This window comes from Acomys russatus, chromosome 10 (assembly GCF_903995435.1).
Source record: "Acomys russatus chromosome 10, mAcoRus1.1, whole genome shotgun sequence".
NCBI classification, from domain to species: domain Eukaryota; kingdom Metazoa; phylum Chordata; class Mammalia; order Rodentia; family Muridae; genus Acomys; species Acomys russatus.
Genome location: NC_067146.1, coordinates 52,461,315 through 52,605,493, shown reverse-complemented (window position 1 = coordinate 52,605,493; position 144,179 = coordinate 52,461,315). Strand labels below are relative to the sequence as shown.

At 44.4% G+C, this 144,179-nt stretch overlaps 3 protein-coding genes across 4 annotated transcripts; all 3 read right to left on the bottom strand.

Moving 5' to 3' along the window:
• Positions 1 to 47,582: 47,582 nt before the first annotated feature.
• Aoc1 (amine oxidase copper containing 1) lies at positions 47,583 to 51,018 on the bottom strand. The gene is given in 4 exon segments (XM_051152147.1): positions 47,583 to 47,812; positions 48,060 to 48,189; positions 48,451 to 48,730; positions 49,512 to 51,018. Coding segments are annotated over 4 exon segments (2,103 nt in total). The 3' UTR covers positions 47,583 to 47,626.
• Positions 51,019 to 57,926: 6,908 nt separating this feature from the next.
• Nup42 (nucleoporin 42) lies at positions 57,927 to 70,118 on the bottom strand. 2 transcript variants are annotated; one of them, XM_051152143.1, is made up of 7 exons: positions 69,895 to 70,118; positions 67,866 to 68,088; positions 65,824 to 65,913; positions 63,239 to 63,320; positions 62,460 to 62,546; positions 59,309 to 59,384; positions 57,927 to 58,576 (listed from the first exon to the last, which is right to left on the bottom strand). In XM_051152143.1, the coding sequence occupies exons 1-7, from the start codon at positions 70,019 to 70,021 to the stop codon at positions 58,023 to 58,025; spliced, it is 1,239 nt and encodes a 412-aa protein (XP_051008100.1). In that variant the 5' UTR covers positions 70,022 to 70,118; the 3' UTR covers positions 57,927 to 58,022. The 2 variants fall into 2 exon arrangements, with proteins under 2 accessions (XP_051008100.1, XP_051008101.1); XM_051152144.1 differs by having other exon boundaries at positions 69,943 to 70,118.
• Positions 70,119 to 81,935: 11,817 nt separating this feature from the next.
• Klhl7 (kelch like family member 7) lies at positions 81,936 to 125,912 on the bottom strand. Its single transcript, XM_051152148.1, has 11 exons — positions 125,566 to 125,912; positions 115,941 to 116,043; positions 115,149 to 115,242; positions 114,634 to 114,758; positions 108,273 to 108,448; positions 104,090 to 104,264; positions 101,178 to 101,320; positions 90,868 to 91,108; positions 86,903 to 87,104; positions 84,577 to 84,674; positions 81,936 to 83,443 (listed from the first exon to the last, which is right to left on the bottom strand). The coding sequence occupies exons 1-11, from the start codon at positions 125,683 to 125,685 to the stop codon at positions 83,160 to 83,162; spliced, it is 1,761 nt and encodes a 586-aa protein (XP_051008105.1). The 5' UTR covers positions 125,686 to 125,912; the 3' UTR covers positions 81,936 to 83,159.
• Positions 125,913 to 144,179: the final 18,267 nt, after the last annotated feature.

Below are 144,179 nucleotides of genomic sequence, written 5' to 3'. Positions count from 1 at the left end.
CGCGGTGCGAAAATAGAACTTGCCTCTCTTCTAGAAAGCTCTGTGTGAGATGGATGCTTCTTCATCACACTCGGCATGTGAAAGGCAAAACAGAGAAGCTTGGAGAAAGCAATGGAGGGAGCCATGAGCTGGAACCCCGGAGGAAAAGACTAACACAGTCGACTGCACTACAGCGACACACATCTGCTTATCAAGGGCTCCTCTAGCAAGTAATGAAAAAAATGAAAACGCCAACAGTCGCGGGGGAATGTCAAAAGGTTGCAGGATCCCGTGGAAAGAGCTCTCGGTGGCTTAAGCAGGGACAAGTAAACAAGAACAGTGCTGGGTTATGAGCTAAGGCATACAATAAATAGACACGGGCACACGCCGATAAACCATTAAACACACAAATGTCGTAGAGAGGAGAGTTTCCGACAGTCAGACACCAGCTCTTTCAGGCGCATCTTTCAAGTCTGGGTTAGACTTAAGGACTTAGTCCAAAGGAAAGAACAGGGAAACGGAAGCACTGGCACCTTCCCTGAGTGGTCAGAGTTAGTGTTGTCTGGGAACGGGTATGCTGAAAGCATCGGCCGCAGGTTCCGGGTGAGGGCCAGGGCACGTTACAGCAGGGTACCTGCCAAGGCACACAGATGAGGGTCATTCTACCAAGTACCCAACTGGCATGCTTCAGAAGTGTCAAGATCTTGAGAAATAGCAACTGTGCTTAATTTAGATGCAAAAACAAACCCCGTTGAGGCTGGAGAGGTAGATCAGGGGTTAAGGGCATGAGGCTCTTGTGGAGGAAGGGTGTTTGGTTCCTGGAATCCACACAGGTAGTTCACAACTGTCTGTGACTACAGCTCTGGGGACCCAACACCCTCTTCTACTGTCTGTGGGCACCTTCACTCATGTACGCACACACACACAGACACAGACACACACAGACACACACACACACACACACACACACACTATCCTCTTCTTTGACTCAAAACTCTCTTGTTTGGTCTGAGTTTTTATGTGTATAGGAAAGAACATGAGGGGGAAAAAAATCACGAGGAAGAAGAGGTTTTTAAAAATGTCACAAGCTAGAGGAGGTGAATAAATGAGGTGTGATGACCTGGATGTCCTATGGTGACTCAGAAGAAGAACATTAGTGGAAACTTGGCAGAATTCAAATCGTCTGTGCTTAATAGTGTTGTGCCAGTGTTGATTTCTTTCTCTGGTTGGATGCACCGTGGTAATTTATGATGTGGACCCTGGGGAAGCTGGGTAAAGCACATAGAGAGCTCTGTAGCATCTTTAATATTTCTATTCAAATCTAAAATTGTTCAAAACAAAAATTTATTGAAAAAAAATACATATTTAAGAGACCGAAAAGCTAAGCCACAGAGTCGAAGGTGTCTGGAATGCAACCTCAAATACACTATTCAGAGCTTTTAAGAATCTTTACAACTCGATAGGTCAGCCAGAGCTACACAGTGAGACCCTGTTCAAAAAAGAGCAAAAGGCAGATTTAAAAAAAAAAAAAAAAAAAAAAAAAGCACCGGTAGGGGAAGGAGGAGACCAGGTGTGGTGGATCACATCTGTAATCCTAGCACTTGGGAGGCTGGGGGAGGGGCTGGGACTAGCTTGGAGGCCCTGTCTCAAAACAGAGACAAACAAAAGAAATGGGCAAAGGAGTGTCGAGGGCTGGCAGGAGACCTCATCCACATCCGCCTGGCCGCCCAGGCTTCCTGATACTCCACCTCCTCCCTCATCTTCCTCTAGTTTGCTCCTCCCACTGCTTGCTCTCCTAGCCAGCCGTGCTCCCCACTGCTCACCCCAGTGCTGTCCTCATTTCTATGATAATTTTAGTTAGTTTTTTTTTTTTTTTAATCTGACTCCTTCCTGCAACCTGTCAGCTCACTTTTCATATCCTCCTGTTTTCTCACTGTCTCTTGCTTGAGCTGTTGCTTCATTAACTCGGGGAAAAAATTGCGGTGAAATGTTTGGATATGATTTTCATGTTCTCGTCACCAACACCCCTCTAGACGGGGTCTCACCAGATAGTCCAGGTTGACCTTGAACTCAAGGTCTTCCGGCTTTCACCTCCCAAGTGCTGAGATGATATATGAGGGCTACCATCCCAGCCACACGGCCACTTTATGCGCTGGCTTGTTTAGTTTATAATCTGGTGCGATTAAAAGTTGCTTGAATTGCTCTCAGATCTCTTTCTGCTTAGATGCTGTGTCGCCCTTAAACATACTGGGCAAGCACTCCACCACTGAGCGACACTAGCCTACATCACCATTTTGATGAGCGTTTTCATGACATTTGTTCATCTCATTTTACGACACAGCATTATGCATACGTTTTACATAAATCTGAGTGTTATCCTTCCTTGGAGTAGATGAATTTTCTTTCTCTAACTTCACGGGCCTGTGAGAATTGGGGGGGTCAGGGCCATCCCAGGGCCGGCAGGTGAACTTCTCTGCTTCACTCATCTCCTCTGTTGCTGTCACATGTGACTGCTCAGAATTGTTCAGCTACCTCCTGATGTATGGAATCTGGAAGGAAATGTCTGCTGAGTTTTTGAGACTCTGTACCTGCAGTGATTTTGGTAAAGGTCCCCTAGAGGCCTGTGTGTTAAAAGCTTGGTCTCCAAAGCTATGCCACTGAAAGGTGGAAAATCTGAGAGGAGGGACCGGTGGGATCTTTAGGTCACTGGGGGTGTGTCCTCAAAGGGGATAATGAAATCCCAGCACCTTCCATCCCCCTCAGCTTAATATTAAAAAGACGTTATTTTATTTATTTGTGTGTGTGTGTGCGCGCGCATGCGCGCGCATGTACATGCATGCTTACACTCTGTGGCACACATATGGATATCAAGAATGACTTGCGCGAGCTGGGCGTGGTGGCGCATGCCTTTAATCCCAGCACTCGGGAGGCAGAGGCAGGCGGATTGCTGTGAGTTCGAGGCCAGCCTGGTCTACAAAGCGAGTCCAGGACAGCCAAGGCTACACAGAGAAACCCTGTCTCGGAAAAAAAAAAATTACTTGTGAGAGTTGCTTCCTTCCCTCCACCCAGTGAAAGGCCCTCAGACTTGGCAACAAGCACCTTCACTTGCTGAGCCAACTTCCTTTCTCTTCTGCTTCCTATCCATGAGGTGACTAGTTTTGTTTTGTCCCATGTGCCACCACAGGCCTAAAGCAACAAGGCCAATGTACTCCGGACGGAAACCTTCAAAACCATGACCCCAAAACAAACCTCTTGGCTTTATAACTTGATTGTCTCATGGCGAGACAGTCCACATATGTAACAGAAGTTTTGGGTTCTTTGTAAGCTCTGTTATGTTATATAAATATGTTTTTGTCTTAATCCCAAGATTTGGCTTTAGTTTGTCCACAGCTGATAACTGCTTCCTGTGTGGCTTGGTCTTTGCCAGCTGGTAACAGCCTGGCCTGCCTCATGTGGCACGGAGAGGGGCGTGGTCTAAGGACTCTGGAAGATAAATAGGAGAGCCCAGAGAGAGAAAGTATGGCATGCCTTGGTGGTATATGGCGTGTAGCAGTTTGAAGAGACCAGAGACAGCAGTGTGGTAGCTTGGAGATAGACTGAGAGAAACATTTCAATGCAGCAGCTCAGAGGAGACAGCTTGCTGCTTTTGCTATTGATGGAGATTGGTATTGCCCCAAAGGACCCATTAACCCTAAACAGCCCAGAGAAGTAAAGGGTTCTGCGCCCCCTCTTCCCACTAACCTTATTTCTCTTACGCAGGGTTAAGGGGTTGGTAGAAGGGAACTAGAGATTTCAATACCCCAAATAAAATAGAGCTTGAAAAAACAAGTGTCAACACACATATTAGCTCAACTTATCATTGTGGGACACAGTCTCAACTTCTAATCTGTGGGGAAGCAAGAGTCACAGAGGCATGCAGGGCCTAGGGCTGGGTACATGATGATCTCATCACAGACTTTCTCGTCTGTACGAGGCCATGGAGCTGAGCGAAGTGATGGGTCTCTTGGCTAGAAAACCGAAGGCTGCACAAGACGGCTTTAAACATATAAGCAAATTCTGAATCGTGTTCCCCAGGTTGGGCAAAGGGGAAATCAGTGAGTAGAGCCGGTTAGTCCATCCCATGGAGAAAGAGACCTTGTCCACCATGCATCTGTAAAGTGAGAGTGGTATGACCTGGGATTATGCTCCTTGCCAGGCTACAGTCAAAGCTTGGTGCATGCTTGGTTGAGCAGTGTGAGCTGCATGGCAGCCAAGTTCCACAACTTAGGATCTCAGCCCAGCACCCCGGCAGGGGGCAGGGAGAGGGTGTGTCCCTCAGCTCTGCCCTCTCCATGAGTGGTGGCTGCTACAGGCAGAGAGAAGCAGTTAACAGGTGGTCCAGGAGATAAACAAACGAGCTTTTTACCCATAAGCATAATACTATATTAAAACATTGCATTTTTAAACTAGCTTATAAAGTATCCTCTCTCTTGAAGCCCTCCTGCCACCAGTCTTCCCTCTCACTGCCCCTCCCCCAGCTTCTTTAACTCCTCTCCCCCAGCACCGGTAACTTTTGCCTTTCTATTATCCTTTGAATGAATAACTAACTCATAACAACCTCTTTGGCAGTTTCCAACATTGTCTCTGCAGTAATATTAGGAAAGGGCTGGGGGAGGACCAAGGTCACCCAGAGGGTAAGAACATGACGGTAAGCCTGCCAATGGGGGAAAGATATTTCCAAAAGAGGATTTCTACGGGAAATGAGTGAAAGATGAGAAAGAGGCGTTAAAAGCATCAGCTAGGTGCTACCAAGATACTCCAACAGTTCTGACAGCTCTGTGCAGGGTCCCGGGAGGGTGGTCCTGGGAGGGTGGTGCTCCTGGGAGGATGGTTCTGGGAGGGCGGTCCTGGGAGGGTGGTTCTGGGAGGGTGGTTCTGGGAGGGTGGTTCTGGGAGGGTGGTGGTCCTGGGAGGGTGGTTCTGGGAGGGTGGTGGTTCTGGGAGGGTGGTGGTTCTGGGAGGGTGGTGGTCCTGGGAGGGTGGTTCTGGGAGGGTGGTGGTTCTGGGAGGGTGGTGGTTCTGGGAGGGTGGTCCTGGGAGGGTGGTCCTGGGAGGGTGGTCTGGGAGGGCGGTCCTGGGAGGGTTCTGGGAGGAGGGCAGTCCTGGGAGGCGGAAGCGGGCTCTGCTAGACAGTCTGTCTTCTTGCAGCTTTTGCTTGCTCATCCTCCTATTCCTTCTGTCATCAGCCCTGGCAGGGACGCACATATGTCTGGTTAGGCACATTCTTCAGGAAGAGCACCCCAGCCCCTCAGGTGCGCACCCCCCCAAGGAGATACTTCTGAGATGCTGACAGGCAACAGCCTAGCAGCCCTGTCAGTGCCCTGAAGTTGCAGGTCTCAATGAGTCTTCAGAGCTCGAGCCTTGAGCTCTGTGGGGAGGAAATAAGGGCCCCACAAGATTTGAGGTGCTTCAGTAGGAGAATTGGCACAATGGTAAGAGACGGGTGCCTTCTGGGCCAGACATGAGTCAAGGAGATAAGCTTAAGAAAGAGAAATGTGACAAGACTTGGGGACAGAGGTCATGCAAAATGGACACGAGAGAGATGAAAGCTGACAGTATCCCCCCAGTACAGGCTAGCGAGGCACTGAATTCTAGTGATGTGAACAGTCAGGTCACCAAATGTGCCGACCAGTCATCATGGGGGCCACAGGGTCTGGCAATAGCTGGGGGAAATGTCCCTCAACATTAGCCTCATCCTTGGATCACATCCTGTGCTTACTATACAGCAGTAGATAAACGCTTTTACTGGGGGGTGGTGGTGTGGAGAATGTGTTGGTGGCAATGTGGAAACTGAGGAGACTAGGATGGAAACCAACACACTGGGGGGCTGGCTCACACACCAGTCTAAATAAGTTGAGAAATGTCATCTATTCCTCACTAGGTCTCTGCAGCATGGACAGTTACCATTCCTGTCTATTTTCTCTCACCTGTTAGTACAATCCCATGTGCTAGATTCCCTTGTAGCTAAGGTCATCTCAGGCCACAGTTCGGGCCAATGCAATGTAGGTCAAAGTCCTTGGGAACAGTTGTCCTCCTTCCCCCCCAGGACAACAAAGACTAACTCTTGTTAGATAAAGTGATATTGGTCATGTGTGGTGGCACATGCCTTTAGTCCCTGCACTGGGAGGCAGAGGCCGGAGACTCTCTGTGAGTTCAAGGCCAGCCTAGTCAATATAGCTTGTTCCAGAACTACACAGAATAGAACACTGATGAGAAGATTGAAGTGAGCAGCTGTGACAGTAGTAAAAGCCATACAGAGGATACTAGCAGAAGAGGATAAGGGGTCTGCTTCTCTGACTACCAGGAACAGCTGCCCCATCCCCAAGCTGCCTTTTTGTGAACGCTGTAGGAAACTAAGCTGTTATCCTTGCAATCCAGAGCAGGCAGGGGGCTTTCTATTTTTGCATCAGAACATATTCTCCATGCACACGGGTACCACGTGGAGCTTTTGAGCCATTGAAGCCGAGAACAAGAACCTAGAAGGTGGCTAATTCATAGGAAGGCATCCATGGGGTTCTTCGATGGCCATCTATGGGGACACATTTCCATTTTCTTCTGGTCTTGAATAGAGCTTGTATGCTTTGTGAAAATTGAGATACAACAATGAAAATTAAAGAACAAAGGGGAAAATCGATAAATCCATTTATCTGGGGCTAACCATTACTGCAACATGATGAATGGCTTTAGAGGTACGTGAGTCAGGTAGGGGATGCCTCTCTCACATAAGTGGGATTTCGTTTTGGACCTTGCTCAACAACTTACTGTGGACCCTTTCCAGTGATGGGTTGTCAAGGGAACTCATTCTGTTGTCAGATTTCATTAGGTCTGCTTTAACAGCCAATGGCGCCTCAGCTGGTGGGAGGTTGTGGGGAACTTCTTGGTGAGCTTTGTGACTCTCAGGTACTGGCAAACTCTGGGCATGGGATTGTTGACTCAGGGAGGGCTGTGTGGAGTCTCACACATGTGCCAGCCTGTGCTGCCCCTGGTGTGTGTGCCTGTCTCGTGAACTGTACGTGTTTCTGGAGATGACTTGCTGACTTGGCCTTCCACAAGTCTGCCTTTCTGATTTTAAGTAGCTCAGCAGAGACCAGTCATCACTCCCTCTAATGTGCTCGCCAGAAAGACACCCTACTTCTGTCACCCTCCCTCCCTCCCTCCTTTTCTTTCCTCAGGGCCTTGCTATGTTTCCCAAGGTGGTCTGAAACTTGTAATCTTCCTGCCTCAGCCTCCCAAGTGCCAGGACTATAGGTGTACACCACTAGTACTCACTTGCACTTTTTTTTTTTTTTTTTAAGATAGGCTTTCTAGTAGTTGAGGCTGATCTTGAACTTGCTATGTAGCGGAGGATGACTTTGAACTCCTGATTCTCTTGATTTACCTCCTGAGTTCCAGGATGACAGGCACGTACCACCACACCCACACATAACATACCTCCCCCCCATTTATGCATGCCAGGCAAGCACTCCAAGCCCCGCCCTCTCCAGCATCAAGGAGGAGTTGCTTGTGGAAAGCTGATATCACACAGATGCTTTGCTCTTTTGGGGTATGGAAGCTGCACCCCTTCTTTCTGCCCAACTTGACTGACAGCCAGGACAATGGCTTTCAATGTCCCTGCCCTCATTAGCGGAATTGTAGCTGCTCTCTTTGTTCTCCAGCGGAGGTGCTGTGAAGGAGGCGGCTGTAAAGTTCTTTACTGCAAGGGCAGGAACCAGGAGAACAAAGAGCATCCTGTACCTTGCTCCCTTCCCTGGGACTAAACCGCACTAGGTATCTGATGGGACCAGGACATCCTAAACTGAGTGGGACCAGGCTCGCCATATCCTGGCAGGTGGAGTCAACATTTAATTAGCACACGGCTGAGAACACTGCCAGCCCCCCACTTTGCAGTTTCCCTATGTACCTGCATACTACCCCCCCCCCCCCCCCCCCCCCCCGCGCAGCCCTATCCTCCCCCCCCCCCTGCCCAAGAAGAAAGAGAAGGCTGACTAAATCTTCCTGCAGCCTCTGGTACACGATGTGCTGTCCCTTTGAGAGGCAAATTCTCCTTTCCCTCTGCAGTGAAGACATGCCTGCTCCCTGCTCTCCAGTCGGGCTCCCCTTCCAAGGAAGCCTGCTTGGCCTCTAGGCCAGATCTCCTCCATTGTTCCTGAGAACTCTGCTTCCCTCCCCTCCCCAAACATCATGGCTACCTGTTTCCATTCGCCTTTGATGCTTCCAGTCACTCCCATGAAATTAGAGCCTCCCTGGGCCTCTAGGGTGACATCGCTTAGTCTTGGATTCCTCTCTGACCGCTGCTGTCAGCCTCCTTTGTTGGCTCTGGTTTCTGTTCCTGCGGATTCTCAGCTTTCCCCTTCTGGGTGCACCTGCGTCCAGGGTGAGCCCGTTTCTAGAGTAAGAGCCCAGTTACTTGCATGACTTCGGGGTGTCTTTGTGAGGACAGTTCCCAACCCGATGGCACGAGGCAGAGTGTGTGTGCACATGCGTGCATACTTGCATGTGCTGGGTTCTCCTGTGGGTGTGGGAGCCAGGTGGCTCCTAACTTACTGAGTTTCTTCTCTAACTGTATGGGCTTCCTCACTAGTTGAGAAATAACAGTTCTCCATTCTCCTCAGGACATTAGCCCTTTGAGTCCCACAGATGACTAAAGGTCCTCTTGTCAAAGACCTCCAGACCCACTTACCTCGAGGAGCAGCCCATGTGTTTACCTTTGACGCTTTCCCATTGGCGTCTACCACCACTTAACCTATGGGCGTGTCTAAACCTTTATGTCTATAGCTGCCTCCCGCTCTCTATTGGGGGATTTAGCTGCTGACTAAGCAGATCCTTCTTAGCATACCGAAGGAACAAACATGTCCACCAACGCTGTTACTTGCAGAATATCTTCACCCAAGATAAGGGGGAAAGTGATTTGTCCAGGGAGTTGGGCAGATTGCAGGGTCAGGAAGCTGGGAAGGAGAGAGACTCAAGCTGCAGCTTGCAGGCATGCTGCCAGCATAGCAGGCTGTAGCCTCTGCTGTAACAGCCTCAGGCCTGGAGGGCTCTCATATAGCCTCAGGCCTCAAGGGCTCACACAGGCCTCACACAGCCTCAGGCCTCACACAGCCTCAGGCCTGGAGAGCTCTCTACACAGCCTCAGGCCAAGAGGCTCACACAGCCACTGGCCTCAAAGGTGCACAGAGTCTGTTACCACCCACTATGACGGCTTTTCCCTTTTCTTCTTCCCCAAGGAGCTCGGGCTTAAACCTAGGTGTGGTGAGGGGGTGTGTGTGCAGCAGACCCCAAAAAATCCAGGGTCTGTTCTGTAGTGACAACAAGGCTTGGAAATGTTGCGGCCACCGCCATTCGGTATTAGAAAGGCAGTATTCATACTGTCGTGAGTCTAGTCTCTGTGGCTTCAGCACACCACCGGAGCGGGTGATTTCCAACGAGCTGAAGTGTTTAGGCTCATAGCTTGGGAGGCCAGGGAGCTAAAGAGCAGGGCACAGGCAGATCTGACTGGTTTCTGTTGAAGCCTCAAACTGCTGCAACTGTGGCTGAGTGCTGAGGGAAAGTGGGTGATGCCAAAGGGACAAGAACAAAGTGCTGCGTCATTTCCCGTTTGCTGCTCCCGGTTGCTGCTCTCCTGGAGATTAGCCCAGTGCTTTGAGAGCAACAACTCACAAATTACAGTGAGAGAGAGCGAGGCGCTAAGCCCGATTAAGGACCTAACGGCCTCCTGAAGCCCCTCCCCCAGCCCTCCCCTGAAGCCCCGGCCCCCAACCCCTAGCCCCTCCATAGTGATGACCACTTCTCAGCTTGAGTTTTAGAGGCGGAAACTGTATCCAAGATGGAGAAACTATGAATATGTGTGAAGAACTTTGCGGGGAGGGGGGACCTTGAATGACAGCTGTCTATCACACATGCTCACATAGGGTTTCAGCTCTGATGGGACTCAAGAATTTTAACACAGTTTTGCTTTCCTGGGGCGTGTGCTCTGAATGGCTCTGTGGGTGCTTGCCCTATTGTCCTCTTTTCTTGTGACTGTTCTGTTCTCTTCACTCCCTTTGCCTCTTTTCCTTTTCCCTGTGTTCTGTTGATACCTGGACAGTGGTAGAGAGAGCAGAAATAGTTTTCCCTATTGGCATCAGTTGCTTGTTTTTCTCTACGGCGCCCTCTGTTGAACAGAAAAATATTTGTTTCTTGGGACATTGTTCATCCGGGCAGTCCAGGGTGGTCTTAAACTCAACTCTCTTGTTTAGCCTCACGAGTGATGGGACCACAGATGTGTGCACCACAGCCAGATCTGAACTGAAAATTCTTAATTGCGATAAAGCAAAAACATCAATTTTTGTCTTGTAGTTTGAGCCTTGTAAGTGTTGTTTATGGAATCTCACCCAAATTCATTTCCAGGTGTCAAATATATATCACTGCGTGTTTCTATCAGCTGAATGGCTGTTTGCGGCACTTTGGTCCTTATCGGACCTGGAGCCAAGCAGTACTCATGGTATGTCTAACCCCCTCCCCCATAAGGAGGAGCATGTTTTCCCAGCAACCTAAGCTAACCAAGAGCAACCCCAAGCTAATCACTGGCCCCCTAAACAGATGCCTGAGACTTTTCCTGTTGGAATCCAAATTCCTGGACTTACACAGGCCTTTTATGTCCAAGCTCTCTGTTTTGACTCCTGGCACCTGCAATGTACCTTCTTACTACTAGGACTTTGGGATGCACTGATGGCCTAGTGAGGAAAATTATTCTTTGCTTTTTTTGTTTGTTTGTTTTTTTAAATGATCAAGGTAGTCATGTAGAAACTTTCATTCATCTTTTAAAAGTTTGAAATAAATAAATTGACTGAGTTCCAGAGTCTTCTGCTTCTGTGCCTCGGTGCCAGGGTTATAGACATGTGTGACCAGGCCTAGTTGGCAAGGATAGTTTTATAATTGCTCCATATAACAAAATGGAATTTTCCATTCATTTAGAGTCTTTTGTCACCTTTAATAGGGCGTAATGGTATCTTTCATAGAAATAGTAGCTATACCTTAGTTTTTGCTACCATTAGGAATGATATCTTTATTTATTTGTTTGCTTGTTTGTTTTTATTTTTTCAAGTCAGGGCTTCTCTGTGTAGCCCTGGCTGCCCTGAGACTCACCTTGTAGACCAGGCTGGCCTCAAACTCAGAGATCCACCTGCCTCTGCCTCCTGAGTCCTGGGATTCAAGGTGTGCGCCACTGACACCCAGCAGGAATGATGTATCTTTGTTGTTGTTATTGTTGATTGGTTTTTTTTTTTTGAGACAGGGTCTCACTCTGTGTTAGCCTTGGCCATCCTGGACTCGCTTTGTAGACCAGGCTGGCCTCGAACTCACATCGATCCTCCTGCCTCTGCCTCCCGAGTGCTGGGCTTAAAGGCATGCGCCACCGTGCCTGGCTGGAATGATATCTTTTTAAAACATTTAATTTTTTTTTAATCTTTTTTTTTAGATTTTGGATTTTATGTTGTGTATGAATATGTCTGTGTACCACATGTGTGACTGGTACCCACAGATGTCAGAAGAGGGCATAGGTTCCCCTGGAACTGGGGTTATGGACAATTGTGACCCACCATGTGGATACTAGGAACTGAACCTGGGTCTTCTGCAAAAAACAGCACCTGCTATTAATGGCTGAGACATTTCCTCAGCCCCTGTCTTTATGCAATACATATGAGTGTTTTGCCTGCATGTATGTATGTGTGCCATGTGCATGCCCAGGGCCTGCAGAGGCCACAAGAGGGTGTGGAATCTCCTGGAACTAGAATTAGCATGGCTGGCACCTGCCATATGAGTGGTGGGACTTGAACCCAAGTCCTCTGCAAAAGCAGCAAGTGCTCGTAATGACTGGACCATCTCTTCATAAACATTTCTCTCTCTTTATTGTTATAAGTGGCTATTGTGGTATGGGGAAAGTGCTGTTGATTGTATAAGTCAATATTTACCTATATTCAGCAATCTTCTTAGAATTCTAATAGTTCAAATTCCTGTGCAGATTTCCACTTTGTTCACAAATGACATTTTAAATCCCCTTCCCTCAACTCCTAGACCTCTAATTTCTTTCCTTTCTTTTTCTTTTTTATTTTTATTTTTATTTATTTACTTATTTATTTTTTTGCATGTAACTTTGGCTACCACCTCTGGTTCTTTGTTACATAATGGCAGAGCTAGTAGGCATCTTTATCTGCTGCCAATCTTTTAGATTTTTGGTGCTAAGGACGGAGAGGCCAGGGCCACACAAATACTGAGCATGTACTCTGCCCCTCAGCTACACTTGCAGCCAATGTTGCCAATCAGCGGTTTTGAGGGTTTCAGTATTGTGAAACTTCCAGCGTAGCAGAGACTAGGGCTACATGTCAGTATGCCCAGGCCCAATGCTGATAGTCCTAATGAGGCGGATTTTGAGGTTCCTTTGTTAGGTGTGGTTTTTACTGGAGGAGTTCGAGGTACAGGCTTGTGAGTGAAGTAGTTCTTGTCAAATTCTAGACCAGCAAAGAGGTTGCTGTAGGAAGTCCCTTCCACTATTGAAGAAGGTCATAGCTCAGACCTGGCAGAGAGGGTTGTCACCTCCATAGTGGTGTGCAGGCAGAAGAGTGGCGTGAAGCAAACCTTTGCTATGAGGCAGGATGTTCTGGAATTTGAAATGGAGACCTGCTCCCTACCAGCTGTATGACCATGAATAAATTACCTGATTTCACTGAGCGTGGTAGGCACAAGCCTTTAATCCCAGCACTCGGGAGGCAGAGGCAGGTGGATCTCTGTGAGTCTGAGGACAGGCTGATCTACAAAGTGAGTCCAGGACATGCAAGGCTACACAGAGGAAACCCTATCTCGAAAAACCAGAAATAAAGTTATCTGGTTTCCTTAACTCTTACTGACCTCATCTGCAAAATATGGAAAGGGATGGTCCCCAGGGAAACCACACACGGCCTAAGTGACACAACCCACAGAACAGGCACATGGCAGAGTGAGTGGTGGCTGTCAGTCAGAAGGAACAGTGTGGCAAAAACATACATTCCACACAGTCTTTAAGGCCATGAAAAACGCCCAGAAGTGAGCGTTATATATAGATGAGGCCAATGTTACCTTGAAATGTTTTGAAGCTTGCAAAATGAAAGACTGACAGGAGATAGAGGAATATGAGGGTTCTTGGTGATTTTATTTTATTTTTTTAAATGCATCTCTTTTATAGTTTTTTTCTGTGTTTCCAAATTTTCCTGCAAGGAATGCATTGCTTTCATAAATCTTTAAAACATGTTTTATAGAAACAAAAATCGCAGTGTGACTCATCAAGGACAAGGCTGCCAAGTGTCTGGCTGCCGTGGCAGAAATGTGTGCCCCTAACGGGCCTGTGTGTCTGGCACAGACCTGGCCCCTTGGGATCAGTGTTTTGTTTATCTCAGGGCCTGGGTAGCTATGGGGATCTTAAGTGCCAAAGTGGAACAGAATATAGCCACAGAATTGAGAGCTGAGAAAGTAGGAGGGTGACACGGAAGAGCAGGGGGGCCGACAGAATTGAAGGGTGACATGGAAGAGCAGGGGGCCCCCAGCACAGAGGAAGAGTTGGAGAAGAAAGACAAGGATGGAGAGCTGGAGAGAGAAACCAAGTCTGAGGCAAAAACAGGGTTGGATAGAGACAGAGAGCAAGAAAAAGATAGATGCTGAGGCAGCATGGAGGGGAGAAAACAGAGAGACAGACACAGGGTCAACACGGAGAAAGGCAGAGACACAGGGAGACAGAAATGGATGAGAGGCACATGGATGTCCACAGAGAGGTGAAGAGTGGAATGGATGGGAGGGAGGGAGGGAGGGAGGGAGGGAAGGAGGGAAGTGTGCAGCTGTGGGTCGGGGCTCTGTGCTGAGGTATAGTGTCCCAGCACAGCCTTCCTGCTCAGTCACGGAGTTCAAATGTGAGTATTGTGTCCTTATAATTCCCACCCACTGGCCCCCTCCATCCCTACCCCATCCAGGATCCTAGGACCTAGGAAAGCCACATGGCCTTCTGGGACAGAGTCTGTCCCTTTGTCCTGTGACCTGTAGGGTCTCAGAGGCTTTAAGCAAGAACACAGATCCTGGCCAAATTCTAATGCAACCAGTCTGCTCAGGCTGAGGGTGGATGGAGGCACTGACACAGCCGCTCCGCATCTTAGCCTCTTGGCAGGGTCTGATCTTTCATCACTTGGGCATGCCCCCAAGTCTTCCTCACAGCTCTTGTTTTACAGCCTTGTCAGGCTATGGCTTTTAGTCATTCCTGCCCACTGAAAAGCTACCTAGTAACAGCAGGAGATAAACTTGAGGCTCTACCTAAAGGGTCCAGAGACACCTTCCAAGATGCCTCCCTGCAGGGCGTGGCCCATCATGGCCTGGGTCACCACACAGGTCCTTGGTCTGCTCTTCCTCTGGCCTTGGAACTGTCACAGAAAAGCAGTTCAGGGAAGTGTCTCTAAGCCTGAGATCCCTCAGCTTTCAGAGCTATCTGTCCAAAGAGAAGGCTGGAAATAGGAGCAGAACGGGAAGCCAGCAGTCTCTCAGGGGTCTCTGTGTCAGGGGATGGAGGATGAGACACCGGAACATCAAAATGAGTCCTAGCCCGGAGTTTGCAGTCTTGGAGGGAGGGGAAGACCTGAGAAGAGATGAGAGCAGCAGGCCACCCAGGAGGATCATAGGATCCCAGAGCCTCCTTTATCACAGGGCTGTGTTCAGTCTGTGGGAGGCACAGAGGGACTGAGAAAAATGTTTGTGACTGAGAGAAAACAGATGAGGAATACAGAGATGTGAATAGTCCTGACTGTGGGATGGGGGTCTCTGTGGAGAAACATTGAGTGACGGCTGCGCGGTTGTGGCTTAAATGTCCGTCACAGGCTCCCTGACTTTTGAAGCTAATTTGGGAGGACATAGAACTTTGACAAGGCCGGCGCCTTAGCTGGGAAAAGGGGGGCAGTGGTGGGGTGGAATGAATCTTTGAGGGCTGCACCCAAACCTTGGGTCAGCTCTCCTCCACACTGCCATCACATTCCCTGTCGCCTGCTCCTGCTGCCACTGTGCAGATCCGAGGGTGCAGACTGAGAACTCCAGGTTCCTGTGCCCCTTAACAATGTGTTGGACAGAGGCAGAGGCAGGTGGGTGGTGACAGGAAAGGAGACAGTTTAGGAAAATGAGCTTAGAAGCGGGTCAGAACTGGACCCGGGTCCAGTCTCCAAGAAGTCAAAGTAGGACCCTGTGGTCTTTGATGGGCCATTTACTTATTATATTCTCTCTCTCTCTCTCTCTCTCTCTCTCTCTCTCTCTCTCTCTCTCTCTCTCTCTCTCTCCCCCCTCCCCCTCCCCCTCTCTGTGAGTGTGTGTGTGTGTGTGTGTGTATGTGTGTATGTGCGTTTTCAGCCTTTCTCTGCTACTGCTTCTATGACTGCCATAAAACAGTGTCACCGATACCAGGGACCAAGTGTTCAAACATATGAGCCCGTGGAGGACCTTCCACATTCAAACCAGAGGAGCACTGGGACTTTTAAGATTTGGGGGATTCAGCCGGGCGTGGTGGAGCACACCTTTAATCCCAGCACTCAGGTGGCAGAGGCAGGCAGATTGCTGTGAGTTCAAGGCCAGCCTGGTCTACAAAGCGAGTCTAGGACAGCCAAGGCTACACAGAGGAGGGGAAAATAGATTTGGGGCCCTGTGCTTTGTCCTCTCAGCTGTGGTGTTTGGAGGGAGGAGGCCTACACCAGCCCGACCTGCGTTTTACATACAAGTAAAAGTCCCCTGTGGATGCAGCTGTTAATGTGGTTTTCTGTGACCTTCAGGTGAACTTGGACTAAATGAATCCATGATAATTCTGCAACATTCGGCCAGTTTTTATTTCACACCTGGGGAGCATTTTCGCAGGGGCTTTGGGGCATTAATCCGTGCGAGATTAACGCTAGCCTGGCCTGGTGGTGTTGGCAGTTCGAAGTGTTGGGCGCCACCTGGTGGCCCCATGGCGCATAGCCATACCCGAAGGTGCCCCGGGGAAAGTCGGTTTCCAGCCATTTGCATCTCAGCCCCAGCTCATCCTTTCAGTCAGCACCCCCAAGTTTTGAACGTCAGCGGCCAGGAATTTAAGACACCATCGAGCTTCCTAGCTCATGTGGGCTCCGGAAAGTGAGGGGGGGCTGTTTCTAGGAAGTGTCTGGCTGTCTTTTCCCTCCTGCCAGTTGAGAATTGGCTACTAAATAAAGATGCCATGTGACCTCCGTTCGGCAGACCGGGTCTCAGAGCAACAGCTAAAGTGGAGAGTGGGGGGGGGGGGGGGTAGATGACTCACTGATATTCCGGAGCAGGAAATTAACACCCAGGGAGCCTGACCTGGCAGCGGCTCACACAGAATTGATTGGCGGTGGTTTGAGCCGTGGGTGGAGTAGCTTTAATGTAGCTGACCTTATTAATGCTTCCTTCTGCCGACCTTGGGTACAAACCTGAAACCCAGCCCTCAGGAAGCTGAGGCAGGAGGGTTGCCATGAGTTCCAGGGCAGCCGGAGCTCTAGAGCAAAACAAACAAACAAAAACACCCCCCCCCCCAAACTCTGAAGTGACCAGTGACTTCCACCGGCGTTGTTTAAGGCTTAGAGGTTGGTGGAAAGACTCTGGGCAGGGACACACAGACTCCACTGACACTGGCATTGCGGGTGACAGGGCTGTCTTCTCCCTAGGAGACTGTTTGCTAACGGAACCACATAATGCTGCCTGGGTTTGACTCTCGTTCAGCCCTGAGTCCACCCGGCTTTTGGACTAAGTGTGGCTCCAAGTCTCAGAGATAAGATGGCGGAGGTCCTTGGAGAAAGCACAGCTGAAAGCCACAAGGAGGCAGGTGACTTCTTATCTTTCAGTTCAGAGCAGAAACTGGAAACCCGTGACGGCCGTGGTGTGCAGGGCGCATGGGAGAAAGGCAGGGATCTGTGGGAAGGGCTGTTCTGAGAACTCACATGCTGTGGTTTGCCGTGCTGGGATCAAGGAAGCAGGTGAGGTGGGGAGGCCTGGCCGTGTGTTTGAAAGCACAGGGGAGCCACAGGATCATGGTCTCAGCTGACACCGAGAAGCCAAGCCAGGGAACCAAAGAACTCTTAGGCCGTCGTATGCACTTCAGGCTTGGAACGAGGGGCCTTGAAAGTCAACTAGACATTTTTCTGCTACACAAATTGGGTGGTGGGTGTGGGTGTGTGTGTGTGGGGGGCCTAGGAGGGCTCAGTAGAGGTCATGTGACTCCCATGTGACTCTGCAGCACTAGGTGACACCAGACTCCGATCCCAGTAAAGACTCCTTTCACAAGGCTGTGGGGGCCAGGCTTCCCAGGAGTTAGGTCCCAGACAACCCACAGCCCCTGCTCCAAAGTGCTTTATCTTGTCTGGTAGTTAAAATAACCAAGGCTTTGTTTGTTTGTTTTGGGCTTGCAGGTAGGGTCTCCATGTTCATTTACGCTGGGTTTGAGCTCTGCTTCCCCACCCTTTCTGGGGAAAGCCTCAGAGAGAGCCCAGATTCCTGCTGACACTGGGCCAGGGTTTCTGTCTGGAAGAACAGAGCACAGGTGGTCACAGCCTCCTCCTCCATCTCCCAAAGGCCTCTAAAGCAACAGGTCCGTGTGCCCACATGGCTTCCTCTTCCTTATGTAAAACAGCTTCGTTCTGCAACAGCTTTTGTTATTTGCATCTCCACCTGGCAGTGGAGGAGCCACAAACAAAGTCCCGGGGCTGCTTTGCGTGGGCCTGAGGTGAATCGAGGCACAGGGAGACAGGTGGGCAGGACACACCCTTGTTTGAGTCCCTCGTTCTCTCTCTGCCTACTGGGGTGTCAGTGGTTCTTTGCAAAGATGGTTCCTGAGCAGGGCAGGGGTGTTTCTCCTCAGAGCCCGGCTCCTTGCTTCCCTCAGCATATGTTCCCTTGCTTGTGGTGCTCCTGCCAGCTTTCATGTCCTCGTGGAGAATGCCTGTGTTCCTGGTAAGGCGCAGGTGGGTGGCTGTGTCAACCAAGGCTCTCCCTGCTGGGAATACGTCTGGTCTATAACCACACACAGAGGCGCGTCCCAGGTAACCTCAGTCCCTGTCCCACCCCACAGTCTGGGGCCTATAAGCTGCCAAAATGCCAGGGCCATCGGGGGCAATGGAAGGAAGGTCATCAAACACAAACAACCTTTGCCACCTGCTACCCCAAAGGATGTGGCCAGGGGTCTTTCCAAAGCCTTCACCTATGGGTGCGACTTCGCTTCCAGACTAATGGTGTGTCTGTCTGAGTTCAATGGGTCCTGAAACTGTAAGGAGCAGCTGGGGTGAGACGGGAACACAGGTGTCACCTTTCTCCACCTTTCCACCTGGGTTACTGAGTCTCGGTCTGTTTACCAAAGCAACACTCGACAGGGCCTCGGGGGTCTTCTGTGACACAGAGTCCAGGTCCTTTGTGTCTGGAACAAGGACTTGGGCAAAACCCCAGAGCAGCAGCCATGAAAGTGTTGATTTATCAAGAATGAAAGTGAGTACAGTGCGTCCTTTATGGATCAGAAGGGGCTTGGACAAGCTTGTGACTCAAGCTAGGCCCTCTGGCCTGGGGCTTTTCTTTACAAAAGGGGAGGGGAGGGCATGTATCCCTGACAGGAGGGGACCCATTCTTTAACTGTAAAAACTTACAATTTGTCTGTTTGCACAATCCTTGGAGGTGTGGGGCACCCCTAGGAAAGGCCCTTCAGTCTTTCTTGGTTGCTGGGCACTAGGTTAACCTTTCTATGACTCACAGTCAGTGTGTTTGACTCTACCTTCAGGCCTCTAGACTCTGGAGCCCTCCGCTCCCCTCCCCTCCCCTCCCCTCCCCTCCCCTCCCCTCCTCTTCTATTTCAGGGTCAGCCTCCTGCAAGCTGTGTCTCTGTATTTCCAGCTTCTATCCTTGGGAGACCCTGGTGGGCGGCAACAGCAGGACAGAAGCTGATTTGTTCCTCCTGTCCCCTCCCAGCTGTGACAGACAAGACCACAAGGCAAGGTCCCTGTCACTGGCCTTGGGGTCACCTCCCCCTCCTTCCATCCCTTCTGCTCCTCAGCTATGATGTCAGTTCTGGGACACCTGGCCCATTTGTCCTTGGTTCCTTTAGAGTTGCCGCTTTCCTAAAGTCACGTGTCTGCATTGAGCACTTGGCAACTTGTTTTCTCCAGATCCATGCAGGCACACACTGCAGAGGAGGAGGTCCTTGAGTCTCACTCTGTCGCTCTCTCCGTCACTCCCTTGGGATAAGGTCTCTCACCGAATCTCGAGCTAGACTGGCAGCCATCACACACCAGCCATCGGTCTTCACCTCTACGCCCACACACTTAAGGGGCCACCTAGATTTCTATGTGGACACCTGGGGGCTGGAATTCAGGATCTCAGGTTTGTGCGGCAATTGCCCTTACACACCAGCCCATCTCCCTAGCTCCTTTCCCCACTTTTTTTTTTTTTTTTTTTTTTTTTTTTTTGAGACAGGGCTTCTCTGTGTTATTTTGACTGTCTTGGACTCACTTTGTAGATCAGGCTAGCCTTGAACTCATATCAATCCGCCTACCTCTACCTCCCAAGTACTGAGGCATGTGCCACCATGCCCACCCCAGGCTCCAGGGTCAATCCTTTTCTTTCCTACACTTGCCAAAGCCCCTGGGACCAAGAGGCCTGAGGGTGATTTGGAGGACACCTGGCTTTGGAGGTGTCCTTGCTCACATAGCCCTCAGGCTCTGCTTGGAAGATACAAGGCTCTGTTGCTTTACTTAAGTTCCTCCAGGCATCTGGGAACCTGGAAGTGCATGGTGCCCTAAGGACCTGGAGACCTGCCACTGCCACCCACTCTGCAGCCCCTAACCACACAGCCTCTGTCCCTGCCAAGCCACTAATGCGATCTCACATATTAGGAATATCATTGACTCCTGCGGCCTTGTAATGACAGGAGCTTGTTCTGTCCGAGTCCTGGAGGCTGAGATCTGAGATCTAAGTGTTGGCAGGGCTGTGCTCTTGCCAGAGCGTTAAGGGAGAGATGCGTCGTTGTGCCTGGTGGTTTCAGATGGCCACCGTTCCGTGTCACACACCAGCATCGTTGTGATCTCTGTCTCCATCTTTACTTTCACTTTTCTTTTTAGATAGGACCTCAGTAGGCAGCCCATGTTAGGCTTAAACTTGTGATCTCTTGGTTCACAAGCCGATCCACTAGCCCTCTCCTAGGTTGCCTGGTAACCTGAGTCACTACCTGCCTCTGCCAGATACAAAGGACCAAACCACCACTGCACTCTTTCTCTCTCTGCCTCGGTTTCTCTCCCCCTCCCCATGTCTGGGGCAACCCCTCTTCCCCCATACCTTTATACAACAAATATCTTCCTACCAGATCTGTTGCATGGCCTCTATATTGATATATATATCATAACATGATCCTCCTGCCTCAGCCTTCTGAGTGTTGGGATCATAGGACATGTGCCACCACACTTGGCAGTCTCTATCTTTAAACAGATTTTTTAAATAAGTATTTGTGTATATGTTACCTGCCTTATACGTGTGCATCATGTGTGTGCCTGGTGCAGTGGGAGGTCAAAAGTGGCCTTCTTTTATCTCTCTGTGTCCTTTCCAATTGGAAGAAAGGAAGGAAGGAAAGGAGGGAGGGAGGGAGGGTAAAAAGGAAGAAGAGATGAGGAATGAGAAGGGAGGGCAGGGAGTCGTGGGTGGCCCACAGGAGGCCTCATTTGGCCAGCCGGGCCACGGGTAGGAGCAATTTATAGCCAAGAAGTAATTGAACAGATTCATACTTGACCACAAGCCCAAACGGAGTCCTGGATTCTCGCTCTTGGGGAAGCTCATTAAAAAGAGGAATGAGAAAAAGGCAACAGACCAGGGAATGGATCTCTGTCTGGGGATTTTCCTAAAGCCCAAAGTCTCTTCACACTATGAACAGCCTTGGTGAGTTTCTGGGCTTTTTCCAGCCGGCAGCCCACCCTGTAGAGACTCCACCCACCTCGTTCCCGGCCATCCAAAGAGTCTGCAGCCCACTGGTCTTCAGGTTGGACTCCCTTACCTTGTCTGTGAAATCAGTCCGAGGAGCCAATCACAGCCTCCTGTGGGGACCACAGACCCGTCCTCTTCCAGCCTATTGTCCCAGTGTTGCTGGCTCTCTCGGTTTCCCCGCGCAGCCCCACCCCCAAGGTCCTACCCGTGATTGATGGCTGTTGCTGTGCGTTTGCTTTTCCTGTACTAGTTAGTGCTAGGCATTCTGTCCATCTTCATGGGGGTGAGAAGGAAGCTATCCGAACACCCCACGTCTTAACAGCACACGAGGGAGCAATCTCAGCCTTCAGGTTATGTATGAGGTAGCCTGGGCTCATCACCCATCTCCAGTGTCTTGGAGCAGGAAGAGAGTTTACTGATGTGAGGGAAGAGGTCATTGTATGCTTGGGCTCCTCTGCCCATGACTGGCGGAAGTGGCGGGGGTGGGTGGGGGTGTAGGTCTGCTAGGCAGTGACCCTGAGAGCTTGCCTGTGCCTGCCTGGAGTAGGGAACTTGGAAGGTCGAGAAGCCTACCTGACACCTACTGTCACTGTTAGCCCGCGCTTCCTACCTGCCTACCTTCTGTGCCCCCACAGCCATACCTTAAGCTAGCTGATGTTTCTAAGAAAGGAAAAGACAAGAAGAAACAAACCTACAGTATTAAAACAACTCAGGAATTCAAACCAGTGCCTTTTCTTGCTATCAGGACACATATTTGCATTTCCCCTGCTCCTTTGACTCGGAATTGAATAGGGGTGGGTTAGGGTAGGGTGGCGCTCACAGCACTCAGGAGATGGGAAATTGCATTTACAAAGGACTGGAGAAAATGATTCCTAGGCTGGGGGAGAAGAAGGACCAGACAAAATAAAGCACGTCCCCTTGGGGCCTTCAGAGAAGACACAGAGAAGGCTGGTGGGAGGTTGTTGACTTAAAAAAAAAATAAGTTTATTAAATTTATTCATTTATTTACTTTACATCCAGATCTCAGTCCAGTTGCTTCTCTCCACCCAGTCTCCACCCTCCCACCTCTTACCCCTTTCCTTTTCTCCTCTGAGAAGTGGAGCCCCACCCCCACCCCGTACATTCAAACCCCCGCCAGTGCATCGAGTCACATCAGGACTGAGTGATCCTTTTCCACTGAGGCCAAACAAGGTAGCCCCACTAGGGGAAGTAACCCAAAAGCAGGCAAAAGAGTCCATGTCAGATGTGACCTCACTCCACTTGCTAGGGGACCCACATGAAGACCAAGCTGCCCATCAGGTACATATGTGTTGTGAGCCTAGGTCCATCCCATGCATGGTCTTAGGTTAGTGCGTCAGTCTCTGTGGGCCCCTATGGCTCAGGTTAGCTGACAATGTTTGTCTTCTTGAAGCGTTCTTGTCCCTTCCGGGACCTTCTATCCTTCTCCCATCTCCTCTGCAAGACTCCTCAAGCTCTGCCTAATGTTTGGCTTTGAGTCTCAGCATCTGTTTTGATCCACTGCTGGGTGGAGCCTATCAGAGCACATTTACGCTAGGCAAGCATAGCAGAACATCATTAATAGTGTCAGGGGTTGGCCTTCTCCTATGGGGTGGGTCTCAGGTTGGACAGTCCCTCAATCTCTGACCCATCTTTATCCTTGCACACCCTGTGTAGGCAGGGTAAGCTTGGGTCAAAGGTTTTGTGGGTGGGTAGGTGTCCCCCGCCCTCCACTGGAAGTCCCAGTATGGTTAAGAGGTGCAACTTCGGTCTTCATATCCCTCACAACTAGGAGTCTCAGCTAGAATCACCTCCATGTCCTCCTAAGAGCCTACTCGGTCGCAGGTCTCCAGCTTGTATCAGAGATGTCCTCCCCCCTCGGTTTCCCTTCTTTCTCCCAACCCTCTCGCCGCCCACACTCGCTCCCCCCACATCTGATCCCCATCCTTGTCTCCCTCCTCACACCCTCTCACACCCAGTTCCTTCTCTTCATCCACTTTCGACATCCATTCTATTTCCCCTTCGGAGTGAGATTTAGCACTGGAATCTCCCCAGTGCCCTGTCTGGGCGCTAAATTTGAGGCTTTGTTTCCGGTAGAAGCTGCAGAAGTTGGGCACACGGGCTCCACCTACTGTCCAGTTGTTGTTAGTGCGGGGAAGGCGTGCTGAGACGTGAAGGTGGGGAGCCTCGTTCATGCAAATTTCACCCCTTTATCCCCTTTCCCTTTCTACTCACTTTCTCTCTCTCAGTCAGTCTCCTCTTCCAGTTTTAGGCGCTCTTGCCTCACCTCTGGATTTGTTTAACCCACATCTCAATTAAGATATCAAACCGCTCCATTACTGAGAAAGAACTGTCCATTCCTTCACTCCCATCCCTGGAAAGCAGTAGGCTCCACCCACTTCTGCAGTTCTTCCACCATGAGGGTGCTGCCTGAATGGCATCCCATGGGTGTTCTCTGGCTGCTAAGTAGATGCTCGGCGATCGCTTCCTATCAGCAGCTCATTCATTATTGTCCAGTAGTAACAATGTTGTTTGTTCAACCTGCTGTTTCTTCATTTCTGCTATATGAGTAAAGCTGCTATGAATTCTAGTCATAGGGCTTGTGTGTGAGCATAAGTTTTCATTTCTCTGGAGTGAATACCCAAAACGTGATTATAGGGCCATATAGTAAGCGAATGTTTAGTCTATAAGAAACTGTCAGGTTCTTTCTGTTTATATTTAACAGGCTACAGCAGACGCAGTTAGACCCAGTTTCTCAGAATCCTGTTCATCAGTTGATGCTATCATTATTTTTCATGTGTGTGTAGTGTGTGTGTGTGTGTGTGTGTAGTATGTATGTGGTGTCTGTGTGTGGTGTCTGTGTGTAGTGTCGGTGTTAGTGTATGTGTGTGGTGTCTGTGTGTGGTGTATGTGTGTGGTGTATGTGTGTGGTGTTGTATATGGTTATAACTGTAGTGTATGTATGTGGTGTGTGCATGTGCTTAAGTGTATGTTCATGCACAGAGCTAAGAGAGGATGGATATCATGTGTCCTAATCCATCATTTTCTCCTTGTTCCTTTGAGATGGGGTCTCTCCCTGAGAACCAGTGGGCCACAGTGATTCTCCTGTCTTTGTCCCCTACAGCTCGGGGACCTCAGGCACTCCTGTGGCCATGCCCTACTTTTTATGTGGGCACTGGGGATTTGAACTCGGGTCCTCATGTTCATACACTACGTTCTCTTGCCTGCTGAGGTATTTCCTTAGCCCACTATTACAATTTTAAGTTAACCATTCTAAATTGATGTGCTTTGGAGTCTCATTATGACTTTAATTTGCATTTTACCATGGTGTGTGTGTGTGTGTGTGTGTGTGTGTGTGTGTGTGAGATCAGTGACTGCTTCTCACTGTTTTAGTCTCTGCAGCATCTTGGCTTCTGAATGAGGCCCTTTGTTTTCTACATGGCCCGAGTCATGGCCACGGAACAGGGGCCAGGCCCTTCCCACCCTCTGCTTCCTCCGCGTCAGGTCATCTGTGTCCCTCAGCATCTCTAAGCACTGGCAGAGAGAGACTTGGGAGGTATAGTCAAGTCTTCTGGCTTCCCAGGCCAAACTTGATTTCTTTCTCTTTGACTCTGCAGGCGTTAGCTCTCCAGAAAAGCTAACTCCATCTCAGCATCTCAGGCCCTGCTTTCCGGGGCACTTCCTGGCACTCCATGGTGCGCAGCACATTTGGCTCATCTCTTCTCTGAGGATGGATGCAAATTTGCCTCCAACGCCCACACCCACGGCACACACTGTGGTGAACAGCTTTCTCATCTCCTGATAGTCCTGGGTGGAAATTTTCCTTCAATCATCTATTCCCTGGAATGTGATGTCTGAGTTTTATGGGATGGAGACATGTTCAGCTTCATAGTGCACATTCAGATGTGTTCCCGGAGGGAGGCCTGCGTTGTCTGTATTGGCAGCCATGTGAGCCCCGCAGCTGTTTGCCTCCATGTTCCTTGCTTACATCTGACAGCATCTGTCCAGCTTTGAGTCTTTCCGATATATTTGCTATCGCTGAGGGTTTCCCTATAGGTGGCTTAAGTACTTTACCATTTATAGAGTGAATTGCTGGCTTTTCATGGATTTTCAGACGTTCTTTACCTGGTTTAATTTCTAATCCTTTGTTGACTTGAAGAACCAGAAGTGCCTGTTTTCAGGCCATCAACGTTGTAATTTTGTTTTGTTGAAGGGAAGTTTGTAGTCTTTAAAAATGCTTTGAGTTTATTTTTTCATATATGTGGATGTTTTGCTTGCATGTATGTGTGTGTGTGTCGTGGGTGTTTGCTTGCATGTATATGTGTGTGTAGTGGGTGTTTGCTTGTATGTATGTATGTATGTATGTGTGTATGTATGTGTGTGTGTATGTAGAGCTCATGGAGTCAGAAGGGGGAGTTGGATCTCCTGGAACTGGAGTTAAGGATTGTCATGAGCCACTTAGTCAAGGTTTCATTGCTGTGAAGAGACACCATGACTAAGGCAACTCTTATAAAGGAAAGCATTTAACTGGGGCTGGCTCACAGGTCAGAGGTTCAGTCCATTATTGTCATGGTGGGAAGCATGGTGGCACGCAGGCAGACATGGTGCTGGAGAAGGAGCTGAGAGTTCTACATCTGGATCTGTAAGTATAGCTTGAGCACAGGAGACCTCAAAGCCGGCTTCCACAGTGACAGGCTTTCTCTAACAAGGCCACACCCACCCCACAAGGCCATACCCACCCCACAAGGCCACACCCACCCACAAGGCCGCACCTCCTGATAGTGCCACTCCCTATGGCCAAGCATTCGAACCCATGAGTCCATGGGGGCCAAACCTATTCAAATCACATATTCAGCCACCATGTGGGCACTAGGATCTGAATCCCAGTTCTATGCAGGAGCAACAAATGCTCTTAACCACTGAGCCATCTCTCCCGAACCACAGTTCTGTGCCCCACTTTATTTACCTTGGGACTTATACTTTTTAGGTCCTATTTAAGAAAACTTCCACTGCTAGATAGGGAAGTGTTTTCCTCCATCTTTGGACTGAGTTTTTATTCTTTTCCAGACTGCAGGAGCTTTTCTCAGTATACCCTACCATCGTGCCTAGTTTTCCATTTGCTGTGCTTTTATATTCATGGTTTAGAGCCTGATGCCTGTCTTCGCTTCCATTGTTCTGGTGTTTTTTTGTTTGAGCCAACACAATGTTTTTTAAAAAATTCAGTGGCTTTATTATATACTTTAGTATCTTACAGGACAAGTTCCATTTTACCATTTGCACACTGAATCTTTTCATACATCTTAGAATGAACTCATGAGAGCCATTAACTACCACAGCTGAGGACTAGGGTGGGGCCAGATGCCTTTGCCGAGAGGTGGGTGAGTCCGTGGAAGAGTAGGCTTCCCTTCTCACTGCATCTTTTCAGTATTAGTGATTCTTTCAGCACATGAAATTTTGAGACTCCTTTACAGTCATTATTTGGTCAGAGTCGGAGGTTGGTCTGATGTATTTTCATGCTAATTACTGCTTGCTGTCTCTGTGTCCCAAATTGTACCTTGCCTAAGAGCCTAACCTGTTTGACCAATAAAAGGCCATCACACCTGGGCAGGGCAAGTGGGATGGGTGTGGCTAAGGTTCCTGGGCTTTGGGAGACTGAGAGAATCATGGGAGGAAGGGGAAACCAGAGGAGAGGAGAGGAGAGGAAGAGGCTGCCCAGTGGGTTAGGTGGAGGAGAAGCACATGGCCGGCGTGGATGGAGACTTGGCCCAGATGAGGATAATTAGCAAGCATTTGGGATGATGAATGGGAGGTAGCTTGATAGAAATTTTTAGACACAGATGGCATGGGATTCAGGTAGGTATCTTATACCTGCCCCAATATGGGATGTAGTTTAGAGGATTAATATCTGCCCTGCCCCCAGGTTAACTAAGGCTATTTTAAAAATATAACAGGTGTCTGTGTCTTTATTGATTGCGAGCAGGTTAGAAAATACCGCCATAATAATTATAAGCCCGATAATAAACATTATTAGGCCATACTGATACAATAATCGCCACAGGTCAGCTTATTGGAATATGTACACTCTATGTGTGTGCATTCTTCATCTGCTAAGGATGGAGGCTCATACGTCAATTTGCACTCTTTAAGTGCCATCCTGCCCCAGCCTGCGGGGTTCAACTAAAACTCGGGAGGAAGGTCACCTGTTGAAAATGCAAGACACAAAGAAGGAGAGCAAGTCTGACTGATCAAACTCTCAAACTTTATTAGTCAGGCAGCAGCTTTTATAAGTTAGAAGTCAGGGAAGCATATTGCTATAGGAACCAAACTGCAGGCCTTTCTCAAAACACAGGGAATTTCAGGCAGGGTCATAATGTCCTGCCACACAGGGCATCTTGCTCTGTCTTCATCTAGCTTTAGTCTAACTGCTGACTCACAACAGGGTCGCTCCATCTCTATCTGTCTTTAGTTTAACTGCTGACTCACAACAGGGTCAGCTAGTTTCTGGTGAAAGGCAAGCTCTGGGAAAGACAGAGACTTAAAGGTGCAGACTTGGACAAGATGGCTGAACATTGGCCATATGACCTATTGTCCCCAACACTATCCAGAGAACCTGTATCTTACAGTGCCTGTCAGTGACTGAGAATTATGAACTGAACCCAATCACACTGTTGGTTTCTGTTTTGCTCTTTCACTTGAGACTATGTTGTTAATTCACATAGGCTATATCTTGATCCCTCACTTCTTCTATAAAGATGCATGTTGCCTATCTCAAGTAATATGTAAGGAGACTGCTAAGCCTGCCACCAGCTCGGCAAGTCACAGCTGCGCTGTTTTGTGTTCTATAAACTCTTCCACGTCTTTAGTTGAACTAAATGACAAATGTTTTTAGCAGTACTGGTATCTATAAAAAACAAAAAATTCTTTTAAAAACACAACTGAAAACACTGTCCTGTCTCAAAAATGAAGTTCCGGAGTATCAGCAGGTGCCTGTTAGTAATGTATGGCTGTCTCATAAATATGATTCTCTTCATTTAAATTAGCTCTAATAAGGTTTGTGCATTGTAATTGGCTGATAAGCCTCTTCAGTCCACTTGTTCTTTTGGTGGTTCCTCACAACTAATTCCATTTTTCCATATTAGGATTTCCATCTTGTGTTAATTAAGCCATTTCAAGATTATGAAGACAGTCTCTGAATAAATGAACATAAAATATTAAAACTCACATGAATGTAAATGAAATCATGTGGTGTTTGTTGTTCTGTAACTTGTCTTTGTTGCTCAACAGTGGATAACTTAGGATATTGCTACTTTCAAAGAATAATAGCTTCAGTAGGGCATAGTTCACATTGCTGTAACATGTATTTTATTAAGTGTATATCTGATGACCTTTAGCATATTCAGAGTTATGACGGCGATCAATTTTGAGCATTTTCGTTGTCCCGTCTCAGTCAAACGTTTTGTTGTTGTGTGTTGGAGTCAGGTCTCGTACACTGTGCTTTCAGATGATGATTTCAGTGCCCTGAGATCTGGTTACTGCCCTGTCATGGGCATTGCTACGAATGTTGAACCATCTCCCCTACCCAAGTGATGTAAGGAATGTTCCCCAGTTATCCCTGATTGGTTAATAAAGATGCAGAAGAGAGGTAGATGGGGCTGAGGTTCCCAGGCTTGGGGCCAGAGAGAGCACGAGGTGGAGGAGGGAGAAAGAGCAGAAGATGTAGCCGGAGGAGAGGAAGTTGTAGAGACGGAAGTTGCTATGAGGCAGGATGGACCGCGAGCGGGCGGCTATGAGGACAGAGTGATGGAGCAGATCCGGCCCAGACAGGACGACTTATTGGCACGTAACTTGGGATGTGTAGATAGTAGATAGAGAAATAGTTTAGAGGGCTGATATCTGCCCAGCTCCAGAGTTATAAGGCTTACAATAAGTCTAACAGGCCTCTGAGTCTTTTATTTTAATTGAATCCAAAGACCACACAACTCAATGACCTTCTGTACAGTTAGAAGAGCCATTTGGAGCAGAAGCTGCAGAGCTTCACAGCTTCACACTGGATTTTACACTTTCACTGTTGAATATATTTTGATGCACTTATACACCAACCCAAAATGAAAAAATCCATGACATTGTTAGTACCAGAAAGACAATAGCTTTATATCTTTTATAACTTGTGTTCATTGCCTGCCTTCAGTCCTTTTCCATCCCCCAATATTTAGCATTTTTGGCTCTGTGGATGTTGTTTCTATGAACATGCATGTAAAAATTCATGTGCGGACACATGCTCTTATGTTTTATGTACATAGTTGGATGTGGAGTCCCTGTATTATGGGGTAACTGTGTTCAACCTCTGAAGAACTGCTGAAATGTTCACCAAAGTTGCTTTAACATTTTTTATTTTCTTTAATTTTTTATATTTGTTTATTATTATTTTATGTGTATGGGTGTTTTGCTTACATATATGTGCACCATGTGTATGCAGTGCCTGAGGAGAACAGAAGGGGCTTCCAGATCTCCAGGAGTGAGTTACAGACAGTTGTGAGCTGCCATGTGGGTTCTGGGAACTGAACCCAGGTCCTCTGGAAGAACACTTAATGCTGTTAACCATTTAACCATTGCCCCAGCCCATCTTAACTTTTTTTTTTTTTTTTTTTTTTTTTTTTTTGAGACTAAAAAAGGCCAACCCGCCCAAAACAAAAAAAAAAAACACCTCAAAAAAACACCACCAAAACCCACCAGGGTTTCTATGTGTATCCCTGGCTGTCCCACAACGTTCTTTGTAGACCAGGCTGGCCTTGAACTCACAGCAATCCGCCTGCCTCTGCCTCCCGAGTGCTGGGGTTACAGGCGTGCGCCACCACCGCCCGGCTCTCACCTTAGCATTCTATAGCCCCATCAGCCATTTCCTACCACTTTCACAATATTTTATCTGCTTTTTAAGATTATGGTCATCAGGCCAGGTATGGTGGTGCAACATTCAAGAGGCAGAGGCAGGAGGATCGCTGTGAGTTTGAGGCCAGCCTGGTCTACAAAGTGAGTCCAGGGCAGCCAGGGATACACAGAGAAACCCTGTCTTAAAAAAACCAAAATAAACAACAAACAAACAAACAAACAAAGACTACAGCCATCGTGGTGGGTGTGAGGTAACATTTTGCTGTGATTTGTACTTTTTTTGTGATTAACGACACTGACATCTCATGTGCTCTTGGCCACTTGTATACCTTTCTTGGAGAAATGTTTACTAGGCCTTCATTGTGCTATTGCCTTTGTGTCACTGGGTTGTGAGAGTCTTTTTATATATTCTAGGTACAAGCCTTTATCAGATGTGTGATTGCAGGTATTTTTTTCCTATCCTGTGGACTCTGTCTCTAGCTGGGGCTTGAACCTAGAGCCCCATGCATGCTCAGCAAGGTCTCAACCACTAAGCTACACTCCTCATCCTCTTTCCATCTTTTATTTTTGGCCCAGGCTCTCACTAAATCACACAGGCTGCTCTTGAGCTTCCTGTGGCTCAGGCTGGCCTTGAACTTGTGATCAGCCTGCCTCTCCACTCTCGTAGCTGGGATTATAGGCCTTCAGCAAAATCTCTTTAAAAATGTCCTGTGAACTACAAAGGGTTTTAACAGTTTGATGAAATTCAATGTATCCATGTTTTCCCCTGTCTGTTGGATGCCCTGTCTCAGAAACTCTTATCAAGTCCCAGCTATGAAAACTTACTCTTTCATTTTATTCATAGTTTAGCTGACACGTTTAGGTTCTTGGTCCATTTTGAGGCTATTTTTATACATGATGTGAAGCAGGCCTCCAGTGCTGCTCTTTGACATGTGACTGTCTGGTCGTCACATCACGGTTTGTTGAAGATGCTGTCTGTCCTCAAAATTGAGTTATTTTGGTACCACTGTAAGTATCAATTGGCTGCAAATGTGGGGCTTTATTTCTGGCTCGCTTTGCTTCATTGATCGTCTGTCTGCTCTTTGCCATGTTGTCTTGCTTCTGCAGCAAATTTTGGAATCAGGAGGGACTGGTCTTCGTCAAAATCAATTTGGCTGTTCTGGAGCCCTTGAGTTTCCATATGAATTTAACTTGTGAATTTCTACCAACGGTCTGACAGAGGTTTTCATTTTTATTTTATTCTATTACCAGAAATTGCTGTATATCCCAGGCTGGCCTTGAACCCATGATCAGTCTGCCTTAGCCTCCTGAGTACTGGGATTTCAGGCATGCACCACCATGGCTGGCTTATACTTGATGTTTTGGTAGAAGTTATATTGATTTTAATTATTTGTTCTTGAGGCAGGGTCTCTCTATGTAGTCTTGGATGTTTTGGGGCTCACCATGTAGACTAGGCTGGCCTTGAACTCACAGAGATATGCCTGCCTCTGCCTCCTAAGTGCTAGGCTTAACGGTGTGCACCACTGTGCCTGGAAGAAGCTGTATTGGATCTGCTCATCAGTATTGCATGCCTTGTCATCTCAACAATGTTATGTCTTTGACTCATGAACATGGTGCCTTTCCTCTGCTTTAGGAATCGGTTGATTGCCCTCACCAATGTTGTGGAATTATCAGAAAATACATTGTGTTCTTTTCTTGTTAAATGATTTCTAAAGGTTTCATTCATCTTGATAGATTTACAAATTACTTTTGGCTATAAAGGAATATTGGAAGTTAGACTTTAGCTTTCTGTCCTCTGTTATCCAGAAAGACGCATTAGAAGGAAGGACAACAGAATAAGGAATGTCTGATACTGGCCAGGCATGTGAGCTGGGGTGGGGCCCTTCTCAGTCCTAGAGATGTTCTGGAATTCTATTTTTCCCTGTCACCATGAAAGTTAGAGGTATTGGGGGGATTTGTGTTGTGGGTTGAGTTGTGGCTCTCCAAAATGTATTCAGTCCTAGTCTACTAGTTCGGTGGTCCTCCACTTGTGGGTGACACCTTTTTGGGGTTGAATGACCCTTTCATGGGGGTCACACATCTGATATCCTGTATTTCAGATATTTACAATTCATAACAACAGCGAAACTACAGCTTTAAAGCAGCAGCAAGAATGTATTAAAGGGTCACCGTGTTAGGAAGGCTGAGAAACACTGCCCTGGTTCCCGTGACTGTGCCCTTATTTGGAAAGTAGGGTCTGGATTGAGTTAAGATCAGGACACACAGGGTCGGTGTAGGCTGATTTCAACATAAGAGGGGGTACTCAGAGTGACCTAGGCAAGATGTCTGTTTGAAGAAGATGGTGGAGAGCTGCCTGAGATCCCCAAGGCCTCATGGGAAACTATGGCTATGTGAACTTCTCACTGGCTCAGCCTCAGGGAAGCCAGCTGTCTCACTGCTCCCCACTCCCTTCTCCACTTAACTCCTGTAGCTAGCATTTAGCTACTTTGTGGTTCTTTTTTCTTCCACCCTTCTCCACCCCTTTTCTTTTTCCCTTGCAACCCCCTAACACTAGATAAAATAGAAACAAGGATAGAGAGGAAAGGAAAGCAATCCCTGAGTAAAGACAGGTGTTGGAAAGGGGACGACTTCCTGCTGGTTAGGGGCGCTGTGCTGCCTGGGGCCAGTTTGATCTTCATCATCATCAGGGTATCAAATTTCTTCTTCTTTGCGAATCACTACTTAACAAACTGAGACCAAGAGCAAACAATCAGCAACCAACCAACAACCACCGACCTTGCCTCTTGGGCACCCTAGCATTTATATACCCTCTGAAAAGTTCCCAGAATTCCAAATGTCACACAATTGCAGAGACTATCTGCAGCTGGCAAAAAAAAATCTCACCTCTCCTAGAGCATGAGGGAAATCATAGTCAACTGCTGCGGACAGTCTGAAGCAACCCCATATCCCCACAGAAAACATATTCTTATAATATTTCTTTCTTTTTTTTTTTTAAAGAAACCAAAATTATCACTACATACTCCACATGTTCTTCCTGGGGTTAAGTTTCCATTTCAGAGGTAGCCCAGGGAGCATCAGGGTGCTGGGGTCAAGACCTGGGTCTACTGGAACAACTAGTGAGAACCCGGCACAGCTAGTGAGACCCTTGTGCTCTTGGAACCAGCTGGGGAAGACCACTCAAGTAGAAACTGGCTGGAAGCAGAGGGACTGTCTAATGATGCTTCTCCTCCTAGGAGTCCTCCCCTCCTTGTCCTCCCTGCATTTTCTCACCCCATCCCTCCTGCCAGGAGACCAGAGCTTTGCAGATTTTAGGCAGGCCCTCTGCCACTGAGCTACACCCCCAGCCCCGACGTTCATAATGAATAAAACCCCACAGTGCTGGGGGCATCTGGAGAATTGAGAAAGTCTCCTTTTGTCAGAACTGGGAGAGCTGAGGTGATGAAGGGTCTGTGAGAGTGAGAAGTCCAGCTGCATGGGTGATGGGAGGAGTCTTAAGCTTCCTGGTTTCTGGGGTGTGCCCCTCTTGGGAACAGCACATTTGAGGAGGGCTGACAGCAGGGATGTGCTGCCTTCCAGGTGCTCATGGTCCTCAGGAGAACGTGGTTTGCTATGGATTTGAGAAGGATGTGGGTCCCACCCTAAACAACCAAATGAGTCTCAAAGGCCAAGGTTTAGCTGACTAAGTGGGGTCAGGTGCAGCTCTACCGGTAGGGCCATGTTTATACCTTTTTAGTCAAGCAAACAAAAACCCCAGGAGATAGCAGGGTGAAGATGCTCTCTTCAGCACCATGGCTTCCCTCAGGCTTTACCCCACTGTCCTTCAGACAGTCCTCTCTCCCTGGGAGCGTCGTGCTGCAATCCCACATGAAGGTTGCAGGGAGGGAGCATACACACATACTTTTCCTGTGTTAGTGAAGAGATCCTGGGTGGCAAACCATAGACAACGGGCATGAAGAATGGAGATGTTGGTAATTTTGGTGGGTTTCTCCACAGCAGCTTCCTTAGGCATGCCCTTCACTTAGGTGACAATTCCCCTACAGCCTCACAGACAGACAGACAGATGAAAGCCTCAGATGGTGAAATACCCACGTGGTAGGGAAATCCAGCATCTCAGTGGCCCTCTTCACATGGGTGCTGTGTGAGTGTTTCCTGGGGAGATGTGAGCAAACACCTGCTGCTTTCCAGATGGGGCAATGATGGTAGAGTGCAGTTCTGGGGAACCAATGGGTTTAGTAGACTTTCAGGGCGTGGGGGAGGGGTTACTTACAACAAAGCCGCCTCCCCCCACCATGGGAAGCGACTTCCCCAAAGCTCCAGAGAAGGAGCCCCTACCTCCCGTTAACCCTTCCCTGAGGCAATTCAGTACTGTTTGGACTGGACACCACCTCACACAGGATTGTAGGTTGCATTGTGGCTGAAAGGAGGAGGCATCAGGTAGGCCCTGTCCTCAGGGATCTGGTGCTGGACACAGGTGTGACCTTGGTTTCTGGAGGCCATGGTGGGTACTCTGGAAAAAAAGTTGAAGGGTTGGATCTGTGGCCACACTGGCAACATCCTCAGGGATGTGCAGCCCCACCGAAACTGAAGCTTTCACTAAAATTACAGTTAAAGGACCACTGGGGGACACCTTTGTGGGCATCTCAAAGAGGGAGGGTGCTCAGGGAGGAGGGTGCTCACATACTGATGTGATAAGTGATGCACTCATGTTTGGAATCCATGCTAAAGACGTGTGGTCCAGAAGAGGCTCACCGCTGGAAGGGGAAGCACCAGCCTCCACAGACACAGTGTTGTCATCAAAGCTGTAGTAGAGAAAGCAGACCCAGACCTTGTGGGAGCCCGGGGCAGTGATGGCTAAGGAAGTCCCTGCAGGCTGTGGATGAAGAGATTAGAGTTTGGCACTGCGTTCTTAGGCAATGGGTCTAGGAGGACTACCGTGTCCTCTTCTCCATCAGCACATTTCTGAGGCAGTTCCTCTGGGCTGCTTGCCATTATAGCAGACGTGCCCCACTCTCCAGTCCCGGACATCCATGTTCCCGTGATCCACTAGTATCTATCTCCAGCCCAGTGGGTTCTAAGAAGTGGCCTTCTACATAGTACCCCAAAACAAACCAGCTATGGTGCTGGCTAGGCAGAGAGAGGCACAGATTGGGGCTACCATGTCTTTATTGCTGGCTGTCCCTCACTATTGGGGGGGGTGATCTTGGTGAATTTCACTTAAAATGAGAGGCCCACATTTTCTGGAAGATACTTCCTTCCAGGAAGCTTTCTCACTTAACTCTATGCCAAGTTTATACCGTGTGTCTCAAGGCAAAGTTGGCTAGAACCTTCCTCTGCACGGGGACTTCTTGCCTTGGTCCTGGACCTGACTCTGTTCATGTCCCACTCACGGCCCCTCAGCACCCTGGTATTTAGCCTGCAGAGAACGAGCTCTCTCTCCTGCCTGTGGAAGTGAAGGATGTGTGCGGCACCTGCCCTGTCACCTGTGAGCTGCTGGGCTGCTGCGAACATTGGCTCTTCTGCCCTGCATCTGCTGGCCCTGGTGATCACTGTCCAGGCTGGCCTGAGAAGTCTTCTCACTCTCCTGGCCTCCTGCTTGTGAGTCTCATGCTTGTTTGACTCTAGAGAAATATCCCAGCCTGGTCACTTCCCTCATTGGACACCCTTGCCTTTTAGAGTAGGTGGGCAGGGCCTGGGATTCACAATCGTTATGATATAAGGGTTCAGTCTGACAGGAATTGTTGAGACAAAAACTTTTTATATAGTACAAACTGAGGAGGGCATGAGCTCAGCTCTGATTCTAGTATTTAATTTTAAATTAAGATAGATTTACTTTATTTACATGTATATGCACCTACACCTGAGTTTGTGTATGTTCACTGCATACATGAAGATTACCATGGAATTCTACAGAGGGCTTTTGAGAACCCAGAACTGGAGTTATAGATAGTTGCAAGCCTTCATGTCGGTGATGCAAACAAAACCTGGGTCCTCTGCAAGGAGCAAGAAATGCTATTAAAATCTTAGTCGTCTCTCCGTCTTTGAAGTCTGATTTTTTAAAAAGAAATAAGCAGAGTGGACTTCCATTTTATGTGTGTATGTGTTAGTATGTATTTGAAAAGGCACCTTACTCTGTGCACTTGGACGTGGGTTTCAGGAGAAAACTAAGTGTGCTGTTTTTCAGGGGCCATCCACTCTTCTGGTTCTCCTCCTCTTCCTCCTCCCCTTCCTGTTCCTCCTCTTGACCTTTCATTTGAAACAAGCTCTAATTTAACCCAAGCTGGAGTCAAATTGATTATGTAACTGATAATGGCTTTGAACTTCCAATACTCCCCCCTCTACTTCCCAGTTCTGGAATTACAGATGTGGACCACACCTGGAATTTTGACTTTTTTTTTTCTTTGAAATGGGGGGACAAGTCATGGTTATTGCAAGGCTGGCACTTACACAAATACACCACCTAGACTGCCTTTAGATTTTTAAAAAGAGTATTTTTATTGGTATATATTGATTATACATCATAGTATATATTTTCACATTTATGTCGTATATCTCGATCATATTCAGCCACTGTAGTTGTTCTTCCACTTCTGCTAGTCCCCTCCCTTTTCCCAACTAGCCCACCAACTACTTTCATGTCCTTCTTTCTTTCTGACCCAATGAATGTTGTTTACTTGAGCATGGCTGAGGGTAGGTATACGTGTATAGGGATAAAGTTATTGTGTAATTCAAATGCTGATTTCTGTATCCCCCATATCTGGTCGCAATCCTTGTTCTGAGAATCTCCCATCTCAATTTTGTGTAAACACTGTTCCCCAATTGTTCCTTGATGTGCCAATAAAGCAGCTTCCAGTCAATTACTGATCAGGGGAGAGAACAGGGATGGACTTCCTGCCAGCCAGGGGAGGAGGATTTAGAGGAGGAAGTAAGGGATTCAGCTATGGAGAGGTCCAGGAAAGAGAGGAAGATTCAGCTGGAGCAGAAAAAGTACTAAAAAGCAAGTAACTCAGGTATTTTGTCAAAGAGGGAGTCAGATTAGCATAGAGGGCTAAGAATAGAGCAATAACTGCTCAGTTCTTGTGCTGTGAATCTTATTAAAATAATATAATAGAGTCTCAATTATTTGTGTGGTAGCAGGTTTAAGAGAGAAACAAACACAGTTTTATAAAAATAACTCTAACATATGTGAACATGAGCAACTTGCCCAAAGCAAAACCACTGTAGAAAATGTCTCTTTCCTTCATCAAGCATTTTATATCTCTATAAATCCTCCAGGACAGGAGAAGCTACATGAGCCCTCACTCTTCAATAACAGTATGCAATTGTCCCAATATCATGCAGACATAGACTTCACTTGTAGACTGGTTTTGAGAGGAGTTCTAAGTTAGTACCAGAATTGAACAGGAAGTACAGAGCGCTGCCTGTTTTCTTTCTGGTTTTACATCTCCACAGCTTCCAGCATCTATCCACAAAGGCTGAGCCACAGGGATACCCAGTTACTACCCAGAGCCTGTATTGGACACCAGGGTCCTTGTTTGCTGTGCATGCAGAGGATCATGACAAGTCTCATCACTGGTGTGAAGGCTCATCACTGGTGTGAAGTGTCATCACTGGTGTGCAGTCATCTCATTACTGGTATGAAGTCTTATCACTGGTGTGAAGCCTCATCATTGGTGTGAAGCCTCATCACTGGTGTGAAGTCTCATCACAATGATTGTTTTCTGAGCATGTGAAGTCTTGGTTGTGGTACATACTGATTTATGCTCCATTGTAATACATGGGAGAGAGCTAGTGTGTGGAAATGTGTGGAGCAGAATGGAGGCCTCTATACATCCACAGAGAAGCAAAAGTCTCCATTACAGAGAAGTAAGTAAAAAATGAAAATACTGGCTTTCTGTAATGTAAATAATCTATAGAATTCTGTTTGCTTTTTACAACATATATAATTTTTCAATTAAAAACAAACACCAAGCATGGTGGTGAAGTCTTTTAACCCTGGTACTAGGGAGGGAGAGGTGCCTGGATTTCTTTGAGTTCAAGGCCAGCATGGTCTATATAGCAAGTTCTAAGCAAGCTAAGGCTACATAATGAGTCCCTGACTCAAAAAGAAAACAAAAGACAGAAAAACCAAGCTTTTGTGCTAATGAGATGGTTCAGTGAGTAAACGTATTCTCTGTCAGATTTGAAAGCCTAAGTTCATCCCTGCACACTAGGCAAGCATTGTACCAACTCAATCCCAGTCCCAAGAAAAATAATGTGAAAGAATAGAATATTAATAACATATTACACTGTAACGTACCTCAAAAACAATATGCTAAGCAAGAGAAATCATACACAGAAGGCTGTATAATTCCCTTTGTATCCATACCCTGGATAGACAAATCCACAGAAACAGAAAGCAGGTTGTTGGTTGCCAGGGACTGTGGGCAAGAGGTGCTAAGGACAGAGGGCCTGCGCTTCCCCATCTTGAGTATGGCCCACTCACAAGAGAAGCCAGCTTGCTTCTTGTGGAACGTGTAACCAACAGATGTTGTCAGAATAGGAATGGCCCCTCTAGACTCACGGGTTTGGGTGCTTGGCCATAGGGAGTGGCACTATAGGGAGGAGTGGCCTTGTTGGAGGAAGTGTGTCACTGTGAGGGCAGGCTTTGAGGTCTCCTATGCTCAAGCTATGCCCAGTGTGGCACACAGTCTCCTCCCTGAGAATCAAGATGTAGGACTCTCAGATCCTCCTCCAGCCCCATGTCTGCCTGCACGCTGCCATGCTTCCCGCCATGATGATAATGGACTAAACCTCTGAAACTGTAAGCCAGCTCCAATTAAATGTTTTCTTTTATAAGAGTTGCCATGGTCATGGTGTCTCTCCACAGCAATGAAACCCTAAGACAGATGTTCTCATGCACATCTGGTCCTTTTTTCTCCCTCTGGTTTTTCAGGAGTAGATATTTAAAATGAGGTGACAGAGGCCAAGTTCCCATCACACATAATTGATTTAATGACCACTCCCACACTCGGCTGCCTGTCTCCAGCACGCTTCAAAGTGGAAATGAGTCTTGCAAAACTCAGTCATAAGGCTTTGATCTTAACTTGTTTTGCTCAAGATAACCCTTCAATGTCAGCTGGAAAGTAGCAATCTCTCAGGCAAGGAGCCTTAGGGGTGCAGAGCCCCTGCCTACAACCTCAGTGGTGCTATAGTCTGAAGTAACTTCAGACACACAGAGAAGTTACAAAGTTAGTACAAGAACTCATCTGCTCTTTACTCAGACTTACCAATATTAATATGTCATCATATTTGCATACTTAGTTTGCACACACACACACACACACACACACACACACACACACACACACACTACCTTTTTAATGAACTGTAAGTTGCAGACAGTATGTTCCTTTGCCCTCATCCTCAGCTGCTGGTTCTGAGATGGAGGATGCCCTCCATGGTAGCAGAGGTAGCAATTGGCAAAACTGAGAAATGTAACATCAATACAGTGATCTGATATTTGCCAGTCCCCTCAAGAACATACTGAGCAATTTTGCCCTAACCCTGTCATAGGCAAGGCATAGAATCTGTTGACTGATTAAATTCAGGAGACTATGTCAATAAAGAGGGCCATTCAAATTTGTTTTTATGCAATATATTCACTTTTTGTGACCATAAAAATAAGCAAACATGATCTCTTTTATATAGGGGAATCTGAAAAATGTTTAAAGTGTGATTTCATGGGCGAGGTGCTTACAAAGTGTAATGAAATGTACTTTCCTTCACATATGGAATGACGTGCTCTTGTAGCAGAATGTTAGAAGAGACATTGCACTTGGTGTTTACTCTGGAGTGATGACCACTTAACCTTGAATGCTTTCTTGTAAATAATCAGTAAGTGTTATCTGAGGTTTGTGGGGTTGCTCTTCCTTGGGAATTTCAGAACCTTAGCATAGTCTCAGCCATAAGACATTTCTGGCAAACCTAGGTTGGTTTGTTTATTTCTTTGTTCACTTTACATCCCAATCATAGTCCCCTCCTTCTTCTCTTCCTGGTCCTCCCTCCCTCCCTTTTTCCCCTCCCACCTCCTTTAGCTCAGAAAAGGGGAGCCTCCCTCCAGCTCATCAAGTCACATTAGGACTGTGACCTGTGACCTGGCGAGGCCACCCCACTAGGGAGAGTGATCAAAAAGCAGGCAACCGAGTAGTCTATGTCACAGACAGCCCCTGCTCCCCTTACTAGGTGACCCACATGACGCCTGAGCTGCCCATCTGCTACATCTGTGTAGGGGACCTTTGTCCAGTCTGTACATGGTCCTTGATTGGTGCCTCAGTGTTGGCAAGCCCCTCTGGACCCTCTCTAGCTGGTCTGTTGGTCTTCTGCGGCGCTCCTGTAGAACTCACTTATAAGCAGATTTTAGCCATATAGTATAGGATGAACATGCTGTAATTCACAGACCCAAAGAAGCTAAGTAACAAGGAGGACCCAAGGGAGGATGCTTAAATCTCACTCAGAAGGGGAAATAGAATAGACAGTAGAAGTGGCTGTAGAGAGGGATCAAGGTAGGAGAGTAACCACAGAAAGAAATGAGGGTGAAGACCAGATCAGACCTGGCGGGGCCTGGGGAGGGAGGGGAGGGAGGGAGGACAGAGGACCTGTAGAGAGAAGTGAAACTGTGGACAGAGACAGCTCTGAGACAAGCTTGAGGCCTAGGACAGAGTAGGCTTCTGGGAGGATATGGGGGGTGACTCTAGCTGAGTAGCAGGAGTCTTGGAGACTGAAGAGGACACTCTCTAACTAGACAGAACTCCTAGTGGAGGAAGGGGAACATCAACCCACCCACAAAGTTTCTCCCCCAAATTAACCCTCCTACAAGATGTGCAGGAATAAAGATAGAGGGAATGCCCAACCAATGCCTGGCCCAACCTGAGACCCACCCCACAGGAGGGAGCCAACCCCTGACACTATTAACAATACTCTGCTATGCTTGCTCACAGACAGAAGCCTAACACAGCTGTCCTCTGAGAGGCTACTCCCGGCAGTGGATTGAACAGATGAGGAGACTAAGAGACAAATACTGGTATGCAGGAATTGGCTTGCTAAATGGCCTTTTGAGAAACTATCAATAAAAAGCGCTTCTGTGAAGCTGCCAGCATTCAGTTCTTGAGAGGCTGATCCCCTGCTGCTGAGAAGCCTAAATTCATCCTGCAGTGTCTCTTTTTTGGATCAATTACCCCACATAATCCAGAAGGCCAACATGCCCTTTCTGGTTATAGCAGCTCAGTTTCTACAAAAGGCTACATTGTGGAAAAGTTCCATCCTGTCCTCAACTTTCCTTGGTTCACTAGGTTGGGATAGTAACTGCCTTGTGTATGTATTTACCTTTAAAAACAAAAATGTCTGTGACCACATAAATCTGACAGATCTTTAGAGCTACCTAGGATTTTCCAGTAATGCTTTACAGGATGGAAATAGGGCGGGAGTCTGTCAAGGCTTTTAGGTTTTGGCTAAATATGGACATGGAGGGCAAAGAAATCCACTTGGCTGGAGTGTGCCCAGCTGTGTGGACTGAATCCAGGTGGTGATGCAGAGGGCAGACTACTGAGCAGAGTGGAAACTGGGGCCTAGCATCACCTATGCACCTCAGATCCTGCCGGGTTTGGCCTGGAACTCATCCATGCTGCCTCTCTTCCCTTCCTGCTCACCCCTTCTCCACAGATGGAGCGTCTAGTCAGATCCATGGTGTGTGTGTGTGTGTGTGTGTGTGTGTGTGTGTGTGTCCCTGTGTGCATGTCCTTGTGAGTGTGTCTGTGTATACGTGCATGCATGCATGTATATGTGCATGGCTGTGTGTGTGAGTGTATGTGCATAGTTGTGAGTGTATGTGCCTGTGTGCATGTGCATGTGTGTGTGTAGCTTCTTTTCCCCTGACAGGCTCAACATCACTCCACCAAATGGCCTTCTGCTGTGAATTCTGAGAACCACCACAAACTTCCTGACTGGAGGAGAGAGAGGGTTGTCAGTGGCAGCATCTCTGGCCTCCAAAGAACCTCTGCTGCTTCTTCAGCAGTGATCACAACTCACTCACAGCTAAGTTCTTAAAGGTAGACCCACTGGTTCATGGAGAAAAAAACAAACAGAAAACCCCTTCTCAACATCCCACAGCTTTAGGTGAGCTCTCTACGACAGCACTTATACTTAATGTCTAGTATTAATGCATTTTTTTTATGTTTTAAAGATTTGATCAGGGTCTAGTATGGTACAAATATGGTTTATAAAAAGAAGATGGATTTATAAATTCAAAGATAAATTATTCAAGACTAAGGGGAAGATTTTGAAAGCCACAGCAAAGGGCTTTTTGGCCAAAATTAGCACAGCAGCCTGCACAATATTGGCTCAACTTTTAGACTGAGCCTTTTGGGAGGAGACCCCATAGTCGGCAGGTCAATACAGAGATAGACCATGACCCAAGCTGGAAAGCTAGCACACATACCTGCCTACCTGGCCATTAACCCCCTGGTTTTAAATCCTTGACATTCCTTCCTAAAATACTATGATGCTTTTCAAGCCTGTGTTTATGCTCATAGCCAGACCATGTCTTAGGATGCTCATAACTCTGCACTTCTGCAAGTCAGTGTGGAGTTTGCTCTCTCAGCGGACACCAGCCCCTTCCACGGCAGCCAGGTGCAGTTCAGAACAAGGATTCCTAGCTTTCTGAAGCTTATCTTCCTCCTTGCTGTTCATGTAAAAACACAGGTAGCCACTGAACAAGCATTTCCACTCTATCCCGCTGCGGTGGTGAGCGCTCTCCTGAGACTGAAGGATTTAGACACTGGCCTAGTGCCTAGACCATAAGGTGCAAGCCTTGGGGTCCCATCCTCCTGCCCAGCCTGGCTGAGCTAGGTGAGGGCATGAGACACGGTGCACAGTGATAATGGCACACTCTGTGAGAGGACAGCTTGAGCTCCATCCTGCTTCTATCTCTCACTGACTGTGATCTTGGGCAAGGTAGAAACTTCTGTGCCTCACTTTTCTCACCTGTGAGATGGAGTGAACAAGCACACACACATATATGCTGTGTTCTAGTTTTATCCTGATTATTAGGATATATAAATTATATGCTGCACAGCAGGTGAGGTGGGAGGAAGTTTATTATTGTGAGAATGACGAAGGAGAGAGGGAGAGAAGATATAGTCTGAGTGAGCCATGAGAGAGACGAATGTACCAAGTGGGAGGGAGACAGACAGACAATTAGAGGGACAGAGGGACAGGCAGAGAGAGAGAGAGAGACAGAGAGAGAGAGGCAGAGAGAGAGAGAGACAGAGGCAGAGAGAGAGAGACAGAGGCAGAGAGAGACAGAGAGGCAGAGAGAGAGAGACAGGCAGAGAGAGAGACAGAGACAGGCAGAGACAGAGAGACAGAGAGACACAGAGAGAGAGAGAGAGATGGAGACAGAGACAGAGACACAGAGAGAGACAGACAGACAGACAGACAGACAGAGACAGAGAGAAATGGAGGGTGAAGGGGAAGGTGGCCTTTAGTCCTTTTATAGTCTGGCACACACCTGGTGGTCCTGTGTGTTGCTAGGCAACCTGGACCAGACTAGTGGATACCTTGTGAACTAACATGGATAACTGAGTTCATCTGTGAAAAGACATCCAGCTAGTCAGTCTTTAATCAGAAAGACCTCATTCTCAAAGCAGCAGCTACAAGCATTTTGAAAGCATTTCTATTGGCCCCAAGGTTTTATGTAGTGGATTTGGGAAAGCAGCTCTTGAAGAAGTGAAAGGTGTTCAGACATGTGAACTGTGTTGTTGTAGATCACTGGGAGATAATACATCCCTTACGATTTGCCAAACATGAGAGTTAGCACACTGCTAGCAGGCATGCTTTCAGTACACTGTTTTGTTTGTTGAAGAGAGGCCTGTGTGAATGGCCTGTGGATGACACTAGATAGAGACAGGGCTGGGACGGCACTGTGCTAGCCATACCATGTGACCCTTTCTGTGTGGCTTATTCATGCTTTTCTATAATAAACGCTGCTGTATCACTGGCGAAGAGTTCACCGTCTGACTGACGCAGAGTGCCCCTTCCAATATTTGAACTTCTGGGGGAAGTTTGTATAATCTAAGAGTTAGTGGCAGACACTAAAGCTTAAAATTCAACAATTTGGACACATTTTGGTCACCATCTATGATCAGAGGGCATGTACAAAGTCAAGGCTTTTTTTTTTTTTTCTTTAAGAAAATTGCTTTTTTGAAAACCAATGTTTTATTTGTTCTCTGAATGTGTCACAGCTCAGGATGGTCCCCATTGCATCCAGGTGCCTGTGTGGAGTCTTCACATCTGGGTCTTAAAGGCGGCGGCATTAGTATGTGTGTGTGTGTGTTGGGGACATAGTCTACCAAAGCCACAGGCAGGAATGGACATAGCTACAGCCCTGGCAACATACATTTCAATGCGCGTATAAAACACATCAATTAAAAACTCTATCCATATGAACCTGGGGTCCCAAGATCTCTAATTTTAGCAATCACACTGCTTTTCTGGCTACTGGCTGGAAACTAGAGCAAGCATTAGAATCTTGAACAGGCCTCACCCATTCAATGGATTCATGTTGTTTACTGATGTTTAAAAACAAAGACCCCATTGATCCAGGTTCTCAGGCCCCTTGCATCATCTCCTTCTGGTCCCTCCCTCCCTCTCATCCTTTTTTAAGGCAACCATGACATGCATAGTTTTCAACCTCACAGACCATTCTCAGCTTTTTTTTGTTTGTTTGTTTGACTTGGCAGGTTGAACAACAGAAGTGTGTTGCCTATCATCCTGTCACTGTCCTGGGCTCTGGCAGAGCCCTGCGCCCAAGGGCTGCGGAAATAGGCTTTCTTTGCCTCTTCCTGCTCCCAGTGGCTCCTGGCAGTCCTCAGTGCTTCTTCATCTGGAGTCCTCCAGTTGCTGCCTTTGTCCTCACGGGGCCACCCTTCCTGGGTGTCTGTCTGACCAAATTTCCACATTCTAGTGAATGATCCCTGTTCTGCAAATGCTTTATGGTCTATGGTAGCTGTACTTTTGGTTTCAGATGAGCGAGTTACTGTGAAGCTAACAAGCAAAAGGACAAGCAGAAAGAGCAAGTGATGAGAGAGAAGATCACTAACAACAGCGAGGAGGGACAACTGGAGGAGCCTGTGTGAGGAATACGCAAAGGAGCACGTAGCGAGGAGCACCTGGGTGCAGCATCAGGCTGTGGGTTTCCCCAGCTGTCAGCAAGTACCAGGGAGGTCCTGCTGGAGTTCTTGGTTGAAAGAATTCATGGCAGACCACACTCTGTGGAAGAGCTTCAGCCTTTTCATCCCCACAGCAGGCTTTTATACCATGGGAGGAACCCAGTAAGCTCTGTTGGGAATGGTTTGCCTTCCAGTTGTTCTCCAGGGTGTACTGTTTTCCTTCTGTCGTACAGACAGGGGGCCAGCCTACCTGAGGACCAGGGGTCTGGGAGGACACTTGGACTAAACGTCTGAATGAGGCACACAGAGTTCTTGACTGAAGTTGTTGCCTCAGGTGGCTGCAGCTCTAGCTCCTTCCTGTTAACACAGAGGTAGGTGTGCACCAACCTCTGCTCACCAATGCTCAGGTCCTAGATATCTGTGGTGTGACATCCAGGCTCCACCTGGGACACTCAGCCATGGCTGTGTATAGTACCAAGACTGCACTCACCCAGCCTAGTCCCAAGAGCCTTCATGGCAACCCCATGACTCCAGAACACAGGGGACGAGAAGCCACAGTGACTTCCTTCTCCAAGCCAGTACCTCAGAGAGCCATATTCCTAGGCCTGATCATCCCCTCCATCTCAGCTTCTTCCTCCATCTCAGCTTCTTCCTCCATCTCAGCTTCTTCCTCTAAGGCTAGCTACAGCTTGAGCTAGAGTCTCTGGGTCTCCACTCACAGTCCGCTTCCCTGGGCAAGAACAAGGCCTGGTGTGCATTTTATCAGCTTCCTCCTGTGCCTGCACATCTCTTGTGTAGATAAGCTCCCACTTTCCCCCTTGTTTGGTGCTATCTTAGTAAGGGAGCATATTTTGTCCAGGGGCACAGCATGAGACCAAGGCTTGGCCTCCAAGGGCTACAAAGGGCTCTTCTTGGTAGGGCAGAAGGCTGGACTGTGAACAGAACCGCCTTCTACTGACACAGTTTACCTTTTCGGGGGGTGCATATTGAAATTTGTATAGACATTGAACTTGAGCCTCTAGGATCAAGTGGCCCTGGCTGGCAGTCCTGGCTAACACAACAGGAAGGACTACCTCTGTGTAGGCTCTCAGACAGGCCATGAGCTACAGCTCTGCAAAGCTTTGCAGTCATAGTGTTGGCCAAAAATATGAGGTTCCTGTCTGTTTGCTCTTGTTTTCCTCTGTCCACATCCACAGGTTACTAAAGTCCACATTTGTCTCTTCTGGCTGCTCTAGACAATGCCCCATCCCTTCTCAAGAAACATCTTGGCCTAAGATCTATTTATCCCACCCTTACCTATCCCCCCTCTCTCTGTCTGTTTCTCTCCCTGTTTGAGAGCTGGCCTGGAACTTGCTATGTAGACCAGGCTGGCCTCAAACTTACAGAGATCTCCCTTTATCTCTGCTGAAATGGAAGGTATGTGCCACCACACTGGGCTTCTTTCTCTCACACTCTCTCTTTTGTATATCTCTACAGACCTGTGTGGTTGCCCATGCTCTTCTGGGTGCCTTCCTGGTGACCAAAGTCTGCTGTCTGACTTTTGACTTTTCATTTTGAGACAGGGTCTCCCACTGAACCTGGAGTTCACTGATTCTGCTAGCCTGGGTGGTCAGGGAACTCCAGGGATCTGCCTGTCTCCATCGCTGTCACAGAGGATGTGGGCCCCTGTGCTTTCCTCCTCGTGTGAGGATGTTGGACATCTGGCTGTAGCTTCTCATACCTGCATGGCAAGGACTAAGCTATCAATCTAACTCCAGCCCTGGAGCTGTTAAAAGCTGCTTTTCTCATAGAGGTTTTCTGGCAAATCCTGTTTCCTTGTCTCCTCCTGCTTTTTAAAGACAAGGTTGCCTTCCACTTCAATTCCTTTACCTTCCATCTTCAGCCCGTTAAGGGTTTTTAGTTTTACCCTCTTCATACACACACGTTACACAGGGTGCACACGATTGCCTGCCATCCTGTAGGTGTTTGCCTACAATCCCGGCTCACACACTTTTCTGGGAGCCATCTGGTGTCACAGTGGGGCTGTGCCTTAGTTGATGCAGCCAAGCAGGAGCACAGGCCGCTGTCTCCAGACGTTGCTTGTTGCAGACTCTTCCGCTGTGAACCAGCACACACATGCTGGCTTTGCATTTCTTGGTAAACGGATCTTAGGGGAGAACTTTAGAAACTAAAACAACAACAAAAGGGTGAGATGTTGGTAACCTTGGTAGACTTCCCTGTACCAGCTTTCTTCTCCATGCCCAGAATTGAGGGGGGACAGTTCCCATAAAGTTGCCCTAAGAGGCATGGGAAGGTGTCAGGCATTGAAAAATCCATCTGATGGAGAAGCCCAGTATCTTTGCCCAGGTCATGGAGGTCTTTTTTTGGCATTCAGTAGATAACCATAGATGGTATGTGGTCCACTCCCTCCAAAGTTCTAGAAGCAACACAGACAGGTAGAATGTCAAGGGTTTATTGAGTGTCCTTGTGGGACTATGGGGCTCTTGAACAGGAGATGGGGACTCTTGACACAGGGCTGTAGGTCCTATTGAAGTTGAAAGGCGGGGGCATCAGGCAGATCCTTTCTCCAGGGATTCAGTGTTTGATAAGTCTGTGTCCCTTGGGCCTCGATGTTTGACAGTGAAGAAGTTGGTAGGCATGAGAAAAAAGCCTACAGAGTGCCTAAGTGAGGTCATATAAGGAGCAGTGGGGGGCCCATGTGAGAAGCCCACCGTCACCCAGGCCACCAAATCCTGTGGGAGAGACAAAGGCTTTAGTGGGCAAGAGGGTACTGACTGTGGACCCTGGAAAGACTGGGTCATTTTAAGATGTGCTTACAAACGTCTCCAAATGGCCTCAGCTCCACTGGAAAGAGGTTGGCCCACCTCTCATGACCTCTGGACTTGCCCTCTACCCACAAGCCACACACCAGGCACCAAGAACAGGTTAAGTTAGAAGGTTAGTGACAAGGCCAGAGGAGGGATGGGAGGGACTCATACCTGGGTCTTCAATATTATCATTGTCTTTAAGGAAGTCCTGGAAAATCAAGACGGGCTGCCAGAGGTGGTTCTGGTTGTAGAGGCTGGTGCTGCACCGTTCAGACTCCCGGTATTTGGTCACTGCCAGAGAGTACCTGTGAGTGAGCAGAAGCAGGTGGCTCTGAGCACTGGGGCTACCTCTGAGGCCCAGCCAGGGTTCATAACATCCTCAGGGACACAGATAGGGTTTCCTCACAATGAGCGGTTATCCCCTGGGACTTTGCAAGAGTCCTCAAAGCCAGCTGAGGGGCCCCATGAGCACATCTCTTTTTTCCCTGAGCACATGAGGATGCACACTCAGACTCACAGGCAGAGAGGAGCTCCTGCCTGCTCCTCAGAGTCCCTGCCCACCTCACCTGGCCCAGGAGTAAGCCAGGTCCTCCGCGGTGTTAGGGGTCAGCCCTTGCTTAGATGTGGAGTCGATCTTTAAGTGGTAGCTGCGCCTGCGTCCCCATTTGTCCTTTTTGGGGCTGCTGAAGAACAGGGATGGAGGCAGAGTCTGCTCCAAGGGGAAGGTGGCTTGGCTTTCATGGGAGTACCGAGTCTCCTCCATTGCGTCCGGGTAGTATCTTGGTCGGGTGGGGTTGGTGGTAGTGTTCTGTTTGGTCTGCAGGGTGTGGAAGCTGTTGTTGGTGCCTGGAGCCATGAAGGGAGAAGGAAGTTGAGAACCAAGCTTAGATTGGAAGTTTCCATCTCCTGGCCTGGATCTCCAACATTGTTCACATCTAAGGCCAGCTACCAGCAAGGAGCAGTGCTGGGGGCAGAAGCTGGGCTAGTAGTGCGGACACGGAAACTAAGTGAACCCCCAAAGCAGGGAAGCTAGAGGGCAGCTCGGGGTTCAGTCTCGGCAACTGTGGTGATTTCATGGTGTCCTAGGCTGTTTCAAGGGAGTGTAGTACAGCCTGTTGGCCATAGTGTTAACCGCGGAGAAGGCATGGCCTGTGTTGCTGAAGGCCTGAGAATCTGCAATACGTTCTGGGTTATAAAGACACATGGCAGGCATCCATCCGATCCTGCGGGCCTTGTTATCGGCTCTGAGGTCAAATGCCACAGCCATGACACTACTCTGTGGTGACATTATGTATCTAGAAAACACACTAACCACCTCCTGATGGCAGTACATACCATCCAAAAGCATACACAATGACATTTCCCTCCCTCCCATTGCATTTCTTCCTCTCCCATCTCTGCAGCGCTGAATTCAGATCCAGGGCTGATGCGTGCCTACCATTCTGGGTAATGCCAAGGTATCATTTGCTGCCACTGTCTCTCAGATATGCATAATATTTCTTGGGATTGGGGGCTGGAGAAGGAGACTCAGTGAATATTTCTGATTTAACATCAGGGAGTCTCAGTTCCATCTCCTGGGACATAATGCTATTGGTGGGAAGTGTCTGAAAGACAGGGAGGGTCCGACCTGCCACATCCAGGTCAACACGGTAATGCGCAAGGTGGGTATGATTCTTGTCAACTAGGTTAGTCACCAGGTGAATTTCCTTCAGTCCTTCAGGGGTATAGATGAAGGTATGGACGTAACCTGTGACATGCATCTGGGCTGAGAGCATGCCACTATCATAGAAGATGAAGTCCCAGATGTAACCATAACTGTATTGTGTTGTCTTTGCCCGTAGCACCATCTTGTGTCCTACTCCACCAGAAGAGAGATTGGTTTTGTGTGAAATGTTAAACGTGGGGCTAACAGGCATCCCTGTGGGGATCTCAAAAATGCAGAGGGCTCGTGGACGACGGACAGGCTCATCGGTGTCATAGTAGTAGATGATGTCCACGAAGGTGGCCGATTCTGGACAGTCGATGCCAGGGGCTAACTCATGAGGCACACTGCCCAGGTCCCAGCCTACTTCCATGGGCTTGAACATGTCCCCTTTATATACAGTGTGTTGTTCTTGCACAGTGAGAACACTCTGGATGCTGATCTCATAGGCTATAGACTCATTCCTGAAGTGCACATTCAGTATCTGCAGCCCGGAAGAGGGTCGAAGCTGGAAGGAGAAACTCCACCTTTTGTAGATCACAGCGTTACCTTCAAGGCTCTATCTGGGACCATTGCCTTGTCCTGTTCTGCTGAGGGGCTTTGGAATTTTCCTAACAGGCAATCGGTCCTTGAGAACCCCTATGTCCAGTAATCCATCTGCATAACGCTGAGCCAGATTGTATGCGAGCATGTAGTGGACACTGTTATATTTGACGTCCAATAGGTACCATTTCCGGACATCTGGGCTTCCATGATCCACAGCGATCTCCAGACCCGTGGGCTCCAGCCGGTTGTTCACAATGCGCTTTAAGGCAAACCAGGTCGCCCGAAAGGTAGATTCTGGACTGCGTGGGCTCATATGCGTGAAGGTCAGACACCGGCCATAGCAGTCCTCTAGTGAGTAGCCAGTGATGTCAAGAATAAACTTCTTTAAGGGTTTGATGAACTCCTTGATTTTGTGATAGACAAGTCTTAGCTCTGCTTTGAACATGGGTCTGGATGACCAAGAGAGGTCCTTCTTTGGCCCGGGGGACAGTTCTCTCATGTAGTCGGGCTGTGGCAGCGGCCCTACAGCAAATTCGGTGACATTGGGATACTCCTGGGCACTGAAGATGATGATGACCCGGGCTTCCCGCACAGGAGGTTTTGCTCCTTTCTCCAGAAACTCTAGGACATCTTTCTTCTTGGGCAGCAGCATCTCAATGAGGAACACACAGTTCTTGCCTAAAGCCTGTGTGCCGTATGGGTGCAGGTCCAGGTCTGTCCTGCTCATCAGGAAGCTGTGCACGGCCTCCATCTCCTGGGCGCTCAGGTCTGCGAATACCTGGGCTTTGCCGTTTAACATCCAGTTGGGGTACTTTGCCATGGCCATCTGAAGGACCAAGATGATGGCCATGCAGCCCAGTGTCAAGCTCCTTTGTGTTAGCCCCATAGCTCTGGAACACAGCAGGGGAGAGGAGAAGACTTAGATGGTTTCCCCTCCAAACCAGCACTCCAGAGCACCTGGTCCCTAACTCTGTCTCCCCCTGACTCTGCTTCCTCCCTTACCCAGATGCAGCCAGAGGTGGGGTCTCACGGTCCTCTCTCCCTGTTCACAGTGCGGTTCGGGCTCCTGTGTGCATCCACCTAGTTCCTCTCTGGTATGGAAACCTCTTAGAGCTTTTCTTATCTAGATCACTCACATGTTTGCCTCGTCTCTCGGTGTGATCTCGCTGGGGGGAATTTCTTAGCGTGGCGCATTGTGACTCACAGCAGCCCAAGGCTGAGCATTAATGGCAACTAAGGGCTTATGTCCCAGCAGGGCAAATGGCTGACTGGCAACAGCACCACTAGCTTTAGACTGCAAATTACCTTTTAGGGACATGCGTTTTAAAATCTAATGTGTACTTTCAAGGTTGAGTTTTTAGGGTTCAGCTGCCCAAGTTCACGACACTGCTGTCTAATGTCTCTAGGCCTCTGTCATCCCAACTGTGGAATAGAACCGAGAGGAGCAGCATCCAATTTCCTAAGGCTACAGAGGGAAACGGGGTGATAGTAGCATGTGGGATGAGTCTGGCCTTCCAGGACTGCCTGTAGCTAGTTGTCTCTTTAAAGTGAACCTGATGGTGTAATTTGGACTCTAGCCTTTTTGGGATTTTGAGTTGTACAGACTTTCTGGGTTGAGTCTAGGCTGTGAAGCCAGGTTGGGCAGACTCCAGCCCCACTTAGCCTTCTCTGAACTCAGCTGGGTACCAAAGTTGGTGTTTCAAGACCATGGATGATGGGACTGGACCACACTGAAGGAAGCCCTGGTGTTGAGGAATTCCCCTAAGGCTTGCTGGAAGATATGAGTGGTTCTCATTCTTTGCTCTTGGGTAGTGGGTCCTTGAGGGCCACGGTATCCACCTTTCCATCCTTACATTTCTAAGCTGGCTTCTCTGGGCTATTGTAGACATGCCATTTACAGGAGGGCTGCCCCACTCTCCAGTGCTGAGCATCTGTGTTTCTATGATTCCTCCGTTCTTCAGTCGGCTAGGGGGCAGTAAGTGGCCTTCCATACAGTTCCGTAAGATAAACCAGCTATAGGGGCCACATGCTTGAAAGGCAGGCTTTGGATATCACAGCCCTAGAGTGAGAATCTGGTGGTGTCAAGCAAATACTCACTCAGGGCTTGGTGGCCTCCTCCAGCAGGTCATAGAGGAGACCAAACTCTGCTTTGGGAAGCCCAGGGCTGGCTGGTATTATCAAGGCAAGGGGACAGTGCTCTCATGTACACGGGCTGTGGCAGAGGCCTGACAGAAATGTGACCTTCAAGCGGTCCTGGCCACCACAGATGAGGATATTGAGTTCCTTGCGTAGACTTTGCTTTTCTTTTATCCGGAAAATCCAGAAGCAGATCCTTCCTCCTGGGCAGCAGCCTTTCTATGAGGTCAGTGGAGTTCTTGGCCAAAGCTGGTGTCCCAATGGATGCAGCTGCATCTCCCTTCATGCTTTCCAGTAAGCTGTGTACAACCATTAGCCCACACACACCCAGGACCTAGAACACTCAGGTATTGTCATTTAGAGTCCACCTGGGGCATTGTCACAGCCATCTGTAACATCTAAATGTCAGTCACTTAACCCTGTGCCTGGTTCCTTAAGAGACTTAAGTATTTCCCCCTCCAGGCCAGCACATCAGGGTAGCTTGTCCCTAAGTGTCATCTACTTTTTCTACTGACTTAGCTTTCATGCCTAGCCCCAGTTGAGAGCAGAGCTGGAGTTATTCCCAGTGTCATCGAGGCATCTGTGTACGAGCCTACTTCCTTCCTCCCTATCTGCAAATCTCGCTTTGTTTAGATAAACTCCCCCATTTCATTGCTTCTTTTAGTGTCATCTCAGTGAGGGACACTCTTCAGGCATCTGCAGTCACAGAGGTCCTGTCCTGGTGGGGCAGATGGCTGGACTAACAGAAAAGCTGCCTTTATGATACAACAGTTTGTGTGTGTGTGGGGGGGGGGGCGTATTTTGAAAGTTAATGGATATGCTCAAATTTAGGCTCAGGGGTTAATTGGCCTGGGTTCAAGTCCTGGGAAATCACACCACCAAGGACATTCTGTGTCACTGTGGTTGTGGTAAACTCTCTGTGCCTCTATTGTCTCAACTGTAAGCTAGAAGTGACACCAGCAGCATGCATAACCCCCAAGAGTGTGGGGGAGAAACCAGATGACACGCTTGGCACAAGGCTGGTCTTCCAGAAGCCGACTATTGGCTACACTTCGTTTTAAAGTGAACCCCAAGGATCTGAGCTGGACCACAACACATCAGAGATTTTTGACTACTGTGGACTGTCTGCACTATGTCTAGCTTGAAGCAAGGGTGTGGAGCGCCTGCCCCTGACAGCCTTCTCTGGGCACGCAGTGGTCTCTTTCCTACCAAGACTATATGGGCTCACATGCCAGGTCTGACCTTCCTCTCCTTCCGGGTTGAGGGAAAGTGTGGTTGGGGATTCCACCCTCTAGCCCCATCCTCAAGCTTCCAGCTATAGTGTGTGTGTGTGTGTGTGTGTGTGTGTGTGTGTGTGTGTGTGTGTGTGTGTGTGTGTGCATCCATGGCAGAGTTGAGTGTGATGCTCAGAGTCCTTGGTAGCTGCTTCCTTACTCACCTTTGTACATGTGATTGGGATGCAGTGTGATGAACCTTGCAGGGTGCAGAGACCTCAGCCCATGCACGCACTCGGACAGCTGTCACTGTCAGTGCTGTTTTCTCCAGATCCCAATTGAACTGTGTCTGTCTATGGTTCTGGACCCCATAGGGGAGGCTCAAAGTACATCATTTCCCAACAAAGGAGCTGTCTTCCCCCTCAGGCCCTTTACCCCACTCGACTCATGCTAAAAGGTTCTTTGGAATTTCACTCAATAGCATGTCTCTATCTCAACTCCTCATGGCTGAATGGGGTGGTGTCCAGAGGCCTCCCTTAAGTCCTGGGCCTGTGAGTGGGTGGGAAGAGTCTGAGGGGTCCTTGCTGTCCTTTGCCTCCTGAGGAGGAATCTGGAGAACACTCTGGTTGAGACCGACACAGAGAGGGCTCAGAGGCCTGTCTACTGTGTGCCATTCACCTGCCAGCATCGGGGACAAGACCAGATGCTGGGTGGTGCATCACCTAATAATGGCTTTCAGAGTAAGACTTAAGCAAAGAAGGCATAGGTGCTCATCAGGGATGCCAGGGAGGAGGCAGAGCACAGAACCTGAGCCTCAAGGGTGCTCATAAATAAGGCCCATTGTGCATACCTAATATCCATATATAACCCTTACACAATATATACATAGATATCCTTTCTGCCCCAATAGCGTTTTAGTCGTGGTGTTTTGTCCCATTGGTAGAAACCCTGAGGTACCGCTCCCCGTGGGCTGGGATTTCGTCTGCTGTGAGCTGGCATGGGGCTTGTACCCACTATCACAACCACTGTGAGTGCACATGTGCAGCTGCTCTGCTGTGTCCAGAAGACACTGGTTCTTTGTATCCACTCATTGCACCTGGTTCTTATGCTCTTTCTGCCCTGAGCCTTGGAGGCAGGGGTGTGGATAGAACTCTGCTCATTGCCCCTGCCCTCAGCACTTTGTTAATGAGTCTGTAAAGGAATGATCATCATCTGGCAATGGTGAAAGACACGTGTTATGCCTGCCCCATCACCTGGTGAGCTGGGAGGCTCAGCCCTTCTTCTTGCACATCTCCCTCCTGGCCCTGGTGGTCAGTCAAGGACGGGCATGGAGGCATCCCAGGGACTGTCTTCATTGTAGGGTGCTGCTGCTGCACCAATTGAATTCTTACTACTTGTCCAATGCAAGTGGGTATCTGCTGGGAAGAGAAGATGTTGGCTCTGTTTCTTAACACTTAGACTTTATTACACAACCCAGCTATGCTATACAAGAGGGACAAAAGGTTAATGGGAAACAAGAGTAAACCTTCCGGTATCTGTTCCACAGGATGGATCCCTAGGTATCTTTGGCCTGCATGCTGGTCCGGGCTGTATGCTGCTCATCTCCTCATCCACATGAGTTCATGCTCCAGACCTGTAGCTTTCTCTCATCCTCTCCACTGGCTCTCTCTCTAGCCCATAAAGCCCGTCTCCTCCTAGGATCTCTCCACCCATGCATGTCCAATTAGAAACGCAATCACCTGACTAGAATCTCTGGTCTGTTTCCTAAATTCCGGACCCAGGATGGTTCTGCCCAGTCTTCAACAATGTCCATCTCATTAGGATATCAATGTAGCCAGGAGCAGATGTCTCTCCCTGTCAGGAAAGCCCTCTCTCATTAAATGTCATATTTGGTGGATCTCTGAAGAGTTTGAAGACCATTTTTTTAGATCTATTTTTACAGTTATCTATTTCTTTGAAGACATATACAAGAAATTAAACAAACCTGTTCTATGACCAAGTAAGTGAGTATCTAGTAAGATGTATAGGTAACTAAATACCAACCTTCATCTTCTATGGAGCCTGCCTAGCCTGCCTTCACCTGGGATAATGTCTACAATCCTTCCACACAATGAGACCAAGCAGCTTTGGACATGGAATTGCTTGTTAGCTTCTCTCAGGAAACATATTGTGGGCCAAGGATGTGAAAGTTGCCTCCTGCCTGCCCAGAAGCAGTGATGAGTTGCCAGGAGTCTGGAAGACTTCTTATCACAGTCTGCAATCCAGGGGCCAGAGTCTTCATGCCTGCTTTCCTCCCACCCTGAGTGCATGAGACACATATCCAGGTATACATGCAGACAGAGCCCGGAGGATGAAAGCTCATACAGACACGTACAATAACTGGAGAGCCTTTAGGCCTCCTATCCTTCCTTCACTGGTCCAGGTCACAGTTCCCGCCTTCCCGCCTTAGGGCGGCATCTGCGTGACTATGGAACTGATCTTCAGGCAGCAGTTGCTTCTGTGGCTCCAGGGCTCTCTTTGCAGCTGCTAAAGAGCAGGTCCTTGGGCAGAGTCTGTCAAAAGTGGAAAACCACCCAGCGTTCCCAGGAATACTGTGTCAGTTCCTGTGTGTGTTGTATGAGGTGGCATCTCAGGCTCCTGGGGTTGGGGGTAGTCTGCCTTATCCTCAATGTCTGGAAGCTGTGGAAACGTGAGGGAAGGAGGAGGGTGGGAGTCCAGTGTTAGAGCAGAAGCCTTTTCTCCATTCCAAGGATCCCCAATGCAGACCACACTGTGCTCACCTGCCAGGAAGAAGCTCTACCGGGAGCAGGAACTGCATTAGCAGGTTGAGGGCGAAGCTCAACCGACCCCAAACCAGACAACTGGGGGACAGTGTATGTGTCAGTCCTGGCCGTGTGGATGTTTTAAGGTGAACTTTGGCTGTTTGCTAAAGAGTTGTACTCTAGTCTTTCAAAGTCTTAGCTCTCCCTTACCTACAAACATACCTTCGTTTTGCCCTTTAATTGAGTTATCTCACTTGGGAAACATTCTTTTAGCATGAGGCATGGCAGCCCAGAGCTAGTCCTCCAGAGCTAAACCATGCTTATGTGGCAGAGGGCTGTGCTCAGACCAGACCCACCTTCTGATGCAAGAAATTACGTTTTTCAGGGGACACATTTTAAAATTTAGTGTAGATTTTAAAAATTTATCTTATGGGCTAAGGTGTCCCTGGGTTCACATCCTACTAAATTACAAAACTCAATAGCCCTGTAGGACTGGCTCCAAGTCTTGTCACAGGTGACAGCTCTGTATAATTTGGAAGTCACAATGTTAGAAGTAAGTATAGGGTTTCCATTTCTGTTTTCTTCTGCCCAAAGACCCAGGGTAGAAAAGGTCTTCAGGTTGCTTGGAAGAGTTTCTATTCATCTTGGGTAGCGTCCCATCAGTTCAGGAGTTATTTATTGTTTTACTTTATTTCCCTCTTTTGTGTGTGTAGAGGATGTGTGGGCGTGTCTGTGTAAGGATGCATGCATGCATGCGCGCGAGCGTGTGTGTGTGTGTGTGTGTGTGTGTGTGTGTATGAATGTGCATGCATGTATACATGTGCGTGTGTATTTCTGTGGTGGTCAAAGATGGATATTGGGTACATTTCTTACTTTCTCTCCACCTTATCTTTGAGACAAGCTCTCCCACAGTATCCAGGTCTCACTGACAAACTGGCTGACCACTGAGCTCCAGGAATCCACCTGCTTGCTCCCTTTCCCAGTACAGCAGTTATAAACATTTGCCACAACACACAACTGTGCATGAGCAGTGGATGGGTGTGTGCACTCAGGCCCTCATGCCTTCACGGCAAGCACATTACTCACGGAGCCATTATCTTGGTCCCAGCACCTGAGTGTTCAGGGTTCTGACCAAGAACAAAGAATGTATCTCCTTGTTCTGTCAGCTTCTGGAGGACTGGAGGCCTTCTATCTTCTGCTCTGTGACAAAGAACTAGCCTATCATGCACAAGACACTGTGCCTGGGTTTGACTTCCAGCAGCCACTGTCCACATGCCTACTTAAAGGGACAGTTGGCAAATTGGAACACAATGAGAAAATTACTTTATTCAGTACATTGTACTTTTAAACTCATGAATACGACACAAAGATTCCCCTTATTTATTGACTTCTTAGCTGTATTTTATTCAGCTAGGTTTTTTAAGAAGTTAAACTTTAAGGTCCTGCAAATTACTCAAAGTTTACATTCCTTATATACATATAAAATATATAATCATTCAGGACAACCTCAACGGCTTGGAGCATCAGGGATGGAGTATGTCTCAGGGAGAACTTGCCTGGCACGTGAGGCCCCAGGGTGAGCCCCAGCACTACAGAAACATTTCTTTAAACACCATTCAGCTCTCTTCTCTGGAGGGTCTCCTAGGCTTGGCTGGTCTGGTGCTGTGCCTTCCACGCTGGCCCTGACTTTGTGGCACTCCTTCTGCTCAGCCTCCCAGACTGCCGGCATGCTCACAGGGCCGGCTGCAGCCGTTCTCTTCAGGGCTTGAGCCTGACCTTTACACCACCAGAAGCTCCAGAGGCGGCGGCTTCAGTGGGATTTTCCCCAGGGTGAATCTCTGGGACTGGAACTGTTCTAGTTCTTCTTTGGTCAGCTGGTCCCGGGGTGTGAACAGCACATTATCTGCGGTGCTGGAGCCTGGGAGGGAGGCTGCTGCGGTGCTGCCTCCAAACAGGTCATTGGAAGGTTTGGCAAACACAGCCTGAGAATGTGGGCTGGGATTACTAAAGCCAGGCACAGAGCTGCCACTTCCAAAGGCAGGGCCCACTGCAGGACCAAAAGGGCTCGCTGCTGAGGAAGCCGGAAACCCTGAAAACCCAGGGGACCCAAAACTAGAAGCTTCGGGGCTCTTGAATGAAAAGGGGACAGCAGATGTGGCTCCAAAGGCTGGAGTGGAGGAAGAGGTGGTGGAACCAGCCAAGGGCCCAGCCCCAAAGGCTGGGTGACCTGCAAAGGCAGATGTGCTTCCAGGAGGGGCAGGGGCAAATGCAGGGCTTGTTTTGAAACTGAAGTTCTGGACATTACTGCTGCTGCTGTTATTCACTGGAAACCCTACAAAAATAGATTACAGTCACAAAACATAGCCGTGTCACCCTTATTTCAGGCATGGGTAGCATTGAAGAGTTTAGGGCACAAGTGAAAACAAAGTTAGAGCAAGCCGCTAAGGCCCACCGCCCTGCCAGTTTGGCTGCTATGATTGACCTGTGCTCATGAGGAATTTGAGAGAGCGGGCTGCACATTTTTGGCTTGTCTTGCTTTTCAGAGCTGCCACGTGACAACTGTATGATGACAAAGTTCTGAAAGGCACTGCTGCCACAGTGCTATCCTCCTATCAAATTCCTGAGAGTCTTGCTACAAAGGCCAGGCTGACCTTGAACTTTTGATGCTTCACTCCAGCCTCTGAATGCTGGGACTCAAAGTATATCATATCCAGTTTCCTGTGTGGTGAGAAACAGCCCTAAAAAGTTCTTCTAGAGCTGGGCATGGCGGTTCTCATCTGCAATGCCAGTACCGGGGGCAGAGGCAGCAGGATCAAGTCAGCCTGGTTTACGTAGCGAGTTCCAGGCCAGGGCTGCACAGTGAGACCCTGGCTCAGAAACAAAAGTGCTCTTCCCTGTGTCCTAGCCCCATCCTACCACAGCCCTCTTCCTCCCTGCCTGCCTTTCCCAAGCATTTGTTGAGCTAAGTTCTTCAAGGCTCCATAATGGAGGAATTTTCTAAAGTTGAAACCTACGGAAACACGCTTTGCTGTGCTGGCAAAACCTGCCACACTATGTCTCTTACCTGATGACCCAAAGGCCCCTGCTTGCTGATTCCCAAATCCAAAGGCAGGTGCTGCCTGCCTGACTCCATCAGAGAGCTTAAAAAAAAAAAACCAAACAAAGATACAATACTCAGTGAATAATTCTCATGTACTGTTGGGGGTAAATTTAAAAAATTTATTATTTAAATACGCATTTAAATGTTTAACATACAAAACGTCCATAATGCGATCATGAAAAGGAAAGGACATAATACTCTCTAAAATATTAATCAACTCAGCAGAGCAGTGGTGGCGCATGCCTTTAATCCTAGTACTTGCAAGGCAGAGGCAGGTAGATTGTTGTGAGTTTGAGGTCAGCCTGGTCTACAAAATTAAGTCCAACACAGCCAAGGCTATACAGAGAGACCCAGTCTTAAAAACCAAAACAAAGAAACAAACAAACAAAAACCAAACCAAACAAACAAAAAAAGAGTAAAAAGTAAATCAACTCATACAAATTTCTATGGAAAAAGGTTCTAGAAATGAGCAATGAGTACCTGCAGTTTGAGAATAATTTTAATTTTATACTTTGTAAAAACAACCCATACTACGATCAGAAAAAGACTTTTATCAAGATACACTGTATCCATGTGTAAAAGTTTCAAGGATAAATAAAATTGTATTTTTAAAAAAGGACATTTCAGAGTTTATAGGGTTAAACCTACCCTTGTCAATCACTCCAGATACAAGTGAAAAGGCTGGGAGAGCATGCCTAGGCTGCTCAAAGGCTTTAGCTCGAGTGCAGTCAGTGTTAGAAAAGCTCACTACTGAGGCACTGGACAGTCCTGCTCTGCTGCTTGATGCCCTTCAGGGAACCTTGCACTCCCTCCCTCCCTCCCTCCGAGACTTTTCCTCTTTGTTTTTGAAACAGGGTCTCACTGTGCATCCTTGGCTGCCTCAGAACTCGCTCTGTAGACTAGGCCTTGTCACAGCTGTGCAGCTGCCTCCACCTCCTAAGTGCTGGCACTGAAGCTGTGCAGCACCACAGCCAACTGGTAGACCTTCTTCATCGACCCAAGCCCGCTGAGCTTCACTCCCTCAGAAGCATCTTAGACACCTTTATCTAGTTCACAGAGAGCAGTGCTTCTCAGCCTTCCTAATGCTGGGATCCTATAATACCGTTTTAATAATATGTTGTGGTGACCCCAAAGATAAACTTATTTTAGTTTCTACTTCAAAAGTGTAATTTTGCTACTGTTATGAAGCATACCAGTAAATATCTGATATACAGAGGATCAAAAATGTGATGCCTGTGAAAGGGTCTTTCAAATCCCAAAGGGGTTGCGACCCAGAGGTTGAGAACCACTGACATTACTATCATCATTAAGAGCTCCTGCTGCCCTTCCTGGGCAGTAACAACCGTTTCTGCACACTGCTCAGCTCCTCATCACTAGATGAGCTGTGTCCCTTCTGGAGTTTCAGAATGACAGAATTTTACAGGTTTTTGGTTTTCCCTTGCTTCTCTTTATTGGAGTAATAATCACTAATAGGTAAATAAGTAAGTGGGTAAACAAATGTAAGTATATCTATACTCATGATAAGATACTAGCGATGATGACATGTGTTAAGGCAGCAAAGGGTGGGTTGTTCCAAACCAGCAGTGGAGGGACCCTGTCAATGTCAACAAAAGCTGGCAACAATCACCCCGGAAGGAAGTTGCTCTATCAGCTCTCATCAATGGTGATGGAGCCACTTCTCAGCTGGTCAGAATATGCCAAAACAACCCCACTAAATTCAAATGCCTTTATACAACTGCAAGGTGAAACAAACACATCTGTAAGTACTTGAATTTGTAATATTTCCCAATTTTCAAAACTATCGCAACTAAAAACCTGACACTAAAAATAATTTTTATTTTTACTTATTTGTTTATTGAGAGAGAAGGCCTAAGTAGCCCTGGCTGTCCTGGACTTCAGTGCATGCATCATGCTGTTCTCACACTCAGAGAGACCAGCCTACCCGGCTCCCAGAGCTAGAACTGAAGGAGTGTGCCACTGTACCCTGCCTTTGCTACCTTCTGGCTCTGCTGTTTCCCACCTTTATTGCACCCCCCAACAGCCCTAGTTTCACTCCTCATCACTAGAGCAACTACTAACAAACCACAGCCAAACCCCCTGAACATCCAACAACCACGAACCTTGCCTCTTGGGGCCCTAGCATTTGTATACCCTCTGAAAAGCCCCCAGAATTCTAAATGCCACACAATCACAAAAACTATCTGCAGCTGGCAAAACTGTGACTCTACAGTCAGCTGCGGAAAGTCTGAAGCAGCCCATACCACACACCTGGGGGTAAACAAAAGCAAATTCTTATAACATCTCTGTGTTTTTTCAAAGAACCCAAAATTCCACAATTGTCACTACATGCTACTATGTCTGACTGAAATTGCTCTTAAAAGCATAGCTCTCCCTTCTTTTCTGAGAAACGGAATAAGTTCTAGGGCATCAGCTATAAGTAGCTATGTGGTGAGGATGTGTGCTCTAATCCTCCACAGAGACTTTTGCTTTTCCCTTCAAATTCAAAATGAGACATCCTTGGCCAATAAGCACCAGAGGGGCTGGAAAGACGCCTCACAGGTTAAGAGCACTAACTGGTCTTCAAGAGCGTCTAAGTTCAATTCCCTGCACCCATATGGCAGTTAGTTCTCAACTGTCTGAACTCCATTTCCAGGGCATCTGACTTTCTCTTCTGACCTTCACTGGACCAGGCACATACTTGGTGCATGGACATACATGTTAGCAAAACACAAAATAATAAGAATTTAGAATTTTAATAGAGTCTTTAATCCCAGCACTGAAGCATGGGGTCTGGTCTACACACACTGAGAGCCAGGCCAGCCAGGGCTATTTGAGATGAGACCCTGTGTCAAGAAGCAAACAACAAAGAATAAAAGGCTAGGGGCGGTGGAGCATGTCTCTAAGCCCAGCATGGAGGAGGCTGAGACAAGTGGATGTGGGTTCAAGAGCAGCCCAGGCTCCACAAGAAGCTGCAGGACATCCTCTCTACTTAGTGAGGTCTTGTCTAAAAAACAAAACACAACACAACAACAACAAGAAGAAAAAGCCCAACAACACAAAACAAAAATACGATGGATGAGATATTTCTTTGAAGAAACCTCTCCTCAATACTCACCAGAGTGCCTTTGGTTGACATATTCAGATTTTTCAATTCATTTATCCTATTCCTCCACTGACTTACTAGCTGTTGAACAGAATTTAGCTGTAGAGAAAAAACCAATAACAGAAACAAAAAATAACTCAGAATTGAATGTTTAAACCCTGCTCCTGTTTTCCAGAGATATCCCAGCTCTAGCTGCCTCCCTCTGTCCTCTAACTCCCTGCTGTAGCTAGTGGCTGGGCACCTGAAGTGCAGAAATAGTGCTATCCAGCCAGAGGGGAGGGAGGGGATGGGGGAGCTGGGCGTACGAGCTGAATGCACAGTCCTGATTGCAGGCAACAGACACTAGCCCCTTCAGGCATCCTCCTTATTCTCCTCACACACTCTTTCAGAGTTTTGGGTTTTTTCTTTTTTTGTTTTTTGTCTTTTGGCTAGCTGCATGTGAAGGTACTAATATGTTCAGTAGAACTGCTGTTTTACGTCACTTTGTTTTTCTAATATTCATTGTGGGATCTGCACCTGACAGAAGCAATAATATTGTTCAGCTGACAGGAGGTCTGAGTTCTAGGACTAGTTGATGGGTAATAATAAAAATAATATCCCTAGTCTAGTACATCATTATCAATTTAGACAACTAAACAATTTTTAAAAAGTAGTCTAGGAAAATAAAAAAGGCACTGACACACACATAACAGTTCTCACCAACTGTGCCCACACAGGCAAGCCACCAGCAACACAGTAGACAGTAATTGACAGCCAGCTGTGACTGAGGTGCAGCATGGAAGCAAACTTACATAGCTCTGCAAGTTATTGCTGGTTAAGAAGTTCTGGTATTCAAGCCTCAGCTCCTCCGGTGAGATGTCTGGGAAACCTGAGGTGAGGAATCAGGTGGGGTTTAAACAGTGAGTACTGCTGATTCTGGTAGTGAGCTGGAGTGCAAGAGACAAAATGTGACAATGCTGGTTATCACAAAAATGTCTAGGCCACAGGAAAAAACTCAAAGCCTATACACGCATGCATGTTTACATTAGTAAACTGGCAAAAAAGACAGCTCTCTCATCTTTGAATAAAGAATTCTGTAAAGATCAAGAGTGAAAAGAAAACAAAAGAGCTGACTACATACACAGTCAAACTCTAGTCTAAAAATGCTGACAGGTTTATAACACATTTAAAATCAGGAAAACTACAACTGCATTCAAAGGTTAAAATTCTTTTTTTGTTGTTTGTTTTTCATGACAGGGTTTCTCTATGTATCCTTCCTTGGCTGTCCTGGACTTGTTTAGTAGACTAGGCTGGCCTTGAACTCACAGAGATCGGCCTGCCTCTGCCTCCTGAGTGCTGGGATTAAAGGCTTGTGACCCGGCAAAGGCAGAAGGTAGAAGCAGTTCACTAAGTTCAAAACGAGACTTAGTGATAGAATGCTGTCGTCACAGACTGGCAAATGTTAAGAACAGATGATTACTGTCACTCCGGTTGTGGTAATGGATGCTGTGCTGAACACACTAAGGAATTTTCTGGGGCAAACTGTCCATAAGCAAGCACAAGTGCTGAAGCTCACAGACTCTGACATACATTTCTGATGGATGATGGATGGATGCTGGGCAGTGGTGGGAGGCAGAGGCGGGCAGATCTCTGTGAGTTCAAGGCCCTGATGCTCTGTAACTGATAGAACTTTTTGTTGTTTCCAGCTAACAATGTTATATACTGTATTTAGTTATTTCTGATAATTCTTAGTATATTGATTAGTCTTTCTGTGACTTAGAAACCCAACACTATTTATTATTCTAGACTACTTGTAACTACAAAACACAACGTTTTGTTGTTTTGGAAACTCACTTGTTGACCAGGCTTCAAACTCACAGAGATCATTGCCTCTCTCTGCAGTGCTGGGATTAAAGGCGTGCTCCAAGAGCACACAGAAAAGTTAGCTCTTTATAATGAACCAAGCATGTACCCATATACATGTTCCAAAATAATTAAGTAACATTAGTGAGATGGAAAAAAAAAAAAGATAAGTGAGATGAATAGCACATCTCGGTCTATTAATCTCATGAACATCTGGCTTAATAGACATCTACATTATTTTGTAAAAGTATTATTGTGTGTGTGTGTGTGTGTGTGTGTGTGTGTGTGTGTGTGTGTGTGTGTGTGTGTATGTGTAAGTGCAGCTGTCTGCAGGGATCAGAATGCAAGACTGGATTCATTGGAACTAGTTACAGGAAGTTGTGAGCCACCAAACATAAGTGCTAGAAACTGAAGTCAGATGCCCTGCAGGAGCAGCACACGCTCTCAGCTGCTGGGTAGCACCGCGCCAGTGCCAACTCCTGCATTCCTGTGTGTGCTTCTGTATGCGCTCCTGCAGTCATCCTGCTGCTCCACAGCGGATGTGTAAGAACGACATCCACAGACATGTCACCGGAAAAGGAAGTCTCAATGGCCTTTTCAGATAAATGTGTCAATTTTTCTTTGACAATGCATCAATATTATAGAACATGGAGTGGAAGGTTTTTGTTTTGTTTGTTTTTCGAGACTATGTAGCTCTGGCTACCCTGGAGCTCACTGTAGGCCAGGACAGAAGCACACAGAATCCTGGGACAGGGACTTCAAGGACTCCTGGCTGTGCCATACTTGTCTCCTCACTCTGCAGGAAAAAGACTTAGCATCTCCCTGAGCCGGCCAGGGAGACTTGGTAGCCCAAATTCCAGAGAAGCCATAGGGTCATGGAAAAAAGAAAATGGAAAGAAAGCTCCTCATCTTCAAACTATCCAGGAGTTTCAACAGGCTTTATGGAAAATAAGTAGCCTCAGAAGGGGAAGAAGAATCAATGTAAGCAGGCAGTGACGGATGCAGTGACGGCTGCACCGGCGGGCAGTGATGGCTGCACCGGCGGGCAGTGACGGCTGCAACGGCGGGCAGTGACGGCTGCAACAGTGAAGCACGGGTGCCTCCTGGTGCTGAGGTTTCACAGAGGGAACCAATGACGCAGAGCTTCTTCCTAGGCCGACTGGACTGGAACTTCGTAGGTCCTGTTTTACTGTTCTTTCTTGATCACAGTACGACATAAGAGAACTACACTGTCCACTCCCAGTCTCGGGACTCTGAGGTTCAGTGGGAATACTTGGATACTTCAAACAAAGGCCACATTCTAGTTATTCTGAAGTTTGAAGTTTGGAATAAATGGATTTAGCATGGTCTTAGTTTTAGGAAGTAGAAACCTTTGAATATATTTTTAAAAACACAAGTACTGAGTTAGGTCTGCAGCCTAGTGGTAGGGCTTTTGCCTAGCATTGATGAAGGCTCGGATTCGATCCTCACCTCAGGACGCAACATAAACTAATGAGCCAACAAGCCACCCAAACATGTTTCCCGGTTACCTGAGATGTTAGGTTTCTTTTTCACTGGTGAGTAAACAGAAAACATCCACTGCCCTGATGATTCCCAAATCTCTATATCTTTAACAATTCCTTCCCTGGTGGGAAAAAAGCAAGTGAAAAGAAATAAAAATAAGAGTAACGGATATTTTCACTTTCATGTTAAAATTTGTTATTTATGAAGGTAAATACCTGAAATTTTAAATTCTAACAAATACACAAATTTACATATTTTCCATTTTCCCCTCTCCCCTCCACCCCCCACCTCTCTGATTGTTTTTTAGACAGGGTTTCTTTGTGTAGCCTTGGCCATCCTAAAACTCACAGAGCTCGGCCTGCTTCTGCCTCTGAGTCCCGGGTGCTGGGGTTACAGGTGTGCCCAGCTTGCCATCTGATTTTCTGAGGACTCTTCTCCACATCAGAAGTTCACAGAAATATGAATTATAACCTGGGTGTGATGGAGCACAGCTGTAATTCCAGCTCTTGGGTGGTTGAGGAAAATTTGGAGGCCAGGCAGGGTAATACAGTAAGGTCAATCTGGGCTGCACATCGAGAGCTTGTTACCAAAACAAAAGCTCTTGTATTTTGTAGTTACAAGTAATCTAGAATAATTAATAGTGTTACTTTTCTAATTCACAGAAAGACTAGTCAATATATTTAGAAATTATCAGAAATAGTAAATACAGTACACAACAGTGTCAGGTGGAGACAACAAAAGGCGCTGCTCTCAGTTACAGAGCATCATTAAATGGTGATAGGACTTACAGATATCTTACTCACATTTTCTACTTTCTAATACAGGAAACAGATCCATAAATTATATGTGCATTGGTGTTTTGCCTGCATGTATGTCTGTGTGAGGGTCTTGGGTTCCCTGGAACTGGAGTTACAGAGAGCTGTGAGCTGCCATGTGGGTGCTGGGTCTTCTGAACCCAGGTTCAGAACTGGCTGTTCTTGCCAGTGCCCCTAACCACTGAGCCATCTCTCCAGGCCTCAGGTCTCTGCATGTAACAGATAATCTGAACAAAGTTGTAGATCTATTTATCCCTAAAGTAATGTTTCTTTTCATGTAGAATGTGACCATTAATTAGTAAAGTGCTAGATATCACAAAGAAAATGTTCTTACACTTAGAATCACAATAAATAGAACTTCGCTTTCTACAAACACAAACACACACACATACATACTATCTCTCTCTCTCCCTCTCTCTCTTTCTCTCTCCTTCCCTCTCTCCCTCCCTCCCTCCCTCCAATTAATGCTTGCCCAATGCACTTGAAGATTTAGCTTCAATCCTCAGCATTTCAAGGCAAACAGCTGGGCATGATAGCACATACCTTTAACCCCAACACTCAGGAGACAAGCAGTGAGACCTGAGTTCCAAGCCATCTTAGGCTACACAGGGAGACCCTGTCTTAAAACAAAACAACGCCCTCCCCCCCACAATCCACTGCTTATGGAACTTCAAATAGGGTAACCGAAAAATAAAGGTTTAACAACAACAACAACAAAAGTGACATCAGTAATCCTCAGGACCTGTAAAGGATGCAGAGCGCAAGGACCTTGAGGCAGCCTAACCTCTGAAATGTGCTACTACAGCAGCAAGTGGGCCAGTGTGCTGTACCTAAGAACACACACTGCTGAGTGAGACGTGGTCCGAGACGCTCACAGTGAACAGGTTGGTTGTGTGATGGAGCCACGGCTGGGTTCTTTGTCAGGTTTTGCTTGCTCTGATTTTCTTTTTGCTTCTTTTTTTCTTTTCTTTTCTTTTCTTTTTTTTTTTTTTTTTTTTTTTTTTTTTTGTTTTTGAAGACAGGGTTTCTCTGTGTAGTCCTGGCTGTCCTGGACTCACTTTGTAGACCAGGCTGGCCTTGGAACTCACAGCGATCTGCCTGCTTCTGCCTCCCCGAGTGCTAGGATTAAAGGCACATGCCACCATGCCTGGCTGCTTACTCTGATTTTCAAAATTACTCTTTTTCAAAGAAAATACTCTAAGTGCTTCTGGAAAAACCAAGAAAGTGGGCAGTGATTTTCTATACAGCCTTAACTTACAGAAGTTTCTTTTCATCTTTCTGCTCGTCAGAGATAGGTGACGCAAAAGGGTTTTGGGATGATCCAAAGCCTCCGCTGGAGGAAGCGCCGGAATCAAAAGAGCCGAAGAGAGGTTTGTCTTGATCTGTGCTGCTACCCCACGCTGTGGTCTTGGGGAAGCTAGAAGGCTGGATGACATTGGAGTACCTCTGGCTGCTGGCATTCCACCCACGCCTGTTACTTCCTAAAATAGCCAAGAAAAGTAAAGAATCAGAACATTTGTAACTTTTTAACAGCTTGGAGATCTTTATTACATCTTATCTTGAAATTATACAAAGGTTAATAGAGTGCTATTTTCTACTAATTTTAAATGATTTATAGATTACATGTTATAACAAATCACACAATGTTCTAATTGCATTTAAAAAATGAGATAAAGGTGGTCAGGTGTGTTGGTGTACGAATTTAATCACAGCACTGTGGAGGCAGAGACAGGCAGAACCCTGAGACTTTTCAGGCCAGCCAGGGCTACAGAGTGAGTTCCAGGCCAGCCAGGGCTGCATAGTGAGGGCCCTATCTCAAACAAATAAATTAAAAACCCCAAATGGAAACCAACAAACAACAACAAAATGAGAACAAGAGGATTAGAAACCCAAAGAAATGTAACGATACATTGCTGAGTCCGTATTAAACTACTTGACCATGGGAGAAAGAAGACACTACTAAGTCCTAAGCTGGAGTGGGTGAGCCTCTGCCCAGCAGGCTCAAGGCCTCTGGTTTGGCCCAGCGTTAGCTGGACGTGAGTGTCCAGGAAAAGCTGTATTTTTGTTTACTTGCTTCTCCACTGGACCATATAGAGACATTGAATGAAAAAGAACAATGAATAAACTGGACAATAAAAAGGACTAATTCTAAAAAAAAAAAAAAAAGGACTAATTCTTACTTTCTGTCCTTAAGTATGTAAAAACCATCTGTCTCAGTCTTTCCTCTGTGGACACTATGTCTATCCTACCTATGGAGATTATACTATGTGGAAAAAGTACAGAGCAGATTTCTAACACTTCATAAATATAAAAAAATGAGCCACTAGAACTTCCTTCCTGTTTTGATCTTGTCTTTAATCTTACCACTTCTAGGTTGAGCCTAGGATGGCTTGGGAAATGTGTCAGTTAGTGTATACTAAAAACGGAACGACAGGTTTGCCCATATTCTAAACTACTCCAGGAATCCAAAGAGAAAGAAACAATGGAAGAGACAGCGGAACCACATCTCTGAAGTGGAAATCAATGGCATTTTGTTTTGAAGTTCCACATCCTTTGTGGAGGGATCACAGCGCAGACATGGACTTCCTTACGCTGCACTCGGGTGGCCCTAACTGTGGCCTTATAATTGCATTCTTTTTCTTATCATCCTAAATTTTTATTTATATTTTATCTTTCATCTAATTATCTATCTACTTTCGACTTACTACATTTAAAGTAGGTTTCCAGAGACAAACACTCACAGAAGTTCCTGGGAACACACCGGTATTTATCGGAACCCGAATCTTAATTTTTGGAGCATTTCACTAAATCGAGTATAAATGATACAATTTGTCTCCTCCATCAAGAAACGACGGCGTCACACAAGGGATCAGATGAGTCTTAAAGACTTCAAGGGGGGAAGAGAAACACCCAGTGACATCTTCAAGAACTAGGTTCCAAAGTGAACACTTTGTGTTGTACGGAATACCCTTTCCTCAAAACCTGTACGGTTCTCAGCCCAGTGTGCCACCCTACCAACTAATGCCCAAGTGATCAAGAACGAGAAGAGTCGGGTCGGGATCTGGATAGACCCACGCGAAGTCTCCCAACCATTGCCATTGATAAACAAAGAAATTTCGGTAAATATACTTCTAACTTAAAAAATGCAGTGTTTGGCACTAGCATCCAGGTCCACCCGCCTGTCCACGTCTGATCGGCCAAACTCACTAGCACAAACAACTACTGGGAGAAACCTCTGAGGCCAGGGCAGGGGCGGGGGTGTGTGCGCTCCCGTCCGGGAGCATCACCTGAGGGTGGCTGCTGTTGCGGTGGCGACTGCCGGGCCCCGCCCGTACCCCGGGCGCCGGGATGCTCGTTCCAGCAGCGATCTCCGAAGCGGCACCGGCCTTGAAGGAAAAACTGGCAAATGGTCATGGCAGCGCCGTCCCAGCTCGTCCCAACTTGAGGTCTTCAGGTCAGCAGCGAGGGCCCAGTCTCCAGTAACCGAAGTCTCGCCGCTAATGTGACGTCATCGCCCCGCGCCCAGAGGTTCTGTGATCTGTCTCCATAGCGATGAGCGACGTGAACTGCAGCCAATGGGATTTGAGAAGAGTAGATCTGTCAGCGAACGTACGTATAAGGGGGAAGAGAGAGGGCGTTGCAAAGGAACACAGTCGTTGGTCCCAGGAACCGGACCAAAGTCGAGAGGATAACTGATAAAGCAGACAACCAGGAAGCCTCTAGCTTGCTATAGTTTGTGAGACTCAGTCGTTCTTTACACTTTGTTAGACAAGAAAAGTAAGAACAGGCTCAAAAAGAGACTCTTAATTAAGCCTATCCGTTTATCAGAAAGTACGACTCAGGAAACCAGCTATAACCAGGAAGCAAGAATCAATGCAGGCGAAAAAGCATCTGGAGTAGCGCTAAACAGGGTTCTAAAACCTTCTATTAAGCTCCAGTTTAACTCTCTCCTTGAGGACTTTCCAGGTGACGTACCACATCTGATGGCACCGCTGTGCTCAGTTGGAGTGATGGAGTCTTGCCAGCTGTTGGAGCGCCAGGCAAAATGGTGTTTTAAAAATGAAAATCCCAAACGTTCAGTTTTATCAATACTCAGGAACCTGATGCCACGGTGAAAACCTACTAGCTCAGAGAGGCAGAGAAAGCACCCAGCTGACCTTCCTACTCAGCTCACAGCCCGATGGAAAAGGCCCCAATAGGAAACAAAACAAGCCCAAAAGCTAAGGAACCCAACAGCCAAAGAGAGCGCTCTTTCTACTTTTACACGCTGTCTTAGATACCCTTCAATTTAAAGTCCCTCCTACCCTTTAATCCTTTTCAGCTGGTTTCTCACTCAGCCTCTTGATCTTGGATTAACTTTATTAAATCCCGTGTACAGAAAGCTCTTGGAGCTAGGTGTATGCTAGGGCTGAATCACACCTTAATCACCTGTTTACAATAAACAAAGTTCTTATAGCTCACAGTCTCTGGGATTAATATCCTGTAACGTAGATGTAACCCAGGCTGGTCTCAAAGTTAAAGTTATCCTCCTGTCTCAGCCTACCAACGTGTGAACTACCACTACTTTTTATCTTCAACCCGCCTCACACTAAATACGTTTGAGTTTTTTATAATAGAAGAATTGCCACACAAACCACTAAGCACCAATCTCAGTGAGGTATTGATGGTTTATTAGAATGCCACACCCCAAGACTGGTCATGACCAGACACTCATGACAGAACTCAGGAGCCGAACTGTGACATCAGTCTGCTTCTAAGGCAGGCTTTTTGTAAGAAAAGCTGTAACCAGGCAACCAGGTGGGAAGCAAGGGGAGGGCAGCCTTACATCATTTTGACCAGCTAAACACAAGAAGAATCCATTTTGTTCTGAGCACAATGTATCCAGGTAGGTAGACAAATCATTTTAAGCTGTTTGGCTGGGATTTAGGGTAGGAGAGCTCTTGGGGGGGGGGGGTGTTCCGATTCTCTGGGAGTAAGGAACGTAGCAGGATGTTACGGTCTTAACTCTAATAGAACATACATTTATCTTTAACTCAAGCAGAATATGCATTTATCATCTGTTGTTTTATTCTAAGCAGCAAGCATTGAACCTTCCTGGTTTCAGGCACATAGGGCCTGAGAACTTGAACTGAATTTCACCTCATAATCAAAGTGGAGACTTGGAGTCAAAATGGCTTCTGATATACTAAGAGATGTGTTAACAGGAACTACAGTCATGCTGGGAGCTAAAGCAGGTCTCAACAGAGGGGCTGTAGAGGTCAAGTAGGTTAAGCAGGTTACAACATTATGTTAAAAAGGAGGAAAACTAGGAATATCAAAGTGAAACCTTAAATAACTTTAGTGGAAACCTAAGGTATTCCAAAGGATCAAATGTTGAATGCTGCAACCCATGAAATACCCTTTCATATTACCAGTTTACGGAGGTTTGGTGGGAACTAGTTGGGTGCCATATTGGATGAAATAAGTTGGATTTTCTTAAGCCTTTTTGGTATAGGTTAAAAGTATTTGTCTTGCTGGGCATGGTGGCGCACGCTTGTGATCCCAGGACTTGGGAGGAAGAGGCAGGTGGATCACTGTGAGTTTGAGGCCAGCTTGGTCTACAAAGTGAGTCCAGGACAGGCAAGGCTAACACAGAGAAACTGTGTCTCAAAAAACAAAAACAAAAAATTAATTTTTAAAAAGCATTTGTCTTAAAAATTTTTTTTCTATCTGGGCTTGGTGGTGCATGCCGATAATCCCAGCACTTGAAAAGGCAGAGGCAGATGGATAGCTGTGAGTTTGAGTCGATCTTGGTCAATAAAATGAGTCCAGGACAGACAAGGCTACACAGAGAAACCCTGTCTCGAAAAACAAAACCAAAACCAAAATCTGGCTCCCCCGAATAGCTCCTTTCCCTTACATGCAGAAAGTTTGTTTTCCCTAATGCAAAATATGCAAAAACGAATATAGACTTAGTTGAATAACTGATAATTAAATGGAACATTTTATTTTGATAGTGGTGTATTAAAATAGTTCACGACTCCAAGTTTTCATGAGACTATGTCAAGTTTTAAAAACCTGACCATAAAGCCGCAATTACTGTTTTTTATATCAAATAATTTTTGGCTAGTAAACATCATACTCAAATTGTGATTTTCAAAAGTAAAAATCATGTATTATCAAAATAGACTACTTCAAAGGATAGAACAGTGACAAACTCAGTATCTATTGAAATGAAAGAGTACACTAAAGGAAAGGAACTTCTAGGGGAAAGTAAGGAAATATACTTTGTACACGAAGTAATTTGTACACTAATATACTTTGAATGCAGTTTACTTTTACCCGTTATCTTGGCTTTGAGAATTGTGTATAATGGTTCTCAGCTGCGGGTGGGTGTTACAGGACATCTGATCACATTGTGATCCCTGAGATAGTGAGTTGTAAAAACTTGTCTTTTGTTTGGCATGGTGGAGCCATAACACACACCTTTAATCCAAGAGATTTCTGTATACAGGATTTAATAAAGAAACCAGCTGACAGGGATTAAAGAATAGGAGGGACTTAGAGTTGAAGGGTATTGAAGACATCAACAGAAGTAGAAGGGGGCATTTAGCTTGTTAGCTTTTGAGCTCCTCAGCTTCTGGGCCTTTAGCCTTTTAGGCTTTGAGCTAACAAGCCTTTGGCCTTGGTGTTGGTTTTTTTTTTTTTTTTTTTTTTTTTTTTTTTTTTTTTTTTTTTGGCCTTTTCCTCCTGGGCTGTCAGCTGAGCTAGTGAGCATTTTTTTTCTTCTAGGTCATCAGCTAAGTAGGATGATCAGCTGGGTGATTTCTCTGCTTCTCTGAGCTAGAAGGTTTTTCACCCCAGTATCTGGCTCCTGGGTCTGTCTTTATTGGTAAAATTGAATGGTTGGGATTTTCCTTTCAAAACATTTTGTCTGGCACTCCAATGAGTGGCACAACCGCACTGATGGAGATCACTCCAGCTGAGGACAAACTGAGAAGCCATCAGATTTGGTAAGTTATCTGGGTAGTAGGCCTCTAAGAGACAGTTAAAAATGGGACGTACTTAGAACCCTGTTTACTGCTACTCCACATGGCCTAAAAATAGAAGCATTAAACAAAAAGCTAAATAACTTAAATGAAATTGGTCAATACCAATTATGATTATTATTCTATTTTATATTTTATTCTTAACAAGCAGGATGGCGTTCTGTACCTGCTCTAAGAAAACACCTTTAAAGATACAGGAAAAAGAAAAATATGAAAAGTGCATATAAGCCTTAGAAGGAAAATTAGAATTATGAGATTAAGAAAAATCCTCAGACATAGAGGAATTTAGACAAGAGCCTACCACACCACAGCATGAAACTGGGAGGGGGTGGCCTAAGGTTGTTAGAAAACTTGCTTTAGTGTATCCAGTTGTCACAAACATGAGGATAAGTCATAGAGTCTTTCTTGGCAAAGGTCCAGAGACCTCTGACTGTCCAGCATGATCTTTAGACATCTAGAACAGCTGTTGAAGCTTTTCTTGACAAAGTTCCAAAGATCTCTGGCTGATCACTGCCCTTAAATATTATGTATGGTCCAGGTGTAATTTTGTCTACAACTCTGCCTTTTTCTCCTAAAACTGTCTTTTTATTTCTGAGTGCTAATGAAATTCATACAGGGAAAACTTTTTCCCACAGAGAATGCTGAAAGATGGCATCTGGCCAAGGGCTTGAGACAATGAGAGTTTTTTGCTCTGACTGTGAGCACCCAAGCAGAAACTACTTGAAAGTTAGGACCTTGACATAACAGTACCTGGCTGGATACTGTTAGGTAGAGAAAGTTTCTGTAAAATCTGCTTTGGGAACAATAGAAGGTGGGCTTGGAATGTCATACTTTACAGATATTTTACAATGAAAGACCCCTTGCCAGTTAGCCTAGGCTTGGATAGCACACCTGTTGGTTTGGGACTGGGAGTAAGTCACGAGTTTTGTTTTCGTTTGTTTGTCTGTTTGTTTTAAGAAAACATTTAGCTCAAGCTATGTTGCTATGACAGTCTTGTAAACACAATGGCTTTATCCCAGGGAAGTTTGTGATTAAACTTTCCTGAGTATTGGTTAAGAAATGATAGTCAGGCTATGCTGACCATTGCTTGGAAATTGATTTTTTTGCTCTATGGTTTATTGTAGGTTATATAGAACTTTTTGTTTTTCTTGTTAGACTGTTCCCTTCTTTGTTGATTTTTAAAAATGCCCCATTGATTGTAAAAGATGAGAAAAATCATGATGTAATCTGTAATGAAAAATATTGAACTTCATTTTGATAAAATACTGGGGTTGGGTAAAGAAGGACAGCAAGCAAGTAACAGACATGAGAGAGTAAGCTAGAGTGAGATAGAACAGCAAGCAAGAAGAGAGAAAAATGGGTAACAACAAGCAAGAAGAGACACATAAAAGTAAGGGTAACAGCAAAGAGACAGGCAGCATTCAAGACAGATAGACAGAAAATAAAGTTCTTCTGGGAGTTAGACAGCAAGCAAGACAGAGAGAGAGAGAGATAAACAGAAAATAAAGTTCTCCTGGGTTTTAAGACCTTCATCTTGTACTGCATGTGCCTGAGTTTCCAAGTATTTCTTTTTTATTTATTTATTTTTATTTATCATTATGTATACAGTTCTCTGCCCGCATTGCATGTACACCTGTAGGCCAGAAGAAGGCATCAGATCTCATTATAGATGGTTGTAAGCCATACTGTGGTTGCTGTGAATTGAACTCAGGACCTCTGGAGGAGCAGTCAGTGCCCTTAACCTCTGAGCAGTCTCTCCAGCCCTCCAAGTATTTCTTTTTCCTCCGTTCTTCAAGCTCTCCTTGATAACTAGTTACATTAGCTAGTTGTTTAACCAACAGTTGGTTTCCTCATAACCAGCCATTCACCACCTGCTCAGTTCTCCCTACTGTTGATCAACCTCTCTTCTCTCTTCGCTGTTCCTGGAGTTGGTCCAAGAAGATTATCAGCTGAGGCTGAGAGAGAATTGGTAGAAAAGCAATTACAGGACGCACATGTGGATTGCTTGGATCCAAAGCTGCATTGTATTTTGATTATTTTTGCCTTCTCCCATGGGAATTCTTATGCAGAGAGATGATAGTATCTTAGAATGGATATTTTAAGCACATAAACAGAGTGAAAAATTAAAGACTTTTGTAGAAAAGATTTCTGACTAGATCATAAAAGGAAAGATGAGACTTTGCCAACTAACAGGAATAGACCCAGGAGAAATTGTGCTACCTTTTACTAATGCTGAGATTGCCTCATTATGGGCAGACAATGAATACTGGTAGAGGGCTTGCAGTGATTTTGGGGGGGGGGAGGAATTAACAACAGATACCCAAAAGGCAAGTGACTTCAATTTATAAAAAGAACTAGTTGGATTCTGCCTCATATAATACAAAGGATTCCAATTTCTGGCGATCCTACATTTTACACTGATGCCAATAAATTAAAAAGGGCAGGCTATAAGTCAGAAAATGTAAGTAAGGTGGTTGAGAGTCCTTATGATTCAGTTCAAAAATCAGAATTATATGGAATTCTGATGGTGTTATCAGATTTTCAAGAATCTCTTAATATAGCAACTGACTCAATGTGCTGAGTTGTTTTGCAGCTGTGCCTGGTGGTGCATGCCTTTAATTCCAGCACTTGAAAGGCAGAGCCTCTTTGAGGCCCAGCCTGGTCTACAAAGTGAGTCCAGGCCAACCAGGGCTACACAGAGAAACCCTGTCTTGAAAACTAAACCAAACCAAAAAGTTGTTTCGAGCTAGGCATGGTGGTGCACGCCTTTAATCTCAGCACTTGGGAGGCAGAGGCAGATGGATCACTATGAATTCAAGGCCAACCTGGTCTACAAAGTGAGTCCAGGACAGCCAAGGCTAACACAAAGAGACTCTGTCTCAGAAAACAAACAAACAAACAAAAAAGAGTTGTTTTGCATTTAGAAACTGCAGATCTGATTCAGGAAGATTCTTACTTAACCTCACTATTTATTCAGTTATAAGTGATCATAAATAGAAATAGAAATCTTTCATTATATATAACACATATAAGACCTCATACTGGTCTACCAGGCCCCCTAGCACATGGTAATGATGAAGTTGATCAACTATTGGTAGGAAGTGTGCTAGAAGCTTCAGAGTTTCATAAAAACACCATGTTAATAGCAAAGGTTTAAACAAGGAATTTTCCATCACGTGCAACAAGCTAAGGAAATTATAAGGCAATGCCCTACTTGTTCTTTACGTAACCAAACTCCATTATCTGCAGGAAGTAACCCAAAAGGTACCCAAAGATATGAAATTCGGCTAACAGATGTGCTCTATTTTCAGAGTTTGGAAAATTAAAGTATGTGCATCATACCATAGATACACATTCAGGATTTCAATGGGCAACTGCTTTAAGTTCTGAAAGGGCTGATTCTGTAATTACAGATTTACTAGAAGTTATGGCTATTATGGGGATACCTGTACAAATTAAGACTGACAATGCTCCAGCATATGTCTCTAGAAAAATGAAAGTTTTAAGCATATTACAGGGATACCACAGTCCTACAAAGCAAGCAGTTATAGAAAGACCTAATTGCACTTTTAAAAATATGCTTAATAAACAGGAAGGGGTAAGAAATACTTCCCAGAGATAGATTACACAGTGCTTTATTAATTTTAAATGCCAGTGAAAAAGGAACAACAGCTGTAGTGAGACATTGAATAATAGGAAAAAAAAAAAAAAAAAAAACCCCCGCTGCTGAATTAAATCAGCGTGTATATTTTAAAGATGTACTGGCCTCAGTATGTTACATTGGGGAAGAGGCTTTGCCTTTGTTTCCACAGGAGAAGAAAAGCTGCGGATACCATCAAAATTGATAAAGATTAGAGTCGAACAGGGGCAATCTCCTGAGTACAGAGAGGCGACAGCTCATCACCTTAGTCACTCAGTTCAAACTAACATATAAGACCTTAGTTTTCTTCTTAAATAAAAAGGATATTTTTTGTTGTTTGGCATTAAAAACACAGTTCAGAGATCTGAAATGTTTTAACTTTAATGCAGATCAAGCTTGCTTTCTAAGTCTCTAAGAGAGCTAAGATAAAAAATGTGAGCAAGGCAGTGGTAGCACATGCCTTTAATCCTAGCAGAGATAGGCAGATTCCTACAAATTAATTGCTTTCTAAATTCTACAGTTACAACAAACAGGGTGGTGGTGGTTCACACCTTTAATCCCAGCACTTGGGAGGCATATAGCTTTAACCCCAACACTTGGGAGACAGAAGCATGCAGATCTCTGAGTTCAAGGCCAGTCTGATACAGATCAAATTCCAAGTAGAAAAAAACCTTAGATCTAGGTGTGGTGGTTCACACCTTTAATCCCAGCACTTGGAAGGCACATGCCTTTGATCCCAACAGAGGCAGACACATAGGAATTAATGATTTAACTTTAAAAGCCATTTGAAAAAGGCAGGCTGAATTTAAAGTGAATGTCCTTTATAATCTAAAAATAAATATAAAAGGTATATTTCAAAATTTCAAAAGAACTTTTTAAAAATTTCAATTGAGAGATAATACCTTTTCTATTAAAGGCATTTTGCCCTAGGAAAGATATAACAACCCCCCCCCCACACACATACACACAAAAGAACCCCTCCTCAGAGTTAGGGTTTGGGGTGGACACATCTTATTAGGACCATGATATAGACTATTAAGGGTAAAGCAGCTTTAATAAAAGCAGTATCAAACTTGCTGTAATATGTTCTCAGAAGTTAATGACCTTAAAAAAAGGCTCGTATATGTATTTTAAGCAATGCTACATATTCTACAAGGGTACTTGCTACATCACTATAATCATATTATAGTTTGATAAATATTGTCACTGGAAAATTTAGCTGCATTAAAAGTTTTTATTTCATGTTTGCCTGCGCTTCACCATGTATAGCTGGTTCTTAAGGAGGCCAGAAAGATTGTGAGCCTCCGAGTAGATGCAAAAGACCACATCCGGGTCCTTCTGCAGGAGCAGCAAGTGCCATCTCTCCAGCTTCAGCCAGCCATATTTTAAAATAGGGCACAAAACTCAAAATCCTACATAAAAACGTTTGCAACAGGCAAATCTAGGGGTGGAGGTTGTCTAAGGCTGGAGTTTGTAACGTTGGCTTAAATAGTGCTGCTCACAAAATTCATGCCTACCTAGAATTCCAGAATGTGTTTTCACTTGCAAACAGGATCTTTGTAGATGTAAGTGGTTCAAGATAAAGTACCAGAATCCATCTGATGTGGTGCTGCATACTTTTAGTCCCAGCATTCAGAAAGTGAAGGCCGGTAGATATCTTTTCAGGTAAGGAGTGAAACAGCTGGGGATGACTCCAAGGTTAAGAGCACTAGCTGCTCTTCTAGAGGACATGGGCTTGATTCCCAGTACCCACATGATGGCTCACAAACCGTCTGTTAACTCCAGTTTTAGGGGATCTGACTTCTGTGGGCACCAGGCACATACATGGTACACACACATAAAACTAACATTCATACACCTGAGTTAAAAAAAAAAAAAAAAGGAACAGAGCCATATTGATTTTATGTTTATAAAAGAACTATGTGAAGATAGCTACTTGTAAAAGGCCAGGTAACTTGGTTAAAATAAAGACAGTGAAAAGTCAGAGCTAGACTTCAATTTGCTATACTCAGGTCGTCAGAATCTATTCCTAAAAGCCCAATTGAAAGACAGAGTCCAGAGTCGATGCAAAAGCAAAGGAATTTTATTAAGCCAATGCGCCAGGGTCCACCAACTCTGAGGTGATGGAAGATCCCGTCCTACAAGAACTCAGGATTTAAATATCTTTTACAGAAGCAGAACTTAGTGACAATGGCTAGTTGAAGAGTGCTAGGCTAACAATAGGGGGTCTAAGGTAGTAAATTCTAAGTAGGGTGAGATAAGGGCAGTAAATTCTGGGGGCAGAGTCGAGATGGAGGCTAGTGGATACTCTTTAACTTGTTCCTCTCAGTTTGCTGTTACTTTGTTTGCTCTTGTTATCGGCCTGTAATTCTTAACTTGTTTGTTTAGCTGACAACACTATTGTCATGATGGCTAAGTCCAAGCCATCTGGAATCTTATATTTCCTTAGCTAATAATAAAACACCATTTCCCTAGCTAATAGTGTCACTGCTGAGTTCAGGTCATCTAGAATCTTACAAATTCACTAAGCTTAATGATAAAAGACAAAGACAGGGAGCTACGAAGGGAGAAAAGGGGAGTGCGTGCTCCCCACCCCAGACCTCTAGGTTTTTGTTTTAAACCAAGGGTATCTGAATTGCAGGAGCCATACCCTGGACACTTCCTGAGCCTTGTCTTCAGGGCACCTTTGATGTGCTTTTCTTCAAAGAGCCAGTTTTTAACACTTTTTGGTTTAGAGTTTGCTTTGGAAGTGTCCCTAAGAGGAACTAGCCTTTTAGCACATTTTTTGGGGTGGGGTCTGGTGGGTTGTTGCTAGCAGGAGGTACCTCAACTGATTTCTGAGCTCAAAGCTTACCAGGGAGGGAGCATCTCCTCCACCTACAGACATAGGCCCACAGGTTTAAGAAGTAAGTGCCCCATTTCCCTTAAGGGGGGTTGGGCTATAGATGTTTATTTTCATTGGTAGTTGGTTATAGATACTATTGGTCTTATTCAGAGAGAAAATGAGGTTGGACTCAGGGCTATCTCTATTTTCCTTTTTCTTTCTTAGGTTTGGAGATGGGGGTTGAAAAGAAAGAAGGGAGAATATAGAAATACATAGGGATGATAGGACAAAAAGTAGTGAATCTACTCCTCAATTTAAGGCCTTAATTGTTACTCACAAGGTTATTTTTAATTCATTGGTATAGAATTTTGTATATTGATGCAAAATAAGTTTAAATTTTATACATTGGTATAGAATTAAAATTTAAGATTCTTCTGTCTCTGTCTCTGTCTCATATGAGGTATTGTACCCATACAACTTAAGTAGAATACAAGGCTTACCTCTAATACTTTAAAAGTGCTATTGTAGGTTGCTTAGGATAATTAAGTAATACACGTTAATTGCTAGTTGATCAAATCATGGTCATGTCAATTACTAGTCTATTTTTATCACAAGAATACACATCCTAGCTTTAACAGATAGATATGATTCTATAGATATAGAAGGTAAAATAGTTAGATGAGGTCTTCAAAAATTCAGAGAGCTGCAGAATATGGCATTTAAAGATGTTTTTATTATTTTAAAGATTCCTTGACAATAAGACAGGTTAACTCCTGGCAACACCCAGCCTACCTCAAAGATGATGATGAGCATTAAAGAATCTCCTTAAGGAGATGGCTTCAAATGTGGCAAACAAACCACTGGGGGGAAATGTCCTTATTTCTACCACAAACAGAATTCTGCCTAAAAAAGGGCAAGCTTGGATGCAGGCAGAGTCGATGGCCAAACTCTGCCAAGACAGGGTCAGCAAGTTCTCAATAGTACTTGCCTCACAAATATGCCTGTCAGATATATTGGGCCAGAAGGCTGAAAATGATGTTCCAATGTTATAGAGTTTTGGGTGACTACTCAGGTAGCAAACTGTCTTTGTCATCTTCTCATTTGGGAAGCTGCTAACCTGCACTCCCTGTATGCTCAGGTGATTAATTTTATTCCTTCTCAAGTCTCTGATGGGGTTGAAGACTAGATAGTTTAGTTTTACAATTAAGCTTAGCTGTTTGGGGTTTTTAGGTCTAGATAGGCATTTTAAGTTGACAGAGATATGATAGATATTGATTTACATTCAGAACTTTAGACTCACCCAGATAGGAAAGATGTTTTCTTCAGGGTTGCCAAATACAAATAGCCAAAACACTATGAATTAACACTTATATAGTTCTTGATTGTTCTGTGGGTTTTCTTGCTGTATATAGTTTATTTTATATATGTTGTATAATATATAAATGTATATATTTTTTAAAAATAATTTTAAAAAGGAAGGAAGTGCCAAAGACTACTGACAACTAGCAGCACTGTGAGGGTCGGGTGTATGGTGTTTTTTCCCAATCCTCTGAAAGCCAGATTTGGGACATCTGGCCCCCTAAACCATGAAAATATACTTGTTTTAATCCATTAAGTGTGTGGTAGTTTGCAGCAGTCTAGAAAGCAAACACATGGGGAAACATAGGGAGTGGTTACTAATACAGGGTTTCTTTTGGAGGGGTGATGAAAACATTTGAAAAATATAATGTGACTGTAGACAGAGAATATAGTAAAAGGCACTAAAACAGTGCAGTTTAAATGGGTGAATAGTATGCCCATGGATTACATCTCAATAAAGGGGTCTACACATAAAAATTCGACAGATAAACCTGCCATTTTTCAAATTCATTTTTAATTTAAACACTTTAATCATCTCCATATAGAGAACATTTTTAAATGGAAACACTTTCACAAGGTTTAAAACACATTGTTGAACACACTTAGAATGAACAGAGCAAATCTATTTTAAGTTAAAAATATTTAATATCAGATAAAAACATTGATGGGTGACAGTTTTACATGACACATTTCATACATAGTCAAAGAGTAAAACATTATTGGAGAAAATTAATTGGTGGTTTGGTAATTTGTTGTCCACATATAAATCAACGAATAGTGACATATTTAATACAAATTATTACAAAACTTTTAGAGAAAACCCAGTTATCTCTAACACATTCTGCTAGGAGAAAAAGAAAACAGTAGCTTTTTAAAATCCATATGATACTGGGCTATACAATTATCAGTGCTTTTCTATAATCTAGAAGTTTCTTCAAACAGTGTTTCTTCTGTTGGTTACCCACTCTCAGTGTGACTGGCTCTCACAGAGGAGACTGAGGATGCAAAGCACTTTTTACACTGCTGAGTAAAACCCTGTAAGTTAATGATGGGTGCTATAAGCTTAGTATTTTACAAGACAATGTGGAATATTTCACTTAATTGGGCTGAATATATTTCATAAGTAATTGGATACAGTGTTAAGTCCCAAAGTCTGTGAATTTTTGTAAGAAAATATGTATGCCTTGAGCCACTCTTGTTTACTTTACAATGGAATAATTTGGCACTAAATGAAATAAATGAAGACAAGCAAAATACACAACACTATGGAAAATTACTCTATCAGAGCTCACCATCTTGAACTGAACTGTAATTCATACTACTACTACTTAGCTCTTGGCCAACAGGAACAGACCTAACTACGCAGCACTTACACAATAGGAAAATAGAATCTAGAGCTCAGCCAAGGCCACGTCTCTGATGAGCATGCCTCACTCTGCCAGAAGCAATTATATATTTGAAATTCATACTTTCAGGAAATGCTTATAACCTTTTAGTTTTTCTGGCTGATAGGCTCTTGGTTATATGGCCAGCTAAATATGGTCTTTGAATTAAGTAAGGAAACCCAGATAAAATAGATTTATCTTATTGGGATCTTACTTAATCAAAATACCAGACCACAACTTCATAACCAAACTCTTGGGGACAAACCACTGGTGGCCATGTTTCTGGTCTCAGGTGAGTTAGGGGTCCACTTTTCACTCATGTTTCAAGGGTCTCTTCATTTGCCCCACAAGTATCAACAACACAAATCAGACAACTTGTGACTGGGAAAGCACGGACTTTGGAGTTGGCAATCCACTTGTCTGTTTCAGTATTATACTCAAGGATGTGCCCCAACCTGCCTACGCCCTGAAAACCTGCCAGGACATAGATGACAGAGCCAACTGCTGCACACTTCACCGTTACACCCCTCCACGGCATTGGTGACACCATTTTCCACTCATTTAGCTTAATATCGTAATATTCCACATTGTCCAGACCACCTGCAAAAGAACAAAATATGAGAACTGTATCAATCTCTTCATAGTTTTTTTTTAAAATTATGCTTCGTTTTCAAATATAGAAAGGCTATACGAGCTTTATAATAATCACCCACATATCTACTACCTAAATATTTATTCTTAAATATAAAAGAAATTGCTAATTTTTCAGAATATTTTTCCTACAAAGTTAAAACAAAACAACAAAACTAAACACACTTCCTACAAATGTTTTATCCTGGAAAAGAAAATAAAAAACTACTAGTGATTTACTTTGATTATCATTTATTCCAAATGTTTTTCTTTGTATCTTTTAGCAATTCATGGACAACACCAGTGGCTAAAAATAACAAAAGATGTTAGAACTAAAATATGGGATACTATTTCTAGATTCAGTTCAAATTTCTCATTTACATGAATCACTTAAGATCATTATTAGCATTACATTAAGAAAATGAAAAGGTCAAACTTAAAGAGCAAAGACTTTCAGGCAGTGTTAAAAATGTTGAAAAGCTACTAAAATTTTCTTTAACATTCAAATACCTCAACTGTTCAGTTGGGAGGATTCTGGAATTTTGGTTTCTTTAAAAAACACAGAAATAATATAAGAACGTGTTTTTGTTTTAGTCCCAAGTGTGGGGCTGCAGGGCTGCTTCAGACTGTTCTCAGCAGCTGATTTGCCTGGTGCTTTAGCAGAGGTGTGGGTTTGCCAGCGCAGATGGGTTCTGTGATTGTGTGACATTTGGAATTCTGGGAACTTTAAATGCTGGGGCCCTCGTTATTCGCAGGGGTGGGGTTAGAGGTTTGTTAATTCAAGGATCTCTACCTCTCTCATCCCTCTATCCTCTTTCTCTCCTATCTAGTGATGGGGGTGAAAATGGGTGGGTGGGGGGAATAAAGGGTGGGAAAATGAAAACCTGATAATACAGCAAAGGCCAGCTCCACTCAGTGTTTCTCAGGCAGCTATGATAACATATGGTAACATATGGGCACATGGAAAGGCACAAGCTTGTCTAACGTAGTCACAATGAGTGCTTGGCATTTCACAAAGTATCCAGTGCTTAGACATATGCTCTGTGTGGATTCAGTTTTAAGAAGTGCTCCAAAAATTTAGGAACGTAGCCAACGTCACACACCTAAGCCGTTCTGACCGCCCACAGCAAATATCTTGTCCTTTACAAACACCAGCCCGTGATTCTTCCTGGCCTCAATCATTGAACACAGCTCAGTCCATCTGGGAAAAAAAAAAAAAAAAAAGCTTTTAGTGTACTCATTTACAAGAAGTAAAAGGCGTCATCCAATAGGACAGTGGTCTATTATGCCAAGCAAATGCTCATTTACTACCAAGTTTCAAATGTACACACATAAGACCTCTGCAAGGCTAGGAAACAAACCCACAAGTGGTTTGGGATACTTCTTTTATAGGTGAGGTATACTGGGGACTTTAAGTCTTTAATAGGATAAAAGATATAGAAGGAAACAATTTATGTGCCCTTTGAAGAAATCCATTTCCCATAGTTCCCAGTAACTTTTGAAATGGCAACAAGAGCGAGAGGAAGAATATAAAGCTTCAATAATATCCCTTCTGCCCTTTCGTTTGAGACAGACTTCTCTATGTAACCAGAGAACTCCAATGTGCATGATACTGGCCTTGAACTTGTGATGATCCTTCTGCCTCTGCCTTTCAGTTACAGGGTTTACAGGCCCTAGCCACCATGCCCAGCCACATGTGGCTCTACATTAATACTTATGTTTAAGTAAAACAAAAACTCACCATAGACCTCAGACAACGAATAAGTTAGTGTTTTAGGGGGTTTGAGATAAGGGTTTTGCTATCTAGCTCTGGGTGATCTGAAACTTGTTGCTCACAGTCCAGGTCGGACTTAAACTCTGAGTAAGCTCCTGCCCAAACATTCAGATTGGTGGTGTGTTTCTTATTTACATGTCTTTGTTGTTGTTGTTTTAGTATTTTATTTCAAAGATAAAGCCTCACCGTGCAGCTCAGGTTTGCCTCAAATTGAGATCTTCTTAATTCATGCTCCCAAACTGCTGGGAATACACAGGTGTGTGTCAGCACCCCGCCTTCACATATAAGTGCACAGAAAGAACTTTAGGCAGTCTGCTACGCACACAGCCACTCATCAGTTTGAAGAGCTTACTCAATGAAACTGTGTCAAGTATACTAACATGGGTAGCCTTGTCATATAGGTGGCTGCTTCTTTCTGACAGCACGGACTTGTTGCATAGCTAACATCTGTGACTCTAAGGGTGCCACTAGCACATAACCTCTGGTCTTTTAACAGCTAACACCATGAGACTTCAAAGAACAACAAGACTTGACATAGGTACCTTAAAAGATGGTTATTTAACTTTAAAAGATTATATTAAATTTATGACATATTCAGAGCCTCTTCCTCTCTTTATCTTTGCTTTATCTGTCTGGGGAGAAGGTCTCATCAGTCAGTCATCACTCAGCCCTCAGGTTGCACCTACCTCTGTAAGCTCTACACTCCTAGTTACTGGTACACACAGCCATGCCTGGCTTTTTACCTGGATGCTGGGCTATCACCCAAGTACCACAGAATTCTTGGTACAATACATAATTGTTTCTCCCCTGCTGTAAATGAGAACATGGTAGTTTAACATTGATCTTGTCTAAATAAAGACTTTTAGATTTAGATCTAGAGAAAATATAGTTATGGGTTGCATTTTGTGGTGGTTTGAATGTAAATGGTAGGCCCATAGGGAGTGGCACAATTAGGAGGTGTGGCCTTGTTGGAGGAGATACTGTCACTGGGGTGGGCTTTGAGGTCTCAGACGCTCAGATTCTCTGCCAATCCGGATGCAGAACTCTCAGCTGCCTCTCCAGCACCATGTCTGCCTGCAGCCAGCACACTCCCTGCCATGGTGATGGACTGAACCTCTGTCTGTAAGCCTAATTAAACGTTTCCTTCTAAGAGTTGTCATGCTCAGATGGCATCTCTTGATAGCAATAGGAACCCTAAGAGACATTTCATAAATGCTTTTTTAGAATTGAAAGCAACAGCACAAAGAAAGAGACCACAGTTTCCCAATTAAACTGCTAGAACATATTTTGAGCATAGGGTTTATTGGGAGATACGAGCCCCAGGATGCACCTAGGGGAATGTAATGCCAAGAACCAATTCCTAATATTGCTACTTAAGGATAAAATTATTTAATACATTTCTTGGCCTCTCAAACAACAATATTTTATTAGTCTGATGGCCCAATCAGGTGTATCTCATTGCTGTTTACTGCTCAAGCAGGACCAGAAAGAGAAGGACCAGGGGTGACAAGGCCAAGTTATTTCCTAAGGTCTCAGGCTACTTAAATGCATGTATATTCTTCAAAGGAGAATTGCGTTTCTGTTGGGTTGTATCTTCACGCAGTTGAGGTTATGGAATAGAACAACACTGACAGCCACTGTAAATAGGTACGTACGTCTCTGTGGCAGGGTCATATACTTCACAGGAACTGAGCACTCTCCCAGAAACATTGTTCCCTAGGCTTCCACCACAAACATAGATGAGGCCATTGGCCTCCACCATCCCGTGGCTGCAGCGCTGCGTCAGCATGCTGGGCTTCGTGTGCCAACTCTCAGTTCTTGTGTCATAGCACTCAAATAAGTACAGAGCCGAGTTTCCTGTGGACGAAAAGCACTCAGAGTAAGAGGCTGGGCATCGTCACTGAGAGTGTGCGGCCAGTCTGGGGTACATAGTGGGGCCCTGTCTCAGTACCCTCCCTGGAAAAGAAAGGGCTCCCACCAACTTATCATGCTTGACTTGGTGTAGGTGTGCAGTGAGGTGACTGTAGAACTAAGTGAACAGAGGGAAGAATTTAGGTTTGTAGAAATCATTTTTCTATTTACCAAAACAGCTTAAGAAAAAGCTAGTATTGTTGTATGGACCTGGGAAAACATTAAAACAAAAGGATTTTTTGGACAGATTTGTTAGTAATTAAATTTTAGGAAAAGAAAGTGGTTTTTCAAGAGAACAAAAAGAACCAGTATCTAGTCTGCAAAGCCAGTTGTGCATGATAAGAATTACCTATGTTTCAAATGTAAAGTTTAAAAAAGTATAGCTGTGTTTTAAGATTTATTACATATAGTGTTCTGCCTACATATACACCTACATGCCAGAAGAGGGCATTAGATAGATCACATAATAGATTGTTGTGAGCCACCATGTGGTTGCTGAGAATTAAACTCAGGACCTCAGTGCTCTTAACCTCTGAGCTATCTCCTCAGCCCCACAGCTATACTTTTTTTTTTTTTTTTTTTTTTTTTTTTTTTTTTGGTTTTTTGAGACAGGGTTTCTCTGTGTAGCCCTGGCTGTCCTGGACTCGCTTTGTAGACCAGGCTGGCCTCTGCCTCCCAAGTGCTGGGATTAAAGGCGTGTGCCACCACCACCCAGCTACACTTTTTAAGCTATGAAGATCTGGCAAACTGAGGTAGATCTAAACCTTAACATGTAAAAATAAATACTACATGACAATATTCTAAGACTTCCTTAGTATTCTATAATTGCTACTGCTCCATTAACAAAAAACGTATGCAGATGAGCCCTAAAGTCATTCTGGTACACCATCAAGGTACTAAGGTGCATTTCTGTCCGTCACACTAATTAAGCATTTTAAGAGCAAAACATATATTCACTATGTTTTACAATTTTTGCATACTGTAGAGCTTAGTGAGAAATTTGGAAATAATCCCATTAAAGAGTAAGTGCTTGGAACATTTAATTATTTCTTTTCTTTTGGGGACAGAGTCTCATTATGTAGCTGTGCTGTTCTGGACTTTGATGTGCAGGCTGGGCTGCCCTGAATTCACAGAGATCAGCTTGTATCTGCCTCAGTGCTAGGACTAAAGGTATATGTCACCACGCACAGTTTTATGACATTTTGTCATAAACAATTAGCAATGGCAGGCTGAAAGGTCACCCAGGAAATAGCTCTAACGGAAGTTTCTCAGTGTGACACTAAAGGCAGCTTGGATGGATAGCTCTCTGTTTTCTGCCCTGTTTGCTTCTTTTGTCCTCTTTCACTGAATTCATATGAAAGTACCACAAACGGGTTTCTGGGAGACTCAACATCTGGCCATCAGCTCCAGCTTAGAGACGTTACATATGATTACACCTTACTGATGATGATCAACATAAAAATCTCCCATTGGAGATAGTTTCATTAATGGCAAGCTAGCCCCTAGGCAAAAATGCCCCAGCCTTCTCTACAGACAACATGCTGCCCAAAATACACAAGACTTGGATGCAGGCTGAGTTGACTGTTAAGCTCTGACATGACAGGGTAAGCAAGCCCTTTAGATTCCTGTTTCACAATTGTACCTGCCAGATACACTGGCCCAGAAGGCTCAAGATGATGCTCCAACGTCATAGTGAGAGAATGGGACTGACCAGGCAGTAAAATGTCTCTGTCACCTCTTAGATTTGGAAGCTGCTTGTCTGCACTTCCTGTTTAAATAATAATTTTATTTCTTCTCAAGTCTCTGATGGGGTTGAAGACTAGACAGTTATGATTTCACAGTTAGGCTTAAGTTGTTTAGGATTTAAGAAAAAAATTTTTTTCCAAGACAGGGTTTCTCTGTGTAGCCTTAGCTGTCCTGGACTCTCTGTAGACTAGGCTGGCTTCGAACTCACAGAGATAAAGGCATGTGCTACTGAGCCTGGACGTAAAAAAACATTTTTCTAGACCTTAAAATATTTTCTTAAGTTGATAAATACAAGATATGATAGAGAATGATTTAGATACAAAGCTTTAGACTTAGTTTAGATAAGAAAATATTTTCCTCAACATTGCCAAATACAAATGAGCTAAACTTTTTTTGTTTTGTTTTTCAAGTCAGGGTTTCTCTGTGTAGTCTTGACTGTCCTGGACTCACTTTGTAGACCAGCCTGGCCTCAAACTCACAGAGATCCGACTGTTCCTGCCTCTGGCTGCACTAAACATTTTAAAAGTAATTTTTGCATATGGCTTTCCTAATTGTTTCATAACTGTTCATACTGTATGTTGTTATAACTAAATAAAGTCCATATGCATTTGAAAAAAGGATGCTCTTAAAGATAGTAAAAGGTTCATTTTTTTAAAGTCACATTTAGAAAAATCTTATTTTTTTTTTTCGTATTCTCATTTCATATGTAATAGGTAAAAACTTAGAACAAAAAACAACAAATAAAAATTTGCAACACACCGGGCGTGGTGGCACACACCTTTAATCCCAGCACTTGAGGAGGCAGAGGAAAGCAGATTGCTGTGAGTTCGAGGCCAGCTTGGTCTATAAAGTGAGTTCAGGACAGGCAACATTACACAGAGAAACCTTGTCCTGAAACCTCCCCGAACTAAAAAAAAAAAAAAAAAATTGCAACAGTTAAGCATGCTACCGAAAGTAAAACATTTGCTGAGCCAATATAAAAATCACCAAAGAAAAATAAGCACTTTAAAATTCTATGCCTTAGGCTTACTTGCTCTTCCTGGCTTTCTTTATAAATCCACTACGCAAATAAACTACTTGAAAGGAGGAAAGCATAAAAAGAACTGTTATACTGCTAGTCTGTTAATCTTTACAGTCTATTAATCTTAGGCTGTATCTAGAATTTTTATTTAGAAAAATACTGTACCCACACCCTACTCTGATCTATAAACACAAAAACCTAAAGCTGGGACAAGGATGTACCTTGTCGGGATGTTACTGCATAGCCCAGGGTGGTCTTGAACTCAATGCCTACCTGCCTCAGCCTTCTGAGTGCTACAATAACATCTATGAACCACTATATTCCCAGCTAAAGGACAACATCTTTTGTTAAGAGCTGGTTGTTTGTTAACATGTTCTTAATTGGTCAGTGATTAAGTCAGTTCTAAAGCCTTAAAGGAAATAATATTACCTACTCAAACCAACTAATCTATAAGTAAAATTCAAATGTTGTCAACTAGGTACTTCACCATAATAAAAATAAGGCAATTTATCTAGAAAGATGGCCTTACACTTGTTTGTTATTTTTAATTATGTGTCTGTGGGTGGGTATGTGAATATTCATGCAGGTGCCCATAGGCCAGAGGTATTGCAGGCATTTCAGAGCTGGAGTTACAGGTGGTTTTAAGACCACCTGGTGTGGCTACTGGGGGGGGGGGGGAATTAACTCAGGTCATCTGGAGCAGCGGCACAAGCTTTTAATTACTGAGTATTCTTTCTAACTCCAGAATACTGGCACTCTTGTGAATTAAGAATTTGAAAGATTAAGGTAAGCTCATAAGAAGCAGGCTCTAAAATGTTAACAGACCTGTACTTAAATTAACAAAGCATCTGGTCAAATATCCCCAGTTTTTGAGAAATATGAATGCTAAGATACTTGGATTAAAATACTTTCTGTTAAACAAAACTATCAACAGGGTCTTACCTACTTCTGAACCTCCAGATGTATAAATTTTGCCTTCTGCAGCACAGGCAGCAAGGCTGTCTCGAGGCGTTGGAGGACCCAGTTTGGAATACCAGCTATCCTTCACAACGTTGTAGCAATCCATGCGCTTTATGGGGAAAAGCTGAGAACCTCCCAAAATGTATACTACATTGTCCCAAAACACACATGCTGCGTCTCTCCGTTTTTCAAAGGGGCAACGAATGTCTGTCCAGCTGTAATCCTGAAACAAGACAGGACAGGAAGCTTTCAGAAATGGATGCTAGAAACGACAAAGCAGAGATAAAGGTAATATGAAAGGTATGTGTGTTTATTTACTAGATCCTTAAATAACGAAATAAACATAACCCTTAATGGTTTACAGTATTTTTTAAATAAGGAAAACAGAGCATTAATTACTCAGGACTTCACCCTTACATCACATCTTTGGTCAGCAAACACAACTACAAGACACGTATAATATGATTTTGAAGCTTTACCCAATGGGCACTGAAAGCCTAAGGATAAATACCTTTACTTATTCATTGGGGGGAAACTGTACACTACAGAATAAAAGTAATTATCATATATTTTACAAGGAGTAGTTCTATAAAGGCAATCTAAATGATTCTCATTTATTGTATAAATCTGTTGAGCAGAGAGTTACAACCTAACAGACTATATTAAAACTCAGTGTACCTCAGTTCTCACCACTCTTCACACAATTTACTGAAAGCTATGTGAAAATTCTCTGTAATTTAAAAAGATATAAGTAACTATCATTCTATGAGCGTCAATTAAATTTAGGCTGAAACAATTGGTCACTTGTTCTTTTAGATGATCTCCAACATCTGCTATTCTTCAAATTTAAAATACCTGCCAGGGCCCGGGGAGATTGGCTTAGTAGAACATTCATCTTAAGCTAGTTTCCCAGCACCAGTGTTGGTTACTCACAGCTGATGCTTGTGACTTCAGCTCCAGAGTATCTGTGATGGCTAGTCTTGGTTGTCAACTTGACTAGTTTGGAATTATAAACCCAAGTGGCTGAACACACCTGTGAGGAATTTTTCTTAATTAAATAATTTGAAGTGGGAAGACCCACTTTTAATGCAGATCTTGTGAGGTTGGAGATGTACCTTTTATCTGGGCCACCCCTTCTGTGGGCAGCCTCTATAAATGACTCAGAACAAGGACACTGGCTCTCTGCCTGCTGGCTGAGGAAGCTACTTCAGCATTCTGGTGTACACTGAAGACCAGCTAAGATATTCAGCCCTGTGGCCTGAACAACTACTTGGACCTTCCATTGTTAAACTTCCAATGTTGGACTAACTGGGCTACAGTTTGTAAGCCATTCCAATAAACCCCTTTTATATATCTATCAGGCCAGCTCCTCTAGAGCAGCAGTTCTCAACCTGTGGGCCAACACCCCTTTGGGGAGAGTTGAATGACCAAGACCATCAGAAAACACGGGTATTTACATTATAATTCATAACAGTAGCAAAATTACAGTTATGAAGTAGCACTAAAAATACTTTTATGGTGGCAGGTCACCACAACCTGGGGAACTGTGTATTAAAGGGTTGCAGCCTTAGGAAGGTTGAGAACCACCGCTCTAGGGAACCCTGAACAATACAGATTCTGGTACCAGGAGTTGGGCAACACAAATATAGACTCTGACAGCCTCTTTTGACCACCATGAACTAACTCAGGTGAATCTTTATTCCCACACAGACACATGCTCATACTCCTAATTAAAAATAAATCTTAACATGTGTCTTGAGGTCTTCCTTTATTCCAAATTTTTTAAAAGATTTATTTATTATGTATACAGTGCTTTAACTGCACGTACACCTGCAGGCCAGAAGAGGGCATTAGATCACATTATAGATGGTTGTGAGCATGTGGTTGCTGGGAATTGAACTCAGGACATATGGAAGAGCAGTCAGTGCTCTTAACCTCTGAGCCATCTCTCCAGCCTCCTTATATTCCAAATTTAAAAATGAAATTAGCTTTAGAGGTAGCAAGATAATTCACAGGGTAAAGATGTTTGTCAAAGTTGATGACCTGAGTTTAATCCTAGAGGCCTATAATTTATGCTGTTTCTCAAGAAACTTTCCATTTTTCTGAGTTTCAAATCATGATCTTGCTCTGCTGTTGAGTCACACTCAAACCTTTGGTCTCAGTCTGCTGAGCAATGGGCCTACAGGCACACACACCACCCATGTCTGGCTCTCCTCTTTAACATATTTAACAAGAGTTAATTTTAAACTAAATTGTTATTGTCCATGTCCAATATAGTGTCCATGACACTATATTACATAATAGCTACATACAATATCATAATGGCTATCACTTTTAAGTAACTGAAATGTCCTTTGTATGCAAAAATATTATGCAAAAATATTCATGTCAGCTACCATTTAGCTACTCATTTTAGCCTTAGAATTCAGTCTAGTAAAAAATACTGTTTGAATGTCCTTGGTTATACTTGTGTATATTAATGGAGGGTGAGGAGAGATGATCTTTGCTTTTTAAAAAAATATTTATTTTTATTTTGTGTGCGTTGCCTGCATGTATGTCTGTGGATGTTAGATCTTGGAGTTACAGACACTTGTGAACTGCCATGTGGGCCCTGGGAACTGAACCTGGGTCCTCTGGAAGAGCAGTCAGTGCTCTTAACAGCTGAGCCATCTCTCTAGCACCCTGATCTTTGTGGTTTTTTTTTTTGTTTGTTTGTTTTTTTAAAACATGTACATTGTACAGGATCTCTGGGAAGTCCACCTAATTTCCATAATCTGCTACCCCAAACAACATACTGAGAAAGTGATCTAATGGTCACTCTTGATAAAAGGAGATAATACAGTTCAAGAAAGATGGTTTGGGCTTGTATGAAAGCTGGACACACCTTAGCAAAGGAACCAGTTCCAGCTTAGGCATGCAGATGAAGGGAAAGTAATTTAACTTTTTTGAAAGTTAGAGAAACATGTAGTTTTCATGCTATTAATAGGCACTAAAAACACACTTAAGGAGGTAACTATAGGCCCAGAAAAGACACAAAGACTTGTTATCCTAAAATACACTTTAATTCAGTTAGTTTTATTGAGTATTTCATTGCAAAGTTCTGTGTTTCCTACTCCTGTATATAGTTCATGTGCTCTGAGTTCAAGGACAGGACCATAGTATCTGCATGTCATTCTTCCCTGTCAGCACTAACCTATAGACTTCAAATGCTAGATAAACTATGATCCTGTTAATATATGATAAATATTTCTTTAACTTATGTTTTTACAACCAGCTACTCATAAAATATGCTGCTGCTTATACAAACTTAGGAAAATTAACTTTCCCAAATGCCTAGATTACCAATGTTCCTTTTCTTCTTCCTCTTCCTCCTCCTCTTTTCCCCCAAGGCAGAGTCTCACTATGTAGTTTTGATTGTCCTAGAACCCACTATGTAGACTAGGCTGGCCTCAAACTCACAGATCTACCTGTCTCTGCCTCCGAAATGCTGGGATTAAAGGTGTAAGCCACTATGCATGGTTATAGGATCACCAATTTTCAAAGAAAAAATATCTGGAATGACAGATACTTCTAAGTCACCATATGAACATCCATTATTAAAGATAATCAAGATAATTAGCAAGTCATATGGTATAGTAAACAGTGAGAACATCTGATCTTTCTAGATTTGTGTTCATGCATCCACTACCCTCCAGCCTTCCAGGTGGCTACGGCCCCACAAGCCCCGCCCCCAGGCCCCACTCTTACCCTTCTTCAGCCTTTATCATACACCTGCACCTGTTCTGACTCTCTCCCAACTTTGTGTGACCTGTCGCTTTACTGTAGTTAATGCTGGCTGTGACAGACAATGAATTTGGTATCCTAGTTTTGTCAACTTGACATGGCCTTGAGGGACGCCTACTCAGATCAGATTGGGCTTGTCTATGAGGGACTGTCTTGATTGTCAGTTCATGTAACTGCCAACTTCCACTTTCACCACAGAGTAGAACCGTCTCCTCCTTAGTAAGCCTTGCTTAAGAGAGAAGGTGGTTATTGGACTGTGAGAGAAAAGTAGTGTGATAATTTTTAGTAAACAGCATTTCTAATGAGAACACATGCTTTAGGTTAAAGAGAAAATGTTTTTGAGGGGGATGGAGGTGAGTTTATATTTAGATTCTCTCATACAACTGAGTAACAAAATCCTGGTGAAATATGAAATACTGTTTCTTCTTCCTTACACACTTGAGTCTCAATCACGACAGACCAGATAATAACCTCAAGAATCTACTTGGCTTGAGTGAGAAAATGAACTCGAGTTTGTAATTTTGCACTTGGGAGATTGAGGCAGCAGGATCAAGGGGTTCATGATCAGTCTGGTCTATACAAGATGGGAAAGAGGGAGCTCAGAGCAAACCGAAAGGTTCCAGGACAGATGACACATACAGTTTCTGCCCCTGTAATGCATGAGCTCAGATCCTCTGCTGGATTTGCCACCAGTCTCCCGTTCCGTCAGCATGTGGAAGTGCTAAGTAAAAACCTTTATAGAGCTTTAAGCCCTTAGCCCATTAGGAGTCCAAATAAAAATTAGTCAATTAAACTTTTATTTGAACATCATTACCACAATACCACACTAAAATTGCTCAAACAGAAACAGAATACTGAATATTGAAGACAATTCTTTCACAGCAATTACTGAATACTTGAAAGCTAAAAAAACAAACAAATAAATAAATAATAGGTACAAAATGGGGAAAGGGAGGGGTTTTGTTTTGTTTTACAAATTTTGCTATTATCTATACCGAAATTTGCCTTTTGATACAAGTAATATCCAAGGAGTATCAAAGATAGACGCTTATCGGAAACTGATGGATAACAGTGCTTAAAAACTGTCATGTTTGAAGCAGATTGGGTCACTGGTCATCTGTTTTGGCTAGTATAGGGTCCACACAAATGATTCCTATTAATGGGTAAAAACCATTTTAATATCCCTGAACATATCAAGTTACAGATGTTTTAAAGTAAACCAGATCCTCTTTGTTACTCCTTGTCAAGCAGCCTATTACTCAGCTAATGATATATTGCTCACTTGGGGCATCCAAGAGAAGTAATTGTTTATAATTAATCACCTTACCTATTTAATATTAAAACTAGTAAGAAAATTATTTAAAAAGAATAACTGGGCAAAGTTTTTCAAGATGTATTTTTACAGCAAAAAAGACAGGAGTTAGCCATTCTAGGAAAGACTGTAAATACACACAATCAACAGATCTAACTGCTTAGTTTCAGAGAATAAGAGACAACAGATGGAATGACATTTTGAAAATCAGTAGGTAATTTCTCCATTATTTTAATTTTTAACACTAGAAGTCTAAAGATCTGTGGTTGAGTACAAAAAATAAAAAAAAAAAAAAAAAAAAAAAAAAAAAGGCAATTAAGGAAGGGTCATTTTAAAGAACAAAAAAAGGCAACAAATAAGAATTCTGAAGTTACAGTCTCAGAATCAACGCTGTGCAGAATATTCATCTTTTTTCAACTGTCCAATACAAAAACAGAAACACCAAGGAAAGTGTTAGATTATAGGCTAAAAGCCCACGTACCCACCCATGCTCACTTACCTGTTTTCTTCCAGCAATGGTGCTCCTGCCTCCCTAATGAGTCAGGGTTCTCCTGGCCCATCATATACACACTCACTTTCTCTCTCTACTTACGTATGTCTTCTACCAGGATTTTATTTTATTTTAAAACTGCCTAAGTAGATACCACAGCTAGATTTTAAGGGTGGAGCTTTGATTAACAACTGAAAGCTGTAGTTTAAACTGCTATGACTTCAGTTTATGCTTGGGAGGGGTATTATTTTCCCTTTCCTCACTCAAAAGTGTCCTGAAAGTTAAAAAAAAATATTTATCACTTAAACTTCAACAGGCTTCTCTGACTTGGTGTGAAACATGTACGCAGGTATGGCTAGCCTTTTCAACATATCAAGGAAACTGTTTATTGGCTTGTACCACGCAGGCCATGATTCTCATATCATCTGTCTTCTGGTGTGTAAAGCATGTATTTTGAGATTGGAGGGTGGCTCAGAAGTAATTTCTGGGTGAGAACAGCCCAAAAAAACTAACAAATATGAGGGCAAATGTGACCCTTCTATTGGGGAGGTGTTTTCGTTTCTGGCAGCACATACCTTATGTTTCGTGTTATGGCATTATGTGCTCTCAGGAGAAGGTGCTGGAGGTCTTCTCTGCAAAGTAGAGGAGGCACCAGCAATGATGGTGACTCCAGTGACCACCAAAGCAGGAACAGGCATAGTCTTCCTAACTGGTTGGACTGATAGAAGCTCTAACCCTGGCATGTAACTAACATGCTGGGTAAGGCTATCTACCCACTAGAGGGGATTTCTTGTCAGCTTCCAGAGAAAATGTCATGACTTGACCTCAAGATTCTCTTGGCCCTAACTCCATGTCATAACATAAGCTGCAGGAAACCTGGACCAGCTCACCTTCACAATGGTGGTCACAGGTGATGCTGTAGACGCAGAGGCTGAGCAGTTCTGGAGACCAAGACAGAATGGGTTCTTCATTGTCTTAGTAAAGACAGAAGATGAGCTAGCTAAGAATATGGTGTTTGTTACTCTAATGGTCCTACTGTCCACTGTCTCTATGGAGCTACAACAGAGGTTAGAAAACAATGGCCCCAAAACCAAATCATTTGTTGTTGGAAACAAAATCTTATGGAATAAAACTATGCCCATTTGTTTATATGCTGTTTATGGCCATTTCTCTTTTACAGCAACATAACTGAATGGCTGTGGCAGAAAAAATAACAATCTGCAAAGATGAAACTAAATTTTTTCCTGGTCTCTTTAGAGAAGTCTGCCAAGCCCTGGTCCACAGTATGTTGGTATGTGCAGGGCACTTTAATGGCCCAGCTCCTCCTACATAGTAGAGATATGACATGGCTAGTTGTTCCTTTAGACCCCAGAGCAGAAGAAAGCCCTCTACCTCATGGTCTGCTTTTTCCATCAACTAGGACCATTACCCCAATGGAGGTAATAGAGAGACTCAGCTAACAGTGAGTGGCTAAGGCTGGATAGCCCTTCTGAAAATTGTCCAAGAATCCCCCCATCTCCCTCTTTCTCTGTATAGCCTTGGCTGTACTGGACTCAATTTGTAGACTAGACTGGCCTCGAACTCACAGATATCCACCTCCCTCTGCCTACCAGAGTGCTGGGATCACCATGCCCAGCTGTCCAAGAATTTCTATTTCACAGAATTTTAAAGAGCTTTAGTGTAGTGGAAGTTTTGGTTTCTTTAAAAACTCAGTTGTGTAAATATGCTTTTGTTTTAATCCTAAGTGTGGGATATGGGCTGCTTTTAGTTTATCCGCAGCTGATAATTGCCTCAAGCAGTTCAGAGAAGGGCGTGGTCTGCCAGCTTAATTCTCAAGACTCTGAGAGGGTATAAATACCAGGGCGGTGGGGGGGGGGGGGGAGAGAAGGAGAGAGGGGGGAGAAGGGAGGGAGGGAGGAGAGAGAAGAAGGCTGCTGGTTCCGCTGGATATCCTGAATGACTGAGATTGGTATTTTCTAAAAGAACCCAATGAACCTAACCAGCTGGAAATAAGTCTAAAGACACCTATGTCCATTTTCCCTTCTAACCTTCTTTCTCTCTTACTTAGAGCTGGGATGTTGGTGGAAGGAAGGTAGATGCATTAAAGAACCCCAGATAAAAAAGTTTAAAAAGGCGTTTATAAGTGGCATCCCATGTTGGGCGCCACTGGTAGGCATCCTTTTAACTGTTTTAATAGGGTTTCTTAATGCCTCTACCTCCCTTCCAATGGCCCCATCCTTCTCCTTGAAGCTCCCTTTTTTCTCTCTGAGTGTCCTTGGTCTCTCTCTCTCTCCCCCCCTTCTTTCCTCTCTCTCTCTCTCTTCTCGCTCTCCCCCCCTCTCTCTTTTCTCTCTTCTCTTCTCTCTTCTTCTCTTCTCTCTCTCTCCCCTTCTTCCCCCTCTCTCTGAGTGTCTCCTCTAAACCGTCTTCCTCTCTCTGAACTCTGGTATTTATACCCTCTCAAGAGTCCTCAGAATTAAACTAACTGCAGCTGGAAAAGACTACATCCCTCTCTGAGCCACATGAGGCTGTTATTAGCTGTGGACAAATAAAATCTCTATATCTTATACCTGGGAATAAAACAAAAACCTGTTTACATAACATATCTGAGTTTTTAAAGAAACCAAAACTTCTACTATACTTTAGTATTCATTGTCTTTTTAAAGAGTGTGTATGTGTATGTACTCATGTGTACATGACAATACACTTGTGTAGGTAAGTTCATGTGTGTATCAGTGTGTCCATGAGTGTGGAAGGTAGAGGAGAACCTTTAGTGTCATTTTAAGAACAGCAGCCACTTTGCTTGAGACAGGATCTCTCACTGGTCTGAAACACATCAATTAGGTTGGCCATCAAGCCTCAAGGCCCTCCTGTCTCAGTCTCCACAAAGCTGGGATTATAAACTTAGACTATCATGCTCAGCATTTTAAAAAAAAGATTGATTGATTTTATGTATCTAAATGTTCTGTCTTCATGCACACCAAAAGAGGGCGTCAGATCTCATTATAGATGGTTGTGAGCCACCATATGGTTGCTGGGAATTGAACTCAGGACCTCTGGAAGAGCAGTGTTTTTCATCGCTGAGCCATATCTCCAGCCCCCATGCCCAGCATTTTAATGTAGGTTATGAGGACTGTAGGTCTTAAGTGATTCCAACAACATTTTGGTGACTGAGCCATCTGTCCATTTTAGGTATTGGAGAGGGTGTCAAAGGTCATTTAAAAAAAATCAATTTGGGGTCATTGTTAATGGTTTACTAAGATGGACAGAAACTCAAAAAACAAAGAGTACAAAGTTGCTGACAAAGACAAATAGGCCTCAAAGGATATACAACTGTTTGTACCACATGAACTATTATCAGAGTATTCACAACTACAAAAACGGACTCTTGTGTACAAAACTGCATCTATGTCTTCCCACTTCAGTCAACCTGATATGTATGAATGATCACAGTACTACCAAGAGGCTGGCTAAGCCAATAGTTGTTAAGTTACAGGCCAATGTGGCTGGCCAGTGCTGCCATATCAGCAATAGTGACCAATTCTAAATTCTGATTTGTTACCATATTCTAGGGGACTCAAATAGTTACTCATGAAGAGAAAATGCCTGCCTTCGTAGGAATTGATACTTACTACAGGCTTAAGCTGTCCAATTTTGTGTCTTGACACCTACATGCTTTTATAAATACCTTGTGTATCAACACTACATTACAACACAGATTTTTTTTTTTAAGACAGGGTTTCTCTGTGTATCCCTGGCTGTCCTGGACTCGTTTTGTAGACCAGACTGGCCTCAAACTCACAGTGATCCCCCTGCCTCTGCCTCCCGAGTGCTGGGATTAAAGGTGTGCACAGCCATGCAATATCTTTTTTTTTTTTCCACCATGCATTATCTTCAAGAACATATTTAAGTAGAAAAATATCACAGGAGTATTCTAATGTCAATAGGATGCTTTGGTCTTAGGTACTAACGACCAATTTAAAAAAGGGCTTATAAAATAAAGATGTCATGCTTGCACTCATCATTAATTCTGGATACTGTATTGCAAGTTTTGAGTAGTATCCTTTAGGACTTTGGTACTTGCTCTGCCCCAGCAGTGCACACAGTATCAGAATACTATGGTACTTCCTCTCGCCATACCCCCTACACAGGACTAAGATACAAGGAGAAAAGTGAGTGGACTCTCTCAAGGCTGTAACTAAACAGCTACATATTTTTAAAACCTATGTCCATAGATCTGTAGCACATGCTCTGCTCTTCTAGTTGGCACTAAATGTACCAGAAAGCAGACTAAAAAGTGTTCATTGCTTCTAGATTGTTAGATAAAGGTATCTATCTTTGTTTCTTTGTGACTACATTTTCCCAAATTGTCTGGAATGGCAATGCGTATTATAATTACACAAGGAAGAAAACACATTTAGCCTAAGAAGCTGATTTTCACTGAAAATAATCATCTAACAAAAGCAAGGACATTAGAATGAGAGCATGGACTTGCTACCAGAGATTGAACTTTGCTTTTTCTGTAGTGGTTCCTCCTTCTAAAGCACTCCAGAGTAGCTATAGGGGGTATTTGAAATTGAATTCTCAATTTCCTTACCCTATGAAACATCAACAACTAGGCAATCAATTACTGCTTACTCCGTGGGATATGTTAGTGTCTCTATGTACTCAGTCCCTTCATGGTTAAAATTGGCATAAACTTATTACCTTTGGGTTAAAATATCTACAAGACTGTGGTTGGGAGCCGCCAAACAGGGCTATGCGGTAATCGTGTTTCTTTCTTCTAGGCCGTGTGCCACCTGCAAGTTCTTCTCGATCTTCAGGAGACAGTAGATGGTATCTCATTCCACCTGTACAAAAACACATGGTAACTCTTCCAAAGGCTTCAGGTACTCCTAAGTCAATGCTTTGAAAAGGAAAGTAGTCCCCTTTTTTGGCCCTCTGTAACTTAAAAATAGTTTTGGTCCCTCTAGTGTCCTAGGATGAAAGGGGAAAGAGGCCAGATAAATGTCTAATCAATTTATGATACTCAACAATCAATATTACCAACACTGTGTCATCCATCTACTAAATACCAATGAATTCTCTGGTTCTCAAAGAGTAACTGCCACTACTAATCACTGAAATCTAGATCTCTTAAACCCAGTGACTTTAATATTTTTCCATGAAATGAGACTCACTGAATGACCCAGGAAGCTGTCCCTTAACTAGTAAGCCTCCTGGCTCAGTTCTTTAATACTGAGATTGCAAATGGGTGCCGCTGCCATCAACTGTTTTGACTGCACATTAGAATCACATAAGAAATCTCTATTTATACCTAGTTCCTACCACAGACCAGTTAAAATTTCAACTGGAGCCACCGGGTGTTTGGTGTCTTAAAGTTATCTTGTCATTTAAATGTGGTTCAAATAATAGCAGTGTCAGAACGTGGAGCTTTGTTAGTAGAAATGCTGAATCCCACTACCTAAAGCCTAACAATGTACTTAACAAAGTCCCAAGTTAACTCGGACGCACAGAAAACTTTGAGAAGGGCCAGACTATCTTAGATGAGACACAAAGAGGATTCAGAACTATTGTGGTCAAGAGTCACATGATCAAAATGTCACTTTAGAGCAGTGCAGGGTGGGGGCGGGGGAGATGGCTTGCCTATATATTTGCTTCTCAACACAAACTGAAATGTGTTTTATAAATCTCATAAATGAAGGAAAGGAAAAGTGGCAAGCTACGAAAATGTTTATTATACAAAAATTACAACGCTATCCATTTAGTAAGATTATGTCCAGCAACTTCACAAAAAAGTAGACTAAATATATAGATACAATTCACAGAAGAAAAAACCTAACCACAGTTCTTCAACATATAAAACATGCTTGACTACTCTCTTTACCAAGTTTTCATTCGATTTGCAGAGATCAAGCATTAAACACAGGGCTATGGACCCACAAACTAAGGTCCTTACCCACTCCACACACAGTTCTGTTTGTTAGTTTTGAGGACTTGCTCTTAACTGACTCATGAAGCTACATAATACTGCGTACTGCTACATATTCAAGAAGAGCTAACAATAATAAAAGGCAGGAACACTCAAAGAAATGTAGGCACCATAGATAAGCTCAAAGGCATTAGAAGATGCCTGAGAGCAGCCAAGTATTACACTCATTAAATAGGAAGAGTATGTACAGACTCAGAAACTAAAAAGAGCTGAAATACAAGGTTTAAAAAGCAAAAAGTGGGGCTGGAGAGATGGCTCAGTGGTTAAGAGCACTGCCTGCTCTTCCAAAGGACCCAGGTTCAATTCCCAGCACCCACATGGCAGCTCACAACTTGTCTGTAACTCCAAGACCTGACACTCCCACACAAATGGACATAAGTTAAAATTAAATAAAATATTTAAAAAAAAAAAAAAAAAAAGCAAAAAGTAAGGTAAACTCTCGGAAGAGGACCAAGATGGAGATAGACCAGGAAAGACAAAGAGGAGATTGACATTTAATGACTGAAGAACCACAGTATTAGTAATAAAGAACTTAGAATCAAGGGCTAAAAAGAGAAAGTGTTCAACCTAAAAATATAACATATATTACTGCAAATTCAAAGTACCAGGATTAAAGAAAACAATACACCAACCATACCTGAGGAAGTAAATGGTACTAGAATTCTCAAGTACAATGGTAGAGACTGACGATGACACACAGAGCCTTCAGAAGTCTAACCACAGACTGTTTTCAGCATGTATAGTTTAACTAGTTTCAGCGTTTTATAGTGAAATAAACATGACTTCTATCGAATCTCCAAGTACTCATTAATTATCAGGAGCCCTGTACAAGATGGGTTCCATTATCTAACAGAATTGAGAAAGAGGGAGTCAATTATGGCAGGGCACACTGGTAACCTCAGCACTCAGGAAAGGCAAGAGGAGTTTATGTTTTGGGCTAGCCTGGGCTTCATAGAGAGAGAACCATTGTCTCAAAAAAATCAAAAACAAAAACAAACAAACAAAAACAACAAAAACCCAAAAACCCAAAAAACAAACAAACAAAAAAACAAAAGCAAGATAGGAAGAGGAAAAGCTGGTACTCAGAACAGATTGACAAGGTATTCTAGGAAAGGAAAGTCCCAGGCAAGACACATACATCAGGCTTAGCCTACAGGGCAAGCAGCCCATGCTGGGACAGTCAGGAGGAAAACACTGAAAGGGATGTTTTGAAGAAATAAATGCAATGGGTTAACTGCACAATTTTATGAAGTGACATAGGGCTTCTAGGTTAATAAAATATATGAAAGAAATGAGTATATTATTAGCTCCAGGCAAATAAAGAAACTTATTCAAGAAAAAGAAATGTCAAGAAGGGACACTACTTGGTTAAATAAAAAGAAAACACTATGAACAAAGTACATGAAAGATATTATGTATACATTAAGAAAAAACCTTCACTTTCTTTCACTATAGAATAAGGCTAACCCTTTTCAGGGGACTGGGACGCCTAAGAGAGCACCCTCCTAAGAAGAAAGCCTTGAATGTGTTTCCTGGCTAGGGAGTCTGAGCCACTGGAGTGGGCTTTTAGTCCATGGGAAATGGGCACATAATCCACATATAAATGGGTAGTAGGAAGGCAACTTACTTATCACCATTTTAAGGCATTCAGGATTATCTTGAATAAGTGGTTCAGCTTGTACTGTCTTACTCAGGAAATTCTTTGATATAAGAGGGAACCTGACTTTGGCAAGGATGTCCACCATAAAAGGCTGGCGATTCGGCTCGTCGTATTTCAACCACCTCACTGCAGCGTCATAAACCTAAAGGGAAGAGAGAACAGTCAAGCTCTGAGACGGCAGCAACACCCCAAACATCTATTTTCATGCTCACACTGGAAAGGGGACAATTTCTACTGCCAAGATTTTGTCCAAATACTTGTTCGCATTCCCCAACACCTGACTATACCTCAAACACTTTACACACTGCTTTAGTGAAGCTTATCAGCACTTTGTTTGCTATAACTAACTACTAATACATACAGCGATGGGAAACATGGTAAAACTATGATTTAGAAAAAAAAGATTTATGGGGCTGGGGAGAGAGTTCAGCTGTGAAGAGCATGTACTGGTCTCCCAGAGGGCCTGAGTTTGCTTCGTAGCACCCACGGGAGACAAGTCACAGCAGTGTCTAACTCCAGATCCAGGAGACCCAAAGCCTCTGACTTCTAAGGGAATGTGCACACATGTGCACATATCCACACACATAGACATGTAATTAAAAAGTAAATTTAAATTCTTAGAAAAGATTTATTTTTATTTATGTCTATGTATGTATGTGTCTCTACAAGTTGGTGGGTACCTGCAGAGGCCAGAAGAGGTTATCATATTCCATGCAGCTGGAATTACAGGCAGCTGTGACCCATCTGATATGGCTGCTGGGAACTGAACTCAGGTCCTTGGAAAGTCTCAGTGCTTTAACCACTGAGCCATCTCTCCAGTCCCAAAATTTGTATGTGGGTGCTTTTAACATAACAAGCCATAGCTTCCTTTTCAAAAGCAGATTTAAAGAAATCTGTTGGCCAGTGATAGTTCCAACATATGCTCAGGACCAGGAACACAGGTTTCCCAAGAGGGCTGCCATCCCAGGAGACATGAAAGTTGCTTATCTTAACCTTGTATTTCTATACTGTGAACCAACACACTTACTTGTGTCTAAAAAATTTAAGATATACAATTCTATAATAAAATATAGGATACTTGTAAGAACTGCTTTCTAGGGGCTGGAGAGATGGCTCAGAGGCTAAGAGCATGGTTGCTCTTCCAGAGCTCCTGAGTTCAACTCCTAGCAACCACATGGTAGCTCACAACCATTTACATTGAGATCTGGTGCCCTCTTCTGGCATGTAAGCATACATTTATGCAAGCAGAACACCGTGTACATGGTAAATAAGTAAATCTAAAAAAAAAAAAAAGAATTGCTTTCTAAAATAATACTGTACCATTCATTTAACTGGACTGAACAAGTCCAGGTTCATTAATATAATTTAATTTATAAATGATTAAATAACATCAACAACCTATATCATATATTACATACTCATGTACTATACACATACACGCTACTCATAAACACGTTTGAGCTAGTTAATAAATTATGGCAACTGGAACTTTAAAGAAAAGACTTTTTACTATATAACAGGTTTAGACTGCTTTTTGTTCTTTTGGCTAAGAGCAAGTACAGAACAGATTTGAATTTAGTATTCTCTGCACCCAGTCACTGCGGTATGAAGTATGTCATAGTCAATGAGTTAATACTCCTATAATACCACAGTATTTTTACATTTCTGTAGTGTGTATCTGGCATAAAGGAGACCACATTATTAAGTCACTAAGTCATCTAAGAATTTTTTTTCCAGAGCTGAGGACCGAACCTAGGGCCTTACATTTGCTACACAAGCGTGCTAGCACTCGGCTAAATCACCAACCCCTCTAAGAAATGTTTTATAGAGTGGCAGCTTCTCAGGCTCTCCTTCTGACAACCTGAGCAGTTCTGAATTCTGGTCAGGTAAGCGGTCTTCCACTTGTTTGTTAGATGTCTTGTGCACTAGGGGATGGTGACCACAGTGATTGTCTCAGGGTTTCTACTCCGTGATAAAGCACCACAACTAAAAGCAACTCGGGGAGAAAAAGAGTTGTCTTAACTATCGTTCAGGTTACACTCCTAAGCGAGGGAAGTCGGGGCAGGAGTCCACGGCAGGAACCCGGAAGCAGAAACTGAAGCCAGGGTCATGGGGTACTACGCTTGTTGGCTTGCTCAGTTTGCTTTCTTACACACACCAAGACTGCCTGCCCAGAAGCTACATTGGACATAGTAGGCTGGACCCTCCCAAATCACTCATTAATCAAGAAAATGTCCCACAGAATTGCCTACTGGGCAGTCCTATAAAGATATTTTTCTCAAATTAAGATTAAAGGCACAAGCCTTTAATTCCAGCACTCAGGAGGTAGAGGCAGGTAGATCTCTGAGTTTGAGGCCAGCCTGGTCTACAAAGTGAGTTCAGGACAGCCAGGACTACACAGAGAAACCCTGTCTTGAAAAACCAAAAAAAAAAAAAAAAAAAAAAAAAGATGCCCACTTTCCAGTTATATCTAGGTTTGTGAAAAGTTGACAAAACCCAACCAGTACAGTAATGGTTTGGTATTTTATTACATCAAGTGAGCGTGTACTCAATACGGCATCACTGATGCCCACCAGCAGGCAGTGGCTGTTAGCTTTTCCAGTAAAAAAAAAAAAAAAAAAAAGTCACTTTCTTCACCTGCATACAAGCCAGTTAATTTTGATGAGAGAACTGATGGTGCTATCTTTGTTTTGTTTCTTTTGAGACAGGGTCGCATTACATTCTAACTAGTTTCTACAACTTGGGATCAAGTAATTCTTAGCTTCCTAAATAACTGAACTTTAGCCACACTGACATACAGAACTGAACTTCTTTTCTTTTTATCTAGTCAAATCCTGTAACTGGAAAATCCATGTTATGAACAATAGAGCAAAAGAACATGGGTGAGTGGAATCTTATTTATTTTTAAAGAAACATGTTATCTTATATCAGTATACTCGTTGCCTACTGCAGGTCTAACAAATTACTACAAACTCAGTGGCCTAAATAGAGAAGGATGTAGGGCTAAAAAATAAAGACTGAGTGAGTCTAAATATTAAAGTTACACAACCTGCTTTGGCCAATTTACATACCTAATACTTAAACTGATGGTTCTAAAGAATAGAATATGAATCAAGATATGCTGGGCTAAAATCATGGTGCCAGAAGGGTGATCTGGAGGCTCCATTATATAAATTTTTTATTTGCCATTTCAAGTCTCTTATGACCTCCCCAACCTCCAATGCAGCAATGACTGGTCAATTCTTTTGTACATTGTAGCCTGTAGTGCTCTTTCTTTTAAACTCTACTTTATTTGGGGTGTTTGGGCTTCAACCTTCCTTCCAACCTCCAACCCTACATAAGAAGGAAGTTAGTGAGGAAAGCCCCCCTACTTGGTTCTCCTGGCTGTTTAGGGCCAGCTGGGTTCTTTTGGGCTATACCCATCTCTGCCAACAGCAGACACAGCCAGCAGTCTCCTCCAAGCCATGGCTCCCCGAAGCTTTTCTCTCCGTCTGTCTGCTCCAAACTGCCACGCTGTTTATTGTCTCTTCTAAGTGCTACCCGCTGCATGCCAACACAGCACAGTCAACACCACCCCCACAGTCTCTGTGCTCTGATTTATATCCTCAGAGCCCTAGAGCACAGCCCTCTCCTTGCTGTACAAGGAAGGCTGTCACCAGATGGCAAAAGCCATGCCCCGGCTGAGACAATTAACAGGTGTGGACAAGCTAAAGCTCAAACTGAAATCCCACACTTGTGATTAGAACAAAACATTAACATAATACAACTGAGTTCACAAAGAAACCAAAACTTCCACTACAGTGACCTCTTCCACAGTTAAGGACCCTTATGATTATATTGGACTGTCTCATCCTCACCTTGGTCACATCCTCTAAGTTCCCATCGACATGTAAGGTAACAAACATATGTAAGTTCAGGAAATCTTTGGGAGGCTAACATAGTACCCAGTAGTTTCATCTCTACCATGCTGCCTGTCTTTCAAAGTATCTTGACTTTAACAATGAAAAGGGCTTTGTAATCATGTATTTATTATAAAGACCACATTCTCTCCTAATTTGAGACCTTTTGTTGCTGTATATTTAAACATCAGGTATAAGGAACTGATGGAGAATTTCTAACCAAGAACTATCTTGGAGAACAACATGGTTACCTGATCTTCTGCTCTCACAGTAAGAGTGTCCTGGCTGAGAAGCTGTGTAACGCGTTTGACATCAAGTTGTAGGAATTCATCAGTTTTGTACACTTCAGTGAAATGCTGATGAATAAAGTCATCTGCTGTTGCTTTCAGTTCAGGACAGTCCAGACACTCTGCAAGCACACTTATACCTACACAGAAATGAAAGAAAGAAAAAGGACACTGCGTTTACAAAAAACATAGTCCCAGAACTTGAGAAGAGATGTTGGAAAATCTCTAATTTAAGGCCAGTCTGGACCCTGATCGCAAAACAAAGTTCTATGTGTTTTAGGGGTGAAGAGAGGATAGAAAGCAAGCCTTGAGGAAATTTAGGTGGCCCTTACAAATGTAGATCCATTTTGTTCCCATATTTGTCTATTTTTGTGGCAATATGAGGTTGTCTTATGCTTGACAATCATATCATTTTTTCCCAAACTTCTCTCAGGTATTACTAAACATTTCCTTTCACAAATAAATTTAAAACTAAGTATCACATTTTACTTAAAAGTGACATGATTTTTGCTGAGATGGAACTAAACTTTTGGATTGCTTTTGAGGGACAGCTGACTTCTACAACAAAGAGGAAGAGATCCATGTAAGAACTTGACATTGGGCTGGGAGATAGCTCATCAGAAAAAGAGTTTTCTCTCCAGGCCTGATATCTCTGGGACCCATACTGGGGAAAGGAGTCAACTCCCACAAGCTGACAGTGGGCACACTAATCTACAGTAATCCAATTAACAAAGGAACTTGACATTCCACCTGTATTGGACAGTAAACTATTTAAGACAGCCAGCTTTCCTTACACTCCCCTAGTGGCTTTGTGTATTCCCCTTCATCATTTTCCTAGCCATTCCACTTTGTTGTGGAGGGAGTTTCTTATGTTCTATATAAGGAGGCAAAGTACTGTCCACAGCCTAAATCTAGTCAACCCTCAATCTGTGTGCCACCTCGCCAGGGTGGGTATTTTTATGCTTATGTCTAAATACGCTTAAGGGGGGGACTGGAGAGGTGGCTCAGTGGTTAAGAGCACTGTCTGCTCTTCCAAAGGACCTGGGTTCAATTCCCAGCGCCCACATGGCAGCTCACGCTTGTCTGTAACTCTCATTCCAAGGGATCTGACACATTCACAATAACGCACATAAAATAAAATAAATTCTATAAAAAGGAGTGGGGGAAGAAATCAAGCAAACAAGAAGGGGGTGGAGAAGAGAAGGGAGAAGTGGAGAAAGACAAATGCTAACAAAGTCTAAAATATTTACTATCTATTCCTTCACAGACCTTAGATTACTTTGGTGTGTGAATCTGCAAATGGACGTCTTTTTAAATGTTAACTGACACACTGACACACTGACACACACACACACACACACACACACACACACACACAGAGTGTGCCCCATGTTTCAATATCACATTGTTTATTAACATGTTATAGGTTGGTTGTTGTTGCTTTGTTTTAGTAGCCCTGGGTGCCTGGAACTTGCCAGGCTGGTCTCAACTCAGAGTTCTGTCTCTGCCTCCCAAGTGCTGGGATTAAAGGCACCATATCTGGCCAATACAGAGTTTTGATGTTTTCATATTTATACCATAACTTATCAGGTAGCTGGAATCTTTCAACTCCTTTTTAAAAATGAACTGACTTGTTCCCACAGCATTCTGAACATTCACGGTGAAAGCATATATAATGTATACATATGGTATGCACCCGCATGGAGGCTCACAGCCACCTGTTCCAGAGGCTCCAGTGCTCTCCTCTGCCTTCTGAGGGCACCAAGCACACACCTGGTGCACATACACAGATGCACATGCTCATAAAATACATCTTTTTAAAAAGGAATGCTTTTACTTTTATTAAATATTGAGAATTTTTCTTACCTCTTTAGCAGAATGCAAAGTCAAGACAGACTAAAAGTACATTTCTTTCTAAACAATGCTTTGGTTACATTCCAAAGAGTCTGATTTGTTATGTTATGTTTTGTTTGTAATAGCCTGTAAGTTAGCTTTTAATACTTCTTTAAAACTTATTTTGCAAATTATTTACTTAATTTCCCAAGTGTTGAAAATGGTGCTGGAAGAAACAGATGCCTTCTGGAGCTGATTTCTCCCCTTGCTGTGCTACTATTGGGGTCAGGCCTGTGCATTTTCATCTTAGGAGCTCTGTTTTCTGTTGCTGGTGATCAGTATTTATAAATGCTCCAGGGGGATTGTATTCATTCTCTGATCACAGTATAAAACATTCTGTGATAACTATCTGAACAAGTTTGTTACTCAAATTGTACTTTTTCTAAGCCTGGTTTTTGAGGTATCTGGGTAATTTTATGAGTTATCTACCACAGCCCCTCAAATTCCCTTTTTGCTTAAAACAGCAAGAGTCATCTTATTTTGTTGGGCACACACAGTAGCCTATGTTTTGTTTTTGCTTTTTGAGAACAGGGTTCTCTCTGTTTTAGCTCCAGTTGGAGTGGAACTCAGCAGGTTGGCCTTGAACTCACAGACATCCACCTGCCTCTAGCCTACACTTTTAATCCCAGCCCTCAGGAGGTGGAGACAGAGGCAGAGGCAGGTGAAATTCAAGAGCAGCTCTGGTGCATATAGAAAGAAAGAAAGAAAGAGAGAAAGGAAGAAAGAAAGAAAAAAGAAAGACAGAAAGAAAGGAAGAAAGACAGAAAGAAAGAGAGAAAGAAGAAAGAGAGAAAGTGTCATCTTATTGTGCTACCACTGGAACCCTAGCTAGGGAATTCTTATTGATGAAGTCACTGCTCTTAGTAACACAACCATCTTTTGATAGTTGGAGAGTAAGCCAACTTCATACTCAGCCATAATAGGACAGAAACAGCCATTTGGTTTTTTTGTGACTTAACACATCAATTATCTCTAAAAAACATAATTTTTTACATTAATTTTTGCTGGTAAGTACATATAACAAAAGCTGCCACCAATCAGGTTTAGTGTATTCCCATCATCCCAATATGATTGCTATCTACTCCAGAACATTTTTATCCCAAGTCCAAGCTCTCGATCTTTAGAGAGAAAAATACCAGTAGGACATAGCTGAGGAATGTCTTAGTTCATGAGTCTGACCTTTTACACAGCCTAACGTTGTCTTTAAGGTCCAATGACTTTTCCTTTGTAGTTTGTTGACTTTTTTTTTTTTTCTTGTTCTGTCTGCTCCTGGGGCTCCTGTTTCACATTTGTGCCCCGTTTCTTCCTCTTATGGTTTCATTCATCTTTCAGTAATGGCTTCCTTTTATTTACAGTATTGTATCATGAGACAATTTCCCAACTGATCTTTAGTTTGAATTTTAGAGGGTATCTACTTTACTGTTCAATTTGACTAAATGTCAAGACTGAAAAACCATGGGGCTTATGGCCCTTCAAACATCCTTTTTAAATTTTCCTACTTACATTAAATTTGCCCCCAGGAGCTATTCATTTTGTCTATTTAATGTGATAATCTGTCTCTCAAATTACTAGGTGTCCTTGAACTCTGTATGATTTTGTTTTGTTTTGCTATTTTGAGACCAGGTCTTACTATAGCCCTGGACTATATAGTGGGCTAGCTATCTAAACCACGCTGGTCTAGAGCCTGCCTCTACTCTCTTAGAACTGGATTAGAGAGGTATGCATCACCACAGCTGACTGAATTTTGCCCAGTACAATCAGTTGCCATGGGTTTGCTTAGCACTCGTGGAATTTAGATTGTCAAGACATTCTGAGCAGTGGAGAAGCAAAAGGAATTCTTAGGCAGGAGTTTAACTGGATGGCACTGACAGCTCAGACCCACAGAGAAAGCAGACAGAAGCAGGGCCTCTCATCCCACCTCCACCAAGTTACTGAGGGATGGTAAAATGGCTCAGAACCACTGTCCCTTTTTCTGAGACAAGGTCTCATACTATAGCCCAGGCTGGCCTTGAGCTACAGGCAATCCTCCCACTTCAGCCATCAAGCCTAGTTCAAGTCATTGTCTTTGTCTTAGGCTTAGGCTCAGAATCAGGCTCCTTTCCATGTGACTGGGGTATCCTTTCTCTCCCAGCTTTGCTAACAGTGATGGCAGCTTAGCAGCAAAATGCCTGCCTAACACGCACAAGGCCCTGGGCTCAATCTTAAGCACCACAAAAACAAATAGAAACCACACAAAATGGTAGCAGGAAGTAGGCAAATGCCAATATGTTCCTTTTGGAAGCACAAAACACAAAACATGTTTAGCAAAAACTTAGGTTGCATACACTGTTTTTTACCAATAACTCTACTACATTTTTAAAAGACATTTTTGCTTACAGTTGAAACATGCCAATAACTTCAAAGGGCTAAGGAGTTATTCCAAAAATATCCCTTAAAATTATTTATAGTTTAGGTGTATGTGTGTTTGTCTGCAAGTGTATGTGCACAATGTGCATGCTTGAAGCCCAAGGAGGCCAGGAGACGGTGAAGGATTCCCTGGAACTAGAGTTCCAGACAGGATGGGTGCTAGGAGCCAAACCCAAGTCCTCTGCAACAACAGTAAGTACTCTTAACTGCTGAGACATCTTTCCTGCTTCCCCACCCCACATGCCTTTTAAGGTAAATCCATTCTGTAAATAAATAGTGTGAGAATACTTATTCATATAAAGAGAAACAACTTTAAATATTAGAAATAAAAGCTAGATGAACAGAGCTGAAAACTATGGTGCAGAAGTGGAATCTCAGTCCAGAGGGTGCCTGTGGACTGTAAATAGCAGGCAGTATTTCTTTTCTTTCTTTCTTGTTATTTGTTTGTTTGGTTGGTTTGGGTTTGTTTGTTTTCAAGCAAGGTTTCTCTGTGTAACCCTGGCTGTCCTGGACTCACTGTGTAGACTAGGCTGGCCTCGAACTCACAGAGATCCTCCTGCCTTTGCCTCCTGAGTGCTGGAATTACAGGTGTGCACCAGTATTGCTTTCTTAATATGGGTTTTTAGTGTGCTGCCCTATGGCTAACACAGAAGTTTCATCACATGTTCACTTCCATAGCTATCTGCCCACCTACTCCGCAACGCCACCTACTCCAGCAACGCCACCTACTCCATCAACTCCACCTACTCCACCTACTCCATCAACTCCACCTACTCCACCTACTCCATCAACTCCACCTACTCCATCAACTCCACCTACTCCATCAACTCCACCTACTCCACCTACTCCATCAACTCCACCTACTCCACCTACTCCATCAACTCCACCTACTCCATCAACTCGATCAACTCCACCTACTCCATCAACTCCACCTACTCCATCAACTCCACCTACTCCATCAACTCCACCTACTCCATCAACTCCACCTACTCCATCAACTCCACCTACTCCATCAACTCCACCTACTCCATCAACTGCAGCTCCTTTTCAGACTACCAGACCAGCCTCACTTTTATTCTTTTCTGCAATTATCCTGTTTCCTTTTGACAGCCTTCCAAGATTTTCTCCCAGGGCTCACCGTATGTGTGCCTGTAGGAATACAAAGTGCCACGAGGGAACCAAGTGTAGGAAAGGTGGACAGAAGAGGTCCAAGCATCCCCAGGAGCCCTCTGCCCTAGCCTTCATCTTCCTGTCATTAACATCCTTCCATTTTTCTCTTGAGTCAGAAATCTTAGTGTTGACTCAGTTCCAGGCCTCTCTATTTCCTTGGTTCTACTTTTTCCTCCTTGCTGTCCTGGACCTCCAGCCTTCTCTTCCCCGAAAGCCTGAGTTACAGCACGGGTGGGAACACAGCATAGAGTCTTTGTTCACTGCCACTAAGGATCATCTCACAGTAAAACCCACTCTAAACTTAGAACATTCTGAATTACTTTCTCCACTTCTTTCAAGGATGACTTACTTGAGGCAATAGCTTCAAAGAGCTACTGCAGTTCAACTAGCCCCTAATTTATGATGGTTCTGGTTCCTAGTGCAAAGCACCATGTTTGACGATGGAGAGACTGCATGGTGTCTAAGCAAGCAGCACAGAGGACTCTAGTGACTAAACGACTTCAGGGGAGTTATAAACCATCTTCTTAGCACATTATGAGCCCGGTGAGAGAACTGGCCATGCTTTTCATATGACACTATTACGCTAGGTGGAACCCTTGTTCCTTGTCGTCGATAAATGAAAAATTATAAAAGCCATTTTAATTTATGAAAATTGTGACACAGTATTTGAGCTCACTGCTGCCAAGGCAAGTATGTGTCTCTTTATAAGTTCTGTTTAAATTTTAAATTTTAAAACATTTCAATGAACAGTATTCTTTAAAGTTAAATGAAGATTCTTACCAATATGTTTTTTTCTTTATTTAAATACACAATCAGGATTTTTTTTTTAAAGAGCCAGGAATGTGGTATTTCTTACCAAGACAATTTGAAGCATCAACTTGTTCCTTCAAAAAATCAACACACATTTTCTTCACAGGTTCAATCTGGTACTGATTCGCTGCATCTAACAAAGACTGGACATTGTTGCTATTCACAGAAATTCTGTAAGTTAAAGGGAATATTAATTTCATACAAGTTTTTATTGCTGAAATAATATTACTATGAAATATACTCTCTTATGACATATGATCCCTCCAACTCCTCCATTACAGTTTTTTGTTCTAAGGAATCAGGAACAAACCAGTTTGTTACAATGATCCTTTTCTGTGGCAGATCCCAACTTTACAACCCAAATAAAATGATTCTCCTTCTCCTTCTTCTTCTTTTTGAGACAGGGTTCCTCTGTGTAGCCTTGGCTGTCCTGGGCTCGCTTTGTAGACCAGGCTGGCCTCAAACTCACAGCAATCCACCTGCCTCTGCCTCTGCTTCCTAAGTGCTGGGATTAAAGGTGTGCACCACCACCAAGCAGCCTCAAAATAATTCTTAACTCACCTAGCAGTATAGGCAAATTCCACCAGTTGTTCAATTATATCAGGTTCAGCATCTTTGAGTTCCACTTCAAAGGACTTAGATTCGAGCATGTTAGCTGCAAGAAGAGAGAACCATAAGTGGCAGCAGCATCCAGGGGCTTCAGCGAGGCTGCAGTCAACACAGAGCACACTCGGGCAGAGATCCCTGGAGGAGCTAAGACCATCCTCATATGCAAATGACAAAGACATGAAATTAGATCTTATTTTCTCCCAGGTCCTAAAATAATTCAGCCTCACTCTTCTCTTATTCTCTCCAAATCTGCAGAGTAGGAAGGACACCAAAGACAAAAAATGAGGCACATACATTATTTAATTAAGATCACAGAAAATGAAACAGGTGTCTTTATGTACACCCCACTCTCAGCAGCACTTGGGAGGCAGAGGTAAGAGGATCACTGAAAGTTCTAAGCCCACTGTGGCTACATAGCAAGCTCCTGTCTCAAAAACCAATAAAACTGAACAGTGTCACCAAGACTTGGTTCTAGGTCTCAGCTAAAAAGAAAGGGTTCTTTCTACTCCAGTGTGTCTCATTTTTTTCTACCTCAGGTGAAGTAAAAAAGAAACTCTGAACATTCAGGCAGAAATTATCTTTCCCATCAAAGACATCTTGATCATCATCATACCCACTTGCATTCTCTTTATTGTTCTATAGCCTTAGGTTCTAAAAAGCTTTAAAAACTAGAAAAATATTTTGTATTTAGACTACCTAATTCTCATGGAAAAAACCGAATAGGTTTTACCTGAAAATACTCACTTGTGAACATTAAGTTGAAGAAGTGGCTGGCTGCAGCAAGGACAACACGGTGAGCAGGTATCTTTCTTTCCTGGACCATGAGGATCACATCACATAATGTTCTCTAGTAAAAAGAGAAAGAGCTCACTGGTTCCAGTTCAGCAGTACTAAGTACAACAAAGCAGGAACTGAACAAATGCTGTACTGCCCACACCAATTGCGGGCTAATAGCCTTTCCACACTCACATTAGAATGTATTTATCAGACTTCCAGAGTTGCTGTCAGACAATATCAAAATTTGGTACTATACCTCCCAACAGTCAAGAGAAACATAAATTAGTGTATCATTAAAGCAAATTTCCTGAGCTTTGAGTGACGTGCACAGTTGAGGAGAAGCCAGTCTGGGCTACATAAGGACATCCTATGTCGCTTTTGTCCTCAAAAGAAAATAGTCTACTAATCCTTCAGGGAAGCCAAAACTTTTTTCCTGGCATAAATTCCAAGGCCTTTATTGCTAGCTTTCGGCAGGGAAGGGAGGAATTAAATGATATGATGGTATATGCAAAGGATAATGTTTCAATCACTGCCATGTAACCATATTTTACCAATGCTTGGTAAAATCCAGAGTATAGGGCACATTACCCAAAAAAGTAGCTGTTATAGCCCTAGGGGGAAACAGAATGGATTCAGAATACACAAAGAAAAATAAGATGACTGCCCCCACTCTTGCTCCCCCACCCTTGCTCCCCCTCCCCAGCATGTAATCATTCCTTAAATAGCTCTTCCCCCCAGTAATGTCTCCTTAGATAGCTCTGCTCACAAACACCCTTCTGACAGAGGCTGGACAGCAGCCATTTCTAAACTGAAACTTCTGACCAAGACAACAGCAGTGACTCTCTAGGCTGCTGAAAGAAGGTAGGTTTAGTGGAAGTTTTGGTTTCTTTAAAAATTCAGTTATGGTATATAAATATGTTTTTTGCTTTAATCCCAAGTATGGGACTGTTTTTAGTTTGTCTACAGATAATAACAGCCTCATGGGGCTCAGAGAGGGGCGTGGTCTTTGCCAGCTGCAGATAGTTTAAACTTTCTGAGGCCTCTAAGAAGGTGTAAATACCAGAGCTCAGAGACAGAGAGAAGACTTCAAAAAGGGATGCTGAGAGAGAGGGGAGAGGGAAGGGGGGGGGGCACGCAGACAGACAGACAGATGGGAGGGGGTGGGCACTTCAAGGAGATGGTCTGAGGAGGAAGAAGGCTGCTGGTTCACTGGACTGCTGGATATCCTGATGACTGAGATTGGTATTGCTCCAAAGAACCTCATGACCCCAAACAGCCAAAAGTAGCTAAAGAGAACTCTGCCCCCTCTCCCCTCTAACCTTCTTTCTCTCCTACCTAGTGTTGGGGCGGGGTGGTGGTGGAAGGGAGGTAGAGGTATAAGAACCCCAGTAAAATAGTTTAAAAAGAGCACAACAGGTACACCTGCAATAACTTAAACTGCTGGAAAGAGAAAAGAGAAAAAAAGAAAAGAAAAACTGAAAAATGTCAAAGAGTTATCTTATAAATGACTTTTAAAGAAAAAGAGAGTCTTTTGGGGGCATCAAAAATTTATTCATAATAAAGCTAAAGATATTATGTATAGAGCTCACAGGAAATTTGGTGCTCTACCATTTGCAACCAATGTTCTAACCACTTGGAAGTAAGAGACAAGCAGCATATTCTAAGTTATTCTCTTTTTAAAATTAAAAATTTTATGTGTATCAGGGTTTTGCTTCAAGGTGTGTGTGTGTGTGTGTGTGTGTGTGTGTGTGTGTATCACATGACATATGAGGGGGTCAGTCTCCAGGGATTGGGTAGGTTTTAAGATGCCATGAATGTGCTGGGGATTTAACCTGGGTCTTCAACTGAGACATCTTTCCAGCCCTATACTAAGTGGTTTTTAAATCTTGTTACAAATCTATAATAGTCTACTAGCTTAGTAGATAGAAGTTTTACAAATTTTAAGTATTTTTCTAAATAACACGTATTTTACTAAGACAGTTTTTGAGAACCTGACATTCCTATTACACGCACATGCATGCGCGCTCATGCCTGTGCACACAGAGGCCAGAGAAAGATGTCAGGTATCTTCTCCCTCCCGTCCTCATTTTCCACCTAACTTTTTTGAGACAGACTTTCTCAATGAACCTAGTTTGCTATTTTGGTTAGGCTGGTTAACCAGTGAGTGAGCTCTCAGGGCCTGACTCTCTCCATCCTCCGCTGGGGTTACAAACATATTTGACCATGTCTGGCTTTTCTGTCGGTGCTGGGAATTTGAAATCGGGTCCTTTTGCTTTCACAGCAAGTGCCCTTACCCATTAAGCCATTCTACCAATCCTACTTTATTTTGTAAATAAAAATCAAAGTAAGATGCTAATGCTTAGGGGGAAAATGAGCCTCTAAAAGCAGACTAAAAGATAAGCAAAATGTCAATTTTACAGTTTATTTCAAGATTTGTTAGTAGGTTTTGTGAGCCAGTGCTTAGAATCTTATGCAGACTGATAGCCTGGGAAGCTACTGTTACCTCCAGAGTGCAGACCTTTCAAAGGTTCATTGTCTGATCTTATATGGAAAAGGCGTAGAACGAGTACAGTCCTCAGGTGATTTTCCACAGGCCATACCAAAGTACACAATGTGCAAAACCAAACTAGTCAGCACCAAAAGGAGCTAGTTCCATCGTTTGGAAGCAGGCAGGAAACAGGAGGGAGCAGGCAGGAAGCAGGAGGGAGCAGGCAGGAATTGGAAAGGAAAACAGAACAGCAAGCAAACTAGATGTATCAGGTAACAGAGCTCTCTCTCACAAGGGATGGACTTCTGGCCACTGATGGGAGTTTTCACAAAACACAGGGATAACTAAAAATAATAATAATATTGTTATTGTTATTATTATCGTTGTTGTTGTTGTTATTATTATTATTATTATTATTATTATTAAACCCATTTCCACAAAAAGGCCTTTTAAGTAGGATGAACTCTGTCTACTGGTGGCTTCTGGATGTGCAGCTGGATTACTGTCACACCTGTAGGGTGCAGTGGGAGGAATCATGTTTCCCAGTGACACAGTTAATTTGCTGCAATAAACTGATGCATCAAAAGGAGATTGGTAATATGACACTACCAATCACAAAGAAGAGCATCACCAAGACAGAGGCCCGCGTCTGCAGGGTATGATGAGTCCCAGCTGAGCTGGGGAGCGAGAAATGTAAAACAAAAAGAAACCAGAAAGTTCAGTGTCTTAGGGTTCTACTGCTACAGTGAAAACATCATAACCAAAACTCAAGTTGGGGAGGAAAGGGTTTATTCAACTTACACTCTCAGACCACAGTCCATCACTGGAGGAAGTCAGGACAGAAACTCAAGCAAGGATGGAACCTGGAGGCAGGAGCTGATGCAGAGGCCATAGAGGGTGCTACTCACTGGCTTGCTCCCCATGGCTTGCTCAGCCTGCTCTCTTCTAGAACCCAGGACCACCAGCCCAGGGTGGCCCCACCCATGATGGGGTAAGGCCCTCCCACACTGATCACTAATTTAAAAAGTGCCTTATAGTTGGATCTCATGGAGGCAATTCCTCAACTGAGACTCCTTCCTCTCTGATGATTCTAGTGTCAAAATTGACACAAAACCAGCCAGCATACTCAACAAAGCAACAACAAAAAATACTCGCCAATACATACTGACTGGTTAAATATAAGAAGAAAAAAAATTTCCTTCTGCTCATTGCCTCCCATATGATAGTTTTGCGTTTGTTCTCAGCATTTGAATATTTAATAACTAGCACAGGTTTTGCGAGGCTGCTATGGTTTGAATCCCCCTTCAAACCTCAGGTTGCATTTTTGTTGCTGTTCTGATTGGTATTAACATGGTATAGTACTTTTAGCAGCAGGGAAAATGGAGTAGTGGTTCCCCAGGGGGCACAGACTGTGGAGCTGCTGTGCAGGGAACAGCTGCCCGAGGACAGTGTCTGCAGGATCACAGTTCAGATTTGTTCTCTGAGCATAAACTATTAGGAAACATAAAAATGTAACTAGGATGGCTAAGAGGCCACTTGAGTACAGTTTAGAGCCATCCTTTTAAAGAAAGCATTTCAAGGGTACTGAAATATAAACAAAGTGTCCGTGCAAATGAAAGCAGTGGATTTAATGAAGACAAACTCAAGGAAATTACAGTAAGTCTGAAGAGACTCTGGATAAGGACCTACCAAGATTCTTAAGACTGCCACGCCATCAGTGAAGAAGTTATCTTCTGTAGAATGATAACTAATCCATTCACATTTGTAACCTACAACCACGCAGACTCACCAACTGATTGTACTGTTGACAACCCAAATGAACCATATCTGAAAACACAAATTATAATCCTTGCCAGCAATCTCTCTTAATTCAGTAACTTAAATTTAAAAATCTTTTAAAAAAGAAACCAGGTAGTAGGGTGTAGTGGCACACACCTTTAATCCCAGCACTTGGGAGGCAGAGGTAGGCGGATCTTGGCAAATTGGAGGCCAGCCTGGTCTACAAAGTGAGTCCAGGACAGTCAGTGCTCTGTGTAACAGAGAAACCCTGTCTTGAAAAAAACAAAACAAAAAGAAAAAGAAAGAAAAGAAAACCAGGCCAAAGCCGGGCGTGGTGGCGCACGCCTTTAATCCCAGCACTCGGGAGGCAGAGGCAGGCGGATCACTGTGAGTTCGAGACCAGTCTGGTCTACAAAGTGCGTCCAGGATGGCCAAGGCTACACAGAGAAACCCTGTCTCGAAAAACCAAAAAAAAAAAAAAAAAAAAGAAAGAAAACCAGGCCAACACTAACTTACACAGCAGCACATAAGCAGCTCGTCAGTGTCATCACACACTACGTTCACTCCTCTTCTATAGTCCACACAAACTGGACTCTAACCAGAGCCTCACATTTTAAAGTAAAGTCGGTTTTCAGCATAAGCACATTGTTTCTGGTACCTGGGTTCTTCCGTTAGCTCTCCAGTATCACTTGCTTAGAGACCTGTCCTGACGGTCAATATGTTATACTCTTAAGAATAATACCCCCACTGCTGCAGGTTTCCATCTGTCTGTGTAGCTTCTAGTTAATGAACTGTAAAGAAAGGGGCCCATTAGGCCTGCTTACTACTGTGGTCCTAAAATCCAGCAAAATCTCTGTACATAGCGGGCTCTCAGTAAATATCCATTTGGATGAACAAGTTAGGAAGCCAGACTGCAACAGGACAGTATATGAATGTAAGTAAAAAGGACAGTGAAAACGTGCTCAACTATGACGGTCAACAATAAAAGGTTATTTAGAGGGGACTGTTAAGGCTGAGAACTGGTGTTTGCTGGTTGACTAAAAAGCTAGAAGTTAAAACTTGTTTAAATGCTGACAGAATAAGAGAAGTTAAAGGTGTTGAGCATAGATGGGTTAAGAACCTACCTTTTCACAAGTTAGGATCAAGGAAGTCAAAGCCTCAAAAGCAGTACTGACCTTAGACAGCATTACAGCTTAGATGTGAAGTATACCTCCAAAAGGTCCAAGCCTGGACGGCGTGGCTGTAAACGGCACCACTATTTTAGGGGATTAGGTAAGAATTTTAGAAATAAGGCCAAGTAGAAGTAGGCCACTGGAGACAGGTCCACACTTTGGTGGTGGAGGTGGGGATAATCGTGTCCTTGGTCTCATCTTGTCTGGGACCTGTGCTTTCCTAGGCCCAATGTTCTGCCTAGCACACGGGCCCAACCAAACTTGAATGAACTCTCTCCAGCCCAGACCCCACTGTCTGCCTTCAGGTTGCTTTGTTCAAGTATTTTTTTTTCACAGCTATGAAAACTACAGCAGAAACTGCAAACAGAAAGCTGGTGCCAGAAGTGGGATCGCTGCTGTAACCAACCTGACCACATCATCTGGAAACCTTTGCAGCAAGTCTATGGAAAGCCCGGAAGAGACTGGAGATGCAGCTAGAGAGGCCCTAGATTTGTTGCTAAGGTTTCTGCTCGAAGGGCAGAATGCCAATAGAAATGCAGAGGCAAAGGATTGGAACAAGGATTCTGCGTTACCATGTGGCAAAGATGTTGTCTGTATTTTGTTTGTGCCCTGATCTCCCCTAGGAAACTGAATTTAATCTAGCAGAGGAAATTTCAAGGCATTCCAGCATTCAGGCTGTGGGACAGAGAAGTAGGCTACTTTAAGCCAGGTTTACAGTAATTGCATTTTGGTCAGAAATACCTGTGTAAAGTTGGGGACAAAGAGGCACCATATCTGCCTGCACGCTGCCATGCTTTTCGCCATTCTGATAATTGACTAAACCTTTGAAACTGTAAGCCAGGCTTAATTTAGTGTTTTCCTTTATATGAGTTGGCGTGGTCATGGTGTCTCTTCATAGCAATGTAACTCTTGGGTGGGCAGAACGCCTTAGCTACAGAGACTCCATCTTGTGTATAGTCTTCATCTGGTACTAAGCTAGATTCCCACAAACAGCTCCAATCCTAGAAACAGCTCCAGAGTCAAATGTTCCTGACGCATCTAACCATAACGTCTCACCCTATGCTTTGTTGGTTACCACCCAGCCGGGGCCACGACCTAGCAGCAGCTGAATGAGCTCTGACTGGCTTGAGTTAGGCCAAGCTATCAAGAAGCCATCTGAGACACCTGACATAGATGCCCACTTAAGATACCAGGAGTGATTCTCCTTAAGATACCAGGTGTGATTCCCCTTAAGATGCCAGGAGTGAAATATGTTGGAACATACAATGTATCTGATTGGATGCCTCAACCTCCAATCTTATTTATGGGCTTTTTTGGTTTTGTTTTGGTTTTTGCTTTAAAAAGTTGCCCTGTTCCACCCCTGTGACATGGTTTGGTTTTCATAGTGGATTATTTCCCAAATCCTCAGACTCCAATGGCCCTAAAAGAGAAGTCAGAACCAGGGCCTGGGTATTATGATAGGCCAGACCATGCTTTTGTTAGGAGGAATATGGACTTTAGGATTTTGGATCCAGAAAGCAGTTGAATGCTTTAAGTAGAGCTTAATGAGCCATCCTAGCAGGAGCATGGAACATAGTAGGGTGGTTTGAACTGTGGGGCCCAGCTCATCTGGCTCCAGAGAGAATAATACTAGTGTGTGGGCTAGAGACCACGCTTGTGATATTTTAGTGAAGACTGTAGCGGCTTTCTGCCATTGTCCAAAAATCTGCCTGTTGCTAAACCAAAAAGTTAGGCATCAACAGCTTTAGCAGAGATTTCAAAATAGCCTAGTATTGACTGTGTGGTTATTAGTGGCCACTCTTATGCAGCTCTATAATGAAAAGGAGGAAGCTGAGCAAGAAAAAATACAAAATGTAGTTTGAGGAGAAAAGGGGCACGAAGAAGCGTAATGGTCCTTGTGATCAAGGAGATAAAAACTTCAAACCGCCTAAAGTTTAAGAAGCATGATCCTAAATCTAATAAAGGGAGTGGTGACCTCAGGGCAATGCTAAATATGAAATATGTGCCACACAACACATATGGTATGAGATTTACTGCAGAAAGGATGAAAAGAGAGAGGGAAGAGGGGAGTGTTGCCCCAAGGGGAAACTCAGAAACACAAGGGGAGAAGGAGGGAGGCAGAGGCAGCAAAGTAAGAGAGAGGGAAGATAACAGGTCAACCCTTTTTATATCCTGGGCCCCTCGCATACCTAGTGGCAGGCAGGTGATGTCAGAGGTTGCTAAGCAACCCAGGGGACAGGCTGCTTATATGCCAACAGGCAAAGCTGTACCCAATTAAACTTCCAACTTGTGAAAAGGAGTTAAAGAAAAGTTTAAGGCCAGGCATAGTGGCACACACCTTTAGTTCTAGCACCCAGGAGGCAGAGGCAAACAGATCTCTTGAGTTCAAGGCCATCCAGATCTACAGATCAAGTTCCAGGACAGCCAAGCCGAGGCAGTAAAGGAAACCATGGACAAGAGAAAGCTGGTGAGGATGTATTTGAACTAGGTGGCCATGTTCCAGGCCCAGCAAGCAGCAAAGCAGCAGAACCTGGCAATAAAACCTTAACTAAGACAAAGATACAGGAATCCATTGGGTGATTAAAATGCTATAGGGATCTGTAATAGCCCAACAAAACCAAACAATGAAAATCAAGATATTATTACAAATGTGGAATTTAAAAATGTGAAATTCCACGAAGTTGATAATTGCACCCAACTCAATGATTAAAAAAAAAAAAAAAAAAAAAAAAAAATCAGGCAGATTAAATTAGCCACAGTAGAAGGGTCAGATCCCCAAGCGCTCACCAAGTAGCCATATTCTTCTTTGTATTCAGTAGCATAACCTTGATTTTTCAGTAACTCTAATAACTGTATTTCTATTTTAACAATAAAAAAGATGCCACAATAGTCTAAAGCTAAGTCTAAGAAATAGGAATCAACTTTAAAATCAAAGAACTAAACGTGCAGAGCCATACAATCTCCTCAAGTTACCACCTGATGCTGTGGCTTAGTTGTAGCCTGTCGATTTAAGGAATGAGGTAATGCTTTACAAAGCTTCAGGCCACGGACGACAGGGTTTGGGAGGGTGGGAGTACACCAGCATGAGTTTAAACAAGTTTAAGCACCAGTGAGCTTGGTTTAATTGCCACTATAGGCACACATCAGATTAAAGACACCTGCAATCTCAAACCATCAATTCTGTAGCCCACAAAATGGGTTACATGAAACGAACATGAATTTGAAAAGAGATATATTTTAAATAATGAACTCAGCCATTTACCGCTATTTCAGCATAAAAGCCAGGAAATGATCTAAGAGGCTTTTCTGGAACATCGTATCCACCGCACAGGAGCACTGTGCCAGGTGGGAACAAAGCGCAGGTTGGGGCGACCAGTGTCTGCCTGAGGAAATCGGGAGTTGGTATCTTCCTAAATAAATCTTAAATTCTTCTGCTGTCCATACTCACAGCAAAAGCGCCAGAGAGGCGACTTAGGTTTTTCCATCACTCGAGCTTACTTAGTGCTTTGTCCTTTTGAAAAACAGGATCAGAGAGTCATCAAACTCAAATACTCCTAGACCCTCCTTCCGTGTGTGTTCTCGGGGAACCAAAAACCAACCAAGTGGCGTTCCCATGCTTACCGGTCATTAGAGGTTATAATCTAGTGAATTAAAAACAAAACAAAAACAAAACAAAAAACAAAAAACCAGCTACCGTCTCCACCGTTAAAGCGCGCCTTTCACAGCCCACCTTTGACGACGTGCTGCAGTTTCACAAATGAACCGCAAATCAAAACAAAAGAGAACAAAAGAAATCCTCTTGGCCACAGTGGCGCCCAGAGCCCTTAGAAAATGGCCTTTTCCCGGGGACTGTTTTTGCCCTAACTGAGCAGGTGTGGGAGGATCTGTCAAGTAGTGCCATTTAGGCGACACGGGCGGCGGGGAGGGGAGCCTCCCTCTGACAGCTGCAGATCTCACGGCACCGTAACCGCCCGCAAACCGAAGGCTCCCCGAGCCGCTGCGCGACGACCTCCCGCAGGAGTCCCCGCCGAATGGGCCTCGGAAGCCCCGTGGCGGAGCAGGCCTGCAGGCCGCCAAGACGCCAAGCCCGGCCGGCCCACCCTGCCCCGCGGCCTTCTGCACCGCACCGGCCGCTGCACCGCACCGGCCGCACCTGCTTCCTCATGTTGTTCATGACGCCCATGAAACCAGCCAGCAGCTTGGCTTCTTCCCGAGCCGCGAGTTTCTTCTCCGTTTTCTTCTTGCTACTCTTCTCCACGCCGGAGGTGGCCATCCTCTTCTTGCCCTCCGCGCGCTCGCGGCGAGGGTTTGCCCGCCACCCGCGGCCGTCGGGAGCACGGCTTCGGCTGCGGAGTGCGGGGAACTGCGGGAGCGCCAAAGGGGGTCGGGGCGCCGCAGACGAGCGCTGGCGAGGCGGAGACAGCTCGGCCACGGTTGCGGGCTACCGGAGTCCCTGGCATGCGCACTGCTCCGGAGGAGGTGGGGGCGCTTTGAGGAGTAGGAGGGGGCGTGGCCGTGCGTCACAGCCCCGCGACACCCGAGCAACGGGCTGCGTCGCGCCCTGCGTGGGTACCTCCACTGGCTAGGGCGGCCTGATCCGAGGTCACGTGTGCCTTTCTTCCGCCAAAGGCCGAGTTCCCGATTTCGTGATGACCAATTTTGGTTGATTGTATGATAAAACATATCAAGCCATCTCCCCATGCCATAAGCTCCTCGAGAGCAGGGTCGGAGTGGGCCATATTGTAGGTGCTCAGTAACTGTTCAATGAAAATTGCACGCTGCAAGGCAAAAGCTCATTTATGCCAAGCACTAGAATGACTTGTTTGGGATTCAGAAAGCCAGAACCCAGTCCAATCGATGACTCTTTAGCGCGACATCCTGCCTGGTTAATAGGCCAAAGCCTTTAATCCCAGCACTGGAGTCAGAGGCAGGCCCTGCTTCCCACGGAGCTCTACTGGGACACTGAGCTCAATCCTAGAACTCATGGAAACGAGTTTCATAACTAGAGTTTTTTATTTTGCTGTTTAGGAATATACAGGACTGTCTGAAACCGTTATTTCTAATAAAACTTTGAACATAGCCTCAGTTTTCTACTTAGATGTCCAAAGGACTGTTTTATGTAAAATGGTTTTCATTCATTCATTTAAAAAAAATATATCAGAATAAAATATAGTAAGATATAAAGAAAATTTTAATTCAGAATATGGCTGCTCTGGCAAGAGATCACATCCAAAGACCGTCTAGGTCTCTGTGATCCAACTGGAATACAAATATACTTGAGTTCAAGGCCAGTCTGGTATAGAGCAAGTTTCAGGTAAAGGAAAGTTTAGGCCCAGGTGTGGTGGTACATGCCTTTAATCTCAAACAATGAAGGCGAAGTTAGTTTGTAGAGGAAGCACCCATGTTTGAAAGCGATGTCTATTGAGTGGCAGAAAGAATGATAAATCAGAGGAAGATTTGACAGAATAGGATACACTCAACTCTCAGGAGAAGAAAAGAAGAAAGGGAAGCTACTTAAGGAGCAATGCAGAGCAAAAGAGGGAGAGAGAGAGAGAGAGAGGAGGAAGGGGAGGAGAGGAGGAGGAGGAGAGGAGGGGAGGGAGGAGGGAGGAGGGAGGGAGGGAGGGAAAGAGAGAGGGAACAGGAGGGAGAAAGAGGGAAAGAGGAGCCAGGTTGCAGAGAGAGAGAGAGAGAGAGAGAGAGAGAGAGAGAGAGAGAGAGAGAGAGAGAGAACACTCAGGTAAAGCCTGAATGAGCCAGAGAATGAGGAGGCAGGAGATAAGAGCAGATTGCTAGAGTTAGTTTGAGCCAAAGCAGAGCAATTCAGAGGCTGAATAAATCAGCTGGGAGAGGAGTTTGAGCCAGAACATCTGAGCTGAACTAGCCAGCTATGAGCTCAGGAAGAACAAGAAAGAATGAGTTTACAAAGCAGTAATCCTTAGAGGCTGAAAACATTCTAGACCTAGGTTAGATTATATGGAGGCTAAGCTTCCAGGACTAGGCCTAGGTTAACAGACAGAGGCAGTAATCTTGGGGCCGGGGGGCGGGAGGCCGGGAAAAGGAACCAACTGAAAAAGGCAAAAGTTCCTTTTACAGTAAAATAAAACCCACCCTGCAGATCTAAAGCTTCAGGATTTCCTTGACACAAGGCAGCAACAGGATATTTGAGAGGAGTCCCAGTGGGGATCCAGTATTGACAGTGTAGCAGAAGCCAGAGGTCTCAAACCAGACCGATGGCTCATTGCTGTAGGCATAATGTTATTGTGTAATTGAAATACTGATTTTTGTACCTCACATATCTGGTTGCAATCCTGCGCCCCAATTATCCCCTGATATGCCAATAAAGCCACTTATAGCCAATCACTAAGCATGGGGGAGGATAGGGCTGGACAACCTGCCAGTCAGGGGAGGAGGAAGTAGGCAATTCAGCAATAGACAGAGGTCCAGGAAACATCAGGAAAGAGAAGCTGGAGCAGGAAAGCTTCAAAGTGCAAGTATTGCTGGGATGCATGCTGGGAGGAAGCCAAATTAGCTTAGAGGGTTAAGAATAGAGTAATCACTGCTCAGTTATTGTGCTGTGAAGCTTGTTATTAAATGAATATAAAAGAATTTCATTTATTTGTGTGATAACAGAGTTAAGGAAGACCCTAAGAGAAACAAATACAGTTTTATTAAAATAACTCTAACAAGCCGGGCATGGTGATGCATCCCTGTAATCTCAGCACTCGGGAGGCAGAGGCAGGCATATCCCTGTGAGTTCAAGGCCAGCCTGGTCCACAAAGCGAGTCCGGGACAGCCAAGGCTATACACAGAGAGATCCTGTCTCAAAAACCTAACAACAACAACAACAATAATAACTTTAATACATTGCAATGAACATTTGCAAGTAAAGATGTGTGGGGAAAGGGTATACTGTGTGACACACCATGACACATTGCAACGTCCATGATGAGATGTTTTTTATGCTTTGTTTTCTTTCTTTTTAATTTTTTGTTTTCTTTGAAGGAGGCTGTAAGGGCAGAGGATGGGTACAAAAGGCAATGAGTGCGACTGGGGTGCATGATGTAAAATTCACAAAGAATCAGTAACATTAAAAAAAATGCTAAAAATCCCAAGGTGCTTAGTATTGCTTTGCTGAGTATCAATTAGAATTATTCAACCAATAATTTCCCCAAATGTATGCACCAAAATGCTAATCTCATAAGCCTTCTTCTTTGCCCATCCTTCTGGAGTTGGATCCTTGGCAACACACCTGCACAACAGGTAGGTGTCCAAATGGGTTTGGCCAACCCTGCCCCGCCCTTCATGCTTATAGTTCTCACAGTAATGGCATAATGCAACATCCTGACACAGGGAAGTAATGTTTACAACAGTTCTGGTTATGTCCTCCTTGCCCCAGAATGGGGTGACCTACAGGGCTTGATCCCTAGGACCCCAGTAATACCTAGATCATAAATAAATCCTACAGCAGAGGGATGTAAGGGAAGGTTTGGTTCCTTTGTAAACTCGGTTATGTTATGTAAATATGTTTTTGCTTTAATCCCAAGTGTGCGATTTTAGTTTGGGCTTCAGTTTATTGGCAGATGATGGATGCCGGTTGCCTCATGCAGGGGTTTGGTCTTCTCCAGCAGGTAACAGCCTGCATCCTGCAGCACGGAGAGGGGCGTGGTCTAGGACTCTGTGGAAGATAAATAGGAGAGTTGTGAGAGGGGGGAGGGGGAGGGGGAGAGGAGGGAGAAGAGGGAGAAGAGGGAGAAGAGGGAGAAGAGGGAGAGAGGTGGCTTGTGGTGGTGGTATGTGGCATGTAGCAGTTTGGAGAGACCAGAGCCGGATGCCGTGACGGCTTGGAAATAGACGGAGGGAAATGTTTCAGCACAGTGGCTCAGAGGAGACTGCTTGCGTTTGCTGTTGACGGAGATCGGAGATCGGTATTGTCCCCAAAGAACCCAATTGACCCTAAACAGCTGAGAGAAGTAAAGGGGTCTGCACTCCCTCTCCCTAACCTTTTTTCTCTTTGCCAGGGTTATAAAGACTTGGTGGAAGGGAGGTAGAGGCTTCAATACCTCTAAATAAAAGTAGTTTAAAAAAAAAAAAAAGAGTGTCTACAGAGTGTTTTCGTAGTTTTCCCACCGTAATGGCATATGGCATATGGGGCAGGAACAGACGCGACACCATCTGCCTGGGCTGCTTCCCTGGGCCTCAGAGGAGACATGGCTCTTAGGCTGCTGTTTTTGCTGCCTGTCTGTAAGAAATAAATCTGTTTTCTTTTTCTTTTTATAAAATATATCTTTAAAAGATTTATTTTATTTTATGTGTATTAATATTTTGCCTCCATGTAAGTATGTGCGCCACGTGCCTGCCTAGTGCCCTCAAAGATTAGAAGGAGGCTTCAGAGCCCCTGGACTGGAGTTAACCGATGGCGTAAGCTCCATGTGGGTGCTGGAATTGACCCACTGCCTTCTGCAAGAGCGGTAAGTATTCTTAACCATGGAGCCAACTCTCCAGCCCAAATCTGCTTTTTCTGACCCCTTGCATGAATGGTCTGTCTCACTGGATTTATGCAAATGATAGCCTTTCCCAACAACTTTGGGACATATCTTTAAAAAAAAAATCAGCTCCTTGGAGAAAATCCCACATGTATTTCAGGTTTGGAGTTTGGCAGTGCCTATTGCGTGAACCTATTTGATGTCTTTGCTGTCTGCTGCCTTTTGAAATATCAGCTCAGCTGCTCCTCATTTTTTTTCCCCCATGAATTATCCACTCCTGAATCCACTTGTGGTTTGGCTTGCTAAAGCTGAACTTAGTCTGTGGGGATTGACCTCTTCCAGCCTCAGCTGTTGGACAAGGTTGCAAGTAAAAAAAAAAAAAAAAAAGCCAACTGGCAAAACGAGTATATGGCATCAAGTTTTCTCTGGACTCTGAATAGAGGGGTCTTGGTGACTTACTGCTTTACAGTTCATCTAGGAGCGGACACAGCGGGCTCAGCCACTCGTGTCTGGACCATGTACGTAAATAACCAGTGAAAGGTAATAGAGATTGCAGGTAGGAAGTGGCCATGGGTGTTTTGGGAAACTGAGGACCAAAAAAGTTGAAAATACATTTTACTGGTGCCCAGTGGACCATGTATTTGCAGCTCACACTGAGGTCCACATAATAAGCTCTTTCCAGCCCTTCTAAGGTAGGAATCTCACTGGGACTATCCTTATGCCAGCTGCCCACTTGCTATGTAATCCAAAGGTTTGGGGCCAGAGATATTACCACAATGCCTTGCAGTGCTCACTGGGGGAAGTGTGAAACAAGTTTGATTGGCTAAGCCAGAAGCTGTACTGTGGTAAATGCCTTAAATCATCAGATATACAGAAACTACAAGGCAGAAATTTGGCACTACGGTCAAGAGTGGAGGAAATAAAGTTTTCATGCTTATATTTTAAAATATAGCACATAGCTGGCTGTGGTGGCATACACATGTAATCCCAGTACTCAGGGAGGCAGAGGCAGGCAGATCCCTGTGAGTTTTGAGGCCAGCTTGGTCTACAAAGTGAGCCCAAGACAGCCAAGGCTACACAGAGAAACCCTGTCTTGAACTGCCCCCCCCCCCCGAAAACACAAAAACCATAGTATATGAATCATAAGAATGACCTCAACTTCTGGAATGGCAGAAGAAGGCTCTGCAAACCCCTCCTTTGTAATACCAACAAGAACACTGGAAAATTGTCAAAATTAACTTTTTTAGAATGCTAGAAATTAACTGAAGGCTTATAGCCACCAGGGAGTATTTATTCAAGAAAAGTAGTTTAGGGCTGGAGAGATGGCTCAGTGGTTAAGAGCACTGACTGTTCTTCCAAAGGACCCGGGTTCAATTCCCAGCACCCACATGGCAGCTCACAACTGTCTGTAACTCCAAGATCTGACACCCTCACACAGACATACATGCAGGCAAAACACCAAGGCACATACAATAAAAATAAATAAATTATTTTAAAAAAAAGAAAAGTAGTTTAATTTCTGTAAAAAAAAAAAACAATGAACATTATATTTAAACTTTCAATAATCCCTCCGCCTGTCCCCAGATTACCTTATAAATCAACAGCCCAACCAACTGTGATAGCAATGCCACCACCAGCCTAGCAGCCATCGGAGGAGGCAGGACAGGTGAAGAGCCCTACTCCTCAAGCCCCCACCAAGGCCAGTTTCTGAAGAACTTCCAGAATTGGACCTGTGTCGGGTCCCAGCCCGCAGGGAAAAATCAAATCAGGGTTCACCTGAAAGAGGGAGTGGGGATTGAAAGTAGGATACAGAGATGTGAGAAAAAATGAATCAAGTCAGGACATTTCTGATCAAGATTCACTTTATTGCCGACTAGCAGGGCATATATAGGGCAAGGTCAATAGGATCTATTCTAATCCCATTCACCCTAGCTCTCGGGGCAAGAATACAATAGCCTAAATCGCTCCCTGTAGAACTTCCTAGTTCTCTGAGTAGTTCCTTGTAAGAACTTCCTAGATCCTCTGGGTGGTTCCAAGTTGAGACTTCTCTACTTCTTTCAAAGGTAAATAGTCCAAGGATAGCCTAGAACACAAGACCTTGTGGTGAGGTGACGGTCACAGCATACAGCCAAAGCACAGGATTTCTGACATGGCAGAATTTGTCATGGGTCCCCACAGACCTGCCTAGCAGCTTGCCTAAAAATGTCCATGTCAGGGCTTGTCTTTAGTTGTCTTGACTTAGAGCTTGTTGGCACAAATAACCCCATCAGCAAGACATTTGATAAAAACAAGTGGCGTTCTCTTTTGTGTTGTTGGCCAGCTCTGACTCCCACAACATACAGCCTCTTGCTATTGCCCCTGGTTACTCCCCTCTCCCCAGAGGTGTAAGTCAGTCCTATTGCTGAAGACACCATGTACTTCAGATACAGGCACAAAGGCAGCTGAACTGGGACTGACCTGGATGTCCCATCCCTGTGGGCATTCATGGAACCAGAAGGCACCATGCCAGCTTGCAAAGGAAGCAGGAAACCAACAGTCCTACCCAGCTATGATACCTCTGAACCATATCGACCAGGATGGCACAGTGGTTCTATGGATGCAATAGTGGCACACATGCCTTGGCAGTAAACAACTGCTTTCTAATGAAGGATCCCATGCCTGGTGCTGAAACCTAGCTAACTACTACTCAGTGTTAGTGAACCCATGGCTATTGGAGGAAAGTCTACAACACTACTAAACCAGCATAATCCCTAACAGTCTATAAACACGAGTCCTTATCCACAGCTAAGTGTAGCCTCAACCCTCATCAACCAACCTTCTCTTTGCAACAAAGAGAAACTATTCCAGAAACCACGACCTGTCAATATGCAGATTTATGGAGCCTAGCCCCAAAGGCTACATCTACAAAACACTGCCACACCAAAGGCTCGGGGAACAGGGTGAAGTCTTGCCCAAATGTGAGCTGAACAAGAATGACACCAATAAACAAGCCAAAGTGGACCTCAACCCTACACAAAGAACTCCAGGCAGCTTAGAAAGCTGGGAGTGGGAAAGGTCATCCTCCCAGGGAAGAGCACACCAATTGTTTGATCAGTGTCAAATGGCCAGCCCTGAAAACACGCACATAAGTAACATTATATGGACTCAACAGGTTATATTTAGGAATATGCATGTATATACAAATACATACTTGCATGTCATAAGAGAAATAAAATATAAAGCTGTAATAAGATACCACTTCACAGCTCTCAGAAATTTCTATCTTTGAAAGACTCACCACATCAGGTATTGGTGAAGTTGTGGAAGAGCTCAACTTGTGGAAGAGCTGCAGTGGGTATGTGAAACAAATACCTACCTTGGAAACCAGTTTGGCCATTGCTTAAAGTTGACCATCAGCTTGCTAGATGAATTGGCGATTCTACTTCTGGATGTTCAAGGAAATGAAGACGTATGTTCTGGTGAAGATTTATATAAAAAACCATCTGTGTGCTGGAAGGCGGGCTGAAGCCCAGACTGCTGCACAATCCAAAACTCTTAGAGCACTGACATGGCACCATAGGTCTATATTAGGGGTGTCCGACTGTCTGGCTTCTCTGGACCAAGTTGGGTGAAAAAGAATTGTCTTGGGCCACACATAAAATACCTTCAATCTCTCCCCCCCCCTTTGTGTGTGTGTGTAAAGTTTTAAAATACTTAAAATTAAAATATTTAAAAGATGGTATAAATGTGCCTTTGGGCTATGTGTTTAAACTTGGATTCTGCAGGCAGTGGTGGCACATGACTTTAATCCCAGCACTTGGGAGGCAGAGGCAGGTGGAACTCTGAGTTCTGAGTTCAAGGCCAGCCTGGTCTACAGAGTGAGTTCCAGGACAGCTGAGGCTACAAGGAGAAAACAAAAACAAACAAACTTGGGTCCTATATCCAACACACACACATACACAAATATACATGTAGATATTCCCAAATCTGAAACACTTCAAGTGCCAAGCCTTTCAGACATGGGGTGCTCAACTTGTACCATGAAGCAAAAGAAATTAACTACGGATCCTTATGACAAGTGGATGAAGCTCACGATAGCACCCATAGCATCATTCTATTTAAATAAAGTGCTAAGCAATGCAAACTTATCTTCACTAGAATCTTGGGACACAGGTTGTAGACAATGACAGGGAGGAAGAACTTAAAAGGAGCACAGGGGAGGATTTTGAGTGACGGATACTCATTATCTTGACTGTAATGATAGTTTTGCCAATGGATGGCAAAAACAATCAAATCATACATTCCGAGTATATGTAATTTATTGTATGCCCTTTATACTTCAATTACGTTGTTTAAAATGAGGCCATGGTGGCTTTTGCATATATGACATGTGACACTTCATTATTGGAACAGCTCAGTACTTGTTTTAAAACATCTGAAGATTTAACTAACACATTTAAGCTCGTTAAAAAAAAAGGCGTGGAGACACTGTGGTTAACATTACATTTTAAATTAGATTTGTCGGGGGGGGGGGTTGTTTGCTAGTTTTACTTATGTATTTATATTACAGCAGGGTTTTATTTTGCAACCCAGGCGCACCCCAAACTTAAAATTCTCCTGCTTAACTTCTTAATTGCTGGGATTATATGTGATGCGATTAACTCATTATTATTATTATTATTATTATTATTATTATTATTATTATTATTATTATTATTATTTTAATTTTCTGAAACAGGGTTTCCCTGTGTAGCCTTGGCTGTCCTGGACTGCTTTGTAGACCAGGCTGGCCTCAAATTCACAGCAATACACCTGCCTCTGCCTCCCTGAGTGCTGGGATTAATGTAATTAACTTTTAAATGAAAGTTTTAATTTTATTTTATGTGTATGTGTGTTTTGCCTGCATGTATGTATGTGCACTCCTTGCATGCCTGGGCCTACAAAGACCAGTAGAGGGTGTTGTATACCCTGTAACTAGAATTATAGAGGTTTGTAAGTTGCCATGTGAATTCCAAGAATTGAACTCTGGTCCTCTGGAAATAAAGCTAGTCACTGCTCTTAACCATTGAGCCATCTCTCCAGCCCATGATTAACTTTTAAAAAGGGGGTTGGTTTTTGTTTTTTAAATTTACATCATCAGCAAAACAGTGGGCACTGGGAAACTATCAATATAAATAAGCAGAGAATGATTTTTTAAACATTAAAGTCCTTAAAGGAGTTGAACATCTCTCTTTATGTTTATTAGCTGCATGCACTATTCCTTCGTGTGGTGCCTGTCTGTCTTTGTTCATTTTCTTTTGAGGCCTTTTCTTTCTTGGTCTGTACACATTCTTTGTTGAGATAACTTTTAGCCAAATTTAGTGTGAGGTCATATGTATGCAAAAATGTTCAGTAAGTCACTGCAGGTGCAGGATTGGGTCTCCAGGCAAGGAAAGCAAATGAACAAAAGCGAGTTAGTGAATCTGAGTTAAAGAAATGAAAAGGAGGGCTGAGTAACCCAGAAAAAAATGTGTCCTTGTGTAACCCTAAGAGACATACTTCCTTTTACTATCCAATTTACTGTGGCATACACGCCTGCAGGAAGTCAGGGCTTTTCCAGAGGTTTCCTCTCAAATAAATACCAGAAGTCGTTGGGGTCCTGTTGTTTATCCAAGTGTCTGTCCTACTGTTTTTTGTTTTGTTTCATTTGTTTGTTTTGTTGTTGTTTTGGTGGGTTTTTGTTTGTTTTTTGGGTTTTTTTTGTTTTTGTTTTTGTTTTTGTTTTTTTTGCTCTTGGCAAACTCAGTGTGCTCTCTCAAGACTACAGGACTCCACAGAGCTGCCTCCACACTGGAAATCTGGAATGTGCTGCTAGAGCAGTTGACCAAGATGCCTGGCATACCGCCTTCTGAAACCCAAGCTGGCTGGAGACTGCCGTGCTCAGTCTTGTCTAATGACTGTCTACGCAGTCGCTACCACTACTGAACCTGAGCCTCAGGGCTGCTGTCAAAATAGAGCAAGACAAACAGCTGTGGTCTATGGGGGGCACACGGCCTAATTATTGCCACCATGGATACTGAGGATCCGAGGCCACGCACTAGTCACTCCTCAGTGTCCTCATGCTGTGGTTACATTCTCATATATATATATATTTATGTGACCTGCTCAATAGGATATTTTTTTCTTCTTAAACAAATTTGCTCCCCTCCCTTCAATTCTATTAACTTAGACGCCACAAAATCTGAATCTATCACTGGTGCTAGGCAAACCTTCATGGAGAAGTGTTTTTGTTGGGGGCTGTTGTTGTTTTCCACTGTCCTCTTAACTGTTAAGTGGCAGGGTGTGGTAACGGAATCCAATTGGTCTGATTTCATGCCTGCTTCTACTTCCTAGTGTCCGTCCTGTGTAAGGCTTGTGTGCTGGCTAGGCTTCTGTCAACTTGATACAAGCTAGGGTCCTTCTGGAAGAGGGACTCTCCACTGAGAAAATGCCTGTAGGCAAGTATGGAGTGTATTTCCTTAATTAGTGATTGATGTGACAGATCCCAGTGCTGTGTGTTATGGGTGTGGTCATGTTAACTGTGAAGAGGTGGTCCCTTCTTTCCCGTGTTTCCTACATGTCTATTGACTCCCACCCCCACACTTAGCCTAACAAGACCCGGCCTTGAATTTGAGAGGACAGGAAGCCAGAAGTAGACTTGGCTCTGAGCTTAACTGATTCACTCAACAACCACCACGTGCATTTTTTTTTTCTTGCATATCTCAAGTTCAAGTTTTTTTTGAAGGAGAGGATTGCTTTGCTTTTCCTGGTCCTAAGGCTTCAGTGTAGGCAAGTGTGAGCCTTTTTTTGTTTTTTTGGTTTTTCAAGACAGGGTTTCTCTGTGTAGCCCTGGCTGTCCTGGACTAACTTGGTAGACCAGGCTGGCCTTGAACTCACAGCGATCTGATCTGCCTGCCTCTGCCTCCCGAGTGCTGAGACTAAAGGCGTGCGCCACCATGCCCAGCGCAAGTGTGAGCCTTTACAGCCACACAATTCCCCGTGGCATTGAAGCCTCATGTAAGGCGTGAATGCTCTTTCACACAACACAGTAAGCCATTCTATTGGCATGTTTCTATAATCCCAATGTGGAAGGTGGAGACAGAAGGGTCAGGAATTCAAGGTCATCCTTGGCTACATAGTGGGTTTGAGGTCATCTTGTCTCAAACACAAAAACCAGAAGCCAAAGTGGCAGTGTTTAGACGATTCAGATACCCTATTTTCCATGGTCACATCCAGGAATGTTATAATTTTTTTTTGTCACCTCCAATTAACATACAAATAAATATATTTACTCTTCCGCCTTCATCTGATTCTTAAACTGAAAAACAAAGTAGTTTAGTTGCAATCTCATCTAAAAAGATATGAGTGTGTATGTTTGCCTCTGTGTGTCTCTGCGTGTGTGTGTGAGTGTGTATGCATGAGCATGCACAACTTCTAAAGACAAAGACTTAGGAGTGACAAGCAGTATTTAAAATAACCTCAAGGAGCTGAAATCCAATGAGGTTGATATGTTTCTCATAATTACATAATTGGCTGATGGCCAATTCATTTCATATACCAATTCACTTCAACCATAGCTTGTGGAATTGAAATGCCAGTTTAGTTTAAGGGACAGCAGTGACAATAAATCATTGTATGGGTTTCAGTCCAAAGCCTTTAGCCCTGCCTCACATTTGCTTAGTGAAAGTAAATGTTGACTCCCTTCCCCCGAGTACTTAGTAGATGAGTATCTCACAGCCACCTTGATTCAAGTGCAAACATATTTATGTGATGCCGAGGTGGGCCAGTGTGAAAGACTGTAAGCATAACCTTTTCTCATTATATAAATTATCAAACTCCTCTGATTATTTTTCTCCCTTCAAAGTCATCGATTGGCAACAGGCTTAAAGAAAAGAGCGAGTGCTTACTGCCTTACATTCCCTGGCACAGGGAGCCCTTTCACGTGGATCCCATGGAACAACTCAGGATCTGAGGGAACTCTGAATAGTCAAGATCTGCTTCTTGCTCTGGGATGCTTTCTAGGGTTGACTTCAGAAGCTCAGCAGGGAGAGTGCTCTGAGGTAGTCAGTGAAGGGCAGAGAGTACTTCCTGAGGAACACTGAAACTGGTGCCCAGAGTGAAAAATATCCCAGGGCTAAGTGCTAGTCACTGTGGGTAACATCTGTATTCACGGTCTCGGTCTCCACTAGTGAGGACAGCAAGCGCTGCATAGGGGATATTGCTAGCTCCATTTTGAGGGTAAAGAAACAGGTTTTGAGAGCTGAAGCAACTTGCCTTAGGACACAGAAAGTGACAGGCAAGGTTGGGGCTTTATCTCATGACAGACTTCACACCTATTACGTGTGAAGCTCTGACTTGGATCCCAGCATCACATAAACTGAGTGGAGTGGTGTGTGCCTGTAATTTCAGCGTATGGAAGGTGGTTAGCTACATACAGAGTCTGAGGCCAGCCTGGGTCAGAGACAGTCTCAGAGAGCAGTAGGGGTGGCAGTGCACAGTAGCTAGTGAGTGAAGTCAGCCAAGAGGTCCATCAGCTGACCAATGGGTAGTGAAAACCTGGTATGTACGCACAGGGAGATTGTATCCAGCTGTTTAGGGAAACAAAATTATGAATGATATAACTCAGCTCCCAAGTACAAACACTATATAGTTTCAGAGGTTTAGGCTTGTTTAATTTGGAGTGTCTATGGAGCTGAGCAAAGCACAAAGTGTCTGTGAGAGGAGAGAGGAGAGGCCTTGGTGGGGGAGGCAGATAGTGGAACCCAGGTAACATGAACACAAAAGGATGTTGGGAGTGGAAAGAGGTAAATGATGATGGAAGGAGGGAAGGCTAATCAAAATCAAGGATGTCTGAAAAGGCCATATGGAAACCAACCACTTTGTGAGCTAATTAAAAATTACAATTAAAAAAAGGAGTTTGAGTGGAGGTGTCTTGCGTGGGTAGACAGGGCAGAAGCTAATTGGTAGTCTTCACCGACAAAAATGAACCAAATTAAAGTATAAAGGCAGATTCACCGGGGGCAGCTTTCAGAGGGTTCACTGGTGCCAAGGAGGTCAGGGGAGCCATGCAGAGGGGGAGACGGAAAAGTGCATGCACAGAGAAAGAGGAGAGAGGAGAGAGAGGGAGAGAGAGAGAGAGAGAGAGAGAGAGAGAGAGAGAGAGAGAGAGAGAGAGAGCTGGGAACCGAAATGCCTGGATTATATAGTGAAGAGCCTTCAGGTGAGAGGAAGCCCAGCCTCTGGCCTGGAAAGTTCACTGTAGAGGGCAGGGTATGCCAGCCATGCCCTGGCACAGGTAGGGACTGAGGCATGCTGGGAGAACCTGGAGGCCAGGTCTGCTTTAGTATGTTAAACAGGCACCCCAGCCGCTTGTGCTTGTCCCGGGTCTGAAACCCAACAGAAGCCATAAATGAGTCATTGAAAACTCCAGTGCCAGGTGTAGGATGCTTCCATTTGAGACCTCTGCCCCAAACAGCACAGCATAATGGTGTTGCCCCTGACCTGGGAATGTCCCTTCTGCTCGCCATCTTTCCTGCTCCTGGAGGATGTTATGCAGGCCACTTGGGGAGTCATGTTCAATGGCCTTACTCCCGCGGTCAATCAAACGTGCTGCAGCATGGACCTTCTGGGCAAGCTCTGCCCACTGGTGCAATAGTAGCATGACTGTTATGGGGGTAGTGAGGGAAGATAATCACTTTCTGATTGGGTTTGAAGTCTGCTATGCAGGAGAAAGTTTGTGCCTGGTCCAGTAAGCATGGTTGGAAGCCTGTGTCTGGGGAGGTCATAGCCCCAGAGGGGATACTACTGGCTGTCGTACTGCTATATGGACGTGCTGCCAAAATGCCTTCTATACATTTGTGTTTATACCCAAAGATCAGAGCTTCTCAACGTTGGTCAGCGCACCTGCTTCTTGCAATGGGAGGCACTCAATGGAGGGCTTCTTAGTTTGTCATGGTGCTAAGAATAAATGACTGTTGAGTACTCAGCACTAAGTGATACCTTGATATTAACCCATCCCCCAGGGGCTCAGGGAACATCACAGAAGAGGGAGAAGCTGGAGGGGTGTGGAGGAGAGCTGTAAAACAGTGCCTTCTGAACATGGCGTGATGGTTGCACTCATGAACTCACGGCAGCCATAGCTATCTGCACAAGACCCACACAGGATTGAGTCTGTCCACATTCCGGAGAGGAACTCATGAAGCCCCAGGCCTCACTGAGAAGCTATTGGAAGTAAAGGAACTCATCTTTCTTCATTGGTGTAGACGCTAGTACATTGTCCTTGCTTCAGCAAATAACTCCATACCCTGCTCATGCAAGCAACCCTAATTAAATCAAGTTAATGAAATTAATTCATTAAATGAAAAGAGGCACAATGGAAGTAGAGGGGGATTTGTTGGGAAGAAGGAGTCCAGAGAGAGTGGAAAGGGAATAACAAGGGAAAATATGATCAAAATACATTATATATATGAAGATGTGAAATTGTCAAAGTAAATTAGAGTTTTTTTGTTTTTTTTTTTTTAAGAACTTGGAGTAGAAGCTAGCATGACGGAGCAAGCCTCCAATCTTAGTGCTCAGGAAGCTGAGGCAGCAGAATTGTGAATTCAAGGCTGGCCTGGGATATATAATGAGATCCTGGGTAGGGGTGGGCGGTCAAGCAAATTGAGACCAGAAGCCCACATTCCTACCCCATTATACAACCCTGAATACAGTAGGTGTTCCCCAGTAGTAGCAAGCACCCATCTATTCAGTGAGCCTAAGCAGGGCAGATCAGAGGCAGAAACCCTCAGCTACCTTCTCATAGATCCCCAAGTCTTGCTGCTGCCTGGGCGCTTCTCATCTGCAGCCATCATCATCACCCTCAATCCCCGTCACAGGCCCAAGACCACTGACTGCCAGACAAACCTGGGATTCCTTGAGCTCTCCTTTTCATCCATGTCCACATCTGGTTGCCAGGCTCTCCCACTCTGAGTATGGTCATGTATCTGTGAAGAGCCTCACCAAATTCTTTCCTCACCAGGCTCACACCAGGAAACCGGTGAAGCCGAGGACCACTCAGAGGGGCTGACTCTTCCTTCAGGAAGGCAAGGCTCTGAGAGCTGATAGTCACTCAGGAACACCTCCTCAGTGAGCCAGTGACTACTGGAACCTGGGGGACTTCACAGAGCCTTATTACTGAATGACCATGTGAAATCTATCAAGAATTGGGAGCCATGTAGCACACATGCCCCTGATCAGCCATGATGAAATATAAATTGGACAAGTCACTCTGGAAGATACCAATAAGGAAAGATGAGCTGCCATCTTCCACAGTCATTAAGTGACGTCCCTGGACACAAAGGCAGTGCACAACTAAATATAGATTGTAGTAATACATCTACTAAAGTTCTCTGACTCATACCCGTAGCCCCGCTCAGATGAAAATGCCTAACAGTGTGTATCTTTAGCCATATGGAAACCCAGGTCAGTGTTTCCAATTTCCTGGCCAGCAAGGCAGGGAAGAATTTGCAGCTGTTTCTCATAAGTCTGCCGTGGTTGAGCTCTGATTGGGCCCATGCCATCGAGAGGCTGAGCAAGTGTGTGGGACTTACAGCTTCTGTCCATAGGAGATAATCTGTCAGAGTGCTGACCACAAGCTGAGGTGAGGAGGTACAGGGACCAAATGTTCCCAGAGCGCTCCTCTAACAGGCTACATTATCTTCTCATTGCTGTTGTAAAATACTTGGCAAAAGCAACCTCAAGACGGTCTTATTTTTGTTCTCAGCTTGAGACAACAACTTATTATGGAGGGGAAAGCATGGTGGTCAGTGGCAGTTCATCAGCTGGCAGAAAAGAGAGTGCAATGGCTATTGGTATTCAGCTTGCTTTCTTGTTTGTATTCAGTCTAGGGCCCACACCAATGGAATAGGGTCACCATATTTAGGGTGGGTCTTCCCTCTTCAAAACCTTTCTAGAAACACTTTCAGAGTCACACCTAACTGTAGGCATTACTTTTAAACTCTATTTTACCTGGGGTACCTTAATGCCTCTACCTCCCTTCCAACTCCCCGTTCCTAGGTAGGAGAGAAAGAAAGTTAGAAGGGGCAGGGGCCATAAACCTCTTATACTTAGTTCTGGCTGGTTAGGGTTGTCGGGTTCTTTGGGAAAATACCAATGTCAGCTGTCAGGATATCCAGCATACTAGGAAAATGCAGCTGCAGCCTTGAACCCCCCCACCCCCCGCCCCGGGCTCTGATAGTTATACTCTTCCAGAGTCCTCAGAATTCCACTAACTTCACCTGGCAAAGCCCAAGCCCCTCTGACCAAGGCAGTTCTCAGCTGTGGAGAAACTAAAGCAGTTCCATATCCCACACTTGGGATTAAAGCAAAGACCGGTAACTGAGTTTTTAAAGAAACCAAAACTTCCACTACACTTAGTGGTATGTTTCTGTGGCAATTATTCGTCGAGTTGGATTGACGGTGATGATTAACAACCACACAGGCTTCATTCTTCTCCCTTTCACTGATAGGCTCACCTTGCCTTTCCACCTCCACTTCTCTGCCTTGAGGAAATGCTGACTTGGGAGACTGAGAAGCAACCACCTCCGAGATAGCTCGTACCACTCCACGCCCTGCATCTGCTTCAACTGTCAACAATAGTAGCTAAGCCAGCTCCTTCTCTCACATCCTAGGAGAGCAAGACCAAACTTCTTAGTTTGCTTCTCAAACCAATACTGGCGGGAGCTGGGGAATTCAGCTAACCAAGCACCTGTTATCCTGCCAGCCAACCACGTCAACTTCCTGGTCTCTGGTCCTTGCCCTCAACACCCCAGACAACTAAACCATCACCACTAGGTCCTGTAAAGCATGAGCTGTTTCACCTTCTGGCAAATGCTATACATGGCGATAAAACTGTGGTGTCGTTGGTGCTAATTCCTCTGCAGACTGTTCAGCATCACCTTATCAAATGCTTAGGGTGACCTCCAGCTCTACCGCTACGGCGTCATTTAGGCTTTCATCAGTTGCGGATTGGTGGTCAGATATATGCTGGAAACCTAATTACAGTGTTCCTGGGGAGGGGTGAGTAAACCCAGACTTCCAGGTTTTACCGTTGCCCCTGCCCCCACTCAACTCTCTTTCCAGAACTAACTTCTCCAAACTTCTCTTTGAAAAGAAGCTAATGTCTCACATACTACGACTGCTAAAATTGCATACAAAGTCAGTACAGGTTCGATCCCAGAGTCAGATGTTCAGATGCTACCTGTGACTTTTAGGACCTGGAATGCAGGAAATCTATTTTTGAATGCTCAGCAGCACCTTTGGCTTGCCAGCTAACTCTGGATTATGTTTTGTTCAGGCAGAATGAGCAGTCCCTCTTAAGAGGTCTTCATAACCAGTGAGTCAAAACTGTTCATTGATCCAGGACTAATATCAGTCTTGATGACAGAGTCAAGGGGACTCTGGGGCTGTGAGTCAAATAGTAGGTATTTGGCAAATGAAATAAGCACACAAACCTCAATAATTATAAACTTTTCTCAATGCTGGAGCTTTTCTAGTACTGGAAGGTGATTGTTGATGCAAAATATATAGCTCTCACTTTAAAAAGAATAGATTTTTAAAAAAGATATTTAGGTAGTTTATTCTGAGTCAACCATAATTGGTCATAAACCTGCCGTGGTGGTACACACCTTTAATTCCAGCACTCAGGAGGCAGAGGTAGGTGGATCTCTGAGTTCAAGGCCAGGCTGGTCTACAGAGTGAGTTCCAGGGTAGCCAAGGCTACACAAAGAAACTTTGTTTCAAAAAATAAGCATATAATGAGCGCAACTGATCCTGACCAGAGAAAATGAATTTAGGCTACTCTGAAGAACATACTCCACCACAGAAGTGGCTACATTACTTATCTTTTTCCCAGTCACAGAACAAAGGGAATTGTAAGGCATTTGCTTAATGCGTTGTTGGAAGGTGCAGAGAAATCAGGTTAAAGCAAGGTGGAGAAAACCATCTATAGGTCTCAGATGCTGTTTGATGACACACTAAACTTCTGCACTGATGGAACCTGGTAGTTTGCTGAGAGTACATTTCTAAGATTTTCCCTGGGAGTCAAAGGGTGTCAAGTCAGACACTGGTGTAGACGATGTATGGCCACTGAGGAGGCTGAAATTAACCCAAGATAATCTGGACCATCAGCAATTCCCGACCCTCACATCCACTCAGCTTCACGGAGGAGCAATTTCTCTCTCTAAATCTGGCGTTTAAATATGTCCCTAAAGGCAGCCCATTTGTGGTTTTTGAAAGAATGACTTCT

What these genes read in the sequence shown, in the direction of transcription:
- Klhl7 (XM_051152148.1), bottom strand. Translation starts at nt 125,685, where the DNA reads ATGGCCACCTCCGGCGTGGAGAAGAGTAGCAAGAAGAAAACGGAGAAG. An exon ending in GAATTTGCCTATACTGCTAG is followed by an intron (nt 114,759 to 115,148) that starts GTGAGTTAAGAA and finishes TTTAACTTACAG; the next exon opens with AATTTCTGTGAATAGCAACA. An exon ending in ATGCCTTAAAATGGTGATAA is followed by an intron (nt 101,321 to 104,089) that starts GTAAGTTGCCTT and finishes GTTTTTGTACAG; the next exon opens with GTGGAATGAGATACCATCTA.
- Nup42 (XM_051152143.1), bottom strand. Translation starts at nt 70,021, where the DNA reads ATGACCATTTGCCAGTTTTTCCTTCAAGGCCGGTGCCGCTTCGGAGAT. An exon ending in GCAACAGCAGCCACCCTCAG is followed by an intron (nt 68,089 to 69,894) that starts GTGATGCTCCCG and finishes TGGCTATTTTAG; the next exon opens with GAAGTAACAGGCGTGGGTGG. An exon ending in AAAGATGAAAAGAAACTTCT is followed by an intron (nt 65,914 to 67,865) that starts GTAAGTTAAGGC and finishes TTTTCCCACCAG; the next exon opens with GGAAGGAATTGTTAAAGATA.